This window comes from Ursus americanus, chromosome 3, assembly GCF_024610735.1.
Source record: "Ursus americanus isolate L20-20 chromosome 3, mUrsAme1.1.p, whole genome shotgun sequence".
Taxonomy (NCBI): Eukaryota; Metazoa; Chordata; class Mammalia; order Carnivora; family Ursidae; genus Ursus; species Ursus americanus.
Window position 1 is genome coordinate 31,262,537 of NC_142129.1, and position 144,179 is coordinate 31,406,715.

The window sequence follows — 144,179 nt, forward strand, 5'->3', positions numbered from 1 at the left end:
GGCATACAAAAGCTCGCTTATTAGAAAGGATAATCCAAGGGCTGAAAGGTTATCTCCCCAAAAGATAGAAAGTCAAGGCCCAGTCTTTTTTTGGAGTGTGCAGGATTTGAGCCTTTATTGGACAAATAACTCAGTCTGTTACTCAAGGAATTATTACACATCTTGTTCATTCTTGCCTTTGTGTCTACCAACATGGAAAGCTTTCTCAGCCACTTATGCAAAGCCTTACTATCCATAAGGACCTAGCACAACTCTAGTTCATTGAATTCCCCTCCGTGCTCCCCCATATCTCTGCACATAGAAGCATTAGCAACCTCTGCCATACATCGGGAACATTTATATATTGCTTTCAAATATCACTTCACCGGTCATGTCATCTCTCAATGAAGGTTCTCACATAGTAAATTCTCAGGAAATGAACTACTTGTTTAGATTTATTATTCGTTCTTTAATGTAGAATTTTATTTGCCCTAAACTATCCTTTCAATCTTTATAGGATACTTAGTTTTAATATACAAAATAAAATATGCAAGTTCTTATTCATTCTCAGTTTCGGACTTTTTAGCATATTCCCATTTCCCATTTATCTTTTCACACTAAAGAGATCTAATCTTTATATGACTTCTAACCACTGACTTTGTTTTTCTCTGTACTTTCTCTACCTCTGGCATTTAAAAAAGTGGTGATCAAAACTTCACATCACCTTTTGCACAAGGGAAAGATATTCATTTCCAATAAACTTACAGCTCTGTACAGAATTTTACTAGTATTTTTCCATCAAAGAGCTTTATCAAGGAATGCTCTTAATTACTTTTGAGACTTTTCCTAGGTAACAATAGATAACTTAGAGTCCTTCATTCAATATAGTATATATGTTAGCTATTATTAACATTGACACATTACTTTGTTCCAGGCAGTGTTCTGTTTATTATCTTAATCTTCATAACAGCTCAAGGAGAGTTGTCCCATTTTTATTGGGGCACCCAAGACATGGGAGATTAATTTGCTAAAACTACAAGCTAAGTCTGATTTCCTTCACTTCCATGCTACACTGGCCTCACCTGACTCTAATTTAAAAATTCCTCAAAATTATACCTCCTACTTATCTTTAGTATCTCTGGTCCTTTTCTATATAACTACAGTAAAGTTTACCCAAGTCAGGTTGAAAGATCTAAACCCTTTTTAAAATAAAATAAACTTTAACTTTAAGATAAATAAAATTTTAAAAAAATTTAGCCAAAATTTATCATTTTGACCTCTTTAAAATTATTTTAAAAATATTACATAAGCCATATTGTAGTGCTTTCTGGCAACTTATCAGTTTATGAATTCACTCTTTGTAGAGTACAATTATAATCTATGATTTTTCTGATATAAGACAAATTAAGTGAAACATAAGATACATTGTGCATATTCTTGGACATTAAGCAGAAACATTTTCTTGCCTGCTCAACACACACACACACATTTTTCATACTGACCTAAGTGATGTATCCCCCAGAGATGTGTCCCATCCCTATCCCCTGCTCCTGAAATCTTTTCCTTTTGACATATTTCAAATGTAATAACAATTTGGTATCATTTGCATTATTTGGTATTTGTAAGGCCAGTATATAGGGAAAAGAAAACAAAAACCAAAGGTTTACAGTATAAATGAAAATTACCCTAGTAAGGAGAAAGGCCTTATCATATAGTTGAAAGAACATGGGGGTAGAAATAATAGCATGGGATTTGGACCCTAGTTTTAGCAATACTTGACCTGTGCCACTTCTGGCAAATAATACACCTAGAAGATAAAAGGATGTCTAAAAAAGAAACATGTACAAAAAAGATGGAAGTAAAAGGTTAACAAAAAATCAATACAGAAATAATGCTACACCTAAGATCTGAAAGGTGTCTTGCAGAATAGTTTTCAACTCCTCCATTCACCAAATCATGCCAGTGGGCAGCAGATGGTATTCTGTTAACTAATGAGAGAAAACTGCTGGTAAAGTCCTCTTTTGCCTTTATCCTTAGTGTTACACAACGTATATAGAAAAAAGAAATCTTAAATAAAAAAAGGTTGGGAAAATGATTAATGCAAATTAGATACACTTAAAAGACGGTTTCTAGTCCTTTAAATGAATTCAAGCCCTATAAGTTACATCCTAGAGTACTTAAGGAATTTGACAAACTCACCCATGACCTTGGACAGTAAACCTTTGAGTCAAGATGATTTGGTTGAGGTGCTAAGGACAGATACAAGCTACACAAGGACAAAAACTTGTTAATATCATTCCCTGGTATATCCATAGTTGCAAGCATGGTGCCTAGTATGCCTTATTGGCTTTGCAAATGTCACTGACAGTGTTCCAAAATATACGTTTGTTTGTGGAAATGTAGAAAAGGAAGCAGTCATCACTAGGAGGCAGCATTGATTCACGAAGACCAGCTATGTCCATGACACATAGTTTCCCTGCTAAAAGAGGAGTAAAGATCACAGCAAAGCATTTGACCAGATTTCACATAAATAATCTCTGTAAACAAGATAGAGAAAAAGGACTAAATATCTTATAATTAAACAAATTTGTAGCTGGTTGAATGGGAACACTATGCTGTTTAATGGATCAATGTCAACCTGGGTGGAGAGAGCTCTGCCTTATCAACATTGTTTTTTTTCAATCTTACATGGATAGAAATTTTTTACCAAATTTGCCAATGACTTAAAAACTAATAGCCCAAGTTAAAAAAAAAAAAAAAAAGCTCCAAATTAGTTAAAAAAAAAAAACCAAAATTAAAATGAGTGAAAGTAAATTTATAAAATGAGATATAGAACTATGCAAGTTCAGAATGGAGTGATCCTAATTTACATGTGAAAAACCTGAGTTTTCATTTTTGAACCCCGCAAGTCAAGAATATATGATTGCCATACGATAAATGTACTCATATACTGTATACTTGTTAAATAATGTAAACTTAATACAAGTACCTTCCACTTAACCTTAAATCCTCAAAGTTGAAATATTCCAGTCTCTTATGGAGAAAGATGGTAGCCAGAGGCACTGCGAAAAACCAAGGTGGCAAGACCCACATCTGCAACTTTCCCACTTTGGCCTTTGAATACCTAGAATAAGCTGTTTACTATTAAATCCCATAAATCATCCCAAATTTTTAAAATGGAGCCTAATTTCATTTGTTACAACACCAAAAATACATATTGTTATCCATGTCTTAAAGATAAGGATTCTGAAGCATAACTAGGACTCACCCAGGCATATGATAGGTCTTTTAATAATTCTACTTTCCTTACTTAGCCATTGAGTATTCCTTTTTGCCCCATTCCAGATCTACTGAACCACATCAATGAGAGTAGGGCCCAAGAATATTTAAAGCAGCTCAGGTAATCATGAAAATGACCCACAACAAAGCTTTGAGAACTGCCTTAGATCATCTAAATATTTCTTTCAATCAGGTTTCTAATAGATATTTGACAGCAGGAATTTGATAATATACTTTCTATAGATAAGCAATTTATAAAAATACAAAGACCTGGTCAAATTAGAGCCGTTACTCATGTGATCTCTCATAAGGCTCTTAACCCTGCTGAGCCTCAATTTCCCCACGTGTAAAGTGGTCATTGTAAGCATTGAGCATCATGCCTGGCACAGGCTATGAGCTCAATAAATGCTACCTACTAAATTTTGAGGGTGAAGGCCCAGAATACCTTCTATTGCATTAAGGACTGCTTTATAATTTTGGCTACTACCCAAGTAGGTTCACGTGCCCTTGTGAAGGCACTGTATACTTTCTCATCCACACGGTGAATCCTTTGTTACGTGTCTGAGAAACATGTTGACACAGACAGCCTATATTTATATTGAATACTACTTAAAAGTTTTTATCATATCTCACAATAGGTTAAAAATTCTGAATGATTTTATAAAGGTGTTAAACAGAATGTTTAAAGCAAATACTAATAAAGTTTATCTTTAATTATCTTTCTTCTGGCATCAAGATTTGTAATGTTTAGGGGCGCCTGGGTGGCACAGCGGTTAAGCGTCTGCCTTCGGCTCAGGGCGTGATCCCGGCGTTATGGGATCGAGCCCCACGTCAGGCTCTTCCGCTATGAGCCTGCTTCTTCCTCTCCCACTCCCCCTGCTTGTGTTCCCTCTCTCGCTGGCTGTCTCTATCTCTGTCGAATAAATAAATAAAATCTTAAAAAAAAAAAAAAAAGATTTGTAATGTTTAAACCAAAACTGTCGGCACGTAAGGCCATTTGACTTAGCAAAGTGCTTTAGCCTAAAAGCAATGCTTTAAACTATTACTTTAGATAGTATGTTTTCAGCTAAAAAGAAACAAATTAAGTCCTTTCTGCAGTTAATTGCCCTTTACAAAAAAGTTTAGTGAAAATATCTTTTCAGGAAAGATTTATTTCTTTGTTTCATTATTAAGCTGGGCTTAGATAGTGCCTGAATCACAGAGCACAGAGGTAATTACAGGTTAAAATTGATTTGAGGCTCTTTATAAATAAGAAAAGTGATTACAGAATAAAAATCTCATTAAAGAACATAAAAAACTTGACGTTGCATATTAATCAAGTTACCACTCATAGTTGTGGTTCCTTTACAATGCTCATGCAAAAAGAAATCCAATTTGAATTGGTTACAAGCACAGAAAGCCCACCCAGGAATAAATAATTGCATAGACCGTTTGGTATATTTTCATTCATTTTACCTACCAACCATTACCAACATCCAATTCATATTTGGGGAATGATTTTGTGACATCAGTCAGGTAAATGCATCATTATAAGATTTCAGAAGGCTACATCATATTTGAAACTCATTACTGTGAGGGAGGGGGGACTATGGTTTGTCTACTGGTTTATGTGTAACTTGTGTTATGTCAAGTATGCTGGCAAAATATCTGATTTGGACTTCCTTTGCACTGTTCTAATACATTTCACTTAGCCAATGAATGATCTGTATTCCTTATTTGATTTTTGAAAATAGTTTACCCATTTAAAATACCATTATATAATTATATAGAACATTTGGTTTATAGTCCTTCATTAAATTGCCTATTTGCTTTACTCACTTTGCATTATTTTCATTTTATTATTGATTATAAAACCTTATACTACAAAAGCCAAATATTTATGATTGCCAATACTAACTAAACTTTGTCTAATCCTGAAGCAGCCCTGAACAACAGAACATCAAGCAAGTTATGCTGGGTGATGGTGCCTGGTGACCAGTGAAGAAGACTATCTCAACAGTTCTCTTCTTACAAGTCTTATTTCTATGAAGATAGTTTCCTCTGGAAACTGTTTTGGGAACCAAAACACTATCATATCTAATAAGTAGAGTTTTACATATTTAAAAAAATGAACTACCTCTAAACTCTGAAAGGATGTACTCCAGAAGCCGTTTTCAGATTTTATACAAATTAGCCCTCATCTTTTTTTATTGAGCTTGTATTATTTTAAGCCAAGGGTCAGCAAACTACGGCCTACAGGCCAAAACCCAGCCTGCCACCTGTTAATGTAAATGAATTTTATTGGAACACAGCCATAACTATTCATTTATGTATTATCTATGGTTGTTTTCATACTACAACAGAGTTGAGTAGCTGTGACAGAGACCATATGGCCCTCAAAGCTTAAAATATTTACTATCTGCATTTTTACAAAAAAGCTTGCCAACCCTATTGCCAAACACTTTCATTTAAAAAAAAGAAAACCTATTTAAATTTTGCTTGAATTATAAGAATGTAAATATTTTTCTATTTTCTACTCACCACAAGTTACACACTTTGTTCCTCAGTGAGTTGATGAGAATTTCTGTGGACTAGTCTGGCTATCTCAACACTATTTGTACCATTGTTTCTATGGATTCTTTAAAAAAGCCACACAGTTCTACAAGGGGTTTTAGAAAACAGCATACTTGTAGATGAGGGACATTATCCACTTAATTGATTCCCTCAAATAATTAACCAATTCTATTGATTATTGCTTGAAAGCATGTTTACTTCTTTTGAAAACAGGTCTATGGAATCAAGGAGTCATGGGAAGTTGTTGACAATAACAGCAAGCACTGCCTGAATATAAACATCAGGTTTATTTACTCACATTTATAAAAAACAACAAAAAACTCCTTTAATACTAGAAATTTCCCAATTTTTAAGATTAAAAGCTAAGATGGCTTTTAAGACTATATGGAATCCATTTTTTCAGATAATACACAATTTTGTTAGCATTTTTCCTTTTCTCAACCAAACACATTTTTACCTACACTTCTAAGATGCTAGAGAGGAACCAACCACCAGGGCCGTGTGATAAATGGGGATGGTTCATATTACAAGACTTACCTTTCTGTGACTTTCTTAAAAATGGGGAAACACATGTATCCTGCACTACTGATGGTATTTGTATGTTTGATTTACATAGCACACCCATTTCTCTTTTTAACTAATTTTCTGTAAGTATTAAAATATGAAATATTTGTTCTAAAAGTTCTCAAAGTAAACATTAGATTTTCATACTATTTAAGAGAAAAATAACACCAACCTACCAAACCTATGATTTAGGGGAAAAAAATGTTTTTCAAGGAAATGTAGAAATATTTTAATTTACATATCATATTACAATGAATCAATATGGAGTCAAAAGTCCACAATTACACATTCATAAAAATTCCATACATCATCGTCAGAATAATCAGTTTCTGTACAAAGATTTACAGATGTCCAATGTATGTAATTCTTCCTCAGTGTGCTACAGAGTTTAGAGGTTCTGCTCGAATATTCCCCAAATCAAGCGCAGAATCTGTCTCTTCATCAATTTCTCCAATGACTGCACTGTAGGTATTTAAGGAGGAAAAAAATCAGTTAAAACAATCTTTTTCTAAATAAAACTACAAGGACACAGTAAAAACTACTTAAGGTGAAAAGCAAATATCGTTTTCATGAAGTAGTGAATTGCACATTTAAGTTACAAATTACTTCAAGAAGTACTCTGAAGGCAATATCATTACAGAAGCCAGTGTTAAAGGACAGACTGCATACAGTGTGATTGGATCATGAGTCTTTAAAGGAAAAAGACACAGATAGATATGGTACCAAACCCTACAAACTCCAATCCTATGATTTCAACTCAATAACTCAATCCAGGGACTGTGTTGGGGTTGATCACAAAATCACTACTAAATAAAGGAAATAAAAGTGTCTACTATTTGAGTAACTTCAAAGAACTAAATCCATCAGTATACATACACACATATATATATGTATCATCCGTTAGTTTCCTTTTCAGGATTTCTCAGTTCATTCAATTTAAATCCAAGACCAAAAAGTACAGTTCTTCACATATAAAGATAATGGTAGCAATGGGTACTCAGGTATCACAGCAAATGATTTTTTGATGTGATTGGCTAAGGTTAAAGCCAGCAAACTTTCCTTGATTCAACACTCATAACATATATTAATTTCATTAATACCATGCTAGGTACCAAGCCATGGCTCTCCAGCTAGATACGCACATTGTTAGAGCCACACCATGGGACATGTATAAAACATTATTCCATAAAAAATTGGTTGTTTAAATTAGTTTGGTTTTAATAAGAGTAAATTCTATAGCTGAATACTTATAATACCGAATTTGCCCAAGTGTGCTTTAAACTATATAAAGGCCTCTAGCTCTCTAATAAATAAGTACCAAACTCTGGGAAAATAAATTACATTTTCCCAATATAAAACAAATCAAAGATCTTGATTCCACCTTAAAAATTTTAGTGTCATTTAAAATCCTTATGGAAGACAGCAGAGTGCTGATACATGTTTTAAAACTGGCTCTCCAAAGGAAAAGGGGGAGGCAGCTCTGCAGTGTTTACTCATATCCACAGTGCAAATACTCCCACTATGGTCAATTTCAAGCTACCACCAACAAGACATCGATCAACCAGTTTGCAAAATTCCTGAAAATATAACAATCTGCTTCCGTGAGCCAGTCAAGCTGGCTCCAGCACAGCACTGAATCTATAACAAGGTTTAAAATTTTTTAAATTGAAGTCCCAAAAAAAAAGTTTTTTTAATTTTTTCAAATCAAAGTAGGAGAAAGCTTCTTAAAATCAATTACTAGGCAGAACCCCAATATAAATCATCACTATTATTCTGGTCAGGGGAACTGGTCCCCACAAAATGCTTTGCCTTTCTCTTGTTTTTACAGTTCACTTTGTAGCTTCACACCTAAAATTCACCTCATTAGAGTATCTTATAAACCCCTGATTTTTTGATTAAAGATCAAATAATTTATCCATCTGAAGGTGATTTTCTTAAGATAATTTAAATGAATATTCTTTCATCTTCTATACCCTATTTGTCTTCAAAATAATGTGAGATATGTAATAGACCTTTTGTGCCTTACAGCTATGTTTTAATTCTATACGCCCTAGAAAATTGACTCAACAATCTTCTAGCCTCTCTAACTACACTAGCCACATGGGACTATTAAAAGTAATTAAATTAAATTTAAAATTCAATTCCTTAGTCACACCTTTTTTCAAGCACTCAATAGCCACGTGAGGCTAGTACCTTACCACAGTGGACAATGCAGATACGCATTTCCATCATCACCACAAGTTCTATTGGACAGTATTACTCTATACTGTTGGCAGACTTTTCTTAAATTGCTACCACGAAAATATGTCTTCTCAAACTGCCATATCAGTATGTTACAAGTTCACTAACTTTACAGCATAAACATGGGGCATCTTAAGTGTTCCAACTATACTAAAAACTTAAGTAACAGATAAATACTTATTTGTAAATTCAACACTTATAGAACACGAATTATTTAAAATTGTTCACCCAAGAGATTTTGAAGACCTCTTCAAACCCCAGCCTTAGACCCTAGAAGTATATTTATGTTGCTCCAAAATTAGGGGTATTTTGGAAGAATATTTTAAAAAGCCTCTCTAATGAAGTATTCAGTGTAAGGGAGAAGGCCCTTTCTGAGCCCTATGTAGGCCACTTAACTATCAGAAATATGGACCACTCTCAGTGGATAAAAACCTTTTTTCCATATAGTAAGCAGTACACACTTGTAGTATACTTAACCTGCCTTAAAAAAAAGACATATTTTACTTACACATTGTCACCTCTTACGATGTATAACCCTAGCACCACTTGTTCTACTCCCTGTGAAGAGCTGAACACTCGTTCATGGCTTTCATCCAAAATCAAATTAATGGTCTGGTCAAACCCTTTCAGTGTTCCCTGTAATGAAAACATTCAAGAGAAAAAGACAAATATTCTGGTTTACCTGAATGTGTAAATTCAATGATGCAAAAATTTTACTTGCCACGTATACCAACAGAGTACTTATTTTTTATTTTTAAGTAATTATTTTAGAAGTACTTCTTTTAAATACAAATCCATTATAAAATAGAATACCTCTTTATAACCAACAGTAGGGAAACAAAACATACCTCTTGGTTTTTTACGACAGGGAAAAAACCACCACACAACTGACTAGTGTGTAGAGTTGTTCAGTTACGAAGGACACCTATGTACCAGTGTAAGGAGGCAGCATAAAAGCTCACATAGTCCAGGCGCTAACATGAGACACAGACTAAAACAAATGAAATTTAAAGGCAAACTATATAAACATATAAAAAGGGGGAAGCATATATACCAGCCATGCAATGTAACAGAATCACTTCATGCTACACACTAGTACCAAGCCCTGTGCTAAACACACTGCACACATTATCTCAAATAATTTTTATCCTTTGAGGTACACAGTAGTTACTCCCACTTCAGAGAAGAAAAATTGAGGCACAGAGAGGTTAAGTAATTTCTCAAGGTTTCATGAGTAGAAAGTAGCAGAGCTAGGTTTTGAACCACAAAAGGCTAGCTTCAGGGCCAGACCACTGAACTACTATATTATACTACTATGAACAAACAAATATAATTTACCATTCTTCGGAGATTCAAATCAGTTCCATAAATACATACAAACTTCAACTGGTAGTAACAGCTAACACTTAATGAGTACTTACTATCTTAAGTGTTCTATGGGCCAGTGTTCTATGGGCCTCGCATGTATTTACTTAATCTTCCCAAAATCCAGTAAGGTAGATATGAATATGATTGTAATTATTAGAACCAGAACTTGAAGGAAATATTCAGAGAAAATATTATGGGAGAATCTTGGTTTTGAATAAAGGAAGATATGGGTCTAGCACAACACAGTAGCTCAGATGCTGTTCAAGTTTCTGAAGAAATATCAACTTACATTAGTCTTGGTTGTTAATTCTCTGAAGCTCACTATTGAACTGTTTCATGTTTTAAAAATCAAAATATGTAAAATCAAAATACAATAAAGAGAAAATGATACCCTAGAATTTGGTAGAGAAACAAAATATGGAGTATTTACTAAACTAATTAGTATAGTTGTTAACATACCCTGACACAGCCTCTTGATGTCATTTTACCCAAGTGAGCCATGTGCCAATAAAATACAGAACAACTTAACTTCAGTACTCAAAATGCTCTTTTAAAATAATTTTCTTTCTTCTGTAAAGTTAAATTAATTCTCCAAGTTATTATCTATCCTGTTCAAAATAGGAAAATTTAAATTTGAGGTTTTCACAAAATGAACTATTTGCAAATGTCTGTTAATAGTAATAGGTGCCTTGAAGTGTTAAGATGAGATAAAAATATTTCAAACTGTCCTTATTTGACAAAATACACTAAGGTGCCTAAAAAGAAAAGACTGTTCTCTTGATTAAGAAGGAAGCAAGGTGACTAGCCTTAGCTTTGGAGTCAAGATGAATTTAAATCCCAGTTTAAATCTAAGTGACTCTGAGAAAGTGATTCACTTTTTCTGAGTCTGGTTCCTAACCTCAAATTCAGGGATAATTCTTCACAGAATTGAAGATTAAGTGATAAATATACGTAAAGTGCCTGGTACATGATATACATTTAAATAAATGGCTAAGTCTAATACTTTGATAATAGTCACTTATGGACCCACTAAGAAAAATCACAATAATTAAAAAAAGCAAAGAAAGAAAAACAACTGCAGAATGGTAAAATAAGAGATTAAAATATATGAATTAGATACAGTTAGAAAATAGAGAAAGTTTAACAGCTTTGAAACTTTTCTGAAAGCAAGCAATGTACGAATTGTAAGTGAAGAAATAATTAAGTAGCCAAAAATCATGAAATAAATTCCTCAGGTCAAGCACAGATCAAGGAGAGAATCCAAGAATTTTTCCAGAATTAAAAGGGGGTTACTGTGATAAAAGGACAATGAGATGAAATAAAAGTCGAGTCAATCATCATCATTTGTCCTACAGAAAACGGAGGTCCTACACACTACAGATACTGAAAGTATATTAACACCATACAAGCCCTAAACGTTCATTTTTCTACATATGTAGTATCTAAACCATAAGTTTCTAAGAGGCATACACACATTTTCAAAAAAACTATGATTCGTGTGGTGAATGTCAGAGCACTGAATGGGGAAGGAAATTAAAAAAATGGAAGAGGAAGATAAATATAAAATACAGACAGATGTCTGAACACTAGACTAGAAGCTCTCTGAGGACAGAATCTATTATTCATCCTGGCTCCTAGAAGCTTTCTATGTAAATTACACCTAACGTTAATTAGTGAAGAAAATACAGATCAGCAACTATTTGGTAGAGTTGAATCATAACAAAACCCCAACGCAGGTGTACTGTGATGCTTAGACATTAGAGATCAAAAGTTTTACATAAAAATTTACAACCAATAAGCTTACAAGGAGAGAATGGATATGCTTAATACTTACCACAATCATTCTTCCGTCAGAAGTTATAACTGCAACAGTTCCTGATACTTGAATCAAGGAAAGCATTCTCAGGGAATGAAAATGAAAACTTGGGATCTCCTAAGGAAATGGTTTGAATTACTAGGAAAAAGGTGACAGAATTAAGACGCAACTACTTAACACAGCCACTACATTCACAACATATCCTTAAGTTTCTAACTTCCTCAGATCTTTGTGATAATTATGCAATTAAAACAGGGAACAACAGAAAAAGAAAATCCCTTTCTGTACATGATCAGTTGTAAAGGGGAGATGTTTGGTACTCTTTTTCACTGGGGTATGCTCCCCATAGGGCTTGGAGCAAGGCATTTTCCCCTTTCCTAGACCTGTCCCTTCATCTCTAAAAGGAAAATTGAATTAGTGCTAAATTAATCAATATTGAATGCTTTCAAGCGCTATAAGACACTTTCTTCCAGGACCTGGCCTCTGGAATTCAAAAAAGAAGCTACAGTCAATGTCACAAGGTGCCAATATGCTTGCATCATTAAGCCTTTAATATGTCACTTTTGTCCCAAATTTATACATGAAAGCAATGCAATGTTTCTGTCCTGAGATTTTAAAATGTAATACTTCTATAGGGTACGTTACTTCACACGGGGTTTTAGAAGTTATTTGCCCTTCGTGAGAATCAATTACAACAGCAAGCATTATTTTCATTCTATCAACAAAAGAGTTGAGGTTTCACATGGTAAAGGGGCAGAAATTCAACTTGTGCACCATCTTTCAAGTTTTTGGTATCTTCGAACAATGAGCAAAGCCTATGAATAAGACAAATTCTTGGGTTGCAAGATCCTCCTCGCCACTAGGACGACTGTTGATCTTATTCCCAAACGTGAACGTATATGCCCTAGGGTAGTATGGAAGAACAGAAAGCTGATTTCTGTAGAGACAGGGAAAAGTTCGGAATAATCACATTGTTCTGTTTTGGTTTTTTTAGGTTAAAATTAAAAGGCGCCTTGAGCCCCCGGGAGCGGCATTGGTGGGTCCCAGGTCCTTAAGCCCCTCACCCGCAGCCCAGGCCCCGCAGTGGCCGGGCATCCCAACCGCCCGCCGATCCCGACCCCCGGACTCTCCAGCACCAGCTCTCTCCAGTGCGGACGCGGGCTTCGCCATGGCTCCGGCTGATGCCCGCGGCAGCCGGCCCGAGGATACGGTTGATGTAGTTTTCCAAAGCAGACGTCATGATGCTCGGCCCGGCCGCTCTGGGCAACACAGGAACACCGGCGACAACTGGAGCTAAAAAGGCCCGCCAGGAACCGGCGGAGGCTCCCGCCGACTGGCGGCAGCAAGTATCGCGAGAGTACAGCATCGTAGTCTGGGCCAGTCAGAGATTGAAAGAAACCGGCCAACCACACTTGAGAGGCAAACGGCTGGCGAGTTAGTGCGCGTGCGTAGTGTGTTTCCGCTGTGTTTTTCCGGTAGGCGGTCTCCGCCGCCCAGCGTGACAAAAGCGAGCGGCAGGCGGAAGGAAGGAAGAAACTTCCTGAAGGTGGGAGAGCGGGTGTTCTACTGGAGTGAAAGGCAGTGTGGTAGTAGTCACTGGCGGAAAATGTTGAGAGAAGTCAGGGAAGGCGGGAGAAAATGACACAAGGTGTTTTCATCACAAGTAGAGAGATGAATGTTGTTCTCATATGAAATGTGGGTGTAGGGAAGTGGTATGATCCTTAGTTTTCTGGCCGAAAATTAATTTTTTAGAAATTTTCGGGCCGAAAATTAATCTTTTAGAAACTCAGTGGCCCAGGACAAAATTACGCACGTTGAGACCATATGGTATACATCTCTGGAGAACACTACAGTAAAAAGCATGTTCGCATATTCTGCATTTGCCTCTAAAAGTACTCCAATACGGAGGCGTTGTTACTCGTTTATTTAAGAAACTGAATACAAGCATAAAGATGTATGAGCCTCCGAAAATTGCCTCCCTTTTACCTTGCCAAAGTCTCTCTTTCCTCAGGTTGAAGTTAGTAAATAAATGGCATGTCTGCTGCACCGCCTGGGAAAAAAAGAGGCGTCCAGATAAGCAAGTACCAGGCTGGGTTTTAGACTTGGCTCTGCTAACGAATTATGTGAGTGTCCTTGCACGAGTAACAGCAACTTACCTGGGCATCTGTTTATGTCCTGTCACGGGTATTATTTTGGGTATTACCGCATATTATTAGAAAACATAACTCCTATTTTATTGTGACTTAAAATTGAAGTTAGAGAAGGATCTATATACAAAATACCGGCGAGAGCTATTCTTTTTACATATCTCTTTTTGGTTTTAGTTAGGCTTGTGATTTCTTAACTGAAGAATTGTGGGTTTGAAATAACTTGCGGTGTCAGCAATTTTTTTCTGAAAAGTGCAGCATCTGTTTTCATTGCAGCATACTCATAAAATTACCTACAGATCACTCCCAAACGGTTAATATTTTATATACTGAAAGTTACTCTGACCTGTTTGAAACCACATATAGTCAGAAATTAGGTGGGGAGTGTCCCATTATTTTTAGGGGGAAAAATGAAAGTCTCTTCCATAAATAAAAAAAATGAAGATATTGCGTGATTTGCAAATGTTAGACATTGAAATAAAAGAAAAACAAAGTACTGATTAGTGATAAATGAGGTATTAATAGTAAGGACTTTTAAAAAAATAATGTGCAATGTTTTTGAAATGAATAATAGTCCATGTAGTTTTTCATCTCTTAGAGTGCCTATGTTTCAGAATGTTTATTAGCATTATGTAGGAACTTACAGAACTAATTTTATCATAGATACATCACAAGTTTATTACCTTGTGTAGTTTCCATTAAATTAATATGCCAGATAAAGAGCAGATGGCTAGTATATGGAGCATCACAAAATCTCGTTGGTTTGAAATTTTTTTACATAACTCTGAACACTGCTGTATTTTCTGTAGTCCCTAAGGATCACAGAGGCTGAGAGAAAGCCTATGGATAAAGAAAAGTCTAGTTAGTAAGACCAAAAAAAATGAGTTATATCCAGATGACCTTGGGAGTACATGGACTTAGAGAGTTCAACACCTCATAAAGGAAAATTAAGTTCCAACAGAGGAAAAGGATATATATAAACATCTGACAACTAAAAAACTAAGGGGTACAGTGAGACCTTTAGTTTCAGTCCAGACCTCTCAAAGTACTAATTTAAATGATATTCTATTACTGTCAAAAAGAGTCAACCAAAGAATGCTGGAATACTCATTTTATCCCATTAGTTCTGAATCTAAACCTTAAGCCTAAAAGCAAATTTTTCTTTCATATTTAGTTCATTTAAGACTAGTCTAATATGGTGTATATCTCCCAGCCCAGTTGTGAGCCTTGCCCTCATTAGTAATCCAATTGCCTGTATTTGGAACAACAGTCAAGATTTATCAAGAACAGGACAAAAAGAGATAGAGAGGAGAATCCCTAGACATGACATTCCCAGGAGTTACTTTCTGTTAGTAGAAACCAATGTATATAAAACGGGTCTCTGGACACACTGCTTAGGACGATCCTAATGGTCGTCCTAAGAAGCAGGACATAACTCATCTCCCTTTGTATCCTGTATTCTTTCGTTAACCTGAAGAATCAGACTCATACTAGGATCTGGGGAAACTGAATTTGCACTTTCCTGTGAATGGCTCATGGAAAATATTACTTTTATCCTAATACGGTATGAACTTTTATTTACTTTTACTTTTTATTGATTTACAATATTTACAAATTCCTTTGAGTTCTAAAAGTGTCAACCATTGTGTCAACCAGTTAGCAATATTGAATAGATCTTTCTAGGGTTTTCCAAGACAGAAAAGGACATAAATCATGATCTCTCCTTACAAGGAAATTCCTGAGTAGGTACAGAACTTTAATTATAAACATGAAATAATTAGTACATGGAAAAACAATAAGTATTCCAAATTATAAAGAAAGATAATTGATGTGGATATATTAGCTCATTTAACACTATAAATTACAAAGTGTTTTTCATATTTCTTTTTTTTTTTTTTTTTGTCTTTTAAGGTATTGAGATAGTCATTTTAAACTCCATTTGTTAAGGGATGGAAAAAATCAAATACAACTGACTCGTTCCTTGAGAAGCAGTATAGAATCATGATTAAGAACACGGACTCAGGAACTAGCCTGTCTAGATTTGGATACTGTGATACTGTGTAACTTTGAGTGGATACTTAAGCTTCTTGCCTCAGTTTCCCCAACTGTAAAAGGGAGAAAATTTGGTAGTTACCTCATCAAATTGTTGGCAAACTAAAAGTAATTCTTGTATAGCTTGGCATATGATAAGCACTTAATACATGTTAGTTATGATTAGTGAAGAACATACAAAACAATTAACCTTTCTCTCAGTCCCAAAGCTTGTTCCCTTACAGTATTCTGTTCACTGCTTTTTTTCCTGATTGGACAAATTGAGTGGTTACATATTTTAAGTGCTTAATGAAGAGGTGTATGTGTGAGAATCTTGGAAGGTTTTATGAGCAGTGTAATAATTAATTTGACATATTTAGTGGTGGTAGGAACTGGGATTAACACTAGCAAGAATGCAGGTGTGAGTTTCTGATTTGTAGCAGTAGGAATGGAAAGCAGAAGAAATATGATTCAAAGATAGTGGTTAAGAAAGGCAGTGGGGCAGGGACGCCTGGGTCGCTCAGTCGTTAAGCATCTGCCTTCGGCCCAGGGCGTGATCCCGGGGTCATGGGATCGAGCCCTGCATCAGGCTCCCTGCTCCACTGGGAAGCCTGCTTCTTCCTCTCCCACTCCCCCTGCTTGTGTTCCCCCTCTCGCTGGCTGTCTCTCTCTCTGTCAAATAAATAAATAAAATCTTTAAAAAAAAAAAAAAAAAAAAGAAAGGCAGTGGGGCAGGCAGCAAATCATGGGCTGCATAGTGATAGTGGTTGGTGAATTGGAAGGATGGCAAGAGTAGGGAGACCCAGGAAAAGACAGGACTGCTTGTTACTAAAGTAGATGGAGCCAACATGTGTGCATGTGACACGTGTTGCTCACCAGCTAGCGGTGAGGCCACAGAACATACTGGTTACACTTAAAATGGCTTTCACTTTACTTTGAAGGTCTGGAGAACCAGTTTATCTCAGGAGGTCCACTATTTCACTTTATAAAGGATAATGCATATTAATGAAATGCTATGTACTTTTATGCACTTTTTTTTTTAAAGATTTTTATTTATTTGAGAGACACAGAGCACGAGTGGGGGGGGGGGCAGAAGGAGAGAGAGAAGCAGACTCAGCACTGAGCAGGTAGCCCAATGTGGGGTTCGACCCAGGACCCTGGAATCATGACCTGAGCCAAAGGCATATGCCTAACTGATTGCGCCACCCAGGCGCCCCACTTTTATGTATTCTTTGTATTATTTTTATTTTGGAAACCCACACAGTAATATAAACATTTCAGCTACAGTGTGCTATGTACATTCCTGTAAATACTATGTTTTAAAAAATAGCTCACTTAAAATAACAGAGCTTAAGGAAAAAAATAGATCTGGAAAGGACCACTCAAAACCTGAACTGACTTACAGTAGTGGTTCCCTGACTTTGCTCTTATTGAAATCACCTGGAGATCTTTGACCACTTCTGATGCCCTGGTCCCCAGCCCCAGACATTCTGAAGTAAATGGTATCAGGGGAGAGGCTGGGCACAAAAGCTCCCCAGCTGAGTGTAACAGGAAGCAAAGTTTGGGAACTACGGAACTGCACAATTCCTAACAAATAAAGCAAAGCTATCATTACTTATTTACCTTTTCAAAAGAGTTGAAGGTGGCTTGAAAAATGAGTTTATGGAAGAATTGATACTGCTGAGTGATGGAAACAATAGCAGGAGAACATTATCATCAGAGGTTGCAGGTGGAGAAGCAGTTGCAAACTTTGCACAAAATGTAGAGATGCCAGAGATGGATAGCTCTGATTCATTGTCTCCTGTGGCTTTTGCACAAAGATTTAGGAGAACTGCAGACTAAGCACTGACAAAGACTAAGCACTGACAAAGTGGAGCACAGGGCTGAGCCAAGCCAAAGGAAGAATGGGGTGCCACACAATGAAAGAAGTCATTTATACTATCTCCCCCCAGGCCTGGTGTGATCGTGGAGTCCGCTGTGTGCTTTACATTCAGCTGTTGTTTCTTGGTAGCACAAGACATAAAGTGCTTGGAAAAATTAAGTGTGAAGCAGCCTGCCTTCCATGTTATTCTAACATTACTCCCCTATTTAATAATCATGTGAGCTGATTTGTATTATACAAAACAGTGCTGTAGCACAATGTACTGTTACTATTCCACAGAGAATCTGGGCATTAAATATGGTTAATCTGCCCCTATTTACTTCTCTCCTCCTGTGGTTCATCCTCTCTTTTAGCACCAGGTAGTTTTTTGGGCAGGCAGGTCTTAAGCTTCTGATTCTGCCCTAAGAGGATGCGTGAATTCATACAGAGTGGGGCTGCTTTATTTAAATAGCAAGTAAAGAGGAGGACTAATCCAGATGGAGCATTCAGAGCTGAGACTTTCAGTATCTTTTTTTTTTTTTTTTGGTATAGTCGTCTATGTGTTACCACTATGACAAAGCAAGTTAAAAAACATTAAGCTGTGCATTTACTTGCATTTTGTTATTTTTGCTGGCATTTAAAGCTTAGTGTGTTTAGTGGCTTGGGTTGCAGTACAGGTAAAATTATATTGTCCTTTTCATTGTGATTTTGGCATGACAAATTTGGAAAATAATACTGAAGACAGAAATTACTTTGACTTAGATCTCTAGAATCTTTCACCTGAACTCATTTCTGAATGGTATAGTCCACACTGAAGGCATAGATTGATTTAGACTTGTTGTGACATTATATTGCAAGAGAGATCAAATTTAGGGGTGCCTGGCTAAGTCTGTAGAGCATGTGACTCTTGATCTCACGGTTGTGAGTTCGAGCCCTGGGTTGGGTGTAGAGATTACTGAAAAATAAAATCTTAAAGAGAGATCAGATTTAATTTATTGGTATCCTTGAGGAAAAATACTGAAATTAGGCTATGAAGGATGAATAATGTGAGAAAGTACAGAAAGATGAATGGAGTGGTAGAGTGAAGTATATGAATTATATTGACAAAAACTAAGCATGAATAACCTTCAGCCACTAATGGAAAGCAAATGCTTAAATTAATTTAAAATATGTGTTGGGTAGAACATATTACAATGAGCACTGGGTGTTATACGCAAACAAGGAAGCATGGAACACGACATCAAAAACTAAAAAGTACTGTATGGTGACTAACATAACATAATAAAAAAATAGAAAAATAATGAAAATCGAAGCTTTCTTACTATTTCTGAAAAGTTATTGTATAAGTTTTGCTGTTGTTTTGTTTTTATACCTAAGATATAATTACTCTCCCACCACCAGTGGCCCCCCTCCTTTTTTCTCAGACCACGGATCTAGATTTTTGAGCTGGAAATAAATTTAGGAGTTTCCAAGTCCACGTTTCCCGTCTTGTGGGTACGGAAACTGAGTCCCAAAGAAGTTCAGTGACTCTCTCACTAGATCATGTCACGTAGCAGAGCCTTCTAGATTCTAGATAGTAATTTTGACAATAATTAGTAATAAGTTGTTTTACTCACAAGAAAAAATTTGAGTCTGTTTGTGTAGATGAGCACATGTCCATAAATATGTCATTGTCTGCCTTTGTATGTAGACTTTTTTAAAGATCAGAAGGAACTGATATTCAAGAGTATACTCAAAGGCTGTCTGCATTTTTGAGATATCAGTACCACTGGGAAAATGAGGAAAAGCAAATAGGATATTGTATTAGGCAGTATAATCCCCATCCTACCCCAAAGATGTCCACATCCTAATTTCTGGAACCTGTGATAATGTTACTTTGTATGACAAAAGAGTCTTTTCAGATGTGATTAAGATTAAGGACCTTGAGATGGCGTGAATATCCTGGATTATCCAGATGAGTGAGACGGGAGTGGCTCTGAGAGATGTATGTAAGAAGGACTGGTTCCACTGTTCATGGTTTTGAAGTTGAAGAAGGGGGGACATGATCCAAGGAATGTGGTCCTCTTTAGCTGGGAATAGCTCTTAGTTAACAGCCAACAAGAAAACAGGAAACTTAGTCCACAAAGGCTAGAAACTGAAATCTGCCAACAGGCCTGGTGGGAGGAAAATGGATTCTCCCTCAGAGCCTCCAGAAAGGAACACATTCTGCCAACACCTTGATTTTAGTCCAGTCTGCTCCATACCAAACTTCTGACCCTGTTGAACTGTGAGATAATAGTTTTGTTGTTTCAGCCATTAAGTTTGTGGTAATTGTTTTTTTTTTTTAAAGATTTTATTTATTTATTCAACACAGAGAGAGACAGCCAGCGAGAGAGGGAACACAAGCAGGGAGAGTGGGAGAGGAAGAAGCAGGCTCCCAGCGGAGCAGGGAGCCCGATGTGGGGCTCGATCCCAGGCTTCTGGGATCACACCCTGAGCCAAAGGCAGATGCTTAATGACTGAGCCACCCAGGCGCCCCGCTTGTGATAATTGTTTTATCAGCAATACAAACTAATGGAGATAGTCAATGTCTTAATTTATTATCTTCCTGGATTTTGACTAAAGAAAGTCATTTGGAAAATCACTTGTACTATATCTTAGATTTGGAGCATATTTGATTTTGGAGCACTTAAAATAAACAACTTAAGTACTGTTGTTCATGACCATCTTTCTCTGTGGTACAAAGTCCTTCTAAATTCTGAACTTCTTCCCAGAATTTCCTCCATAGTGGAATTAAGTAAAACATGGGTTTCTTCAACCCAAATTACTGTTTACTTCATGTGTGTGTTTCTGACTTACACTGTCATTACTGTAAGGTGGAGGACAAGGAGTAGTACGTGTTCAACCTTTGCTGAAATCTTAAGTGTTCTTGATCAAGCACTCACAGTCCTCTCAGCCTCCATCTCTCCTGTGAACGTGGCCCATGGTTCTAGTTTCTTTGAGATTTATTTTGGCCAAAGTCATTTTGTTAGTAGATCACAGGGCTGGTTTTTGAACCTAGGCAGTCAAGCGCCACTTAGGAACTTAGGTATTACCATAATGCCCATTTTGACCAGCTTTGAGATGTGATTCCTCCATTTTTCTGAATTTAATAATTTGTACCATGAATAACAAAAAAACAAAAAAGTCAGGTTAGACTTCAGTAGTATGTGTGTTGTTTCTTCCCTTTCTTCCTTCCTTCCTATTGTTGGCATTTCAGTCCAGAATGGCAGAAACATTTTCCAAGTCATTACCCCATGTGATAATAACTCATGTAATGGGATTTTTCACGCATAAAAATAATAGAAAATAAAGAATCATCTGCCTTTTTTTTTTTAAAGATTTTATTTATTTATTTGACAGAGAGCCAGCCAGCGAGAGAGGGAACACAGCAGGTGGAGTGGGAGAGGAAGAAGCAGGCTCCCAGCGGAGGAGCCTGATGTGGGGCTCGATCTCAGGACCCCGGGATCACGCCCTGAGCCGAAGGCAGACGCTTAACGACTGAGCCACCCAGGCGTCCCAAGAATCATCTGCCTTTTAACATACACATCAGAAACTAAAAAACCACAGACATATCATAATGCACTGGATGAAAGGTAATCATCAACAGAGAGTTTCTTAGAAACAAAGCGTGGTAATTCAAATTAAACGCACCTCTTTGTCAGGGATATTAATCATTGTTTTTTGGGTATTCAACATCAGAAGGTCTGAGATAGAGCTCAGTATATCAGGTACTTTTTTTTGCCCTGGTCTTTCTTTCAGCAAGAGAGCACCAGTCTCTCTTATAACTATGTCAGGCTTTGGAGCTATAGAGAATGCACTCTTGTGGTTATACCAGTTGCAGCAAGAGCAAGTTCGTAAAGGAGCCATACTATTGAGGCTACTGGTGGCCTCAGCTTCAGTCTGTGTAGTTTGGCAGTGGAGTCCACAGGATCCTAACTGACCCAGCCTTGCTGTGTGTTCAGCACATGCTGCGTGGCTATGTAACTTCTGAATCTTATTCTCCAGCCTGTCTCGCAATTATGGAGCTACTGAATATCTTTTAATAACCCTTTCCTGGTTAAATCAGCTCAAGTGGATTTCTGGTTTCAAACTGACAACTAAGAATTCTGACTGAAATGTCCTAGCAGTAAGCTCCAGTGATCTGCAAACATTTTTTGCTTATTTCTTCTACATTTTTGAAGAAGTTTATTTTTTTAGTAATCTCTACACCCAATGTGGGGCGTGAAGCAATGACCCTGAGTTCAAGATTCCCATGCTCCATTGACTGAGCTAGTCAGGCACCCATCTTCTACATTTTCTTAAACTAAAAATCTTTTTAACAAACCTCTTTATACAAGCTCACTTTAAAACTCTTAAGTTTTTGTATCATAAGTTTATTAATTACAAAGAATGTTATTTCTGCTACATAGTATTTTGTGTATGGGCTTTAAATATATTTTCATTAAAACCTTGGCACTGCAGATTTGACTTGTAAGTTTATGGCAAAAGCCCATTATCAGACCCATGAGCTGACTTTTGTTTTTCAATTTAAATAAATATGTTACCATGAATTCTGTGAGAACTGAATATCCCTGCATATCCTTTCTGGGTGTGTTATGGATATAAAGTCCCAGTCACTCTACCTGCACCAATTTTATGTCCCTTTTAACTTAATTTCTAGATGCATAGGTGCATTAATAACCGTTTTCCAGTTCTCTCAAAACTATTGCAGTGTGCTCCAGTGACTTTAACTTGTTGATACATTGCATTTCTGTGTTCGAGGGCTTTTTCTGGAACCCTGTCTATGTAGTGGTAGGTTGGAAACGCTAGGGACTTAGCACCCCCAGGGAGCAGTCTTCAGTCAGTGACTGACAAGGTGGATTTATAAATACCTAGGCCCCTTTATCAAGGTGGAATAATCCAGTTGGGATCTCTTCAGTCATTCGGTACAGTAGCTGTGTTAATAGGGCCCCTTTCATTGTGACACTTTTCTACCTCCTTACTGGGTTTCCCTAAATAAACTACTCGCATTTGAATTCTTGCCTGCGGACCTGCATCTGGGAGAACCCCAACTGAGCGATCATAAATACTTCTTCCTTTCAAAGGGGTCTATATCTTACTTGAGTTTGAGAATAACTGTAGCCTAACCACAGCCCTTGTCATCTGATTTCACCTGATCACCTTTTACATGATACAAAGGGCAGGGTGGGGCTTCTAGGCAGGCCTCTTGAAATAACCCTAGGTAAACTCTTACCACTGCCACCAAAGTTGGTCTGAAGTGGGATGTTTACTCAAAAATGAAATTCCTGTGTGTGGTACCTTAACTAGGCTGCTGCACTGAACTTCAGTTATACTCGGCGAGGTAGCAAGAAATGAATGCAGAAATTACTCCGTTATCTGACTATGACATAGGGAAACTTAATGGTGTTAGAATAGACTCTGACTTTGGAATGTTCCTTAATCAAGTCTGAAGTGGTATAAAAGGCAGAGAGTGAGCCCACAGTTCAGTGCTGCTCTGACCTGCTGATTCCTTCCTCTGGGAGGGTGAGATCCCCAGACTGTGGGTGTGCCTCATGGTTGCCACCGTGACTAATCTATGTCCTAATCTCATGTATATCCTTTGCTCCATTTGCTTACTGGTTCAAAAGCAAAGTGAAAGCACCATTGCATGAATCGGAGTGGCCATTCTGACCCATCCCCAAACACTGTCCAGCCTGTGGTCTGGCCATAGGTAGGCGCCACCAGTAAACCTGTGCATCTCCCAAATATTGGGCTCTAAAGGTAAATATTTGGCAAATCTAAGCTCACCTTCCTCTTCAATACCACAGTGAAGTAGTTACGACATTCAGAAGCCTGAGCCACACTCACAGGTTGGGGATTTGGTGGTGGAAATGAAGGTCTGAACCAGCCGTGCCTCTTTCCTGGATTAACTGGGTGTGGATGTTGAGTTTGCAAAGGCTTCTCCAGTTTTCCTCAGATCATACTGGGAGGCTCAGTTAGTTAGGTGTCTGTCTCCCGATTTTGGCTCAGATCATGATCTCAAGGTCATGGGATCAAGCCCCACATTGGGCTCCATGCTCAGTGTGAAGTCTGCTTGTCCCTCTCCCTATGCTCCTTTCCCCGCTGTGCTCGCTCGCTCTCTTGAATAAATAAATAAACAAACAAATAAATAAAATCGTTAAAAACAATACAAATCATATTAAGATGGTGATAGTGCACTATACCTTTCTGTGAGCCTGGCCTTGTTGTATTCCCTCTCTGAGTCCTGGGCTCTCTTTACAGACCTTTCTATTTAGAAGAATGTCTTAGGACAGAGTCTCCAGAAGCACAACTTGAAGCAAAGATTTCTATGTTAATGGTTTATTAAAGAAGTGTTCCCAAGAGGAATCAGTAAGGAAGCAAGGGAGGCAGGAGAGGAGAGGAGAGAAAATGCAGTTTGCAGGCTAGTTCTCACCCAAGGTAGTTTCGGTCACACCCCACAGGAAATGATGGTGTGTGTTTTGACACTGTATAGTTTTGTCTTCATTGGAGGCAAGGGACCTCGGCTTCTACAACTCCCTGCCAGTCCTTAGGAAGGGCTGCCTGGGGTCGGGGCAGCAGACTTCCAACTCAGTGTAAGTGAGGCAAAACCCAACCAACCCAAGGGTAGGCAGTATCCTGGAAAATAGTGCAGGTCCTGACCTCTGGAAGTGAGCACATGAGAAGTCAGGAGAGAGGTGCCCAGAAATGATGAAAGCAGTCCCGGGCATCTGAGTGGAGCACCGAGAGTGTCCACTTTGGCAGGCGATTTAAGTTTTTTGTCCATTTAAGTTTTTGGACTATCTGAAATGGGAAAATATTAGGATCAGAAGATAATTACAATTGGGTAAAAGAAATTTAAGAAATTTGTTTCCACTTCTTGTTAACAAGGTATACAGCCCCCAAATACATTCATTTGTGATTAAGGCCATCTTCTGTTACATGGTCAGGGATTAAAATGAAAAAGGATTTGTAGAGAGAATTATGCACTGTATAGAATAAATCTTTTTGTGACGTCATTAACAAAGCCTTATATCGTCTGAAGCAGTTGTTGGCACACTTTATCATTGGACTGCTCTTTAAAATATATGTAATCCATGTTTGCTCAGGAGTTATCATAGCTGAGGGCACGGAGGAAATCATAACAGTTATAACTCAGATTTCTCTAGTTCATGCTTAATCTGTCTCATGCAGGATTTTCATCTCCCATTCAAAGTCTTTTTGGTCATTCTGGGAGTCCATCTAGGGTGCTTTGCAATAACTCACCAGGAGTCTTTCTTTTATGATCGTGGAGGCTTGAGAATTTTCTTCACGGTGATCCTTTCATGCCTGCAGTGACAAGATGAATGTCTCTGGAAGACTGGAAGAAAAGGGGGTTTTCTCCCAAAACTTCTAGAGCTTCAGATTGTCAAGGTTGCCAAAATGATAGTCTGTTCTCATATTTTTCCTGAGCTAAAGCTGTACTGTATTCAAATTGTAAGGGTCTCTGTAGCATAGCTTGATACTGGTTTCTGAAGGAGGGCTGCATGTGTACCTGAGTCTCAGAGAATCTTTGTAAAAACAACTCTTTCTTGCTTCTGTCTGTACCCACCTCCATGCTCCCAGATTTTAGACATTACCATGGGGAGGGGTGAAGAGAAAATTGTCTTCATCGTCTTTTTCCATCCTATACAAATGAACTTATGCAAATAGATGATTGCAAACACTTGAGAAATTCCCAGTCTACCTGAATTCTGGTAGTTGATACAACTTTATCTTCAGTGTGTCTTTTCCTGACACCCCTCCAAAGAAACATACACACACTCACGCACGCACACACACACACTCCAGAAAACCTCTCTGTAAACATTATTTTACAGTGGGATTTAACTTGTCCTACTCATTTATTTAAAATTCCTTGATGAAAGTTTGATATGCCAAAAAAAAGAACCCCAAAAGTTATTTGATACGTAGTATCAAATGAGTAAAACCGTTTTCATAAGACGTTTACCATTCTTCTGGTGGATATAGATGGATTCGTAGATAATATACATACATACATACATACAAACAAACAAGGATGAAAGGTTTTTGGTTAAAGAGCCCACTTAAGATCACACAAATACTTGATTTTGAACTACACCAGATCTCAGACCTCCTGCGCACAATACTTCCTCCAGTGTTCCAGATTATCTCCCTACATTGGCTGAGAGTCTTTTGGTTGCAAGTAATGGAAAATGTGAACAAAAGTGGATTAAGCAAAAAAAAAAAAGGTAAGATATTTATAGGTTCATATAACTGAATTGTCCACAGACTGTTCTAATTTCAGGCTTTCAGGGAGTCTTGATTCATAGGTTCATGATGCTATCAAGACTCCAACTCCATTTTGATTCCTACAGCTCTGTCTTCCTCCAGGTGCTGGACTCATTTTTATGCTAGCGCCCCTCATGGTAGCATTAATGGGCCTCACATTGTTCAGGTCAAGTCCCTAAAGCTCTCACAGAAGAGAAAGGGAATTTCAGAGGACTCCTTATGAAGTCACATTTCATTGGTCAAAATGTGATACATGCCCATCCCTGCACCGGTCAGCGTGGTCATGTGCAGGATGCCCTGCTGGACTTACCCTGGGGGCGGGACCTATGCTCAAACCACATGGCTGCCTTGTACTGGAATGGGTGAGTTCTGTGATAGAAAATGTTTGGACAAAAGAGAAAGTGAATCCTGAGGAAGCAGCCAGCAAATATCCACTTTTCCCTAAGAGCTATTTGAAACTAATGCAACAAAGCTCCAAAGCTCTAAGTAGCTCATAAATTCAGTTATGTTGAGTTGAATCATGTTTCCTATATGTAATACCTATAGTATCTCAAATGTTATTAAAATGTCTATTTTTTTTCCTTTTGCATTTGCTTGAGGTTTTTAATGTAACCATGAATCTAAGTTTGGAAGTAAAGATTTAAACATATATGGCATTTACAATTGCTGTCCCTCGTGAGAAGTCCTAAAAATCTTACAGCTTAGTATACATTTATCTTTTCTAGGGACACATGGTCACAAAATTTCTGGACAGAGTATAACCTGGGACCACTGCTAATTCAGGACAGAGAAGTTTTTCTGAGGCTTTTCCTCCTATGTTGTCTGCACCTAATCAGCTCCTCTATACCTTTTCTAAAGATTTATTTATTTGAGAAAAAGAGCGAGTGAGAGAGAGATTGAGTGCACAAGCCAGGGGGAGAGGCGGAGGGGGAGGGAGAAGCAGGCTCCCCCTGAGCAGGGAGCCTAATGTGGGGCTCCTGGGATCATGACCTGAGCTGAAGGCAGAAGCTTAACCAACTGAGCCACCCAGGAGCCCCTCCGCTACACATTTTCAAAGAGCCTCCGGAAATATACTCTCTGTACCTTTCCCAATAAACCCCCATAATTCCTTATTCTGTTTTCCTTAATAATTACTTTCAAACGTTTTTCCATGTCTTTGGGTGCAGTACACATTGAATAGAATGAGCTGTGCAAAATAAACATTTTGTTGTAGGTCCAAAAGAACTATACCTTTTTATGTCTGAGAAAATATTTTAAAACTTACCACCTATACAGCAATAAATCATCTAATGATAGCCCTTTAGTGCACCATTAGAACTCTTCTAGAATTTCATGAAAGACCTGCCAGATTATTTCCATGGAAATTGGTCTCATTTTAGAGATATTATCCTAAGGAACGTTCCATATTGTTAAAAAAACAAAATTCAACTGAGTAAGTTTGAAGATCTAATTGGCCTTATTCAGTGATTCATGAATCGGGCAGTATCCCATCTGAGTTGCACAAAATGGAAAGTTTTTATAGGCAGGAGGGTGAGACAAAGTCAAAAGAGTGTATTATTTCAGGTAAAGTTACCTTCCCTTCCGGGAAGGGGGTCTTATCAGGCAGATTACCTCACTAGTGCAGACCGTGAAATTCCAGACTGCTTTAAAATTCCCCTCCTGGAAGAGGCTGAAGCAGCAGTTAGACTAGATATTAAGCTGGTGGGGCTTAGCAAGTGACTCCAGTTGGGGCTTATTGTTTCTTTTTAACAATATAAACAATTCATACTTTCTACACTTTTTAGAAGTTTTTTAAAAACGTTGAACTAGCATTCATGTCAGGGTATGGTGAATCAGCAGTGCTGACATTCTGCGTAGGCTGTGTTAGACCTTACATAAGGGACAAAACAATAGTCATATTTTAGGAGCTGTGATAGTGGTGGCATACATCGATGTATAGTAGTAGTGAAGCAAATTATTAAAACATTTTTATTCTTATTATTTTTACTTATGTCAAATATAGCCTGAGTTGCTAATTAATGGTAGTAATGTAAAATTTCTTTTACAAATAAATTTAGATAACAATGCGAGTTTATTTGAAGAAAAGTAAAATAATGAAATTATATATCATTATATTTATATATATATTGAGGTGTCCTCACATGAAGATGATACAGGTATGACTGAAATTCAGGGAATGTTGACTTTGCCCTTCAGCATGTGCTAATGGACTTGTAAATAAAATGAAATGTTATCTTCTGTATGGAGGTGATCCTAGATTCCTCAAAGAGCTCAGAAAGTTAAACAGTTACAAGTGTAGTGCATTCAGTGCAAAGAAAAGCAGAATCCGCTTAGGGAGATTATTATTTATCCTTACATCTGTATAAGCTGATTTCTCCTTGGCAGAAAGGTATTAACACTGTGAGGAATGGCTATGTACCTTAGAAGTAGGATGTTTAGAAATAAGGGTGCAGAGGAAGGAAATTTGCAAGAGAAGCCCTCACCTAGAGAAAGGATGTTCTGTGAGGCTGGTTTAAGAAGCCACTTGACAAGAATATTGCTACTGTCACATGGAAGCCAGATTTCATTACACATTCCAGTAATCTAAGTCCTTGTTCTGCTTGCTCATTTCCCAAACACCCCTGTGATAATTGGGCTCAGTGGTCAGACTGCTATATCTAGACTGCTTGGCAATTACATTCCTTATAAATAAGTAAAGTGGCTCAAATAGCAAGTCTGTGATGAGCTTTGTTAGTGGGATCAGCTTCTTGAGAAGCTAATTATATTCACATTGATGAGATAAAGTTTCTGAATCTGAAAGGTTGAGGCCTGATCCTGGACTGGGTGATTGCATGAACATACGTGCTTACTTTGCGGGGATCTGCATGAACTGCACATCCAGCAAATCCCGACGTCTCAAGGCTCACCTTTCCTGACTTTTTCAACTATACTGTTCTTGTTATTGTAATTTGAACCAAGTTCTTAATGTTATTTTATGCCATATTAACATGTGAGATAGTTTGCAGATATTCTCTTAAGGAAAAAAGATATTAATTTCTGTCTCTTATTTTTGAAAATGTAAGGACTCAATGTTTTGCAAAAAAATGTTGAATTATTTGAGTACCCACCTGCCTGAAATTGAAGCATCAGAACATTAAATATTTCTCATTCAAACTGCTATATATCTTTCTCTTTTCTTCATTGCCAGCTTTTTTGAATGAGCCATTTGCTTCCACTGCCTCCACTTCTTTGATGCCAAGTCTCCCCTCTCCACCCCCTACCATCTGGCTCCCACCTCCGTTATTCTGCTGAAACTCTGTTAGGTTTCTGACTGATAATAGAGCTTCTTAATCTTCTTTTCACTTGACTTGTCTGCAGAGTTGGATGGTCTGTTTTCTGCCATTCTTTTGAAAACATACCTCCTTCCTTTTCTGATGTCCAAGACCTACTGGCTCCTCTTAATTTTTCTTGTGACAGTGCATACCCCTTTCTCTCTTCTGGTGTATTTTACCACAAGCTTTTTTTAAAAAAGAAATGTAATGTGGCAAATGAAACTAATCTCCTATTCTCTCCCTCCAATCTATTCTCCTATTCTGAACTTGAATTATCATTGATCTACTGTTCTGCATTTGTGTATCCACATACAGTGTATTTTATGTTGTAAAATTTCACATATACAGAATCATACCATCCTTTGTAGCTTGCTTTTACTGAACATTATTTGAGATTTACCTATTTTTGGTATATCTAGATTCAGTTAATTCATTTTAATTTCTCTGTAATCTTTTGTTTATAAATTAATGACAGTTTTAACTGCCCTTTAAATACAGACTTTTTAGATGAAGACTTGATTGTTTAGAGCAGTTTTAGGTTTACAGCAAAACTGAGGGGAACATACAGAGATTTCTCATATACTCTCTACTCCCACACTTGCATAACCTCCCTCATTATCAACATCCGCACCAAAGTTGCATTTGTTACAATTGATGAACCTATATTGACACATCATAATCACCCAAAATCCATAGTTTACATTACAGTTCACTTTTGGTGTTGTAAGTACTATGAGTTTGGACAGATGTATACTGACCTGTATCTACCATACCTCTCATGTAGAATAGTTTCACTGCCCTAAAAATCCTCTGTGTTCTGCCTATTCGTTCCTTCCTCTCCCACCAACCGTGGGCAGCCACTGTCCTTTTTATTGCCTCCATAGTTTTGTCTTTGCCAGAATGTTATAGTTGGAATCATATAGTATATAGCCTTTTCAGACTGGCTTCTTTCCCTCAGTAACATGCATCTAAGGTTCCTCCATGTCTTTGTTGGTTTCATATCTCATTCTGATTTAGTGCTAAATAATACTCCATTTTCTGAGTGTACAACACCTTGCTTATCCATTCACCTACTGAAGGGCATACTGCTTCCAAGTTTTGGCAGTTACGAATAAAGCTGCTATAAACATCTGTGTGCAAATTTTTGTGTGGGCCTAAGTTCTCAACTACTGAATACAAAGTTTTAAGAGACTTTGTTGTTATTTTGTATTTTTTAAAGGGATTTCATCTATTCCCATCGCACCAGCTCCCAATTATAGACCACTGACCTCCATAACTCCATTAGCCTTAGAGATCATGTTGGGGATGATTTCAGTATGCTCCATGTATATATTTTTTGTAGGTATTGAACATGTCTAAATTGCCCGTTGTTATTATTCTTAGGAACTTTCATTTCTCTCACCCCTTTTCAGTACCCTTGAAAATACTACCACTCTCCCAGTCACTGAAAATAGAAAACGTGGGGTTACTTCTTATAACCTATTTCTGTCTTGTTTTTTCTCCTGTCGAATTGTTTATCTAATCCTGATTTTATACACAAAATGTCTCTGTTTCGTTTCTTTTCTATGTCTACTTCCATTGGCGTAGACTAAACCTTCATTATTCTTACTGAACTAAAAATTTCCTTCCAGATATTTGCCATGCACCTGATTTTCCCCCATTACTATTTATCCTTCATCATGCTGCCAGAGTTATCTTTCTAAAAAAGAGCTGATAAATTCTCTAGAAAGGGATAGTAAATATTTTAGGCTTTGTGGATTATGTGGTCTCTGGGGCAACTATTAATCCCTGCCATTGTAATACACTAGTCACGGACAAGAATACATAAATGACTAGGTATGGGTGTGTTCCAGTAAAACTTTGTTTATAAAAATAGTAAGCTAGATTTGGCCCAGGGCTGTAGTTTGCTGACCCCTATCCTACATCATGTATCTCCCACCAAAGTCTTTCCATTTTCTACAGAAAATAACATTCACCAGCCTTCTAAATCCGGCATTACTAACTTACCCACTTAGGGTCAGTTACCTCAAACTGAAGTTTCCACCTATAGTCTCATATGTTCTTTGATATCTCTTGATTTGATGGCGACGGGAAAGATGTTTCGGTGGCAGATGGGCTTGGGGATTTGGTTATGGGAGGATGAGAATGCTTCCATCGGATAATTCATATTCTCAGTAAATGATGGGCAAGGATACCTGCTGAGAGATAAAGGTGGACAAGGCAGAGTAGAAGATCAAAGAAAGAGGATCCAGATCAATATGATCATTCTGGGGAGCAGAAACGTAAAATTATTGGAGAACTGTAGCAAGATTTCTGGGTCATATCAAGATTCAAACTGTGGCCTGAGATTATAACTTTAAAGTGAAACTAGTTACGTGATTACATAATCTGTGGTCACTAACACTCCTGTGTAAACGAGGAGAAAGTGTGAAGCCAGAGGAGTTCATACATGGATTGGGGTTTTGTAGTGTGAGCTAGGTTGAGGGAGAGAAGGAACTGAGAGTTGAAGTATTTGCAAAGGGGCATCATGTTGATGATAATGGTATATGTGCCAAACACTATGGGAAGTGACGACAGGAGGGGACCGATGGATAATAAGAAAGTAGGGGAATGAGAGGATCAGATGTCCCCACATCATTGAAGAACTGTGTGGTCGTATGGAAGTACTTGTGCCCACTGAATATGTAGGAAGCTGCCATAGTTAAATGTTTCAATAGGAAATTTTTTTAAAAGGTTTGCATTTTTTAAGAGATGTAAAGGTCCAGGGTGTGACCATAAAATGAGTGACTGAAGTGGAAAAGAAAAATGTCAGTGGAATATGGAAATCAAGAAACTGAGAAGCTGGGTCTTCTTGATGGATCATCCATTTAGGTATTGAAATCACCCAGGATAAAGAAAGGAAACCGGAATGGAAGACTGCCAGGAACAGAAGGCTAGTGAAGGCGGAGATAGGGCTAAGAGATTGGGAAGAGCATATAAGAAGGTGTAGGAAATAGTGATCTATCCAAATGACATTAGCATGGAAAGAGCAGTGATTTTGCAGGAGGGAAGGGGTGAAATAATTTGGAAGCAGCAAGGGGGAGCAAGGAGTACGCCTACCTCAATCAACTCAATGTAATCAACTCCTGGTCCTAATGTTTGTTCAGGGCCCAGGCAGGGCCTTCCTTTCAAGTAAAGCAAGGAGGTGAAGGGAATAAATATTTGAAGAACAAGGAATCGCTTATTCAGATTGGGGTCACAGGAGACACTGGAAGGGTTTGTTTGGGAAGAGAGGGAAGTGGAGAGGATATATAGCTTGTGGATTAAGTTTGTGAGAAAAAGAATGACTTGGCCTGGGACTCCTGCAAATTAGTGAAGCATGATGGCAGCAGTCCCGAGAGGCTCACCTCGTAATCCTCTTGGTGATTTGTTGGCCTTGGGATTAGTGGTTATTCTTTCAGTAACTGAAAGTTCTAGATTCATCTGCTACAGTGAGCTCAATTAGAGTGGGCGAGGCTCTAAACCTCTCAAAACCTCAGTTTTTCCATCTATGCCATGAGGAATTGGTTTAAATAATCTCTTGGACCTCAGGCATTTTAAATATCTGAGAGTAAAGAAATAGGGTCACGGCACACTTGAGTTTGCAGTATGAGAAATAAGTATTTATCTTGCAAATCAATGATTTATCAAGAGTTAATATTAGAAAGAAAGAGATATCTGAGAGTTTAGACATATGCCTCATTTGGCTTCAAAGTATGTTAATAATTTCAACAAAACAGAGATATGTGACAGAACAGTCTAGCATATTTTAGAGATATTTGGTAATGCCTTCCTGCTAAAGCAAATATACTTTGTTAACTCACAAACATGAAATAGTAAAAAATTTATGATATCTCAAATGCTAAGTAGTAATTAAAGTTGAAAGTGATTTACCAATCCTTATCTCTCACCCTCTTTCCATTCTGTTCCCCTCCCCATTCAGTTTATATCAGTTAACTGTATTATTGTTATTATAACAGTAGAATAATACATGAATGAGATACTTGAAAGTATACAGCCATAATTGGTGAAGGCAGTGAATTAGTGAGGAGGTTCATTCAATCAAGAATGAAAATGCTTCACAAGTTTTTAATAGACTAATTTCCTACTAACCTACTTAGTTGAATTGGTGGATCAGTTCAGTCAACTCTGTAACCACACTAATAGCCTACTGGTTAAAAACTTCATTTCAGTCCAAATTGTGGAACAACGTTGGGTCCAATCAGATGATGGATCTTCTCAGCTGAGGGGTTTGTCCTGATGTCTTGATTTTAGCTGAGTTTGGTGTCCAGGTAGGTGTTTTGTTGAATGGCTAAGACTCTCTTCAGAGAAATAGGTCTCTAAGCGAAAAAAGCAGCAAAGTTTGAGCTTTGTTGGGAAGGGACATTGGATGAAATCAAAGCGGGGGTAATGTCGACATTACATATCCCTTATATGCAAATAAAAATGCTGTATATTGGAACTAAAACCTTATACATGTGAATTAATTTCACTCAGAGACAAAATGTTAAAAATTGGAATGTGTATATGTGTAAAGTGGTATAGAGGTTTCTTTATCTTATGATATTGAATGGAATTTAAATGTTTGTATTTGAGAAATACGGTTTATTTCATACTAGATATTGCAATTACAATTTGGGTAATTGGCCACTAGATGGCAGGACTGATATGTATGTGGGTCAGAAGACACTATAAACGGGCATTCTGTAGGCATAGATAATTTAAAAAGTCAACACGTGCAATTCCTTGTTTAAGTGCACAGGTTAAGCAAATACTTATATGTTAGAATTTTTGTAAATGCTGGAGACACAAAAATGAATGTTACATGACCTATGTCACCAAAGAGATGATAATTAGAGATAGGTGTGAGGTCTTTTTGTTTTTTAAAGCACTAATAGATTGTGATAAACACTATTCTTACAGATTTTTTATTTCAAAGTATAATTGGAACATAGGGACTATTAAAATTCTACCTGTGATGATGATGTTGAGACAAGCAAGGAGTTCTTGGAAAGTTATAGAGAATATAAAAGTCTGAGGAGGAGCTTGTCTTCTAAAAAACAAAACAAAAAACATTATCTAAAACAAAAAGTACAAAAATAACTCATCTTTTACTGTTATGGATAAAGTGACAATGTAAAATTTAAAAGATTAAAAAGGAAACAAATTCCTTTTATTTTTAAGATTTTATTTATTTATTTGTCAGAGAAAGAGCACAAGCAGGGGAAGCAGCAGACAGAGGGAGAAGCAGGCTCCCCGCTGAGCAAGGTGCCCGTTCTGGACTTGATCCCAGGACCCTGGGATCATGACCTGAGCCAAAGGCAGATGCTTAACTGACTGAGCCACCCAGGCGTCCCAAAAAATGAAACTAATTCCTATGTAATCTTTACTTCTAATCCAGTGGTTCACAGCCAAGGACAGTTTGCCTCCCACAGCACATCTGGCAAAGTCTGGAGACATTAAAAAAAAATTTTTTTAAAGTAATCTCTGCTCCCAGTGGGCAGCTTGAACTCACAACCCCAAGGTCAAGAGTCACACACTGTACCAACTGACCCAACTAGGCACCCCCATCTGGAGACATTTTTGGTTGTCACATTTGGGGAGAGGGTGCTGCTGGCATCAAGTATGTGAAGGTCAGGGATGCTGCTGAACAGCCTGGTATGGACAGAACAGGCCTCCACGGGAGAAAAATTACCTGGCCCAACGTCCACAGCACCAAGGTATTGTAAATATAGGTAAATGAATCTAGAGGTTTAAACTTGGACAAGAGAGCACAGGTAAAATTTAGCATTTTGGAACTTGAAAACTAATTTTTGTCTCAAGATCAGGAGCAGATGTGGTTTGGTGTTTGGGAGAGAAAGGCTGGAAACAGCACCTTGGATTAAAGATATTTGGGCAACCTCACGCAACGGCTTTCCAATATGTATGTACAGTTGGAGCTAGGACGACACAGGCTTGATTTTGCCTTGGCTAATGAGGGTTAGAGGGCGGAGTGGCCAGAATCAGCACTGTGGAACACGCAGACCAGGGTTTGGATCTCAGCTTTGGCATTTATTAGCTGGGTGACTCATCTTACTTTCTAAGTTTCCATTCCTTTAAAATGGGGAAACTTGTTGAGAGGATTAGAAATGTATGTTAAATACCTAGAATATAAAAGTGCTGCATAAATGGTATTTAACATTATTGAGATATTGTTAAGAGTCCAATTATATCTCCCCTTCCACAGTTGTCTTTGAAAATTAGTCAGAATACAACTGTATGTCATAACATTGAAAATAGAAAAACATATGAATTGTGGGATGGGGAGAGGAAAAGTAAATGACAAAACACAGAACTTTTGCAAGACATCATTGGGAGAAGTATTGAAAGCTGAGTCAGAATCACCAAGCTCTCTGAACAGTATTGTTATCTGTCAAGGAGAAAATAGCCAATATTTCCATGAGGAGGCGCGGGGGCTCGGGGGTGGGGATAGGGGAAGATGATGCTGTGATTAGCCAAACACAGCCTGGCTAAATCCAACCGTGCTGTTCCTTCACCTACACAGCTGAAGGGAATGAAGCCCACAACGGTGCTGACTGTTCTCACTAGCTGTCACTACCACTGTTCCAAAGTAGGTGACGCTGCCCTGCAGCGATACTGTGTATACCCAGTCCATACTTTCCTTGTCCTTGACTTCATGTGTTCTGAACTTCAAAGCTCCAAAGCCTTCTCCACCATAATCACTCTTAGCTGATGATCTTGGTTCCTATTTCATTGGCAAAATAGAAGCCTTCATAGGAGAACTTTCATGGACTGTCACACTTCATCTACTCACCTTCTGTGTCCATTCATTCTCCCTTTCTCAATTACTAAGAATGCCCTTGAATTGTCTGTACTCTTAGCTAAGGCCAACCTCTCACTGATATACTATATTCCATCACTTTTCACCACTAAAGTCATGATTTCAGTAATTCTCACCCATTCTCTTGGATCATAATTATTCCCTCTCTTTTGGATCATTCCTATCACCATACCAACTGCTGTTATTTCTCTCATTAATTTTTTTTAACTGTGCCAGCTTCATTTTGCTTCTTTTCTATAAAACAAAACTTTTTAGATTCCTCTATATTGACCGGCTGACTTTCTCTGCTTCCATTTTCTCTTGAACTCATTGCATTAGGCTTTCACCATCACTGCTCCACAAAAACTGTGCTTTTCACCAGGGCAATTTGTATTGCTAAATTCAATAACCAGCTCTCATGCCTCATCTTCCCTGAACTATTAGCAGCATTTGATACGGTCAGTTACATTTTCTTCCTTAATACATTTCCTTGGTTTCCTAGCTACCACACCTTGCTGGCTTGCTTTCTGCTTTGCTTTCCTCCTCAATCTCTTGCTTTCCCTCTGTATGCTTCTTCTTCCAATCTCTGTATTTTGGAATGCCCTGTAGTTCTCAGAGTAAGAGCTTTTCCCTTTCTATCTATATTCATTCTCTTCATAATTTTATCCAATGTCATGACTTTAAATATGGTATGCTGATGATTTCCATATTTATATCTCTGGCTTAAACCTTTATCCTGAATTCCAGGCTTGTTGCCTAAATTTCCTCAACCTCTTTAGTTCCATTTCAAAAATAATGTATCTAACACTAAACTCTATATACAAACTCCCAAATTTCCTCATCTCAGTTAATGGAAATGTAATTCTTCATTTGCCGAGGCCTAAACTTTGTAGTAATGCTTAATACCCCCTCTTCTATTAAAAACATCTCACATCTGAAGTGTCAGCAAATTCCATTGTCTGACTCTGTTTTCAGTTATAGCCCAAATCTGTCTAATCAATCCATTTCCCACCCCCTGTGCTATTACCATTCTGAAACAAGCCCTTCTCCTCTCACCTGGTATTGCAGTGATGGGTTGGTTGGTTTTCCTGAGTATTCTTTGGTCCTCTTTCCCATTCTGCTTTTAATACAGAAGCCAGAATAATCCTTTTGAATTTAGATCATATCGCCCCTCTGCTCAGATTCTCCACTGACTTTAGAAAGATCCTGCGTGTTCTAGGCGTCCATTAACTCTTTGACCTTCTTTACTACTATTCCCTTGCTCATCCAGCTCCAGCCACAATGGCCTCATCACTGTTTCGTGAATACTTCAGTAACAGTCTTGCCTCAGGTTCTTTGTACTTGCTGATTTCTCTGCTTTTCCTCTAGATTCCCTTGTGGTTCCCTTTTCCTAAGGGCCTTTACTCAAATGCCATCTTCTCAGTGAGGCTGCCTTTTTGGCCACTCAATCTAAAATTTTAACACCTATTTTTAAACATTTTCTCTATACTCCTTCTCTGCTTTAGTTTTTCTCTTTAAGACTTAACACTCTCTAGATACTATATATTTATATTCTGTGTATTTTTTCTGCTCATTGCCAATCTTCCCTCTCAAGAGGACAGAGATCTTTGTCTGTTTTGTCTATTATTATAATAGCAGTCCCTAGAATAGGGCTTGCCACACACTCAATAAATATTTATTCAGTGAATTTTAAATGACCATTTTGTTGAGTGAACATCAAATGAATCTGGTAACCCTATAACCATCCACACTGGGGAGGAAGGTTAGAGTAGACATGAAAATTTGTCACACAGTAATACTCAGCAGTATAATTTGGCAAAAAATATCAAAAACATTTCCTCTCAGAATCACTAAAATTACTTGAAATCCTTCAGAGCCATAGCTAATGGTCAGGGGTATGATAAGAGTTGCCACATGGCTTGGTGAGGAGTAGGTAAAACTAGGAAAATTCAGTTCTCCTGTGGATATGTCTGGAAAACAAAGTCTTTAGCCCTGTTTGTTTTAAGGTTTCTTGACTGATATCTTAATTGATTGATGTGAATAAAATAAGTAACCCAAAATGTTAGAGCATAAAATAGTTTTTTTATGGCTTATAATTCCATGGCTTCCCTGGGCAGTTCTTCCCAGCATGGTATTGTCCAGGGTCACAGGGACGGCATCAGGCATCTGAAGGCTTGACCAGGAGCTCAGCCAGACCTCTCAGTTCTATTTTCTTCTATTAGAATAGTCAAAAGTCCAGCCCAGAGACTGTGGAAGGGGAACCGCACATGAAGTGTGATTCATTAACTATCTGCCATGTTGGGTACTTCTATTAGACACCTCCAAAACACTGAATCGCATTCCTTGGGCCTACCTCTGGTTTCATCTGAAACTAAAGTGTATACTTCTGTACAAGCTCGGGCTGACTTTGTACTTCTCACTTCAAGTGAGAGCCAGATTTTTCAGCTTTCTGCCCCAAATCCTTCTCTGATACCAGGGTTCCTGAAAATACAGGTGAGTTAACTTCTAGGACAACCTTATATCAGTGGGAGATGAAAGCTCCAGCCTCTTGTCCCTTGAGAAGGTTTTTCTGGGAAGCATGATGTATGCATCAGGACCCTCAATACATCTTGACAAATTAAGCTCCTTTTGCCCATAGTGAGAACTTTGGTTAAGGACACTTACATTGGATTTTTTCTACTTTTTGAACTCACTTTCCTTGGTTCCTCATTCCTGTGTCTCTGGATCTCCACCCAAATAAACCACCTGCATTCAAGATCTTTCTGACTGTTCTTTTTTGGGGAAACAAACTTAGGCATTTTATCTAATAATGAGAAAAATCCTTTCATGTTTCATTCATTTATTTATTTTTTTAAAGAGTCTATTTATTTATTTGACAGAGACAGAGACAGCCAGCGAGAGAGGGAAAACAAGCAGGGGGAGTGGGAGACAAAGAAGCAGGCTCCCAGTGGAGGATCCCAATGTGGGGCTTGATCCCAGGGCCCTGGGATCACGCCCTGAGCTGAAGGCAGACGCTTAACGACCGAACCACCCAGGTCCCCCTCATGTTTCACTTAAAGAACAAAGTTGGGACTTCTGAAAATGGTTGAACCTGTGTCTATGAATTCTAGTCTTTCCATTTCAGTAAAAGAGTTTGTAGTCTAAGGGCTGAAAATGTGTTTCAGTGTATAAAGCTAATTGAAGTGATGGGGAAAGTTTAGTCCTTTGTTAAATGGAAACCAACTGGAGATGATGACTCATTGTGTCTTGGCCTTTCCTGCAAAGAAGTTGGATGGCTCCAGATTTAGAAATAGTGCATTTAAATGTGCATGCAACTCCTTTTTTTCAAGATAGATTAAACCTTACTGGAAAGATAATACTGTCCCATTAGGAGAGGTGACTGTTGTAAAATTTTCCTGTTTAGGAAAATAAAATATTCAGTGCAAAGCCTTTAAATGTGGTGTATAAGTTAAGAGCTGGCACCTTAATTCAGTAAATAATTCAGTTGTTCAACTGAAAGAAGTTTTTATGCAAACTTTGGAAGAGTTTCAATATGTATATGTGTGTATTTACACTACTAGTTGAATTTATATTTGAAGATCTATATTTGAAGTAATGTACTTGAGTTATATTTCTTTTACAATTAATTTGTATATCATCTTCAAAAATGATTTATAGCTACTTACAATATACATAAATGTGATCAGATAGAATGTATTGGAATTAAAATGAAAGAAGAAAGTGTAACAGGGTGGGGCACAGAGCAGATATATATCCAAATATATGTGCTTCTGTGCTGGTCTTTGTCATCTCTATTCCACTTGGGATGAATATAGAAAAATGCCTGCAGAGGGCTGAAGTTCTCCCCAAAATACAATTAAGATCTTTTCTAGCATACAGATGAACATAAAATGGAATCCAAAAGTTCTGCTCTGTGTAGCATGGCAACGATTGATTTAGGTTGAAAACAATTTAAAGCAGTTATAATCAGATACTTGCTTCAGGTGAAAAAACCTCAAAAATAGAATTCTTGAAAAGCCTCCTTTTAACACCTATGGAATACCTGACCTTGCAAGATGCTGTGTTTGTTCAATGTTCACCAAGATAACTGAGATAACTTGTTGTATTGGTTTATTGTTTATAAATCAGTTAAAAGTTCTGGGACATCCTCCAAAAATAACTATTTTCACATTTAAAAAGTTGGTCAGTAACTCTCTTTTCTGGCAATAATGAGCTTGCAGAACCTGTTGTTTGTTCAAGCTACTCACGATTTGAGATAATAATATAACCGCATCATTAGCCTGTAGAACATTGTTCATCTTTCTGTTCTCTATGGGACTGTGTCCAACTCATCTGAAAGCAGCATCTGATCGTTAAGAATCAAGTTATAAAGAATGGTGTGGGTAATAACTTTGCTTTACCCTTGTGGAAAATTTCAACTCTTCTGTCAAAATCTATTTTTGAGAAATTTAAGGATTGTTTTAGGCTGCTGTTCTAGTTGAAGAATAGCTTGAATTCATTTTGGTATTACATGATTTAAAAAAAAATTAGTATGTTTTACAAGCTATCAATTATCTGGGCAGCCAGCCCCAGGATGACATTCACAAACCCTTAGGACTTTCCAAAATTCCAGTTTTTCTAGGTTGAACCCACAATCTCCTTTTGATGCCAACCCAAGAATGTTGATATTAGTTCTTTTTTGTTTTTTCCTTTTATCCACTCAGCCCTGCCCCCAACCCCCAAAACTGTCATTCCAACTCTAGAACTTTGCTTTTGCTCCAGTTTATGCCATTGTAGTAACAGTGTCTTTAGCTAAACCACTTAACCTTTCCATGTCTCATTCCTCCGCTGAAAGCACCTACCTCATGGGGTTGTGGTGATGAAATGAGTTCGTACACATAAACTATAGAGGAAAAAAATTATTTTTTTCTTCTATCCTCCTAGGCCTTCTGGCTGGGGCCCTGTAAATTGGCTGACAAAAAGATTAACTTGAAAACATTTTCTTAGCATGTGCATTGCATACATGGAGCACTCAGAGATGAGGAACTCAAAGGAGTGGTTAGAATTTGGGGTCTATCTACCTAACTTAGCAGGAGAAGCAATGGGGAAGAGCAATTATGGAAAAGCAAATGGCTTTTTGGAAAGATAAATGGGTCCTTAGAGGTATATATGGGAGATGTGATAGTTTGTGACAACGGGTGTCTGGGTGTGGTGCCGACTTCTTGTCTCCCAGAAGCTATTAGAGTGGCTCCTGGGAGGGGATTTGTGACAATTGAGTTCTTTGGGGAGGCCCTGCTTTTAGGCAGATAAGGGATTTCAAGAACTCAAATGCCTTCGGCTCAAAATAATCCTGTCAAAGTGGCATATTTGAGGATGGCATATCCTGATCCCCTTCAGTGTATAAGACTGTGTAATACTCTTAAAGCATTCCTGACAAATAGCAAACACTCTGAATGCATGGTGCTGTTATTTTGATGATTGCTAGGATGGAATTCTGTTTGAGCATCCATAAGTGAAGGTTTGGGTTGAACTTTGTACCAGCGCCTGTGTCCACTGAGTTAAAGGTGAGGAGGATCTAAGGGCGCCTGGGTGGCTCAGTCGGTTAAGCATCTGACTCTTGGACTCTTGGTTTCGGCTCATGTCATGATCTCCGGGGTCATGGGATCGAGCCCCAAGTCAGGCTCCATGCTCAGCAGGGAGTCTGTTGGAGATTCTCTCTCCCTTTCCATCTCCTTCTGCCCCTCCCCCCTGCTCACACACACTCTCTCTATCTCTCTCAAATAAATAAATCTTTTTTAAAAAAATTTTTTTTAAAAAAGGTTAGGAGGATCTTACTCTCTCACTTCTCCTTCTTCCTTCCTTCAAGATTCTGAACCAGTTGAGAGCAAACGTAAGATAGGAGTGCTGGATGGCACAGAGACAAAGTGGGTGGAAGCCGACCTCTGAGCCCCTGGGGCTGTCTGTACAGTAGGCTCTGGAGGCAGCACAAGCTGCCATGAGCCAAGAACTCTGCAAGGTCCGGGTGCCCTTCTGAGAGTGCACGTTTGCTTTACGTTTTAAAAATTAAAGCCAAAAGTGCTCTGGCTGCCATGGTAGAAGCTGGGCTTTCTTTTTCCAGCCGACGATTGTACTTCTACTCTCCCCCTTGGCTAAGGAAAAATTGGGTATGAACTGATTTGACTTTGTTAACCTGACACTACTCCCCTATTTACTAGTTGGGTATGAGCTAAATCACGTTACAGAAACCTATGTGGCAGAACTGTCCTATGAAGTTGTGATTCATGTTTCCTCTTTCATTCTAAGGTTAAATCTGAATGTCAGTTCCTTACTCCTGCTGGTGCTGGGCAAGTAGATGCGGGCCTCGGTCCTTGCGTGTGGGATCTTGCAGACCTGCCAACGATGGGAGGGTGCAGGCTCACACAGAGGATCAGCTCCACCAGGGGTTCACGGAGTTCGTTAAGTTACAACACACACATACAGAGCAAACCACGTGTCTAGAATTTTCACTCTTCTGGGGTTTTTGTTGTTGTTGTTTGTGCATTTTTAATGTCCTCTGTGACATCCTCTGGGTATGCTGAGCTGCTGGCCTGGAGCTAATGCACCTTACGAAACCATGTAAAGTTCCCCAGCATATAGCAACCATTCAATAAACGTCAGTTATTATTATTATCCCTGATCAATAGAGAAATGCGGCCTGCTGGGTACTGGTTTCTCCCTGGTCTACCCCATCAGTTACAGTCACTTGTCTTTGTACAGAAGTTGCTAGTAATTGAGATTTGCTAAGAATGGAAGATTTTTTTCCCTTGGTATTTCTGAGAAGGCAGAAATATTTGTCAAAGTCTCCAACACTTTGCTTAGAGAAAGGAAATGTTGATGGAAGTTCCTACATTTTGAGCCAAGGCAGAAACACACAGTGCGGATAATGAAGTTTCTATTTATAACATGGATTCATACAGATTTCTCCACTGGAAGAACACAGGCAGTTGGACTACAGATCCCACATGTGTCCAAATATATTTTGTGTGACTTAGCTATTCTCAAGGCTTCCTGGGCCTACAAACACAAGCAGATGGTCCTGGCAGGGGTGACACCACAGCCTGTTTGCTGAAAGCTTCCTCTGGAAGCTTCCTTTGGGGGAGGGAATGTGCACACTCAGTGGGGTGACCATGATCGTGCATCTGTTTTGTCTAGACTGGCCAGTGTTCTTCTGTTATACTAGCGTCTAGAGTGGTTTAACATTTGTCACTCTCAAAAATGTTCCAGTTTAGGTGATAAATTACATGCTTACTTCAACATGAAGACACATCATCTATTCAGCTTGCCAAGGAACAAGTTCTAAAATCACAGAAAAAGATTTCTTTCCTAACGCATTAGACAATTTTGCAATAGAAGCCATAAAACTGATAGAGATCAGGATGATAGATCTATCTCTATCTCTCTAAGAAATGGCTAGAGAATTAAAAGACCCAAAAGACCAAACATAAAGAAATTATTTTTTTTAAAGATTTTATTTATTTGACAGAGAGAGAGACAGCCAGCAAGAGAGGGAACACAAGCAGGGGGAGTGGGAGAGGAAGAAGCAGGCTCCCAGCGGAGCATGGAGTCTGATGTGGGGCTTGATCCCAGAATGCCGGGATCACGTCCTGAGCCGAAGGCAGACGCTTAATGACTGAGTCACCCAGACACCCCCATAGAGAAATTATTAATGAAAAGTCCAGAAGCCTAGCAGGTGATTAACATTAATAGCCCCCAACATTTTGTAGACCTTACTCTTGGGGTCCCAACCAACCAAAATACAGAAGAGGACTCTTGGAGAATGCAGATCGTGCTCCAGGACCGCCACCACTCACCGGTGGTGCTGTGTGGCTCGTGGCTCATGGGTTGCTAGTGTGCCATTTCTTGTGGAGCAGTACACTCCACATCCAGCCAGTTGAGCCCAGCTGAGTCAAGATAGGGGGTGAGTCTGAGGGATTTCTGACTGGCCATTAATCCCCACTGGATTAGGTGGTGAGATGGCCAGAATCAGACAGTGGGGTTAGATCTCTCCATATGGAGATAGCTAAGTCCTTTCCCACTTTCTGAAACTTCGCAGTGTGTTTAAGATGGCAGGATGTGAGAGGTAGGGAGAAGACAGGGAGATTAGTATTGGGGAAGAATCCTTTCAATGGGAAAATCTTTCAGTGGAGGACACAAAGCTGTCAGGCAATTTGGGGAAAAAAGGGGAATTGTCACTATCAGAGTTATCAGTGTGGCTTAGATCCAAATTTGATAAACGTATCCTTTGAGGGATTCTAGTTTTCACAGGATAGCATCCTGTACTCTCTGGGGACAAAGAAAAAAGCCTGGAAAATCCCAACTATACACCTTTACTTTCAGAATTTGGGGGAGTGAAGGGGTTAGGGACAGGATAATAGATGTAGAGGGGAGACAAAGATCATAATGGGAAAGTGTGAAAAAAGATATAAAGTATGTAAATAGATAACATGTAATAATGCTATATATATATGGTTAGTAGACACACAGATAATAAAATTATACAAACACACATAGGTTGTATGTACCCACTGCAGGGAAACAGTGATCAGTGATCCTGGGGGAAAAGGAAGGGCACAGAGATGAGCCAACACAGGGCTTTTGGTTGTCTGTGTCATTATTCTCCCCAAATTAAATTGGAAGTGAATACTTTGAAAGCAGTGACAGGACTCAGATTTCCAGGTTCCTGGATTCTTGTGGGGCCTCTAAGAGCCCCGTTACTCTTGGCTTCCCACAGGGGTCAGGCCAGAACTGCATATTCTTGGGTATGAGGTTCACCTTGCTCTTCCCTCCTAGCATGCAATTGCCAAGATTTGCCTAAAACCCAATTATTATTTATTTTGGTTATCATGAATTCTGAGTCACATATTTTCTCTTAAGGAGAATAGTGTGATATATTTTTTTGGTGTGATATTTTAATAAGTAACCTTTTGGGCCAATCAGTGACCCATATGCAGAGGAGAGAGGGTAATGGCCCTGGGAAACGTTTATATTGAGCAGGAAGTAGAATGTGTTGGAGAAAATCCAATAAAGCAGTGGGCGCATGGCAAAAATGGGCTAGAATGCATGGGATGGGTTTTTCCTAGTTATAATAAGGACTCCATCCCTTATTCACACTTTTCCAGACCAGTGGTTCTTAGAATGTGGTCACCAACTCAGCATCAGCATCACCTTGGTCCCACACCAGACCCACTGAATCAGAAACTTTGGGTCTGGTGCCAGCAATCTGTGTTTTACAAGCCCTCTAGGTGATTCTAAGACACAAACCTAAAGTTTGGTTACCATTTCTCCTGACTCACTTCTTGTTGCCCACAGTGAAGACACCACTGTTAAAAATCACCACTGTTGATTCGAATCAAAAAGAAGAAATGGGAGAACAAAGAGGGTCAACAAAACCCAAGTGAAAGATAGGCCTAAGCTAGTAATTGAAGTAAACTATTAGAGAATGCTAGCAGTAGAATAGACAAAATTAAACATAATGATTTAAAATTATAGAGAATTAAAATTAAGAAAAAGATCTAAGATCATGCTAAAATTAAAATGCAATAAAATAAGCTAAAAGTTAAAAATAGAAGGGGAAAATAAGTAAAACTTCTGATAAAAATAACATCTGCCTCGTATATCCTTCATATCAGGTGCTGTTCTAAGAAAGGTGACTCTTCTAACTCATTTAATTCAATAACCCCATGAGACAGGACCATTACTATTTCCATTTTATAGCAAGGAAAGTCAGGCACAGAAAGAATACATACTTTACCCAAAGTCACACAGCTTGTTAGGTAAAGTGAAGAGCAGAAATCCAGCTAGGAGGGCAATAAAAAAACATACCTACTAAGAGAGGCCAGTTAAAAATAAAAATAAAGCTCGTGAGGTTAATGAGTTTAAAATGAAAGGTCAAGGGGCGCCTGGGTGGCACAGCGGTTAAGCGTCTGCCTTCGGCTCAGGGCGTGATCCCGGTGTTATGGGATCGAGTCCCACATCAGGCTCCTCCATTATGAGCCTGCTTCTTCCTCTCCCACTCCCCCTGCTTGTGTTCCCTCTCTCACTGGCTGTCTCTATCTCTGTCAAATAAATAAATAAAATCTTAAAAAAATATAAAATAAAAAAAAAATAAAATGAAAGGTCAAGGGGCGCCTGAGTGGCTCAGTCAGTTAAGTGTCTGACTCTTGATTTCAGCTCAGGTCATGATCTCAAGGTCCTGGGATTGAGTCCCGCATCTGGCCCTGTGCTGAGCATGAAGTCTGCTTGTCCCTCTCCCTCTGCTCCCCCCCCCATTCTCCCTCTCTCTCTCTCTCTCTCTCTCTGGAATAAATAAGTAAATAAAATCCTTAAGAAAAAAAAATAAAATGAAAGGTCGAGAAATAGGAGAGGAAAAAAAATACCGGTGGGGTGGGAAACAGAGAAGAAGCAAAGAGGCACAAGGTCTCTAATGGAGTGTGGAGGTGGGTGTGCTTTCCCAGCATCAAGGCAGAGGGCTGCACTGTGGCTTGTGAAGAAGAGGGTGGAGAGCCTGGCACACCCTCATGGCTTTCCTATCATTTGACCCCCTCTCAGGACCTTTCAGCTCTCTACTGAAGCTGGAAGCAGATCTTTTCAGACCAACAAATACCCTTTCAATACAAATACCATACCTGTTACTGTGCTGGGGCCTCACTTGTTTCTTTTTTAGCAAAACTGGAAAACCTTTGGTTTGTCCTGGCTAACTGGGAGTTAATTTGCTTTGTCTCAGTTGAAAATTTTTGTCTTGTTTTGTCTGAATCTTGGGTATGATGGCTTCAGCACTTCTGAAGACACAAAATTTTCACTCACCATTCAGCAGAGATCAGAACCTGAATGAAGCTTATTGAAATAACTAATAAGATTATCTGGGTTTCACGACAATTAGAATGGCTTTTTCTATTTTAAGTTTCGTTAAGTGTGTTTCCCCCTTCTTATTTCTTATTCTGACTCTTCAGTGAAGAGGAACTATTATGATGGTCCAAGAACAAGGACAGAATATCAGGGCAGCTCACATCCCAGCAAGCCACCTATCTCGGAGGTGAAGAGAGAAGAATGAGGATACATCCAGATGTGTCCTGGATTGCAGACTTAGGATAAATTGCCTAAAGCAATAGATAATAAATAGTTGTCTTGAAAGGTGGTGGGAAGTTATGGGTTTACTCTCCTTTAGGAGAAGACCAAAGAGAGGTAGATTCCTTCCTCAGCACAATGATCAAAGCTGGGTGAAATGCAAAGTCAAAACTGCAATCGGGGGCTGCTATTTCTATGGAGTACAAAACTGGTACTCGTACTACTTTTGAAAGAAAATGTTTAGAATTAATGTTTTCTTATACTAAAATGGAAAAAAGAAATATTAGGAATAACAAAACTGAAAGGGAAAGATTAATTGTGCGATATTAATATGATTCAGAGTGCATACATTTTAGTTAATAATGCTTTGATTTGGTAATATCTATATAAAGTACAAAGAATTTTAAACTACCAACAAATATACTGTTAAGGTGAATTTTCCCTCCCACTTCTGTTCTCTGGGTTTTTCCATCTAGCAGGCAATGAAATATATATTGTTAAATTTTGTTCAAAGATTTTTTAAAAAATGCATTTTTAAGTTTATTTATTTAGTGATCTCTACCCCCAATGTGGGGCTCAAACTCATGAACCTGAAATCAAGAGTCGTATGCTCTTCTGACTGAGCTAGCCAGCTGCGCCTAATTCGAAGATTTTTAAATGTTTTGAATTGATCAATTATTTTATATTTAATTTTATTTTCAGAGAGGGGTACATTATGGATCGCCTTATAACAAAATTCCTGGGCATTTAGCTCTGCTTTACTTGACAGATGCCAACAAACAACCTTTGCTCTGCATTAGCACTGAAGAACCAGTATTTCCTCTGAAATAGAATTTTCTAGATCTTGGAATAAACATATGAGTAGAATCTGGGACGTCTTTTGCTATTAAATACAGCTTGACAAAGGGATTTTTAATAAATATATTGGAGGATGCCATAGGACCAGCCTCAAAAAAAATGAGGGCAAGAATAATAATGATGACTATGTGCTGAGTCCTTCAGTGCATTACTTCCAATTTTGAAGCTGATAGATTCACAGCAACTCTGAAAGGTAAACATTAGCATGCCTGTTTTAAGATTCAGTAACTTACCGAAGCTCTGCAGTTGGTAACAGCCCGAATTTAAACTCAGGCATTTCCAGTCCCAGTTTCTCTTTTACCATATTCTCATACTGGTCCATGCTATTTCTTAAAAGGGGATGGCATATGGAACTGCTAAGATCAAAAGAAAGGAGGAAAAAAAGGGATCAGTGTAGGAAAATATCTAGGGAGAAACCATGGTGTTCAAAGGCGGCTGGGTTGGTTATTCAAAAAGGGTTTTGTTAAAAAGAACTATTCCATGATTTATATAGCATCGCAAACTAATTACTTCCTGTTTGCTGGAGTCATTTTCTCTAGTATTTATAAGAATTCTGTTGTCACAGTAGATCTCCTCTGGGAGGAGGATATATTTTTTTTCCCTTTCTGGATGTTTGTGCTGTTGTATCTGCAATTTCCAGTGTTGGTTCACTGGACCTGGATATTCTGTAACTAATTCCTGGACAATTAGGCTGAAGGGTAAGTATATTGGATGCAAGATCCCCACACTGGCCCTAAGCTTTGTGGTTACTGTTGGGGCATCTGTGAATATTCTAATGGTTTGCCAAGAAAAAGACTATAATAGTTATCTATTGTTGCATTTTAGTTACCGTAAAGCAGCATTCATTATGGTACAGTTACTGTTGGTAGGGAATCCGGGTGCCTCTGGTTCAAGGTCTTTCACAGGTTTGCGGTTAAGGGCTTGGCTGGAGCTGTAGTCATCTCCAGGCTTGACTGTGGGAAGATCTACTTCCACACTCATTCATGTGGCTTTTGGTTGGAGACATCAGTTCTCTGCCACACGAGGCTCTTCACAGGGCAGCTCACAACATGGCAGCTGACTCCCTAAGAAGCAAGCAAGAGAACAAGAAAGGGTGCTTAACATAGAATTTATAATTTTTTGTAATTCAGTCTTGGGGATTACATGTCATCCCATCTTTTTCTGTTCTGTTTGGTTCTATGCCTTATAGACAGGTCAGTAAATCCTGCCCGTACTCAAGGGGAGGGGACAGCACAAGAGCAGAGCAGCAGTGTACAGGGGTCCTTGGGGGCTATAACCGAGGGTGCCCACAACAAAGACACTATACTGTCATTGCCTTCTCCTTTAGAACTTGTTTACTGCTTTGTTCCTCTCTTTAAATTATATTCTATAAAAAACTAGGGCTGTGTCTATGTTGTTTACTATCCTAACAAGTGTGGTACCTAATATGTAGTCAATAAGTGCTTAATAAATGAATAGGTTAAAGGATAAATTTTAAAAGTGGTTATGGTTATGGTTCTCATACAAGTTAATATCTGTCGAATTTTTACTTAGCTCACTAATTATTGAGAGAACAAGTAAGATACTATAAACCACTCAAATGAAAATTCAGAGTACCAACTGTTTATTGTCACATAAGGAATGCTGCAGTGATATTTACAAGTGGGTGCAAACTAGCCAAACTGATCAATATTTGCAGGGCAATAATCAATGGCATTCACGGGACACAATCTGCATTTGTATGGCCAGAAATTGTTCTCATTACTAGCAGTTTTCTACAATTAAATTCTGTCTGTACAGTGTTGTGAAATAATATGGTTGAAGGCAAAAGCAGAGATAACCTGTACTGATGAACTTAGTGGGCTCACTAAGTTTCAAAATCTTCCAGAATTTTTTCTTACAAATGAATGGTACAGACGAAGAAAATGCACCCCGAGGAAAGGCCAAGTAAGAGGATAGTCTTAGCTCTTTTCTCTTCAAATTCATATAAGCAATTGGGACACTTAATAGGACTTAATATTCCTTAATTATTAGAGAACAGTTTAAACATGTTAGACTATCACAGATGGATCTCCTCACCTTCACAGTGCTATTCCCTGTACATGGTGCTTGACCTTGTGAGATAGTATCTCTGGCAATAGAGTAAGAGCAAACCATTTCAGTTCTTCAGGGATTGATGGGGTCTTATAGTAGATTCCAGGGTCTATGAGATCTAGGGTTCTGTCAACAATTGCCAAACATAGGTGGACCAGCTACATAAAAATCTTGGTGGGGAGTGTATGACTGTCGGAAGGTTATGTCTTTGTCAAGAATTTTTACTCATGGGCTCTATCCTAAACCTACTGAATCTAAATGTATTAAAGTGAGGCCTAAATAATCTTCAGGTACTCCTCAGAGCATTCTGTGTGACCAATTTTATTATGCACTAGTCTAGATCATTTCTCATTGAAGTCATTCATGGTTCTGTGGCCATGACCAAAATGCATCTAAAGAGTTTATGGAGCCTTTGAGTCTACCATGGAGAAATTATAGGTGGCTTTCCCTTTGAGTTTTTCCAGGTGAATTTGGGAATAAAGATCCTTGAGAAAACACATTATGCTATCAACTTAGCTGTAAAATCATTACAGAAAAAAAAAAGTAACAAGAGGTCTGACTACAGATCTCTTGCTGTATCCTCAAACCATAGACCATGGTTATTACAGAATTAATTTTCATAGCCTCAGTAAAAAGCCTTTTGATAGTATCAGTCCATGGAAGCTTCAACAGATTTGCAGAATGTCCTCCTAGGTCCTACTGGAATAAGTGAAAGACAATTATTTACATTTTTTTCTACCATACAAATTTTGCTGAATCATTTCACTATACTCGAAAAGCTACAACTATTTGAAATTCAAATGAACATTTACCATCTGTGGTCTTCATTAACATTGTAATGGTATCATGATTTCAGATATTTCGGTTGATGAATATTAGTTTTCTTGAGCTTTATATCCACTAGTTTTAATTTTGTAGTCCATAAAGCATAACAGGTAATTTAGAGCATATATACACATATACATGGTATATATATGATGTAAATCTTAGAGTGAGAAAAGATGTTAGAATGATTAATTCCAGTATCCTTATCAGAAAGGGGAATGGTTATGAACTGAATTGTGTCCCTGCAAATTCATATGTTGAAGTCTAACTCCCAGTACCTCAGAATGTGACTGTGTTTGGAGACACGATCTTTAAATAGGTAATTAAATTAAACTGAGGTCATTAGGGTAATTCCATATGAAATGTGTCCTGATAGGAGAAGTTTGGACACAGGCATTGTCTTAGTCCGTTTGGGCTGCTATAACAACTTGTCATAGACTTAGTGGCTTATAAACAACAGAAATTTATTTCTCATGGTTCTGGAGGGTGGAAAGTCCAAGATCAGTGTACCAACAGATTTGGTGTCTGGTGAGGACCAGCTTCCCTGTTCACAGACTGCTATCTTTTCACCATGTCCTCAATGGTGAAAGGGGCAAAGGCTCTCTGTGGTCTCTTTTATAAGGGCACAAATCCCATTCATGAGGGCAACACCCCCATCACCTAATCACCTCCCTAAGTACCCCCCCCTCCTAAATCATCACATTGAGGACTTGGATTTCAACATAAGAATACTGAACATAAGAATCAACATAAGAACATTCATCTATAACAGGCATGGACAGAGTGAAGATGATGTGAAGACACAGGGAGAAGACGGCCGTCTGCAAGCGAAGTAGAAAGGACTCAGAGGTGATTAACTCTGCTGGCGACCTCGATGTGGGACTTTTATCCTCCAGAATTGTGAGAAAATAAATTGCTGTTGTTTAAGCAACAGCACTTTGTTATTGCAACCATAACAAAATAACATAGGAATCGAATTGCCCAAGGTTAAAGAACCAATTAGCTGTAGGACTGAGACTGAAGTATCTAAGTCTTCTTCCTCTCAGTTTGGTATATTTTCCTTTTTGTTATAATGCTATTCATACATAAAAAACTAATTCTTAAAAAGCTTTAGTTATGCAAAGTCATAGGACTGTAACCGAGTAGTTTGAAGATTGTTCTTGTTCTTCATTCACCTTCAACATTAGATGGTCTTAACAAATGTTGGATATCAGCATGGGATTGAACATTAAGTATTGTACATTTATGCCCTGAACTCCTAAGACTAAGGATTGCACCATTTCAAAGATATAGAGCCTATTAAAAATGAAAAACGCTGACACTTGTTATTATAATAACCTCATCTTTGGCATCACTTCCGCTCACCAGTTTCTCAGCTTACTTTCTTATGTACTGTGTGTAGTGTCTGCAATCCCACAGCTTTCTATGTAATTTGAATCCAGCTTCGTACTACCATTACACATAGCTTTTTAGCCTGTAGTTATAGCTGAAAACTTTAAATTTGGTTTTCAAAGATTTAAACAGAAGTTTCAGGATTCTTTGACAGAGTGAGAATTTTTTTTTGACTACCTTAGAATTTTGTTCTTTCCATACTTCCTCTCTAATTTGCCCGCCAACTTAAAGTAAAGACCCTAAGGTAATTATTGAATTCAGTTTTGTAAAGTCATTAGGGTCTTTCCAGATCATGAATGAAAAGCAAATGGAAAATGTGTGTTGTGAAAGTAGAGCCACAAGTCCTGCAGCACTGGTGTTAGGTCGAGTTGCCAGATAAAACACAGGATGCCCGGTGCGATATTTGGGACAGAGCTACACTAAAAAATTATTCATTGTTTTACTGAAGTTGGAATTTGAGTGTCCTGTATTTTATTTGGTAGATCTGACAACCCTAATTTTATGTGATTTAATAACAGATTGAATACCAAGATTTCTCCATGTAATGAAGGACCCCAGAATGTATGCAGAAAAGGTTGTGTGAAGCACATTTGATGCTTAGTTTCTCAGAACAGAGACCCATTTATTGGAGAAGCAGTGATCTAAATAAAAAATAGATTGTTAATTAACAACATCTTATAAAAACTACCAAACTACCTGTTAATAAAGGAAGACACAAGTTATTTCTTATTGCATTAAGGGAGGTCACTATATTGGCAGTGCTTTGACAGTGTGTCAGGAAGGGGAGGTGAAAGGCAGGGTATTTGTAAGGCTTGGGGAATCTAGTTTAAGGCAGGTTTTTCAATGTGGTAGGAGGGCTGATGAGGATTGGGCAAAGCTTATGAAATAATAGTTTAGGATTGGTGGACCCAACAGTGAAGGGTTTTAAAGTTAGCCTTGAAGAATAAACAGCCTTTGATGAGACTGATGAATGATCTTTTAACTCTGATGAGGGCACGTTTAGTGGTTGATTATTTGGATAAATGGATTTTTAGAAAGTTCTTGTAGCAGATAATAAATAACAAAAGCAACAATAACAGTAACAGTAGCAGAACAATGAATTCAAAGTTATTTGGAATTTCATCTTTTGGAGCAAGAATTTTGTAAACACAGAGTATTCTGTAGGAAGTCATCTTAATGTAGTCAGAAAGCTGCATAGCCATAGATCATTGGTTCTCTAAGTGTGGTCCAAGGACCACTGAATCCTGGCATCCTTTTAGGAGGTCAACAGAGTTGTCTCTTTTCCAACTGCATGTCTGTGTGAGGCCACATTTTCTTGATAAATTTCAACCAAGACAACGTATTCCAAGGACTGAATCAGATGAGGACCTCTCCTCGATTAAGCCAGACATTAGGGATTTGCAAAATGTTAACACTGCTGTTTTCATTGCATTTTTTGTTTGTGATTGTCAAGAACTATAAAGGGTCTGAGGTTTTACTCTACTTGCAAGTTAACAGATTAACTTGCCACAGTTTAATGGAGGCTGGCAGAAGATATGAGACTCCTGTGTCAGAATTGAAGGACTTTATTATTCACAGCAAAACCATAGCCAGAGTGTCGGTATGTTTACATGTTTCCCCCAGTGAGTACCAGTTCCACAGGGGCAGCACAGACAGGCCTGGATGGATGCCTGGACACACAGTGGGTTGCATGACAGGAGAGACAGACTGAGCGTGGGAGACCTGCCATTCATAGCTGGCAGTAAGCAAGCCTGCTTTTTGTCCTGGAGGGAGACCCTGCTTGACCCTGCAAGGCTACTTGCTGCCTGTGCCACCATGAGAAAACCTGAGTAAAGAGCTGTTTGAGCTTTGCCTTCTTGACATATGTAGCAAGTTGTCTTGAAGCATGAGACATTTGTGAAGGCATGTCATTCAACAGTTATTTTTCATAAAAATATTTATGTTAACATATACATATGTTGCTATTTTAAATAAATAATATATAAAATTCTCCATTTTGATTTGTAATTGATAAATATCAATAGTTGCAACCACTCTAAAACTTGCTCTTTGGGGTCCTCAGTAATTTTTTTTAAGAATATGAAGATGTCCTGAGACAGAAAGTTTGAAAACTACTCTTGCAGTGAATTTGACTTCTCGCCATTATAATCCTCTTAGTTCCTTCATCCTAGTCCTAGCGATCACTTATTTATTGCTGCCAAAGAATGCCAGTGGGTTTATGCAGTGCATGTTCTAGAATAAGCTCTTTTAAATGTTTCCTTGATACCTCACCACTGCTGGTCCTCCCTGCGCTGTATGATCCTGGGAAGGCTAGAAGTAGGTGGCTTCTGAGAGAGGTGAGACATTCCACTGAAGGCCCTGCTAACTGAATTTTGCAGAGGGGCTTTTGGCTTTCTATCCCTCACTACGTGGTGTCAGGATGGGCAGAGTCAAGTCTGAACTTTGGCTTACTGACATACGCCGCTAGTTAATTTTTCAGGTCTCTTTTGTTAGAAATCCTCTGAACAGTTTTTGTTTGTTTTTTCCTTTGGATTTCTCTTTGTTCTTCATGTTTATTCAGTAAATCTTCTTTTCTCTCAAGTTTGTCTCACAGGAATCTTTGTACTTTTTTGTTATGCATATTTATCTGATATATATTTATATAGAAATGTGTGAGATATACATATGGATCACAGGACTCCTTGGCCAGATTTGTATTTTGACAGCACAGGGCTTCTCAGCTGTCTTTGTTTCCTTTCTTATTTGCATTTTCTCAGTATAAAACATCCCAAGGTCTTGTTACAAAATAGCCGCTTAATGATCACCTAGCACTGTCTAGAATATGGTAACGTTGAAGTTCCAAACCACAACACAGGAAGTTTACTTTCTAACTTACACATGTCTATAATATTTCTTTAGTAATGAGCAGGTATTACTTTTTTCAAACAAAACAAATTACTTAGAAAAATGGAAAAGAGATTTTTAAAAAAATATAATAATTAATTGGCAGCATAGACTTTGAATGCCTCCATTCAAATTCAGATGGAATACAAACCATTAGATGGCAGGTTCCTTAAGTTCAGGAGTTATGTCTTATTCATCTTGCTATCCTGAACACCTAAGAAAGTGTCTGAGCATACCATTGGTGCTCAATAAGTCTTTATTAAAGAGATAAATAATAACAAAAATTTATTAAGTGCTAATATCACAAAGTCATAAAGCATCCTTATGGAGTTATCTTCTTACTAGGTCATTTGAACTTCACTTTTCAGACTTCCAGATTCCTGAACAAAATTTTGAAGCTGAATGCATACAAAATTCCATAACTGAATATATCTGAACTATTCAGTTGAACTGTCTAAAAATTCTGTTTTTGTGGAATGGTCAGATAATGGCTATGTGATTTATGCTAAATAATTCTAGGTCAGTGTTAATTTTTTTGTTACATATAATTTAATAGAGGTAAAATAGGGCAAAGAAAACAGGTAGTGGATCCCTCAAATGAAACCACCTCATTGTGCTTCTGTATTGCTGTAAAGGAGTTAGATTTGGGGTGGGGAGAAGATACTATGATATGTCAGAGACCTATGAGGTGTTTTGTTTATATTTTGTTTCTGAACCACTCATGTTAATCAGGGACTAGAGGGAGGAGAGTGTGAATTTGGACCAGAGTCTTGAAACAAATACAGAATGCTGTAGAGTTATATAGTCCTCTCTGAAAACTGAAGCAAATGGGTGCATACTATTCCATTTTATGCTTGTGGTCTTAAAATAGATCATTTAACCCTATTTCTAATGGGAAGTGCAACCCAAGAAGAGGAAGCACTAGTTCAATTAGTGATAACCACCCAGGCCAATGACCACTTCAGTGGTGCTACCCAGCCTCTTTGTTTTAATTATTCCATTGAAATCTTCCTTTCTGGAAATAATATATTTTATGGCTGACAACCTTTTGATTCCTAGAAATATCTGATTCTCATCACCTCTCATCCCCAAATAAGCAAACATAGGAATATTTTATAGGTGAAAGCAAACACTGGATACAAGTCCTGCAAGTTTATGGGTGGCTTAAGGTGGAAGACGTGCCTGCAACAATGTATTCCTAACTGTTTTTACTTAAACCTCACTTGGAAATGGATTGAGCATCATGACCCGATGAAACACACACACGCACACACCTGAAAGAGGAGTTTTATAAATTAATATTTATTTACCTTTGATATTCAAAATTCACACTGTTTTTATTTTTTATTCTGTTCTATATTAGCAAAATATTGCCACAAACCATTAAATTGGTTTCCTGATATACCAATAGAGTCCCACCTGTAATTAAATTATTCATACATAAACATGGAAAATCTTTATTTCAATAGGGCTGATTCTAAAATGTAAACAAGTACAATTGTCTGTAGAAATGAAAACTTGTAGGAGAACGTGCCTAGTTGAACAGAAAGCCTCAACAATATTTTGTGATCAATTGAGGGAAACTCAGAAGGAGTGCCTGAGGGTGGGATTGTATTGCTGATTAATCCAGGTTGTTTCAGAAGCCAATGCCTTCTCTAACTTCTGTTTACCATGTTTCAAATCTACACATGGAACATTACTTTGATTGTTTTTAAAATGTGTTGCTTATTTTTCTGCGGCCTTTTTTTTTGCTAACAGGCTTTTAATAATCATAATTTTTTTCAAGAATGTAAATCTCATGGTTGGCAAGAGATATAAAGCAATCTTTTGCCAACCATGTCTATACATATCTGTATCTATCTGTCTATCTGAATGTTAAGTGATTTTAAGTCTAAAAGGAAAGCAGGGGATTGGAAATGCTGAAGGAAGACAATTGCAATTTTAAATAGGATCATCAGGGAAGGTCTCAACGAGAAGGTGACATTTGTGTTAAGATCAGAAGGTTTGGAGAGCAAGACATGTGGGTGGGTATTTAAGGAAGAACTTTCCAGGCCAAGGGAACTGTGACTGCAAAGAACCTGATGCTGGAGCTTGTCTAGTGTGTTGGAGAAGCAGCAGGGAGGGCACTGGGGTGAGGCAGAGTGAATGAAGGAGTGAATGGTAGAAGATGACATAAGAGCAGTCACCTTGGGACAATTGTATAGGACACTGTGAGCCACAGTAATGATTTTGGCTTGTACTTGGAGCAAAACATGAAGCTGATGGGAAGTTGGGAGCAGAAGAATGAAAACATTCATCTTACATTGGATAGGATCTGTCTGGCTTCTCTGTGTGGGGTGGGGGGCAGTGTGGGAGCGGGGAGACCGTTTACAATAAGCTGTGCAAAAGATAACGTTGGCTTGGCCGGTGAGGTAGCAGCAGAGTGGGAAGTAGTAGGACTATGAGTCTATTTTGAAGGTGCAGCTGGCAGTATTTGCCTATGGATTGGACATGGGTGTGGCAAAGAGAAGAGTCAAGAATGACTCTGAGGATTTTGGCCTGAGTTACTGGAAGAACCCTTGTAGACCAATTAAATAATGACGAACAACCTCAATGGAAAAATAGGCCACAATATAATTGAACTTAAACAACAAGTGATTCTTTAAGGCAGTATATTTTTAGCAGACCTTTTATCAAAGATAAGTGCACAAATCCTAAGGGTATAGCTGGATGCATTTTCACAAAGTGAACAAAACACATCCATGTAACCAGAACCTAGATCAAGAAACAGAACATCACTTGTACTCAAGGAAACACCCCCCTCCCCCGGCCTGAGGTGATTATTTTTAAAACTAACTCTGTATTTAACTCAACATGTTAAGCCTTTCCTGCATAGCTAATGATGTCGAGCAACAGACCACAGAGTAGGGGATATCTTCAGAAATTAGGAGAGGAAGAGTTTAAGAAGCCTGCCCACAACCGTGTGATGGGAATTAGTCATCCACTTGATCTCATGAAATTCATACTGAAAAGTTCTTTCCTAATAATACAACGTGAGACAGACACAAAGTAAAAATAGATACATTTTCTGCATAGATGTCAAAATTAGAAAGTTCACTAAAAAGTTGTTAAGGGAAAAAAAGGAGCCCTGAGTTGACAAAAAAGAAACTTTGAAAAACTGAAGTTGAATATTCTAAGGTCCAATGATCTGTACTTTTAAAGTAAAGCATTTGTTATCTGGAAAGCTTGGTGAAGGCAAGGATCAAATTAAGAGGAATTAGATGCTGAGTCTGAAAACTGAACTTGGAACACAGAAACTAAGTTACAGTTTTTTTCAGAAGTTACATATGAAGAAATATCTGAGCCAAAATGGGTGTGTGAGGGACTGGAGGTGGAAGGGGCAGGAGAAATAAGAAATGACATTAAGTTTCTAGGTGACTATTTCAGCCTCCTCCCCTTCCCATCCCCCAGATACCTTGGAATTAAAAATCTTACAGTAGGAAGAGAAGAGTCCGAAGAGTCCTTGATTTTGGAAATAATATAGCAAATAGCTTATTTCTGATTGGCAAAAGACCCTGTAAAGACTTTATGCTGACAACAAAGAAGTATTTATGCAAATATAATTTTTTTCTTCTTCTTAGGCAATGTGGAAGGAAAAAAAAACATTTTAGAACTCTGAGAAATGACTAGAATTTGTCAAAAGCCAATTAAGGACCTTTTAGTGATTAGCGGAAAGCAGCAGGGCAAGCCTGTGAATTGAAGCCAAAGAAAGACTCCATCAATATGTATTGATCCCTTCTGCCCAGAAAGACACTATACTACTTATTAATATGCCTAACTATTCTTCGAGTTATCTTTCTTAATTTTATAGGCTGGGTTTCATTATTTTGAGTCTGAGGTTGTGTCTTTTGAAGTCATTTAACAGGCTTGACAATTGAATGCCTAAAACCTGAAAACAGAGACATCAGATATATCATACCTTGATAAATTATCTAGATAGTTTATCTCTAAAAGGCCAGCTTAAAAAGATACTCATACTTAGAATCCTTCCGAAGAGATTCTTGAAATTAGATTTCCATCTAAACAAATGGTAATCATCATGCTTTTATGAATTACCCAAATGAGACTCATTATGTGAAATGTTTTATATTCAGAAAATCTTTCAACAGTTCTCTTTTGGTTTATTTTACCTATTCTAAGTGATAGTTGTGGCTACGGATTTATGTATCAGAAAATTTAGATATCTTCCAGTGATGTCTGTAACTCTTTCAGTTGTGTTCATGGGGCTGTCCAGTCTTCCTTTTTTATTAATATTCTAATCATCTTCACAAGTACTTACAGATACATCTGTCCAATACTAGACTGAATGACCTGCATGTTCTTGATGGCAAGAGCAATAGGAATTTTGTTTACTGCTATATTCCAGTTAGTAACCATACAAAGTTGGGTATAAAGTTGGTACTTCTTCAGTATTTGTTGAAAGAATGAATGAATGAGTATCAAACTTTTGGTGGCCGTGATAAGACCCTGAAGTTTGTCTTTATTTTTCTTCGCTCTTCTGGCATTGATACCGTCTACCCACAGCATTCTGTCGGGAAGCCTATCTGATGACTGGGAAACATGGAAGTTTAAATCACCCAAGCTGTGTTTGCCATGTGCACTTATGCCAAGCCCAGCGATACACCTGGCTCCGCCTCAAATATCCATGTGTTATTGCAGACACGTAATGATGTGAGTGGGATTGTGTGTGAACGTGCTCTTGAAATTTTTGAAATAAGAAATATTTTAGTGCAGCCACATTCAATCATCCTTCACTTAATTTCAGATCCCTGTCTCTGAAAATGCTATTTTGTAGTCACATGATTTCTACCGAATAATAAAGTAAGTGAAAGGCACCGATGGTACCCTGTCTTCCCTGGAACCATCTCTATCAATTGTCCAATATTCTTTTGAAAAAATAAAAAACCAAAACCCTATGATGAGTATTTCTAAGGTGGTTTTGATTCTTCCTATCTCCCCTACCCCAATTATTCAGCAAAAAAGGAAAGAATGTCAATATTTGTCAAGTGTCCTCATGTGACAGACACCTCATGTGTAGGAGCTAATTTAACTTTGCAGCAGTGCTGGCATGTAGGTGTTACTTACCTAATTTGCATATGAGACTACTGGAAAAGAAGTTACCTGCCCAAGGGCACGTGGCTAATTGAGCATCAGAACTAGGATCTGAATCTGCCTGTTTGATTCTAAAACCTGTGCAGTATCCTCAACATCTCAGTGCAATCAGTGTGCTGGAATTCACACAACTAAGAAAGATCTCGAATTCATTTAAGCATCTTCTTTTTTCTCACCTGTATTTTCATTACTGCACTGTTGATTTTTTTTTTAAGATTTTATTTATTTATTTGACAGAGATAGAGACAGCCAACGAGAGAGGGAACACAAGCAGGGGGAGTGGGAGAGGAAGAAGCAGGCTCATAGCGGAGGAGCCTCATGTGGGGCTCGATCCCATAACGCCTGGATCACGCCCTGAGCCGAAGGCAGACGCTTAACGACTGTGCCACCCAGGCACCCCTGCACTGTTGATTTTTTATCCCCACTAAGGGAACTTTTCAAAAAAGTAATTAATAACATGTAATTAAAAACTATACATGTGTTTAAGTATCTACTTTGCCTTTTCAGTTTCCCAGCTTATTTAGTTCTAAAAGGCAGGATTATTGAAATAAACTTTTCAGTGTATAGAAGCATTCTCACAAGAAAAAGTTTCCTTGCTCTTGAAAATATTTTTGTTGGAGCAACATAGAGGGGTACCACAGAAGCCTATTTGAACGAATTACTTGAGTCAGCAGCTCTGTACAGACACAGTCTGAAAGATTTGTGAATTCAGGTATACATTTTTTTAAAAGGAGACCTAAAATTTCAGAGTTCCAGCCCTGTTTGGAGGCATATCTTAAACATTTATCATATACTACTGTTTTCTGACTATGACTAGTTTCTTAAGATGTTGAAACAGTGAACTTACCTTTGCACAGAACACATACATAATGCTTCCCAAGGGTTATTTGGGCTGGGAATTTCAATGTCTATTACTTCCATAAAATTCAGATTAAAAAAAAACTAACATTATGTAATACGACGTTTGCTTCTAAATGCTTCCTGGAGGGGGCAGTGAAAGAGGAAAATACTAACATTTTGGTAGATAGGACTATTTTATTAAAAATCAGTTCTAAAAGAGATGGGTCATAGCTGGGGAAAAATATATGAACAGATATGTGTTTAATCCATACCCTCCGCTGCAACAATTTGAAGCCTTTGTAAATATATGGATACATACATACACAGATATGTAATTATACATAATGCATTTATTCACAGCTACATATAAAATTGATGAGTTTTTATTTGGTTTATTTTCAGAAAATAATAGTCCACAAAAAGCACTGAATGTAAGCTATAGCCATCTTAGCTATTCAAAGGATGTTTTAACCCCCATCGTCATCAGACATTTACAGTTAAATATATTTTGATTCAATGTTTTCTTCTACACAAGCACAATAAAGAGAGCATATTTTTATTCCAATAATTGAAATATGTTAGAAATAATTCATATTTGTTTTCTCATCCTGCAGTATTTTTGACTCATTGTATTTGTTTATAATGTCTATATTATATGACATTGGCCACAGAAACATTTTTCTAGATATGTCTCCTCAAGTAAGAGAAACAAAAGTAAAGTTAAACTATTGGTACTACATCAAAGTAAAAAGCTTTTGTACAACTATGGAAATGGTCAGCAAAACAAAAAGGTAACCTACTGAATGGGAGAAGATATTTACAAAAAATGTAAGAGCTTATTCAACTCAACACTGAAAAACCCCAAACAATCTGATTAAAAATGGACAGAGGATTTGAATAGACATTTTTCCAAAGAAGACATACAGATGGTCAACAGACACATGAAAAGATGCTCAGCATCACTAATCATCAGGGAAATGAAAATCAAAACCACAATGAGGCATTACCTTACATGTGTCAGAACGGCTAATTTAAAAAAAAAGAGATAACAAGTGTTGGTGGGATGTGAAAAAGGAATCCTTGTGGACTGTTGGTAGGAATATAAATTGGTACAGCCACTGTGGAGAACAGTATGGAGGTTCCTCAAGAAATTAAAAATAGAACTACCATATGATTCAGTAATTCCACTAGTGGGTATTTACCCAAAGAAAATGAAAACACAAATTTGATATATGCACCCCTATGTTTATTGCAGCGTTATTTACAATAGCCAAGATACGGAAGCAACCTAAGTGTCCACTGAAAAATGAATGGATAAAGAAGAAGTGATATATATATATATATATATATATATATATATATATATATATATATATATATATATATATATCAATCACACATATATTGTACAGCCATAAAAAAGAATAAAATCTTGCCATTTGCAGTAACACGGATATATCTACAGGGTATACTGCTAAGTGAAATAAGTCAGAGAAAGACAAATACCATATGATTTCACTCATATTTGGAATTTAAGGAACAGAACAAACAAAGAAAAAAGGATACCAACCAAAAAACAGACTCTTAAAAGTAGAGAGCAAACTGGTGGTTACCAGAATGAGTAGGTGGGGGGATGGGTGAAATAGATAAAGGAGATCCAGTACATTGATCTTGGTGAGCACTGAGTAATGTATAAAGTTGAATCATTTTGTACACCTGAAACTAATATAATACTATATATTAATTATACTTCCATAAATTTTTTTAATTTTAAAAATTCATTTCTCTTTTCCACCTTGCAGTATTTTTAACTTATTGTAAGGACTCAGTGTATGTTTGTATAGTTGAGCTATGATCTTGTATTTTGCCACAGTTGTGCAAAAATTGCAATCCTTTCTACTCTAATCAGATCCACTAAGTCCAAGTGTTTAGAATTAACTTTGTGTATTACATGAATTACCTTTGTCATATGTAGGGATTTATTTTAAATATATTGAACTTGGAAACTTCAAAACATTCATATTTTTTTTTTTTTTTTACTTTCTGGAAAGGGTAGAGGAAAGAACATCATCTTCTATTGAATACCTGCTATGTGCTGTCCCAGGTAACTTGCATAAATATTATCATAGAGTTATAACATTGTTCATATGCCAGTAGCCAGTGCTAATATTACCAGTCCCTATTAAAACCAAGAGAATTTGCTTTATCTTATTCAGTTCAGTGGATCTTGGATTGCAGACTAGACTTCCAAATAGTTACTAGCTATTTTCTTAATTTCATGTTTGAGAATCATGGATTTTAGAGCAGTATTCAAATAACTATCCATGGCTTGAATTTTCTTTGTACAGTCTCATTAAGTATTTATTCAGCAGAGGCTTACGTTCCTTGCCACAGGGGGTAACTCAGTACCTCCTGAGGTAGTCATCCCACCTATGAACCACTATGGCTCTAAGAAAATTCTTTCTAATAAAGAGCAGGAATCTTCTCCTTCTAATATCCATCCACTGGTTCTGAATTAATTCCCTGGAGCCTTGCAGAAGTAATCCAACAATTATTGGCTAACAGATTAGTTTCCTAGGTAGGTTTGCTGTAACAAAGTACCACAAACCACAAACTGGGTTGCTTATAACAGTAGATATTTGTTCTCTTCCATTTCTGCCCTGTTGGCTGAGCCACTCTCTCTCTCTCTCTCTGAAGATACTGGGAGAAAATCCGTTGCATGCCCTTCTCTTAGGATCTGGTGTTCCCAGCAATTTTTGGCATTTCATAGTTTATAGATGCATCACTTCCTTTTTTGCCTCCATCATTATATGGTATTTCTCTGTGAATCTGTGCCTCTGTTTCCTCTTCTTATAAGGACACCATTCATATTGGATTAGGGCTCATCCTACTGATATCACCCTAACAACACCAACAAAGACCCTATTTCTAAGTAATATCTTGTTCAGAGATACCATGGGTTAGGACTTGTACATACCTTTAGGGGACATAATTCAACTCATAACACTGAGAATCTACTCTGTTCCAGGGTTTGAATTAGTAACTGAAGAGCATAAAGGGGGAAGGAAAAGATGAAATAAAAAGATGAAATAACTGCACTCTGAAGGATATCAGTCTAGTCAGAAAAAGGTCCTTAAAGAATTAGTGCATGTTCTGGGGCACCCAGCTGGCTCGGTTGGAGGGGCATGCAACTCTTGATGTTGGGGTCCTGAGTTCGAGCCCCACATTGGGTGTAGAGATTACTTATATAAGTAAATAAACTTAAAAAAGAAGAATTAGTACATGTCTAAAGTGGGTGAGAACAAAAATGCTGAGAACAGGACAAGTGACCCACCCTCATTAGGCAGGTAGAGCAAGGCTTCATAAGGAGGTTACTTCTTTTTTCCATTAATTTTCTGCTTGATTATAAAACAAATTTGTATTCAGTGTAGATCATTGGAAAATATGAAAAGCATAAAACAAACAAAAATCTTAAACTTTCACTCAAGGATATAATAGTTACTATTTTAGTGAACATTTTCAGTATTCTCTCTATGCACGTATAAGAACTTTCATACAAAAATGAAATTGCTATAATGTTTGCTGTAATGTTCTATAAAAAAAATTTTCTGTTTAATAGGACATCAAACATTTTTTCACTTCATAAGATACTCTGGAATATTTTTTGAGTTATATAATAGTCCATTTTGCAAATGGATTACAACTTACTTAAACTGTGTTTACAGAACCATAAATATATTTTAAAATTTCTTATTCTTAAACCAATGATGTGATTTTCATCACATAAAAATTTCCCATACCTTCTAGAAAAGTATCTTTAATTTACATTCTCACCATCAGAGAACCTATTTCTCCATCTTACCATCAAATTGTGCATTTTAAAACTTGGCCACTTGATGGGTGAAAATGTATATCTTGATTTAATTTTCAAGTCTTTGGTTTTTAGCAAGGAAAGTTTTTTTTATGTATTTATTTGACTATTTCTACTTTGCTTTTGTGAATCTTCCTAAAGATAAGCTTCATGAAGTAAATACTATATCTCTCATTTTACTACTGTATTCCAGTTTCCAGTACAGTAGTAGATATATAGTTGTTACTTAGTAAATATTTATTGAATGCATTCAGGCATTACTTAATTTTTCCCATGTTTTTATCACTGTATTTTTATTTTTCTTATTGACTAGTAAGTGCTCTGTGTATTTTAAATAATTTAACTTTCCACTTATATCAGGAATATTTTCCCCACATTGTTTGCCATTTAATTTTTATTAATTAAAATTGTTCCCATTTCTGTGTAGCAAATCAAGTAATGTTTTCCTCATGCATTTTGTCTTTGGTGCTTGCTAAATAAAGCTTTCTGCATGCCACGATTATGTAACTAACTATTCATCAGTAGTTATAAGAAGCAATTCAGGAAGTAATGGTCAAACTCTATTTTCTCTGAAACTCTTAATCAGTGTTGTTGTAGGATTATTTCCAAAGTGTTTTGAAATTCCAAATTTCATTATATAAAAATGATAATGGAAAATTATAGCAATAATAATAATTCTGAAGCTAAGAATTATTGTTAAACAATATGTGTTATCTTTAAAAATCACAACCTTATCAGCAGCAGCAACAGCAGCATCTTCTCTGCTTTACAGCTGAGGAATCTGAGGATAAGAAAAGTAAATAAAACTCATTTATATTTGAGATGGTTTCTGAAACAGTGCTTTCTGATTGTTACATGAAAACATACTGCTTTAATTATTTTAGCTGTACCATGTGCACGTCGGGTGGAAGAATGGACCAGCTTCCTAAATAGAGGTTTCTGCTTCACGTATTCTCCATATGCAATTTAGCCTAGCCCCTCATTTCTCAGGTTTTTGCTCATTGCTGTCTTTCTAGTTGGAATAGTGGCTGAAGAACTCTGAGGGATACAGTCAAAGCTGTTTTTGAGTATTGTTGAAACTTCAACAAAAGAGATCCTTGGAGCTATGTTCCCATGGGAATCATCTTGAATCTCCTATACTTCTTGTGATATCAACTACCTTCAAGGAGGAAAGTGGCAAGTTATTTTTGGTGTCTTTTCTCTACCTGGACCTTCCTGCACTATATCTAGCAGACACCCTTAGCTATTCTAGCTTGTATAAGGTAATTCTGTTTTTGTATTTTTTCATCATTTCAGTAAGGATATGGGTGTAGAATAGGAAGTTAGATATTTATTTAGAAATCCGTAAGCATCTTTAAAGGATGAGTAAATGTCTTTTTAGGCAGAAGAGAGGTGTAAGACATTCTAGGTAGGAAAATTATTCACAGAAAATGTAGAAGTAAGAAAGAAACTGTCTGGAACTGGTGTGGTTGCAATTAGGAAAACATAAAGTAGGAAAGGTAGTTTGGAATTAGATTATGCAGGATTTTGTGTGCCAAATTGAGATACGTGGGTTTTGTTCTTTAAGAAACCAAGAACCGGTGCACCTGGGTGGCTCAGTCGTTAAGCGTCTGCCTTCAGCTCAGGGCGTGATCCCGGAGTCCTGGGATCGAACCCCACATCAGGATCGAGCCCCACATCGGGCTTGAGCCCCACATCGGGCTCCTCCGCTGGGAGCCTGCTTCTTCCTCTCCCACTCCCCCTGCTTGTGTTCCCTCTGTCGCTCGCTGTCTCTCTCTCTGTCAAATAATTAAATAAAATCTTTATATATATAAAAAAAGAAACCAAGAGCCATCAGGATATTCTCTTTACAAATGACAATCCTTCGAACACATGAAGTTGCTAACATATTTCCCTTGAGATTGTTTTCTGCTAACTAATTAACTAATATGCCCAGTTTCTTTTCTGCTCTGGTAGCATAGTTTGATTTTATCATTTTTTTATAGTTCTCCTATGAACATACTTCAGTTTATTACCTATGGCAGTTACTAAGTATACTTTATAATGTTTCCTTTTGCATTTTTAAGATGCTGCTTTCACGTGTATAATACCTTGAAAACACAGGCTTTATCACTTTCCTATTTTTTATTCTTTCCTACCACCACACACAATACTCCCAACACACGCAAAATACTGAAATCATGTTATTAACTGCGTAGAGACTTTATTATTTTTGGGTGAATAAAGTGATTAATTGTGTCAACAATCAATTTGTATTTGGTAGTAATGCTGCAGACCTCATGTTCTCTCTCTCTCTATCCAGCAATGTATCAACATGTCTGTTTTTTATTTCATGTCTGAAATGAAGTCCAAAGATCAAAAGTAGGAGACAGCTAAGCTCTCAATCAGGGCCCTGTTAATTAGATAGTAACTTCTAAAATTTCCCCAATTTTTTTACCTGAATGCAAAAGAATAATTTATTTGGAAACTTTTCATATCTTATTCTATGGTTTTCTAAAAGCTGGTTTGCTGGTTTTACAATAGAGCTGAACCATTGCCATACTTCCATTAAACCAAAAATAGAAAAAACAAAAAAGAGTAATTGTTTCCTACTTGTTATATCCCTTAAGTTTCTCCAGCCACGTAGAGTATCTTTAATGGCATTATTGTTAGCTTGGAATGCTGTGTAACAACCTTGCACATGTACCAACTTAAATAGGAAAAAAACAATGGCTAACCGTGATACAAAAAAGGTGGGGTAATATAGCATACACACCCTGAGTAGTTTAAGCAAATTTCCTGAAAGTTAGCCAATGGAAATTTGGAACACTGTCCTATTGTCTAAGACTACCTACCATTCCTGTTCTGAGGTAAAATGTACCATATTAGATACTGTTAAAGTGATCTTGTACTAAAACACATGAATCAAGAAGAATTTGAATTTTTTTTAAAAGAGTCCCTTTATGACACAGTAATGGGGAAAAACATACTATGGGAATATTTAAGTCTTCCATAGCAAAAGATGGCTCTTTGATATTTAATGTCATCTGTAACTATTTATAAGAAACACTATGAGAGTAAATGGGGGTGGGGATTTATCTTTTGGCAAACACCTCAATATGCTGCCCTACCATGTTCAGTGGACAGCATCATTTCTGATAATGAATTTTTAGGCAAGCAAATGATGTCAGAAATAATAATAAGAAACCCATCAAAACATACCTACACTTGATGAAATCTGATTTTTAACAAGAGCGTAGATGTTTGTGATTATAATTGGATAGTAAAATGAAAAGTATTTAATGAAGGCCTTAGCTTTGGCTGAAGCCTTCCTTACAAGTATATGCAGACTACGCCCATATTTTAAAATGAGGCATGAGAGTACCATATGGGACTTGCAAAAGGAGATGGGAAAAAGCTAGGTTTGTGTAGGTCTTTACCCACGTTGAAGGTATAAAAAGGAAGGCATGGAGATTAGAAGAGGGTTTATGGGGAGAGCTATCGGAAAACTGTGAGTCCTCTGCCCTCTGCCTCTTTATTATGCTCAGGAAAATAGGCATCAAAATAACCACTCAGAAAGTTTGGCATATGTCCCTTGCTACTTGGAAGGCGTGGTGGACACAGTCTCAGGCCAGACAAATTAAAGGGTAGGAAGCTGACTGTGCCTGGCTGGCTGCCCTGATGGTGGAATTGAGAGAAACCAATACATTGGTATAGTCTGTTCTTCCAGAATTTCTGAGGGGCAACGAATGTGTGATAGTTTCTCACAGAACAGGTGAGGGAAAGGAGAGATAGAGCAGAGCAGGTGGGGTAGCTTTACCTTTTCTCCAACAAGATTCTCTCAGAAGAGAGAAGCTGGAGGTGTGCTATGATGTCTAGGGACTGAGGTAGGCAATCAACCATAGGCGATGCTTTCCCCTACACCACAGGAACTTTGGAGAAGTGTTCCCCAGCAATGGCCTTTCTCCAAAGAACCTTAAAAAGCATCCCAAAAAAGAACGAGAGCTTTAAACACCTGCCAAGCCTGCAGAATGTCATCTCCAGTTCTTTATGACAGTATACGATGAATAAAATCTTTCCTACTTCATCTCCCTAAACCCCACCAGCTCCACCTTGGGAGAAGTCAGAAACCATGGATTAGCAAGCTGGAGGAAGAAAGGTAGAAGCATAAAACAGAAACAGAAGTAAAGCTGCTATTCGTTTGAACAGATTTGATCTAGGGAGGAGAAGATTTGGTATAAACATAGTTGGAAGTTTTTACAATTACATGGGACTGGTTATTTTAATATTAGAACTGTGATTTGGGAGACTAACATGACCAGAGATTACTCTGAGGGTGACCAAAACAGTCAACAGTACTTTCCCTAAGGTGCATCTTTTAAAGCGAGGCAAGAACCAAGCCTGCAGAATGGGTTTGAATGGATGGCAGTTTCCTGGTTGTATGCTTGAGTTGTCCTTGTTCAGTGTTTGTGCTTAGCTGTCTACCTCTCCCCAAAACCCTCTAGCTTCCAGATATGAGGGCAGTTGGCTCCCATCATTAACTTCATTTTAGGCCAAGGGGGGAAAAAATAGGACCCTTCATCCCAACATATTTCAGTAATTCAGGATCCATTTACTTCATTGCTGGCCCCTCTAGCCTTATACCTTGAACCTTGTTTTAATAGTCAGCATTTTGCATCCTTTTTTGTCACAAAGCCTCCATCTTGTTTTCCAACTCTGAGTTCCATTTTCGATTTGCATCTGACATCGTCCAGCTATTCTTCCCATGGCCTGACCTCCAGTCCCCCGCGTGGTGTCCCACCACACATTGCCAATCCACCTGCCAGCCCTCCTTGTTTCCAGACTCCCTCAGGCTGTGCAGAGCTTGCCTGCTGGGATCTCCTACTCACTCACTCACTCACTCACTCACTCACTCACTCACTCACTCACAGACCTCCCTGAAGCAGAATTCCTGCCCAGACTTTTCCCTGCCTCTGGCTCTTTGCTTCATATCATCACTGAAACAGACTCCTTTTGCCCATGTCGAGCCTCTCTGAAACTCTTTTCTTGCTACTGAGAAAAGCCCCACTTACTGTCCCATGCCAATAGGCCTACCTCATCTCCTAGCCTAAGAAGCCCTTTTAGATCAGGCCTGGATCCCATCAGTCTTCTTAAACTTTAGTTAAGGCCATGGAGAGCATGTTCCTCAATTTAAAAATATTCATTTATTGAATCCTCTAGTCCGGGTGTTTTGGAGTAACAAAGAAACATATCCTTGAGTACCTTATGTGAGGAAGACCCAATTGTATATAGTTCTTAAACTGATGAAAAGAAAGTTTAATGTACTTTGAAAAATCTACTTCTTTATTAATTGCTCTTACACTTTTGTATGCCTTTCTCACCCAAACCTCCTGAGTGACAGTTCTAGCAAGGAGAGGCCTTTTTTGTAATCCCAAGCCAATTTACCAGGCTACCAGGACAGTAAGCCTCTTCCAAATCCAGGGTTACATCAGGCAGCAATGCCACCTTGTAGAACAGGTTTACCAAGATATCTAGGTTTTATCGTGCACTTTGATTTGTGGAAACCCATATTCATGATTTATTACCTATACCAACTTGATCAGCAGGAAAAGCAGTAGATCTGTAACCCTGAGGATGTTGTCAAGAATGCAGGCTTGGATTTACACATTTGTATAAGGCAGACTGTCTTTCTGCTTCACCCAGATTCCCATTCAGTACCACCCTGTGGCAGTTGTGCAGTGAAGTCTACCCTAGAATCATATCTCACACACCTGGTTATGATGTCATTTTAATAAAAAGTGCTAGAACAATATTCTTTTTTAAAAAAACATAAAACATTTTATCCTTTTTCAAATAACTATGATTTCATTTAATCCTTGCCGTTTACACTCAAATTTAAAGCAGGCACAAGGACCAATAGTGCCATTTTACAAGGATATGAGTGAGACCAAAAAGTTAAGAGATTTGACCAAACTTAAATAATTGAAGTTGGGTAAGCCCCTGGTCTCCCAACTCCCAGCCCAGCATCCTTTCCTTGTATGCCAGCCCTTATTCTTATTAGTTCTAATTTTTTTTTATTGAGGTACAATTTGACATATAAGGTTATATTTGTTTCAAGTGTACAGCTTAGTGATTGCATATTTGTGTATGTTGCAAAATGATCGCTATCATAGGTCTGGTTAGCATTCTTCAACATACATAGTTAAAACACTTTTTTTCTTGTGATGAGATCTTTTAAGATCTAGGAAATTATTAATTCTAAAGATTAGGTTTGACTGCAAATGATAGGAAAACCAAAAAATTGTGATTTAAACAAGATAGAATTGGAAGGGCACCTGGGTGGTATGGTCAGTTAAGTGTCTGACTCTTGGTTTGGGCTCAGGTTGTAAGATTGAGCTCCGCATTGGGCTCCAGGCTCAGCATGCAGTCTGCTTGAGATTCTTTCTCCCTCTCCTTCTGCCCCTCCTGCTCACGCACGCTCTCTCTCTCTCTCAAACAAATAAATCTTAAAAAAAAAAGAAAGAAAGAAAAAAAGAAAAACAAGACAGAATTTGATCATTTCTTTGCTATCTTCAATACCTGGCATTTCAAGACAACTCCTCAAGTTCCAATCATGAGGTCCACAGTGTTACTAACCATAATGATAAGGAAGATTAGGGACAGAACACATTTTTTTCCCTTTAAGGACGTTTTCTAGAACTCATACAGGACATTTTTGCTAAATTTCATGGGCCAGAATTTAATGACATGACCCTAGTTAGCTTCAAGGGAGGCTGGGAAGTATAACCTTTATTCTAGGTGGTCACATGCTTTGAAAAATTTGTAGGTTCTATTACTAAAGAAGAAAAGGAGAGAGGGTATTGAGGCGATAGCTAGCAGTGCCAACCACAACTTTGCATTTTATTGGCAGAGGTCTGTTTTCCTTAGATTACCTTTTTGTTATATCTACTTGTTTCTGAAATACGGTGAGATTTTTAGGTCTTTTATTTTATACCTATGAACAGAGTACCCATAAATGTCAGTAATGGTAGAATTATTTTAAAATTTTATCTTCACCCTAATTAATCTTTAATGTGACATCTTGCTTCAGTTTTAATTAAGAGGATACTGAATAAACATTTTCTTTGATTTGTTTATCATACAAAGCATGATGTTAAATACTCAGATATATTGATTAATAAAGTATATTATGCCACCACTTGGATCAGTCCCTCCTCGTTACTCATTTGGACTCTTACTAATCAACCATCTCAAAGTCTTCCTCTTAAATCTGTTGAAAATATCACTGCTAACATAATTTCCCTGGAGTGCAGCTATGATAATGTCACTTCTCCATGTAAACACCTTAATGAGTTCCCATTTCCTATAGAATAAATCCGAAGTTTTTAGCCTGGAATTTACCACTTCCCACAGTATTATTCAAACCTTAATCTTTAGATTTTTCTTTCATTATAGCCTTTGTAATATTCATCCACAGTGGAAATATTCCCTAAATCCCGTAAGTGTCTGATATTTTTATTCCTCTCTAACTTTGCTCCTGAAGTTTTGGGTATGTCCCCTGCACTTCTCCTCCGCCACATATATTCTTCTATATATTTTATCTTTTTTCAAGGACCTATGAAATGCCAACTCCTTCATGAAGTCCTGGCCTAACACTGATACTTTTCTTAAACTTATTACTATGAGTCGAGTTTTAAGGAATTTATGCATCTCTTACTCTCTTATCACATCATTCATTTATTAAATAAACTTAAAATTTTAGTTCACCCAAGGGCACTTTGTAGATAAAGTATATACACTAAGTAGTTATTGAATGAATGAATAACATAATGTTTTGACTTTGTCTGCAAGCTAGGGCTTCTTGGAAACAGCTTGTAAGAGATGAAGAAACATAATTGGGCTCTAATTTTTTACTTCCAGTTTAAATCTAGTACCAGACAATAGGAAGTGAATGGCATTACTACTTGATACCGGATGAATAATTCACAAGCTAATTCAGAATCAGTCTAAGGTCTTTTGCAAGAAAAACAATAGCAACAAAAACACATTACAAATCCCACATATTTTCTTCTCATAATTAGTGTGTCTCTATTAGTCATGCCATGCCTTTAGCACAATAGTTTAAATTTATAGACAAATATTTGCTCAATAGTTTTTTAAAAAGAAAAAAGCGGGTACTGTAAGTTTGGACCAATTTGATCAACATCAAATTTAGGCATATTCAGAACAGATAATTGAACTGATAACTTGTGAGTAGTTAGAATAATAGAATGTGGTGTCCATCAGAAGCCATCAATTACAGGTTGCAACAAATTAGACTTGCTGCTTCTTTCGATAGGGTTATCATAATGGAAAATCAGGGAGACATTATGTACCAAGGATATCTTGATTTTTTTTAGTTATGTAGTAGTGTTCTTTACTAATATAGAAATAATATTATAGTAACAATAAGAGAAACAAATATTACCCCCATATCACCGTCTAATGATCATTTCTCTTTATTTTTCCAATTTTCCTCCAGTTCTTTAATTCATTTATTCACTGACCATTTGTTGAACATCTTCTTTATATTTCATGTAGAATATTTGAATTTTAACAGTTAATTTGGCTTTCCAGATATCCATGTGGATAAGATGGTGAAATATGAATTTAATGATATTATGATATTCCTGATTAATTCCCAGTTTATCAAATCATGCCTAATGAATGTGGATTACTGATTTGGTATCAACCTGAAAGGATGCTAAAATTTCTGTTTTGGGGTCTATTGCTAGTCAATATGTTCATCATAGTCTTTAGTATTAAAAGAAGTAATGATTATCAAATCCACAGATGTACTATTGAGACAAAATTGTAGATGATAGTAATACCACAGGTGATAAAAACTAGAATTTGATTCTCCCATTTTCATGTCATAAGCTCCAGGAATTGTGTCTACATTATCGATAGTAATGATACTAATGGAAGCTAATGCTTTCAAAAGAGAACCGATTATGTATGAGCCATGGTGCTAAATTTTACCAATTTTATTTAATCCTCACCAAAAATTTTAAGATGAGAGAATCATTTTATAGATGAGGAAACAAAGGTTCAAATTGGTCAGGTAACATGGTCCCCAGGTTAGTGAGGATCAAAATCAGGATTTCAAGCCTGATCTTCTAACTATAAAGCCTATCTTGCTTTTACCTCAAATTCTTCATAATTAAGTATAACTAGAAACTTCTCTTTAATTTTTCAGTATTTTCTCCATCTTTAACTCATTCTGAAGGGTTTCTGCTGTGTCCACACTGTATTTACAGACCTTTAAAATTAAAAACAATGATAGGTTGACCACAGAACTTCTTATGTATATACATTGATCACTTTAATTCTCTCTCCTTCCTTTCTCTCAGGGAATGCTTTTATAATTTTATTTCTGCTTCTTTCTACTCTCATCAATCCATCATGGAAGACAGTAGGGTCAGTCTTGTTTCTTTAAAGTTTTTGATTACTCACTTTTTTAAAAAGACTTAATTTTTTAAAAAGATTTTATTGGGGCGCCTGGGTGGCTCAGTCGTTAAGCCTCTGCCTTCGGCTCAGGGCGTGATCTTGGCATTACAGGATCGAGCCCCACATCAGGCTCTCCCGCTGGGAGCCTGCGTCTTCCTCTCCTACTCCCCTGCTTGTGTTCCCTCTCTCTCTGGCTATCTCTCTCTGTCAAATAAATAAATAAAATCTTTAAAAAAAAAGATTTTATTTATTTATTTGAGAGAGAGAGAGAGATAGAACACGTGCGGGGGGAGAGGTGATGCTGGGCTCTATCCCAGGACCTGGGATCATGACCTGAGTCAAAGGCAGATGCTAACGGACTGACTGAGCCCCCCAGCTGCCCCCAAAAGACTTAATTTTTTAAAGCAGCTTTAGATTCATAGCAAAATTGGGTAGGAGGTACAGATATTTCCTACATACCTTGTGTCCTCACAAATGCGTAGCTTCTCTCATTAGCAACATCCTGCACCAGTGTGGTACATTTGTTACAATTGGCGAACCTACACTGACATGTCATAGTCACCCAAAGTCTGTAGTTTACAATAGGCTTCGGTCTTTGTGTCGTCTAATCTATGGATTTGTACAAATGTATAATGACATGTATCTGTCATTACAGTACCACACAGGATGTATGTTTACTTCCTGAAAAATCCTGTCTGTTCATCCCTGCACCCCAAACCTTTTGCAACCACTGATCTTTTTATTGTTTCCATAGTTTCACCCTTTCCAGAATGTCATATAGTTGGAATCATATAGTACGTAGCCTTTTTCAGATTGGCTTCTTTTACCTAGTAATATGCATTTAAAGATCCTCTATGTCTTTTTGGCTTGATGGCTCATTTTTGTTTGTGTGCCAAATAATATTCGTTGTCTGGATGTACTACAGTTTATCCATTCATCTACTGAAGGACATCTTGGTTGCTTCCAACTGTTGGCAATTATGAATAAAGCTGCTGTAAATTTCATGAGCAGGTTTTTGTGTGGACATGTTTTCTTTCAGTTCATTTGGGTAAATACTAAGGAGTATGATTTGTGGATTGTATGGTAAGGGTATGCTTAGTTTTATAAGAGAGCACCAAATTGTCTTCCAAAGTGGCTGTCCCATTTTGCATTCCCACCAGCTCCCCATGCTCCCAGTGAGCATTCCTGTTGCTTCATATCCTCACCAACATTTGGTGTTGTCAGTGTTCTGGATTTTGGCCATTATAGTATAGGTGTGTAGTGGAACTGCTTACTCTTTCAGATTGCTGACCTGGGGTGCCTGGGTGGCTCAGTCATTAAGCATCTGCCTTCGGCTCAGGTCATGATCCCAGGGTCCTGGGATTGAGCCCCGCATCGGGCTCCCTGCTCAGTGGGAAGCCTGCTTCTCCCTCTCCCACTCCCTCTGTTTGTGTTCCCTCTGTCGCTGTGTCTCTTTCTGTCAAATAAATAAAATCTTTAAAAAAAAAAAAAAAAGATTGCTGACCTTATTGCCTATGCTCAGTACATACTTGGCTATTATAAATTCTAAAATGGCGCAATTCCAAAGTTTTCATCAATTTCTCTTCATCAGCCCCCTGCAGCTTTCATAACCATGTGTAGACTAGCAATTCTCTTTATTACTTTTTCTAAAATCTGAAAAATGATATTGTCTAGAAGATCAGGCAAATGTTTACCGATGCACTGATTTTTAGCAGAATATAGCTTTAGAAGATGTCTGGACAGATTAGATTTTTCCATTATGTGTATCTTTTGTTTCTGGGACAGCTTTGGCAGCACCTTCCACACATTTTATCTGCCTGAACAGTCTACAACTCTAGAACCATAGCATTTTCATTCATTTTATCCTCACCAAAGTGTGATCCCTATACCTTTATTCTTAGAAGACATCCAGAGTTTGTCTCAACACCAAGATTCTATTGTTTTTGTTTTGTACAATTCTATCAATTTTGTTTTGTTTTGTATAATTTTGTACAATTATAGCTAGAGGAGGATGTTTAGATTGATGAAAGCATAGCATTGATATTTATTTATTTGTAATTTTTTCTCAAATAATAGTAGCCATTTTAATTGTATAATTATGGTGGAACAAGGAGAGGTAATTGCAGTCTTAGCTTGTTAAATATTTTAAACAGAGCATGAGTATCTATTAATAGCATCTACTCATGTAAATATTTAATTGAATTTTCCTAAATGAATTCCTCAGAGAATCACAAAGCAATCTCTACTACATTAATTGAGATAAGAGTCAGATGCATAATGCCAGAAAGGGACTCGGGGTTTAATCCCAACCTTCCCTGACTCAACACAAAGACTTAGCTCTATATCTGTTCTCCAGTCCTTAGCATTAGAAAGTGCAAGTTAGTTCTTACTATTGCTCAGATCCTTTTCTATGCAATTCACATAGCTTTAATCCAATCAATAAAGGGAAGGAAAAATCTCTGGAAAACGCAGAATTATTTTTGTTATGTGAAAAATGACAGCTCAATATCATTTGAGTCCATAGACATATACGGAAGAACTAGTTTCCAAAGCAACAGTAACCAAGTTGCCCTTATAAATTCAACTATGTGAATTATTTATTTCTCAGAGATTTTTCAGTAGGGATAATAAAAACAAGTACACAGTAGCTAACCCGTATTTAGAGCAGCTGTCATTTAAAAGGGAAATCTTGTTGCATTTGGGAAAAATTGATATTTTGAACTGCCACAATTGTGCATTATTTGTTCCATTTACCTTCTCTTAATGGTATGGGAAAAATGTGTAAGAGGAGAAATGAATGTTGAGCTTTTTATGTCATTACAGGTTAAGTAGGCACGTTGTTCTCAATAGAGATACAAAGCTAATGGGTAATGCCTAAGTGCCATTCTACCAGCAGGACTCTAGCTATTTGAGTAGAGAGATATCCCTCACTCCATGAAACAAGGTCATTTTTCTATTCTTTCTGCTGATGAGTGACTAGTAATTCAGTAGGTAATTGATAGGAAAGAGAGGTGATTCCACCAGCTAGAGTCAAAAAGACCCAAATTTCATATGCATTTAAGCAATCTTTGGTAGCTATCCACCATCACTGAGAGAGGAGGCTTTTCTATATCATCCTTCCATAAGGCCTCTTAGCATGCTCACTGGGCATGTCTTTTATTTTCTTCACACCTGCCCTTTAAACCTGCTTTCTCCATAAGCAAAGGTGAATGGTATTGTTGAGTATTTAGTATTTCCTCTATTAGCACCCCTTAGGCATAGCTTCAAAAACTGTTAGTCTTGGGGCTCATGAGTAACTGTGTTTAAATATCTGCCATTGGCTTAGGTCAGGATCCCAGGGTCCTGGGATGGAGCCTGGCCTAGGGCTCCCTGCTCAGTGGGGTCTGCTTCTTCTCCCTCTGCCCCTCCCCTTGCTTATGCTCTCTCTCTTGCTCTCTGTCTCTCAAATAAATAAGTAAAATCTTTTTTTTAAAATGTCAGTCTTACAGTTTACCCTCTCCTGCTTCTCCAACTCTAAGTCTAACACAAAATATATAATAGCATGGAGGGCATTTAGCTCAGTTTTCTGACGTGGACGTACAGCATGATGCCATGTTTTCCTAGGTTTCTAGGGCGCTCCCTCACCTTGTATTTATGGCTTCTGATGGATACCACATTCTTCCCTAAGTACTCACAAGTTGTCAGTTCAGTTATCTGTTCTGAATGCTGCCCAAATTTGATGTTAATCAAATTGGCCCAAACTTACAGTACCGCTTTTCTCTTTTTTGACTGGTGAGACATAAAAAGGCATTGATGGATACATAGCATAGCTGCTCAGTAACATCTGTATATTGTTCTTAAGAATGTAGTTGAGTTGAACAAAATTAAAACTATATCTGTTCTGGACCCATTTACTGGAAACATGGGCAAATTATTAGAAGTGATTCCAATATTTTGTAATTATTTTTTTAAACTACATTGAAGATGTAAAACACTTGCTTCTATGTGAAATAGAATATTGATATTCATTTATGGAGGTTTGAACTACTTTTCTTTTCCTCAGATGACACTCAGTTTATAATTAATTTTCTAAAGTGTATCTACTGGCATTTAGCAATTACCTAATCAGTTTGTGACCATTTAGGTATCAGTTACCCCAATCTGATGAGGAATAATTGCTCTTAAAATAGAGTCCACTGATAGCCCCATTCCACTGAAATTATGTGACTTTGACAATTAAAAGTAGTAAATGGGCTGCTATTTTACTACTGAACTATCAGTACAAAAATTAAGAATTTCCTGACTTTTAGAAGCCTATAGGTTCTTGTTTTCCAATAAATTTCAGGGGCTGAGTAGATGTCAAACACTTCACCTCCTAAAAGTTTTTGAGTTGGGGAAAGAATAGGGAGTCGTATAAGGGCAAATATTAGTTACAGTCCTTATGAGTAATTCCTGGAAATATGAGGTACCCAGAAGTAAATGAAGGCCTTATTTATTTGTTTTTATTTTTATTTATTTTCTATTTTAAAATTTTATTGAATAATAATTGATATACAATATTATATTAGTTTCAGATGTACAACATAGTTATTCAATATTTATATATGTTACAAAATGGTCACCACTATAAGTCTAGGAAAGTCCTGTTTATTTGCTTAAGCTCCAAACTTCCTCATTTTTCTGTCCACTCAAATTTTGCCAACTGAGTGAGTTTATAGTTAACTCATTTATTCATTTGAAGAGTCTGGCTGTGTATCACAAATTGTGATAGACACAGGCGATGGGGAGACCCACTTGCCCTAAGATTTGCAATGACGTAAAAATGTTATGTTAAGATCAACAAACCTGTGGGCTAGCCGAAAAATTTAATCTAGGAAGAAACATTTGAGCTGGTGAAGAAGAAAGAGGGAGGAAGAGTATTCCAGCCCAGTGGTGAAACCCAGTGATATGCGCGAAGATGAAGTAGTTGGGACCACACCATATGTATGGTTGCTTGGCAGGTTTGGGGGCATAAGGAGAGAGAGAGAGAAAGAAAATGAAGTTGGAGGGCTAGTCTGTAGAGGAGGACTCAGCAAACTGGGATTAACATTTTAGATTTCTCATGTGGGCCTTATGGAGACCCTGAATTTTTTAACACTGAGAAGTAACATGATCAAATTTATACCTTTGAACAAAAGATAGACTGAAAAAAGCAGAAAATGGATAAAAAGAGACCAGTAGTCAAGCTACTTATTTTTGTTTCTTATTTGGTGTAATGTACAGACCCAGTAAATGTTTGAGGAAAGAATAAATATCCCCTGGGAAATTTAGAATATTGATGTGGAACTCAGAAGCAAGATGGAAGTATATAGGGGTGGCCTGGAGAATCATTTGCGTGAGGTGCATAGGAAGAGGAAGAAAACATTGGATAGAGCTAGAGAAAACACCAGTGTTTAGGGGCAGGTAAAAGATAAGAAACCAGCAAAATGTCTAGTGGAATGGGAAAAAGCATGATCCTGATGGAAGTAAATTTGAAGAAGGAAAGAAAAAATAAGCAAAATAAAATGGTGCAGCAAGGTGAATGTTGGTTTTCCGTTGAATGGCATTACTGGCCATAATGACAGCAGCTTCATCAGAGTGACAGCAAAAGGAACCAACCCGTGGGGAAGAGGATAGGACAAGATGGTGAGAGTAGTTATGGAGGGAGGAGAAAGATGGATTTGCAACTGAAGTGGAAGACAGTGTCAAGCTTTCTTTAGTACAGGTGGAGCTGAACTTGTTTTATCAACTACAGACAATAGAGAATTGAAGAAGAGAGAAGAGACAGAGAGAACACTGATGGATAAAATTCTGGAGAAGTCTCCAAGCGGTGGGATACCACTGCACTGGTTGCATGATGTTTTTATGAGAAGAACTTAGAGCTTAAAAAAATACTTAAAATGGAGGATGGGTAGGGATTGAGCTGGTAATTTATTCATACTTCTGCCATCAAGAAGTTGATCTAATTGAATCCCTAATCCTGGTAAGAAGGGATAAAATGCTCCATTTGAAAGCATAATTTTTCTTATTAATATTCATTGATTCATAGATTTTTTTTTTTAATCTGAAAGGGAATTAGAAGATCTCTTGAAGTTCCTGTCAGATCAGTAAGGTCCTGAAAATGGAGGAAAGTCATGACTTTGGGGCCTCTTTTTCTGGAGCCTGCTTCTAGTAGTTGGAGTGGTTAATGAAGGGAGGGAGGTGCTCCTTTCTGCTTCCTACTGCGTCTTCCATCACTGCGGAGAGGTCCAGATGGTAGGGGGAAGGGACAGGAACTGAGATCAGTCTGGATTCTGCTGGTACTGCACTGAGGATTTATTTTCACTGTTTTGGATTGGTGGTCTATCTGTTGAGAAAGTGATGCAAGAATCCATTACATCTCGTAGCAGATAATCAAAAGCACTTTTTTTAAAAGTTCAATTGTAATAAGAAAATATGAAGTTATAAAACCTATAATACAGAGGTTTTTAGATGCCAGTACAAAGTAATGACACTCTGGCAACTCTGCTTGCACACCGGAAGCTGGATTTAATATCAGGAATGTCATAAGTGCTCAATATTTTTTAAAGCTACGTATTAGAGAGTAATAAAAAATTTATTTCAATGTTACATCATTTAAAAATGGATTTGCATTAAAAATGTGTACTTTTTTCTATAGTTAAAAGTCTGTTGCTTGACTTGTCTCTCTTTTTTTTCTCCTTTGCTCACTTGTTTCTTATATTCCACATATGTGGGGACATGGGTTAAATAGGTGATGGGAATTAAGGATGGCACGAGTCATGACAAGCACTGGATGATGTATGGAATTGCTGAATTGCTATATTGTACACCTGAAACTAATATAACACTGTATGTTAACTATACTAGAATTAAAAACAATAAAAAAGTAGAACCAAAAAATGTAATTTTTACAACTTTCAACTCTGAGAAATAATTGGTGTTTGGAATATTTCGTGAACTGCTTTTCAGTATGAAAAGAAAATTATTTTTCTTGGGGCGCCTGGGTGGCACAGCAGTTAAGCGTCTGCCTTCGGCTCAGGGCGTGATCCCGGTGTTGTGGGATCGAGCCCCACATCAGGCTCCTCCGCTATGAGCCTGCTTCTTCCTCTCCCACTCCCCCTGCTTGTGTTCCCTCTCTCGCTGGCTGTCTCTATCTCTGTAGAATAAATAAATAAAATCTTTTAAAAAAATTATTTTTCTTGATTATAAAGATAATGCAAACTCTAAATATTAAAATAAGTAAACACATAAAGAAGAAAGTTTTTTAAAGTCCATATAAAATACCACCACCTAGAGATAAATACTGTTCATACTTAAGAAAACATCTGAGAAGATGTAGTTCTATAAGGGCTCCTGGCAGGCTCCATCAGGAGAGTATGTGACTTGGGGTGCCTTGGGTGACTCAGTCAGTTAAGTGTCCAGCTCTTGATTTTGGCTCAGGCTCAGGTCATGATCTCACGTTCCTGAGATTGAGCCCCGTTATGGGGCTCTGCACTCACTGGGGAGTCTGCTAGAGATTCTCTCCCTCTCCCTCTGCCCCTCCCCCTGCTCACACACATGCGCTCTCTCTCTCACTCTCTAAAATATTTTTTAAAAAAAGAGAACATGTGACTCTTGATCTTGGAGTCATGAGTTTGAGCCCCACGTTGGGTGTAGAGATTACTTAAATAAATAAAACTTAAAAAAAAAAACAGGTATAGCTCTATAAAAGCACCAGTATACACACACTTGTCATAATTTTACTAAATAATTCTTTAATTTTTGATGAAGCCATAAAACCTTTCAGAATTTAATCTCCAGGGGTTGGAGACTATGGTTTCTAAACATCTTTTGTGTTCCTGCCTTCACTGCAACATAGAAGAACAGATACATTCGGCATGAAAGGCTATTTTATGTTGGTTCACATTAGTAGCTGTTTTCAGTTAGAAAGAGACCAGTTCAGAAGTTCTTTTGCATCTGTAAGTGATATTTTGCTGTTCTTTTCGTATAAATCTTTATGATGGCTTTCTTTTCCTACAAGCCATGATTTTCCTCCATAAAATGAGGCAAAGGAATAGCACTCGATGATGGTATTTTTTTGCACCCAGGGACGTACAAATTACTAAGAAAATATCTTATTCCGTTGGGCTGAGAAGTCTTAGTTACAACTTGAAGACCTGCTATGAGGAGACTCAGAATGGAAAAGGGAATCTTTTCCTTCTTTTTTCCTATTGAAGAGATTGTAGGAGAGAAGGTCATGACCTTGTCACCTAGGATTTATTCTCTGACAAAAGGAGGAACCGAAAGAAGGCAGCTGGCAAAGGGGAAACTCCTCATAAATTCCTAAAGAGAGCTTAGAGCGCACGTGCCAGCATCCTCCTTGCTACAGGGTTTCAAGAAGAGCTAAGCTATTTGGGTGGGAGAGTTTAAAAGGGGAAAGAAAAATAATGAAAAGCAAGAGAGAGCACAGGGAGAAATAAACAAAGAAAGAGAAAAATTGAAGCAGATGGTGGGTGTGGATAAGCCAGGACTTCCAATGCCTACCACCCCTGGTTCCTTTCTATGTCCAGAGTGGCCGGGCCCCTTGGTCCAGGTTCAGCCCTTGCAGACAATCGCTCCTTCACTTGGGACCTCATGATTTATTCCATTTGCTCTTGTGCTTACGCTGTTTCAATTTGCGGACTGGTCCTGGATTCTTATCTTTCTTTCGGCCTTTCTTCTGCTTCCCAAGGAAAGCAAGATTACAGTTCTTAGCAGTGAGTATCTGGATGAAGATACTTGCAGGAGATGAGCCATCCTGCGTGGCCAGGAGAGTGTCATATGTCCATCTCATTTCCTTTCAGAAAAAGTCTCCTGACGTCCACTGCCAGCCAAATGAGCAGCAGGCAGTGACTCGTACCCTCCCCAGAAAACAAGGTAGCCAGGAACACAGAGAACAAAGGTAAGTGCAGAAATTAAACCTTGGTTGCAAACCTAGGATGTAACTTCTATCACTGGGTTTAGTGTTTGGTGTCACATGTTCTGTCAGTATTTACCCATCTGTATTATTTACTGTTTTTTAAAAGAGACTGTTGAAAGGTTTTTTGAATAGCCTGTCTTTATATTATAGTTTCAATTCAATGGCACCTTTGAAGTGGTTTTTCTTTTCTTTTTATTTTTAAAGATTGATTGATTATTATTTGAGAGAAAGAAAGAGTGTGTGGAGGGGGGTGAGGAGGGGTAGAGAGAGGGAGGAGAGAGAGAGAGAATCTCCAGCAGACTCTCTGCTGAGTGCAGAGCCCAATCAGGGCTCGATCTCACAACCCTGGGATCACTACCAGAGCTGAAATCAAGAGTTGGACGCTTAACTGACTGAGCCACCGAGGCGCCCCATGAAGTGGTTTTTCTGTGTGGATTCCAACAAAATTAAGACCCTTGCCCCTGATCATGCTGGCTTGCTCTCTCTCTCTCTCAAATAAATAAAAAATCTTTAAAAAACCCTGCATCTAATATGGCACTCACTTCCCCTACACTAGACCTAATTATCTATATCCTATTTCTGCAAAAAGGGGTCATCATTTCCCAGTTTTTCAATCCAGAAACCTAGGCATTGCCCTCCTCCTTCTCATGCAACTTCCCTGACAGGGATGGCATCTTATAAAGAGACTGTGGTCTTTCTTCCCTCTTCTCCTCCCAGCAGTACCCCTGAGTTCAGGTCCTCCTCCCTTCTCACTTCCAATAGCCTCCAGCTCGTCTCCACTCTGCCCGCCTTCCACATCTCCCCTCCTTACCGTCAGTCCTTCTTCTCCAAAGCTCCCAAAGCAGTTCTTTACATCTAAGACATAAATCGGTGTTTCCCTATTACTAAAGATACTTCAAGGATTATAGAGCTTGTGGGATAAATTGCAAACGCCTTTTTAGTGCACCCAGAGCCTGCCTTGCTGGCTTGAACTCCCAGCCCTCCCTCGGTACCTCCCAAGCCGCAGTCATATTGAACTACTTGGAAATTCCTGAACAACACTTCTTGTTTTTGCCTTGGAGCCTTCCCATCTACCACTCCCTTAGCTTGAAATATGTTCCTCCCTCCCCACCGACACATTCTTTTGTATTCAACTGATGGCTAGTCTTCTATTAAAACTCAGTTCAAGTAGCACCTCTTCTACCTACCCCTTCTACTTCCCTCCGTCATCCCCACCTCCAGCAGTGAGGTTTTGCTCTTTTACCATGAACTCTGAAAAGCAAAAACCTTTACAACAATTCTAACGGCCAGAGAACACTTTCTGGTAAACTAAGCCATTCCTGAACCAAACTAATCGTCCAGAAGCCAGAACTCAACATGTCACCCAGAGGACCAAAAAGCTCTCCTTTATTTTATTCTCCCTTGTTTGGTCCTGCTGTTGTTAGCATCAACTCCACCATTCTAAGATATTTACTTGTGTGAATGGTTATGTGAAGTTTCTTTTGATGTCCTTATTACATTGGTAGCTTTCAAATGGAGGCTTTTCCTCCTAGAAGTGGACTCCTGGCTATCTTTTAAAAATTACATCAGTGCTAATTATATATATATAAATCACAGAAATTGGCTTTGTAAGACTAGTGAGTGGTAGCAAGGTTACCACAGTAAAGGTTAATTAGCCAAGAAGAAATTCCATGTGGTTGTAATTGTCAATGTGTTCTGTAAAGTTCAGTGGTTGGTACAACCAGTTTATGGGCCTCTGGCGAGGCTTTCTCTGCTCCAGGTCATTTTGTGCCCAGCAGACTGCATGGAACTCAATCAATATTTGTGAAATAAATAGTGACTTTGTCAAGTCTAAGATATAATCAGGCCTAGAAATAAATGGAGGAACTATTATTCTAGTTATCCACTCTGAAGAAAAGTCTTAGCATTTAGTACTGTGGGTATGAAAGCTGGTTTGGATCTGCTTTCACCCAGGTTCCTGAGACTGTGGTCAGAGCCTTGCACTGAACGATGTTATTGCTCATATTTTCTATAAACTTGCTCCAGCCTATGGTTAGTGTCTGATTTCCACTCCTGTAAACCAGTGATTTTCAAATCTGCCTTCACATAAAAATCATCTGAAATGCTTTGAAAAAATAATGAGGCCTGGGACCCACCTCCAGAGGTTTGGATTTAATGATCCCAACACTGGTATGTTTGGAAATCGGTCATTTGAGTATAAAGCGCCAGTTCGAAACCATTGCTGGAAAAGAACCTATTTTATTTCTGCCCAGTGTCTGGACAAATTTTCTTTTTAATTGCACTTTTGCATATGTTTACTTTTTTCAGAATTTGCATGGGGCTACCATGCTAGTTATAACTTGCATAATCATCTTTATATGAATATAAATATTACTATATTTAGCATATGGTTTCTTCAGAGAATAGCAACATAAAACACTGGAAGGATTTGACATTTAGTCATTTGAATTCCCACATAGGATTCCCAGGACACATCGATATAACCGATGACACTGAAGTTATCGATGCATAAATAAAGACCTGTCCTAAACTGCGACATTCTTGTGAGTCATGATATGGTAACTACCAGAGGCATTTTCTGTTAGTTCCAGGAAAACTAAAACAGCTAGGAGCTCTAGTAGCTAAGAATCTGAGTGGATAAAAGGCCTTTAACTGATGAATGATTGTTGAGTCCTCTAGTTCTTTAAGTGGCAACATGGCCAATCTTTCAGGAAATAAAGATGGCTTTCAGTGAGATGGTAATAAATGAAAACCATTGGTCGTTATTTTAAGCCATCATCTTGCATAGCAATTGCAAGCAAAGATTATTAAGTAACTAGCTGTTACACTGATATAAAGCTTAGCTGTCATTTCAAAACTCGAAATAAGAAAACACATTCTTTTTATTAAATGTTGTTTTTCCACATTATGGTTGCTATTTTGCTTCTAAAATGATAGTGTAGGGATGCCTGGACCCAGATGGTTGAGCATCCAACTCTTGCTTTCGGCTCAGGTCATCTGATCTCAGGGTCCTGAGATCAAGCCCTGCGTCAAGCAGTACACTGGGTGCGGAGCCTTCTAGGGATTCTCTCTCTCTGACTTACCAACAGCTCTAGGAACTTCATGTCATGTAACTATAACTAAGCCGAACTGAAAACTGTAAGCCATGGAGCAAGTGTCAGTTGACATTCACGATGAAGAAAATTATAATGCCTCCTAGACATATGTGACTTTTTCCTTCTCTCCTCCCTCCCTCCCTCCCTCCCTTCCTTCCTTCCTTCCTTCCTTCCTTCCTTCCTTCCTTCCTTCCTTCCTTCCTTCCTTTTAGAGGGAAAGAGGGGGAAGGGAGGGGCAGAAGAGAGAGAATCTTAAACAGATTTTATGCCCGGTGCAGAGCCCGATGTGGGGCCCAATGTCACTACCCTGAGATCATGACTTGAGCCGAAATCAGGAGTCCAGTGCTTAATGGACTGAGCCACCCAGGCACCCCTGTGACTTTTCTTTTAATAGCAGCATAGTCCCACTTAGGGGTGTCTGCAATGTTTCTGTTGTCTGGCTGTGCAGGGGATTGTCATGACTCCTACTGAGAGTTTCTGCCCTGGAGTACCACAGTTGTCTTCATCCTTAATCAGGGAGCGTCTGATTGTTTGAAACCAGAGGTAGTATAAGTTAATGGGTTTCAAGAGCACCATAGGAGATGTCTTGAGGATTCCTCTGAAGTGTTCTGTCTTCATAGGGATTAAATATTAAGACACGGCTTGAATACTGATTTAGGAGATTCGGGATAGATTGGAAAGAAAAAAAAAAAGTCAGTTTCCATCAGCCAGTATGTTTCTTCATCCATATTCGGTATGATAGAATGGTGAAGGCTGTCAACTCCATTAAATGGTCTCACTTGCTTGAGGGAAGTGAGTATAGTTGTGACAACTCAAATGAAGATGATTTTGTTGAAATTTTTACACAGTTGTAGGCAGAGCAGACTTGCTCCCATTCAAAGCAAAGGAGACTGAGAAGATCATTGCAGTGGAGGTGGGTACAAATGCTCACAAAAGAGAAAGAAATGCTCCATGTTCTGTCCCTAGCATCTATAAAATGGGACAGGTGGCGTTTTGATCAAGAGTTTGAAAAATCTAATTATTTCATAATACAGTATTGTTTGGGGGATCCGAGGACAAAGGTTTAAACCTAAGATTTTGTAGCAGATTTTACACATGTTGGCCAGATAGAAAAGGACTCATGCCAGGTATTTCCTCAGCCCTTCACATTCATCACCATAAAATATAGCCTCACTAGTACAGATGGAAAGAATGGTTCAGCTTTGCACAAAATTTTAAGGAGATCCTGTGTTTTATATTGAGTATTATAGGATCTTAATCTGTTCAATGGGAAACAGTGGGTACTATTGTAATTACAAAAACTTTAAAGAAATAAACAGAAGACCACCACCTAGAGGACTGCCATAGTCTTTTCACCCCTCTGATTAAGAAATAGAACTGCTTCATTAAAAAGGGTGCAGTCTTCATCTTAGCCATTTTAAATATTGATGACAATATGTTTTTCAAGTACTGTAACCACCCCCAGATGAAGTACCCTGCAACACTGAATTTAGATGTGATATAAATTTGGTTACAGTGTGATCAGTGATTGGCCAACCCTAACCAGACCTCTCATTTCATTAACCTGGCAAATTGTTATCCTCACAATTTATGCATCTGGAGTTTTGGGACCTCTCTTATAGTGTATGATGGATTTCTACCGTGTTGTGAAACTGTTTCAAAACCAATCACGAAATCTTAGGACCCTATGTATTCCCCATGTTCCTTCAAGTATACTTGGAAAGGAAGAAATAATCGTAGGCAGTGTCAGATTTATAGACATTATGATTCAGAAGGAAGAATGGTAATGATAGTTCTGTGAAACTGAACTCAACTTTCTCTGATGACCTTGCTTTCCTAGATGGGAGGAAGGGATGACGAGGAGTGGCAGGATTAGAGGTGAGTGTGAGAACCTTAATTTTTCTAATTAAAGATAATTTTCTTCTTGAAAATTTTTCTCTTCCAGATTAACTCATCTTGTTGGGGATGATGGTTAGTCTTTCACAGCTTCCCTTCCCTTCCTCCTTTGCTTTTAACCACAGGGCATGTGGGTAACAGGTACTTTTGAAACCTTGTGACCTCAGAGGGATAGTTATCTGCCCACATGCTGAACTGGGGTGTTCTCTGAGGCCTCTGGGTGTTTCTTTCTCTGTGGTCTTTATGATACTCTAAAGCAATGGGTTCCATCTGTATTTGAGGCAAGTTAGCATCTGTTGCTACTGATGTCTGTGGTCCCTGTCATAGCCTCTTGTAGTGACATCTGTATGCCTCTTCCCCACCTGAAGAACCCACAAGTCTGTGTACTCTCAACAGTTTTACTAGTTCTCCAGGGGTTTGGGGTGGGGAGGCACTTCTGGACCTTTTCTTGGGTTGCACAAATCCTAGGGAACCAGGAGCATGTGCTCACTTGAGACCTCTCTTGACCTAAACACAGACAATTGCTGTTTCACCCTGTGTCAATCAACACAGATCACTTTGGTGCCAGTTGGGAAGAGAAGTGTAAGTCCTGTTTGCACTCAGATCTCTCCACCTCTCCTTCCCTTGATCCCCTCCCATCTCCCACTCAAGGTTTCCACCTTAGAAGAGGGGAGAGGCCAAAATACTATCAGAGGCACCAGATGCATTTGTGTCTCCTCTCCTCATTCAGTTGTCTCTAAAAACATCATAGTGTACATCCTTTCTCTCCCATACTTTGTAGCAAATCTCTGTGTTTTATGATTCTAGGCCTTTAAAGGGAAGCTTTAGGAATTTTGAGCATCCTTTTCTTTCTCAGTTGTAAGGCTGTTGTTATAGGAAGCCCTGTGCTTTCATGATTTTCAGTACCTAACTTTTAAAAGTCTATTTTGAGACCTAAAGGTGAACACTTTCTTCTTTGCTCTTGGCTGGTTCTGCCTGCGCTCTGAAGTAATGGTTGCTTCATCCTTGTTGGGTAAAGGGTTCGGCAATAATAATTATCATAAGTAAAGATTGTATTGGTGATATTTCAAAGCATTATCCTATTATGAAATTATTAACAACTAGCAATTATTCCCATGTATAATTATATTCTTTTTCAGAGATAAGCATGATAGACAAGTTATAAGAAATAAAGTAGTATTCAGTGACAGTAAAATCATGCTATGAAACAAATTTAAAGACTGTAGACTTTCTGCATTTTAATTTATATGGGCCTAGGGGAGGGGCCTAGGAAATAGGTTGGATTAATGCGTTGGCAGGCATCACATAACAAGTTATGACGTTAAATTTATATGTTGGCCAAGTTAGTTTACTGACATTACCTCTACTCCCTCAAGACCTCTCTCTGGGATGCAAACATCTAGATTTGGTGACGGACAGCTGGGAGCAGTAGGATTGAATTACTCACCAGGAAGAACTCTGATTAATGAGCTTCAAGTAAGGACTAATTTCCAGACAACCATCTATGCCATCACTAGAACCTAAAAGTTCCCATTTATGATCAATGTCAAGGTGAGGGTGAAAGAGAAATTTACTTTGAAACAGCAAAAAACATTTTAACCTCTCCTTTCCTTTTAAGAGGTAAGCACTTCTAAGCAGCAACTTGACTTGTTTTAGAAGGATTAAGAATATACTTATATTGTCTATGTTCTCTGATTGCTTCAAAGGGGAAGATTTTGTTTTATAATAAAATTGAGAGTCTTTAAGGGGAGTGGCCGTGCAATAGATATATTGTGTGTCTCGGCAAATGTCTAACCAGTATTAGCTATTTTCTAAATAAATTGGTATATATACCCAGTTAGTAGATTGATATTCCATAACTTCATGGTAGATACGGAGACATCGTTTAAATCATTCTGCATGATATATAGAATTTAGGACTTCCCTTGAGCTTTGCAAATGGATGGGCATTAGATAAGAAGGGAAAAGGAGGTCATATTCAATGGGAAGGCTAGTGAGAGAGAATACAGTGCATTGCGAGAGCGTGAGCACATCCCTTTGACTAAAGTAAAGACAGGGAATAGATGTAGAAGCCAAATGTTGGAATGCTCAAAAGCAAGCAACAAAAAAGTAGTGAAATGACATGATGGAAGCAGGTTAGGTCTAAATTTTCTGTGTTTCCACCTACACGAAAATGAACTGGTGCCTAATGGTACAAAAGAAACAAGATGCTTTCTGGCTTTGGTACCAGCTCTCTTCAGATCATTCAAGAAGACTCCAGGCTGTATCATGAGTAATTCTAATTGTTTTTTTCTGCCTATCCTGCCTTCTCTCCAATTCCCCGTGATGGACCCTAAACAACAGCCGCATGTACTCTGCATTGTTGCCATGATATCACCTGTCTTTTCTGATGAAGGTAATGTGGCTTGGCACCCAGGTCATAGTCATGTCTCCTGATTTTTAGGTGCTTCTGATGTCTGTTGCACTTAACTCCTCCCATTTCCTTTGCTAATGTGGGACTACTCCCATCATATATTACACTCTGTTACTTGGTCCATAAAGCAGCAAGCTATTTCCTTTCAGGGCCTTCCCAAAAGTTATCACAGCCTATTGCCCCCTTGGCTCTGACCATAAGTTGTAGAGGGAGAGGAGAAAGGTAAAAAACAATCTGGATATGGGGCGCCTGGGTGGTTTAGTTGGTTAGGTGTCTGACTCTTGATCTCAGCTCAGGTCTTGATATCAGGGCCATGAGTTCAAGCCCCACGCTGGGCTCCACAGTGGACATGGAGCCTACTTAAAAAAAAAAAATCTGGATATATATACACTAAGCTGTTGTATTAGCTATCTACTGCTGCATAATAAATTATCCTAAAACTTAACAGCTTGAAACAATAAGCATTTATTATTTCATGGTTTCTGTCGGTCAGGAAGCGAGGCATGACATAGCTGGGTCCTTTGGCTCATGGTTCCTCATTAGACTGCAGTAAAGGTGTCAGCAAGGGCTGTGGTCTCATCTTAAGGCTCATCTGGGGGAGGTTCCACTTCCAAGCTCACATAATTATTGGCAGGATTCTGGTCTCTTACTGAGACACCAGTTCTTTATCACATTTGCCTGTCATAGGGCAGCTCACAACATGGCAGCTGGCTTCTCTCAGAGCATGTGAGGGACAGAGTGGGTAAGAACCAGCAAGATGAGTCATAGTTTTTTTGGTCAATGAATCTGAAGCAACATCTCATCATGTTGCTATATTCTTTTTGTTAGGAGCAAGTCAACTGGTCCAGCCCACATTCTAGGGGAGAGAATTACACAAGAGCATGAACACCAGGAAGAAAAGATCATTGGGGCCATTTTAAAAGCTGCCTACCACAACTGTGGAGAATTTCCCTACTTTTCTGGTGACCATACCCTTGTAAAATCTTGAATTCCTTATGCAACTACCAGGCAAACTCAGACAAATCTGAATTTGGATAGGTTCTCACTCTCGGACTCCTGTTTTACAGTTTCTTCAGAAAAGGGATCTGGCAGCAATATACAAATGGATTAAAGAAGACTTGTGGTTAAGAAAACAAACCATGTAACTATCATTAACAGTACTGATGAAAGCAGTAAAAAGTCCAAACCAGGATGGTGGTAGGGAGCTTCAAGAGAGGATATAGATGCAAAAGAGGCAGAAAAGTAAGAATCAAAAATACTTGCTTCCAAACTGAATATAGAAAATGGAAAGAAAGGAACAACAACTTGGATTCCCAGGTGGATCCAGGATACTTCTGGCATTTATGGAAAATGGGAAAATTTGGGAAGAAATCCAGATTTGGGGAAAAATGGTTAAATGTGATATGCTAAATTTGAGGTGGTTTTTGTTTTTGTTTTTATTTTGACTGAACTAAATGTCTTTATCAGGGAAAGTCAGGATTACAACAGACTTAAGAGTTGGCATTGGGGCTCTTCTTGCCAAAGGTGGGCATGACATTGACCAAGCCCCAGTTGTCCTACATCTGCCACTTGGCTCAGCCTGTCTTCTTCTTTTTCTCCTGTTTGGCCACCTCTGCCCTCTGACATGGCCAGCACGGGCCGGAAAACCATGGACTCTAGCTCTAAGCATGTGGCCAACTACCTCCAGGGTGGTCAGAACTTCTACTCCATGCTGATCTATGGTAGCCTCATCTTTGAGGGACGTGCCTGCCAGGAGCACCACTTGATGTTCTAGAGCGATGTCCTCCAGTGAGGCTCCACGAGCCTTGATCTGGGTGACCTGGCTGGTCACCTCAAGGGTATGTAGCTCCTGGGCGCAGACAGAGCTGCATGGCAGTGACTGAACTGGGGCCACCACAGCCACTATCTCGAAGATGGAGTTGAGAAAAAGCTAAATTTGAAGTTTTGCATTAAGTTATGAATGAGCAGATATAACTTGCTTAATTTTGTGCCCGTTGGTCTCAGACATGCAAAGACATAGAAAAGAGTACCATGACTTTCAAGATACACAACATCCAGACAGCAGGGGAGAGTGACAGAAGCCAGGGACAGAGGGCAGGACAGGAGGTAGAGATTTATTTGCTATCAATATAGAAACTTCGAGAGAAGATAGAGTCAGAGGAGGGCTCCAAGTGGGAAGGTAGAAGAAAGAAGAGCCCTCCAATAAACCCCTGCGTTTGAAATCCTCCCTGGGAGCCAGTTCGCCTCTGCACTACGGTGTGGCAGTGCTGCAGGCCAGAGCGCTTCTCTGCTCAGTCAGACGCTTGCTTAACGAGTGGCCTGCGAACATGACAGCCTTGACATCACCACCGCCAGCACTGCGACCGTGGCACCTGCCTGGAAGAGAAGTAGAAATGCCATATCTTCAAGAAAATCCACAGTCTGTTCTTGACAGAAAGCTTGTAGTCATTACAACAAAAGGAAATAAGAGAACAACCCTTGAAATTAAAAAACAAATCCAAACAGCAAACAAAATGAAACCAATAACCAAATAAACAATCAAGAAACCCCAAAAGTTGTTGTTTTGTTTTGTTTTTTTAAAAACTTGTCAAAATTATCAAACAAAAGAGTTGTTCAAAGAAGTCTGTGGAGGATACCTGGATGCCAAGTGCTGCTTAACTCCTCCCCTTTTGTCCTTTCTCCTCCTCTTTACCCTCCTGTCATTATTTTCTCTCCTGTTCCTTCATTTTCCTGCTTGTGTCCTCACTCTTCCCCTCCCCCCGCCGCACCCCACAGACTGCTCCCACCCTCCAGTCTCTAATTCTAGTTTTTTAAGTTAGAAAGTATGGAAGTTTATTATAGGACATCCGGATAGTATGGCTAAATGGAATGGAAAGAGCTGTAGGTCATTTTGAGAATCATCTATGATGTGAATTTTAAAATTGCTACAAGCAAGATTTTATTGACCATGATGCTTTCTTTTATTTTCTCTTCTCATTTTCTTCTTTTTCATTTTCAGTTTCATCAAAGGATTTCTCAGTGTCTTAAGGATTTCAAATATTGAGGGGTTGATCTCGCCTCGTGACAGCAAGTTCAGTGTTTTTGCCACCTGACTTAATCACTTCCGGAAGGATCAATCCAGATTGTCCATTTCTTTTTTTTTTTTAATGATTTATTTATTCATTTAGGAGAGGGGGAGGCAAGCGGAGGGAGGGGCAGAGGGAGAGAGAGAGAGAGAGAATCTTGAGCAGACTCCCTACTGATTGCGGAGCCCGATGCAGGGCTTGACCCCACGACCCCAAGATCACCACCCATGTGGAACCAAGAGTCAGACACTCAACTGACTGCGGCACCCAGGCACCCTCAGATTGTCATTTCAATGGCTTTGTCAGTATAGTGTTTCTCCAGAAATTCACACCGTGACTTGGCACCCTGGCCTATGGCATTGGCCTCCCTGGAGTGGTTTGTTCATGAGGGGCCAGTCTTCCGAGGGTGGGAATGTAAAGATGAAGGCAGGTTGGGTTGTGGAGGGGGTGGGGCGGGTAAGAAGCAGCCCCAGGAGAAGGAGCTAAAGCACAGTCTCCATTAGCCCAGGAGGCCCATGGGGACAAGACTCCCAAACTGGTCCTGGCAGCCAGCATGGAGAAAATTTATAGTTTTCTCTTCTCTCTGTACTCATCTATAGCAGAGTCCAACAAAGGGCAAATAAAATATTTTCTGGACAAATATAAATATTAATGAAAACTGTTGTAAAATTTCCATATTGTAGGATGCTATAAAAGGAGAATACTTCACTTCCAGTTTCTCTTATAAATAAGGATTGTTAGTGTAAGGAATGTTCTTTGGAAAGCTTTTCTTTTTTTTAATTTAAGTTTATGGAATATGGAAATGACCTAAAGTATTAACATAAAACTTGATGATGGATATTTTGTAGGAAATAATTCAAAATGTCAAAAGAATTTTTAGCACAGAGTTTTTAGTATAGCAAAAATGTGTTACAGAAATGTGTAAAAATGAAGACGTGGATCCATAAATCGTGGTGTATACATACAATGAAATCTTGTGCAGCTACTAAAAAAAATTCTTTCCAAGTTTTCAATGATATATGGAGTTGCCTAAGTAGAAAAGAAACACAATATCCTTAAAAGCAAGGTAAAAAAATGTGATCGATCTACATGTATTGATATGGAACCATCTTCAAGATGATGATGTAGCGAGTAGGATTTTTCATTGTCACAAGCTTTGTTTTACAAAAATACGGTTGACCTTGAACAGCACAGGTTTGACCTGCATGCGTCCACTGACATACACATTTTTTTCAATACAGTACAGTAAATACATTTTCTTTCTTATGACTTTCTTAATAACATTTTCTTTTCTCTAGTTTATTTTATTGGAAACGTATAGTATATAATACATATACAAAACTTGTTCCTTGACTGTTATGTTATCTGGTCAACAGCGGGCTACTTGTTAAGTTTTGGAGGAGTCAAAAGTTATGTGTCCCTAACCCCTGCATTGTTCAAGGATCCACTATATAATTTTACTTGTCCTTAATTGCTGTAACATCTGACTCTTCTTTCCCGTTATCTGTAGTGGAAGAAGACATAATTTAGTCATTTCTAAGTAGACTGTCAAATGCAGTGATTTCTCAGGCAAGCAAAGCAAGGTATTGCATGCTAGAATTTTGCTGTGGTTGCCCCTGAAAACCCAGATGCCGTCACCGCTGTGCTTGCTACAAGGCCCGTGTGCATTACTTTATGCACTCAGCTCTTGTGTCTAAACCTCACTGTGCGTGCTGATTGGCAAATAAGTTACATGGCTGCATGGTTTCAAGGCAATTTTAGAAATGTAATCTGTTGTTTTCTTTTACTTTCCAGCTTCTCTGGTATATAATGGAACCCATGCAGGTTTGGAACTATTTGGTAATGGAACCATAAGTGGCTACAGCATCATCCCCGTAGGATGACAAGATCGGTCTTCAGTGTGAGGTTGCTAACCACATACCAGCCCCATGGTACCTAATAATTGATTTTAACAATGCAATTTGATTATTCAACTTGATTATTCTATTTGATTGAGAAAGAATGACTTTAGTGGTTAAGTTTCCCTTTCCAATTATGCCAGATTTACCCTTGTGGAATTGCAGATATCTCTTAGAATGATAACATTTGTCAAATGAGACAGTGCAGTCATTTAGCAATCGCTCAGAGTATCCGCTGAGCACCACATGCAAGATAATCAAGTAGAAATCAATCGTGCCTTGTATTTGCACAGTGCTTAGACTTTGTAGAACACACCCAAGCCTTTTCTTACCTGATCCTAAAAATAGATTTGTGTTGGGGCACGTGGGTGACAGTTGGTTAAGCGTCTGCCTTTGGCTCAGGTCATGATCCCAGGGTCCTGGGATCGAGTCCTGCATTGGGCTCCCTGCTCAGCAGGGGGTCTGCTTCTCCCTCTCCTTTTGCCTCTCCACTCCCGCTTGTGGTCTCTTGTGCTCACTCTCTCAAATAAATAAAAAAAGAAAATCTTTAAAAAATTTAAAATAGGTTTGTGAAGTGAACTGGGAAGAGATCCCCATTTTATAGATGAAGAAACAGAGGGCCAGAGTTAAACCATTTGCCCTAAGTCAAACCAGTAGTAGATGGTGAAATTGGGACCAGGACTTAGCTGATTATATTTGAGTACTGTTTTCCACACTGTCACATTTTCTATTGACTCCATGAAGAGGCTTTGGTAGGGAAGCTGGAGAAAACCTGAGGAATGGGAAGGAGACACCTCTGGGATGGGGAGGACAAAAGAGGGCACTTTTTAAAAGGAGAAGCTAGCAGAGCTGGGGGTCCTTCTTTTACCAACTTCCCAACCTGGGCCAAGGGCCAACCCTGAGTAGGTGCATTTCCAGCTCAGATTCCGTACCTTCTTCTACCCCCCCTACCCGTTTTGTCCTGTGTCCCTGGCCACAAAAGACCTGACCATTAGAAAAAAGGTACAAGTTATAAGTATGAGATCCCACTTGTCAAGGAACATTATAAAAATCTGTGGTATGTTAGACTTGGTAAGGGAGCACTCCTTCATTTTCAGAAGAACTCTGTGAACTCCACCTCTGATCTGCAAGCACAGTGTCTCTAAGGCCAGGGACTTCTTTGGTGTGTGTTGAAAGGACGACAAAGACAAGAAAAACGAGCCCACTGATTCTGAGCAAAATCACAGCCCGAAAGTCACAGCTTACCTGCTAATATTTTGTATTCTTAATGTTTGATATGGTGTTTGGGAATAATTCACTAAGGTTTGATTAGATTTACATAAAAATGATAGGCTTTCTGAAATCGCAGGTGAGGAGTGGGTGCGAGGAAGGAGGTGATGAGATCAAGGCTGTCCACGTAACACGGTGTAAGCCAAAAGAGAAGAGCTGTGCACCTCTTCTGCCTAGTTTTCTAGAGCAGCCCAACTACCCACGGTCGGCAAAGGAAAAGAACAAAGGGATGGAAACGAAAAACACCCATGTCTTTTGCAGGAGAAAAGAGCGAAGGTAAAAATTCTGCCAAATAATTTTAATGCTATTCTGTCAGCCTGAAGAAAGAGAAGTTCTCTGTGTAGCAAATCATGAGGCTTCTCTTCACGAACCGTGCTTGGCAAAGGGGGTTCTTCCCATGTGTCTCTCTTGGGAAAATGTTTTCACATTGGTGGTCGCTAAGCTTCATCAGCACATTGTGATAGGTAAGCCAGTTATGGGTTTAGTTGGTTGCTTGTTTGTGTGTTCATTTACACTTGACTTTGTTCTAAAAATGCTTGGTGGTGGGTAGAGTGCCCAATAGCTCATTGTGCTTTGTGCATTGATCATATGTAGTCAGTTATTAAAAGCACAAGTGATCCTTTCAAAGGACGTCTGTGTGAATAGTGGAGTACAGCTTTATTATTCTAACTAGGAAAATAAGCCAGAATGCTTTTTGATTAAACTAACAGTAGGTCTGCAACCATTTCAGCAATAGATTAAGGTAGGACAATTTTAGTTGAAGATGATCAACAGTGTATATGCCGCAAGGATCCCTGAGGCTGACCTACTCAACTGCCATGCTCCGGGCAAACCCCAGAAGTGCACTCTTGTGACTCTGAGCCTCAGAGAACTTGGGCCCAAACCAGTACCTCTTTTACCAGAAAAACTATAACAGAGAGGCACTGAGATGTGTCACTAGAGACTGAACAAGATGTTTACATAATTACTGATAATTTCATTCAGTCTGATTTTAATCTCAAACCAGTTTGGGTTCTCTCCAAGCTTCAAGAACAAAACATTTATCATGGTAGAGTTGCAAAATGTCTACAAGTGAAGTCTCTGTCTTTAGCGAGATGGGTTTGAGACTACTGCAACCACTTTCTAGCTAGTTCTGTGTCCAGTGCTATGGGTTTGGATGAGTCACTTAAACCCCGTGCTTTAGTTTCCACATTTTGAAAATGGGGTAATGAGAATATCTACCTCAGCACCTTGTTGTATCAAATGAAATACCATTTATAAGATGCTGAAGCACGATGTGCAAGCTTGTTGATGCTCGCTATTATTACCACGTGCCTAGTACTGTCTTAGGCCTGACAGGTGTCGAAATGTCTTAGTCCATTCAGGCTGCTATAACAAAAGCCCATCACTGGGTGGGTTACAAACAACAGACATTTATTTCTCACAGTTCTGGAGGCTGGGAACTCTAAGATCAATCCCAGTGCCAGCAAATTTGGTGTCCGGTGAGACACTACCTCCTGATTCATAGGCCTCACATGTCCTCACATGGCAGAAGGAGGGAGGGAGCTCTCTGAGGTCTCTTTTATAAGGGCACTAATCCCATTTATGAGGGTTCCATGCTCATGACTTAATCATCTCCCAGAGGTCCCACTTCTAAATGCTGTCACATTAGGGATTAGGATTTAACATATGAACATATGTTGGGGGGGATACAAACATTTAGTCTATAGCAGAAGATGATTAAATAGTCTGCCCTCAAGGAGCTTGTATAACTCTGGGTTCTCCAGAGAAGCAGAACAAATAGGATATGGAGATACAGATTTATTATTTTTTAAAAATTTCCATCAGATGTTATTTTTTAAAAACCAATATGCATTTTGCAGTAAGTGGCACTAATTACACAGTAATTATTAGATAAGTAATGTGAAACCACAGAACCATAACTTTGCCACAGCCACACAGATGTGGCCTTTCTGGCTGAGCACATTTAAAAAAAAAAAAAATCTAGATGCCCACACCACACCAAAACTATGCCAAGGAAATCTGTCAAGGCATAAAGCTCTGGTGACTCACTAGAGTATCTAGATATAGATTTAGAGATTTAGATTTAGAGAGATTTTCTGTAAGAAATTGGTATCAATTTAGAGAGATTTACTATAAGAAATCTGAGAAGGAAGCTGAGAAGTACAAGCCCTGGAGTCATCGGCAAGCTGGAAACCCAAGAGATCCCGTGGGATAACTTCCAGTCTGAAGCCAAGGCAAATGGCAAGAGAAGACCAATGGAGCAGCTCGAAGAAGTCAGGTAGAGAGAAGGACTCTTTCTTATTCAGCCCTTTATTCTATTCAGGCCTTCAACGAATTGGATGAGGCCCACCTTCACTGGGGAGGGTGATCCGCTTTACTTTGTCTAGCACTTGAGTGTCCATCTCATCCAGAGACACCCTCACAGACATACCCAGAAATAATGTTTAACCAAATATCTGGACACCCTATGGCCCAGTCATGTCGACACATAAAATTAAGCATTCAAGGTTGTAGAATGGTAAGAAAGATAAATGTGTAGGTAACTATTATAATGGAATAAGGGAAATGCAGAATTGGAAGAACATACAAGAAGCCGTGAGAGTCCTGGAAGAGAGATACGTCAATCTGGGGTGGTTGGGCCAGGTTTCTAGACGTTTGAGTACTTGAACTGAGGTTTGCAGTTTGGGGAGTGGTTTTCTACATGTCCGGGAAAATGGAAGGGGCACAGGATTCTAGGCCATTTCTCACCCACTTGGTTGCTAACACACTAGTCCAAGTGACCGCTGTGTTCAATATGCTCTCCTACTAGCCTTCGACCTGGCCTCCTTGCTTTGATTTTTGTACTGCTACTATCAATTCTCCATACAGCAGCTAATGGAGGGGCCTTAAATCCATAAGTCAGCCCATGGTACCCCTACTGTTAATGCTCTAGTAATTTGCCATCATATTTGGTAGAAAATCAAAGTCCTAACACTGCAGTACCCCATATAATATGACTCCCCATTACCTTTCCCACCTAATTTCCTGTGACTTCCCTTTTCTGTTGCTGGTTTCAGCTACACCAAGACCTTTCATGAGTCTGACGACGTGCTTTGACTTCAAGGTATTTGTTTCTACCCAGAACACTTCTGCAAATCGTCATACGGCTCCGTCTCTTACTGCAGCCAGGTCTCTGCTCAAAGTCAGCAGCCTTCAATGGCACAACATTTCTGTTGTCCATTTATTCTGCCTTTTTTAGTTGGTTGGTTTTATTGTTTTGCACATACCTGGAAACCTTCCTGGATGAGATGGTACTTGAGTTGGGTATTGAAGGATGAGAAAGCAGGTAAGAAAGGGGGGGAAGAGAATCCCAGACCAAAGGACCAGCATGGAATGCCACGGTGGAGAAAGGCGGGTGGTTCCCCTGGTGTGGGTGAATAGGAGAAAGCTAGCGAGGACGCCGGGGCTGTCTGTGGGTACATGAATAATGTACCTGTAGGCCCTGCTGCTCTTGCCCACATCTGCCAGCAGCCCAGCCTTCGTCCTTCATTCAGAGGAGCTGGCCTCACATTTCATGTCTGATAGTGGCATTTCTCAGCCTTTTCCTCCACCCAAGGAGTCTATTTAAACATTTTTTTCTAATACCACTCCCTATGAAACTTTAATACCACACATATGCTGTCTATCTGTTTATCTGCTGTATATGCTTATCTGTGCTTTACACATAAAAATAGGATTTTCTCCTCCTGAGAGCCAGTTTTCACTTCCGTTGAGAATAAATGTTTTATAATTTTCACTGACAGCATGATTTTGTCTCTGTCTTGTCTCCTCTGTCTCTCTCTCTCCCTCAGACATACAGTTTCCAGGGAGCATCTGAATCCCACAGAATACAATATACGTGACAATAATTGAGCCACTGTTGCATAGTGGTAACGAAACTCCCATAAAACTGGAGTGATTCTCCTTCCCTCCCTTACCAATTCTGCCCCATCCCTCGTGTATGGACACTTGATTCTACATCCATGCTTCTAAGTGGCATTTGAGACTCTGAAACCTTCCAAGGAATGTCATATATGCGATTTAGAGTTCCACCTTCAGGGATAACTCATCTATTCAGATGCTACTTATCCTCAAGTCACTCCTCTGTCTCCCCGTCCCGACCAGGGAAGCGAGCTGAGGACACATGCACAGGCCACAGGAGGAAAGCAAAAAGGTCTCCGAGCAGCTTGCTTGACTACTACACTGCGGCAAAGCTTGTGTATTTTTTTAAAAAATCAGTTTTTCCAGGTGTTGAATGTAAGTATTGAATCACTAAATTGTACACTTGAAACTAACATTGCACTGTATGTTAACTAATTGGAATTTCAATAAAAGCTAAAAAGACAAATACGAATAGAACTAAATAAAAGGAAATATATGCCATGTTTATAATAAAGTAAAAATTAGCTTTTTATACAATATTTACATTTAATATACACAGTTCTATTAAGATTTGTAATCTAGTTTCTAAATTCATGATTGGTTTGAGGTAGCAAAATAGAAGGAGAAGAGAAGGGTTGATGATAACAAGGAAAATACAGAAAGGCAGTGCAAATCCCATTTACTAATATGAAAGCACATCAGTCTAGGACCAGTTAGTACAGGGGCAAGTGGTCCCTGTTCTTTACTGGTGTTTATAATGTTGTTCCTAAATGATCACATGACCTTTTATTTAGGAAAAAAGAGAATATGAATCGTGTTTTCCAAAGCTTCCAACTAAGACCATTAGAATAAAGTTCTTTGCTTAAAATAATAAAGCTTCATCTAACTGGAAAATTTAGCTACCCATAAAGACTTACTTCCATGAGGATCCTGGATAGCATCTGGTTTTAATAATTGCAGGAGCTGTCACATGTAAACAGAAGCATGGTGTTCAAAGGTTCCATGATACAAAATATAGCCTGTGCTCATTTTGAGTAATGGTGTATAGTATGAGCGACTCTGAAATGAAAAAATTAAGAGAGTATTGGTTCACATGTCCAAAATTTTAAAAATATAATCCCATATCATAAGTAGCTTCAACACTGGTCAGCACATGCTGTGATAAAAGCTTAACTAATTCCCTTGATGGGGATGATGGAAACTAAATGTGTACAGAGATTGGCTTATATCAGTACAGGTAAGTGAGTTACTGAGTGATGGAGCCATGTTGTGTAGCTAGCAGAATTGTGTTCAGCTGAAGCACTTTATCAAGAAGAGTGTTGCCTGCAGAGATAATAAGCCATTAGGATAAACTCACTTCCACCTAATCTAATACCTGAGCTTCGCTGAGAGCATGATAAAGCGATGCCTTCCTGGCGGCGGCAGCAGCGGTATGATGATCAGCACCAAGGGCTGTGGGATCAAGAACCAAACCAGATCAGGTTGTTGAATAGGGCCGGCTGACGTGGATGGGGTTGGGGTGCAGACACATCCTGAGCCCCCAGATTATCCCGTATATCTACCTGTATTTTCAACCGAAAGATGACCATCAATTTAGTCACAAAGGTGGGTACTTTTCTCTCCCTTCTTTTCCTTTTCTTTTCTAACCAATCACCCAGCTTGTGTCAATGAACTTTTCGCAGGATCGATGGAGTTAGGCAACATGAGAGTGATTGAATTAGCTGCTCTCAAAGAAACAGACTGAGAGTGTAAAAATATAATTGACTGAAAGCAAAGCTTTAAAAAAAAAAAAAAAAAAAACCTTTCTTAACATAAGGTCGTCTGGCGAAAGCCAGGAGGGAGTGTCAGAGTCTCAAGGGAGAGTAATTGTGGGTGAAGAAAAGGAAACTGATCCACAGGGAAAGAGCGTGGCACCAGTGGTTCTCTTTGCCCTCTGTTGCTTCCTTCCATGGCCTGGGCAGCCACCTGAGGCGTCCTCCAGCCTCCTTGTGGACACGAGGCTCGGGAGGCTCTTCAGAGCTCCTCTATTTGGAGGAGCAAGGGGGAAGCTCACATTGATTAAACCATTTGCCCTGTTTCCTTTATTTCTGTTTAACCATGACAACTTTAAAAATAAAAGCATAGACTTAAAATATTTTTAAATCTTGGAGGGTCATTCTTGGGTAGGCAATCCTTGAATTCCAAGCAGTGAATTTTAAGAGGTAATTTCAGGGATTAATATGTTGAAAATGCAGATTTGGAGGCCATTAAGTTCACCTTTCTTAAAACTCTTTTTCCTGATTTACACAATTAATTTCTGGTTCTTTCCTATCTCCCTGACGATTCCTACCAGCTGTGTTCACTTTTTTCCTTGTCAGAACCCACGTCGTGCATTCCTCATGGTTGTAGCCTTGGCAACTCTTCCCCTTCTCACTCTAAATACTCTGTCTTGGGGGTTTGGCCTTATTTCATGGATTGAACTATTATTCATATTCTATAAGAATTCTATATGAAAAAAAAAGAATTCCATATGAAAAGAAAAAGTGTTTTCCAAAGAATAGTCCTTACACTAACAATCCTGGTTATAAGAGAAACTGGAAATGAAATAGCCCTCTTTATGTTATTCTATGATATGGAGATTCTATAGTCGTTTCTATAGCATTCTATAATGCTTTCCCAGAAAGCATTTTACTTAACCTTTGTTCGACCATGCTGTAACTGAGTGCAGAGAGAACAGAGGACTTATAAACTCTCTCCATCATGATGAATGACCTGCCAACATCCAGTAAACAGAAGTTACTCTTAGTGATACACTGTAGCACAGTGACATGGCATTGCCATTTTGGTCTTTATTTAGGTGAAAATGTTATTTTGAAAATTCAGAACTCCTCTAATTTTTTTCATCATTAAAACTAAAGATTTAACACACTTTTAGCTAAAAGTTATGTGACTTTTAAAAAAAATATGTAAAAATATAAATGTATAAAAATAGAAACTCAGCGGATAACCCAGGAGGGCCGAGACTTTTCTACTGTGCTTACACAGATGGCCAAGATGGTGGTTTGGTGCTTGGGTCTTGGTAATTCATGGGATGGGATCCTCCTAGATCTTTCCACCTTCTATTCCCTGGGTGATCTCTGTCAAAACTGAACCTGTTTCTCTTTCAAGTAGCAGGGGCCCTGAATCAGAGCTGAGGAGGACCAGACTCACACCTGGCTGGCTGCCAGACCAGGTTGGAATTCCTGTCCCTATCAGGCTGCCGGGGACTTGGAGCTGGGACTTGAGCTCCTGCCTTTGGATCTGCTTCTCACCCCACCCCACCCTCCAAGCGGGATCTAACTTGCCCTCATGCACACCACCACCCATGTTTGTGACTAGAGAGAATCAGACTGGAGGGAGAAGAAGGAGGGAGGACAGAAGGTGAGGGGACAAGAGGGAAAACCATGTGAGAAGGGTAAGGAGGGACGGGAGAGGGGAAAGGAGAGGAGTTGAAAATAAGCTGCTTCCAGAAATCTTACGCAGACTTCAAATGAGCCTGTCTCTTGTTTGAGAACTTAGAGGATTTTTTTTTTAAACAACCTTTGCGTTTGTCGTCTGATTGACTGGGTAGTTTGGATTTTTGTGTGTTTGTTGGTTTGTTTTATTTGACTTATTTAATTTTAAGAGTTGTTTTGTTTCGCTGCCCGGACTTCAGGAAGCCGTCCCTGACGCGCCATCTGAGGAAAGTCCTCACTAACGCCCCACACTGCTTGGCTTGCCCTGATCCCAGCACGATGGCTTTGTTTGCTGTTTGTCTGGTTTGCCATGTCTCTTGTTAATTTAAACCATCGGGACGGAAGGGACAGGTCTCTTTTGTTTTAACGGCATGCATTCACCAGAAAATAATCTCTTCTACATGTGGAATCCTGCACATGGAAATTCTCAAGACCCAATATGTCAAGAGTGAGAGGAAAGTACAAAATACATGTTCACTGTCTTTTCTGACAATTCTTCTTGTGAACATGTGGGTATAATTGTGGCTCAATAAAAGATGTGCTCAAATTATCTCTCTTTGGTCCTCCCTTTGAAATACTCCCTAATTGATAGCACATTTGCTCAGCCACTCTACTAGGTAGTTACTACTTAAAAACTGGAGAATTTTTAAGAGTTAGCTGAACATCTGGGAACTGTGAAAACTGGTTTTGGCTGAACTCTTTGTTTTGTTCCGGAGGGTTTTGGGGTTTTTGTTTTTTGTTTTTTGTGTATACAATTACACTTGCATCCAACTTTTACTAAACCTGAATATCAAGGAATTTTACCCATAGCACTCTTACTTTTTTATCACAGAACCCTAGAAATCTAAACATTGATCCTTCCTGCTTGTCTCCAGCCCATATCCGAGTCCTGCCATTTATTATATTCTTCTGATATAACACTTTAATCCATTCATAGCTTTGCTTATATCTATGATTTTGGGATTTGAGATCACCTTTTAATTTATTTATGCATTCATTCATTCTTGTGTTCAACAAAATTTTTTTTTAAAGATTTTATTTATTTATGTGACAGAGAGACAGCCAGCGAGAGAGGGAACACAGCAGGGGAGTGGGAGAGGAAGAAGCAGGCTCCCAGCGGAGGAGCCCGATGTGGGACTCGATCCTGGAACGCCGGGATCACACCCTGAGCCGAAGGCAGACGCTTAACAACTGCGCTACCCAGGCGCCCCTCGTGTTCAACAAATATTTACTGAGTTGCCTTGGAACCACTAGAGATAAAAGATGAATAGTGTTTCCTGCCCTCAAGAAATTTACTATGGGGAAATAGTCAAACTATCCATTACAATACAGTGTCATAAGTGCTATTTAATCATTCAAGTCATTTCTGAGCTCCTACTCTGTCCCAGTGCTGTGCAAAGCAATAAATCGACATATAGAAGGAACATCTAATGGGGGAAGGGGAGGTCTTCCAGAAGAGGTGATCCCAAATTTGGTCCTCAATGATGAAGAGGCTCTAACCAGGGAAGTCGGAAGCAGAGGAACAGGGAGGGATTATTATGTTCAAAGCAGAAGGAGAAGCACCTGAAAAGTTTGAGAAGTAAAGTAGATCTGCGAAGGGCATTGCAGGCTCTCAGCTTTGGCCAGGAACTGAGTGTCATAGTAGCACTTATCAAACATATGTTGAATGAAGGAGTAGAGAAGAACAATGTGGTAGAAGCAAGGAGGAAAGAAATCTTAAGTAGCCTTTAAGTCATGCTAAGAAGTTTGGACTTCATCTTAGGAGACCATTGAAAAGAATGTTCGGATGGACAGGGCTGAGAATAGGGGCACAAAATAGATGTGATCAGACTTGTATTTTAAGTTTCTCACTTTGGTCTTATCATCAAGATTGATACAGGCAAGAGGGAAGGCAGGGAGCCCAGGAATGAGGCTATTGCTGTAATCTAGATCTCAGTAACCCAAAATGTGGTCCTGGGCCAACAGCATCATCTACATCACCCAGGAGCTTGTTATAAATGCAGAATCTTGGGGCGCACCGAGATTGAGTCAGAGTTTTCATTTTAAAAAGTTCACTCAGCAATTCCAATACATATTAAAGTTTGAGGTGCACTGATCTAGACTTAATTATGTTAGTGGTAGCAGGGCTAAGAAGAATGGGAAGATTTAAGAGGTACTTCACTGGAACAATCAACCAGACTTGGTGAGCTAATGGATGGGAGAAGAGGGTAGCTGAGCAAGTGTGGTTCTCTCTTAAGTGGGGGAAAAAAAAAAGTTGGAGAGAGAGCTGGTACTGATCTCTTGGGCCTGTACTTTAAAAAATTGATTTGAAATCTATTCATAGAAGTAATAAAATTGTTATATAGCTAATCTCTGCTCTGAAAACTACAGCCAGGGGAATGCTTAGAATTATAACATAGGAAATATTATGGAACCAAAGACATCTGCTCAGTAGGGTAGCACTTTTTAGATTACATCCTACCTCAAAACTTCTCTCTTTATGGCAACATATTAGAGACTAAAATAACACTGTCTTAGTTTAGGTTAGCATGAGTCTAGCAGATCAGAAAGGGAGAAAGGAAAGGAGATTGCCTGAAAGAGACAGAGACAGAGACCAAAGACTTTTTCAAGTCACAGCTCCAGCCACCATTTGGTAGAGTCTGTTGGAGAAAAGTGAACTTCCTTATACATAAAGGTCACATAAATTCTTTTTTTTAAAGATTTTATTAATGTATTTGAGGGGGAGAGAGTGAGCACAAGCAGGGGTAGGAGCAGAGGGAGAGGGAGAAGCAGACTCTCCTGCTGAGCAGGGAGCCTGACGCTCGATCCCAGGGCCCTGGCATCATGACCTGAGCTGAAGGCAGACGTCTGTTTAATCAACTGAGCCACCTGGGCGCCCCTACAAAGATTCTAAACCTAAGTAAATTTTCCTTGAAAGTGTAAGGGAATCAATAAGTTACCTAACAATTTTGAGTGCCAACTATGTGCCAATCACTGCCTATTCACCCTATTTCATCTCATTAAGTCTTAACAATTCTGTAAGGTAAGTATTTCCCTTCCCCCTCTTTTAGTGAAGGGGACTGAGTATCATCAATGTGAAGGTGTTTGCTGAAGGCAGATGAGCTGACTGGAACTTCAACTGAGAATTCCAGCCCAGTCTATCCAGGCTTTTCCTCTCATGCTGTGCTGCCTTTTAAAACAGACAACTTTTTACATTTGACAAAAGTCCTTAAAAGGAACCAACATTCCAGCACAGAAGAAGTGGGACATAAACACCACACACAGAGATACACAACCAGCCCAAGAAAAGAAGGGGATACAGACCAAAGTCAGAAATATTCCCCTTTGCCACAGAGCTAAGAATTCATCAATTCCCTAGAGTGAGGATTAGAAAAGTTAACACCAGACCCATAATGTATTTGTATTTATATTCACACATATTTATATTCATACATATTATTGTATTTTATTAGCTTCATGTCCACATGTTGCTATCATTCGTTCTTGTACATTCAGTTATTCTCAACACTGCCTTTTATTGTCTTTGTGTTGTCAATGTAATGCAAGGCCTTTGATTTAATTAAATGAGGTGAACATAATTGACAACTAGAGCCAGGAGTTTGGAACGAAGTGAAAACTGAAGGATGCCTTTGTAAGGTTAATGCTTGTCTGTGCCAGAGGTTACAAAGTCACTCAAATTTTGAGCACATTTTAAGGCAAGGCATTGTGGAAGATACAAAAATCAATAAACTGAGTTCTGCCATCAAGCTCCTAGCAATCTACGATGAGAGACTCAACATATTTAGTAATAAAAATAGTAAGAGAATATGTTAAGTACCATATGTGAAGCAGAGATAAAATGAGCTAGAAAAGTGAGAGTTTCCATTACAATGGCTGCGTAACAAATTATCCTGAGACGTAGCATTGTTAAATACCCATTTATTACTCTGTGGTTCAGGAAATAAGACAGGGCATAGCAGGGACAGTTTGTCTCTACTTCATGAAGTCTGGGGCTTCAGCTGGATGGCTTGAAGCTTAGGGGCTTGAATCTACTGAAGGTTCATTTGTCTGCATATCTGGCAGTGGACGCTGCCTAGACGCAAAAGGCTGGCGTGCCTGAACAGCCGGGCCTCTCAGGCATCTCACGCTGTCTTTTTCTGGTCCCTCTACCTGGTCTCTCTGTCTTGGCCTTTGTGTTGAGAGAGAGCAGCGGGTGGAAGCTGTATGGTTTTTTCTAATCCAGCCTCACTTAAAAGTCGCTTCTACCACATTGTTGGAATCAATTCACTAGGGTTAGCCCATGTTTAAAGGGAAAGGAATTAGACGCTACCTTTTGTGGGGGAAGAGTCAAAGGATTTGTGTGTTCTACAAACACCACACAGGAGATCAGGGAGCGTTCATGGAAGGACCACCGTTCGGGCTGGCTGCTGAAAGATGAATGTAATTTGAAATAGCAAAGGTAAGATAAGTGGAAGTAAACACTGGGATCTGTATCAGTAGGTAAACCGTGCAACATACAGACTGATAGTGCATTGGGAGTACGGGCAATAAGCCTGAAGACATAAATGGGCTCAAGGTGTGGCAGGAGTTAAGCGCCAAGCTAAGGAGCATGGATTTGATTCAGCTGGGAGTGGAAAGCTATTGTGTTTGTGGTTTTCAACGCTGGCCACCACTAGAATCATCTGGGGAGGCTTAACAATACCCATGCCTGGATCCCACCCCCAAAGATTCTAATTCAGTTGTTTTGGAATATCGCCTAAGCACCGGGACCTTGAAAGCTTCCCAGGTGATTCTTCTGTCAGCCAAGACTGAGAACCAGTGCACTGAAGGCGTCTGAGGACAGAAGCGCTCTGATCAGAAAGCAGTTTGCGTGCTCTCTCTGGGAACCAGTAAGTAGTTTACGGCAAAAACAGTCTGTTTTCGTTTGTTTTCCCGTGTTCCCCAGAGCCAGACTTACGGCTGTTTGAATGGGGTGACACGGGGGTCAGTAGTCCTGACTCCATTAAAATCTGGGCTACTCCTTTTTACCATTTAACATGATAGTTTTAATGTAATCTTTCAGGGAAGAGGGGGGATCCTATTGCTGTGTTAGCTCTCTCCAAGAACCAGGCCTTCTGAGGAGCTGCCACTCAGGTACCTGGGTCCTGGCGGATCTGACTTAGCTCTGAAAATGTAGTTCTTATTCAGTAATCTTTATACCAACCCTTGTATCTGCTCATGCCAGGGAAATGGCCAGCGTTACCAGGTTTTAGAACTTCTAAAATCCTAGGCATTTTTTAAAAGGCCATCAGAATCCGCACCTTTCCCTACCTACCTTCCCACCTAGCCCTGCATTCTAAGAATGAGAGGTAGGTGTTTGTCCTAAGTACTCATGGCAGAGACAACTACTGGCATAAAATGAGTATATTCCCAACAGAATGTCAATTGAAAATTTGATAAATGGAAACATTGGATACTGAATTCTCAAACCATCAGTGTTACCTTGGGTCATCCTAATATTCCATATCTTAGCGGTACAAAGAAATCATTTCATACCTCGTATATGATATATCAATTTGTGTTGAATGTACATTCAGCTACATAATTGTATTTATTACTCAGTTCCACAAGGGAGGTCTTATTATCCCCACTTCACAGGTGAGGAAATGAGATTTAGAGGAATTGTGACTTGTGCAAGGTCATAGAGCTAGTAGGTAGCAGACTGAAATTGAATACAGCCATTCTGATTCCAAATTTAGTGTTTTTCACACTGTACATAATTTATGCTTTGAGAGAGTTGGAGCATAATCTCTTTCCATTGTATCAATCTCAGAAATTTGGGACTTAAACATTCCTATTTCCTTGAATATAGTTTTTATGTTATATTAAACCGTTTTTAGAAAGCTCATATACATTTTCAACATATGTACCTTGTGAAGTAATGAGATATGTAAATTTACTGTGTGCTTTACAAATCCTTTTTATTTGACTTTTATTTATCACTTAAATGTCAAAGGATGCCTCATATTTATTATATACTGAATTTTTGGTCAGGTGGGGAATGTGCATTCATTTTGTTGGTTTTATTCTAATTTCTCTTCAGCCTCTAACTTCGACTGATCTTTTCAAATCTGCAACTATACCTTCGCTTACCCCATCCCATTGTTCTAATTTATCATATCAGGTCTCCTAAGGGTTCGTTTTACAAAGCATTTTTTTGAAAACCTGTTAAGTGCCAAGAACTTTGGGGAAACAATGATTAGTAAGATTGCAAGGCCTTTCCAAATTGTCTCTCTTTTTCTGGAGGTACAATGACAAGAAGTGCATGAAGCAGTTCAGGTGAGGCCATAGCATTTTGTGTGCAAGGGAATGATAACATCTTATGTCCCATGTTTATCCCTATTATACCCACTTCTTGGCCTTCTTGCTCGTCAAGTTGTACAATTACAACAAATAGCCTTCAATTCACTTTAAGTAATTTTCTAATAAGATATTAATAGATCAAACTGACCTTCTTGTAAATCATAATTTCCAAATCTTACAACTTTAATTTTTATTTGTTCCTTAATGAATATTCTTACCTTTTCCCATACTAAAACTACTCTGTCACTTTACCCACTAACATAGCCTTATATATCTTGTTGGATTTAGCTCCATATGCATAGAATTCAATTATCTACAACATGACTTTTATCTTCAGACTTACAAATGGCACTGTGCTCCCACTTCCTCATCATTACCATTTATAAAATATTCAATAAGACAGATCTTGACACCAGTATTATTCATGTGTCAGTTTTGCTGAGTGGACATTGAGATTTTCTGTGAAGTGAAAAATACTCTTTGGAGTGATAGACATTAAGAAAAAAAATTTTTTAAATGTTACAGTTAAACCAGAAAGTAGAATCAAGTTTGCAGAAGTCATCTACCAACTAAAAATCACCATTACAGTAAGCTTTGACTTACTGATTATCAAGATGAATATGAATGAGTGTCATATCTATCATATCTTTATATGCTTTACCGTTGGCTTTTGCATGCTGGAATCTTCCTAAATTCTATTTGTTAGAGTTCCTAATAGCAATAATTGTAGAATCCCTTGATAAGAAAAACAAGAACCTTAAATAAATTATCAAAAATGTATTAGAGTCTTTGGTATTCAAGGAAATGCTCCTTGAGATCCATTTCTGATAACCAAAAGTATAATTAATTTCATAGGTTGAATTGGAATTCAGAGGAGGTGCCATAGTACCTCCCACTTTGGTCACAAATTCCTAAGTCACATCAAGGGACCTCAGACTCTAAGATTCTGATCTTGCTGCTCTTTTTTTTTTCTGGCCCCAACATCATGGCTTGTTCACCCTTGCAGGCTCCCGTACTCTTCACCTTCTCTTCTATCACCACAAGCCATCCAACAGTGACTGCCCATTGACTTCCACCTAGTTTCTATTGCCAGTCTTCACCCATCACGTTCTTCCCACCAACCTGGTATAGAGATAGTCAAGAGACCAAGTTCTGACTTTTGGTCTAGAGTTCTAGTCCTGATTTCGCCAATTATTTCTATGAGCTTTTATTCTCTCGTGAATCTATCACTGTCTCTTCATTGTGAAGTAAAAGGAATGTACGAATAGTTGCTATACTTCCTGTTAGCTCTACATGTTCTGCTTTTCTGATTAGGTGTTAGATAGAATGAAGGAGAGTAGAATTGGCAAAAGAAATGTGTATTTCTTTTGGGAAGGGAAATTTTACTGTAGTCCTGTTGCTGAATCAAGTCTGTCTTCCAACTTTCCCCAATATTCATCTGATTGGATATACTGACAAATGAAAAAATAGTTGCAAGGGTTAAATATAGCATGCTAGGGAATTGCTCTATTATGTTGGGTAGCTATGTAGATGTGAGAGATCGCGCCCTCCATGAGGAAATATGGAATTTTTCGGTGACTCTAAATTCAAATTAAATTTAAAAATACGTATTCCATGAAATTGGGGAATCACCATTGGTAAAGGGTTATGACACCCTGATCCAGCTAAACTAGCCAGCGCAGTCCCCAATTGTGCCATAAACATGTCTAACTCCTTGACCACTGAAATGCCTTCTCCCCTCTTTTTTCTACTTATTTAAAGTTCTGTTTCATCTTCAGGACTTTGTTTGAATTCCAGTGTTTTATGTAGGAAGATATTTTTTAACTGCCCAAACCCAGAATAACCTCTTACTCCTTTAGAATTGCCAGAGCATGATCATCTGCTCTGCTAATTTTGCACTGACCTTATGTTGCCATTTGTTTTTATTTATCTTTTGATGAATGTATTCTGTCTTTCAAACTAGATCTTAAGCTTATAAAGGACTATGTCGTGGCTCTCTGTGTCCACAGCATCTGGCTCAATGCCCAGCACACAATTGACATTAATAATGTCACCCAATAAAAGCTTATTAGTGGTAATGGCATATAATTCCATGAGAATCACTTAAATATTATTGACTGCATATTACTTGACAGATGTATTGTCTGACTTTTATTTGGCAAGAACACCATATCTTCATGCATAAGGAAGCTAGCCTTGCGACCCTGAACACCAGTTACAGATGGCCAGACGTGGAGTCAATTGAACATTTGCTATGGATGTGGCAAGTGTTTAGTAACTGTCAAAATGCTTGCCTTAATCCTTTCAGGCTTCTGTAATACAATACCACACACTGGAAAGCTTATAAACAACAGAAATTTATTTTTCACAGTTCTGGATGCTGGAAATCCAAGATCAGAATGCCAGCATGGTCAGATGAGAGCCCTCTTTCGGGTTGCAGATTGCTGACCTTTTGCTGTATCTTCACATGGTAGAAGGGGCTAGGGGTCTCCGTGGGATCTCTTTTATAACACATTAATTGCATTTATGAGGGCTGTACCCCTTTCACCTGATCACTTTCCAAAGACCCCACCTTCCTAATACCATCACCTTTGGGATTAGGATTTCAATATATGAATTGGGGTTGGGGGACAAATATATGAATTGGGGTTGGGGGACAAAAATATTCAGACTGTACAATAATGAGCTAGTAGATATCATGGAACTTTTATGTGGTTTTAATCCTGGAGGCAGTAAATGTCATTAAGAGCCCTAACTAAATATCTTTACTATGTTAATAAAAGGGATATATAAAATAATCATAGCTTATGCTTTAGAATATTGTATGCATATTTACTTATTTAATATTTACAACAACCCTTTGAAATAATATTACTTTCCATTTTATAGAAGTAATATTTCTCATTTTATAGATGAGGAAACAAGACACCAAAAGGTTAAGTAACTTACTCAAGACTGCACAGCTAATGAGGGAGAGAGGTGGGATTTGAACGTGGGCAGCCTGATTCCAGAATCTGAAACTATTATGCCATGAAATAAGTTGGTTTCTTATAGTCTATAATGCCTGGGTAGATATGAAGCCATAGGATTTATTTTAATTAAAGAAATTTGAGCATCAGGTGGCTTTACCCAATAGGAATAAAGACCACATGAGAACTGAAAAGGCCCAGTGAGGAAATGCATCACACTAGCTCAAGGTCAGCCTGTCTACTCAATTCCTTTTCCGTCTTTAAGTTCTTTTCCACTAGCGTGTAAGCGGAAGTGGGAGCTCCGACTGAGGTGAAGAGGGTCTTTCATCTTCCAAGCGGGGGGACCACTTGGGAAAGCAGGCTGATGAGAACTGCAGGGGAGCTGAGCCATTTTAAAAACACATGAAAGCAAGAGCTTAAGAGAATTTTTATGAGGATGGCAAAGTCGAGGGTGTATGCTCATGTTCGCATGCAGGAAACGTGGGTTAAAACTGATCAGTGATTAAAATTCCTTAGACCTTTAAAATGCAAATGATTTGAAAAATGTCATAGTTTTGAAAAGTAAGCATTCTCATTTATGGGAGTTACAACATGGTACTTTATTCCAAAGAATATTTGAAGTTGCTTGAAAATCGCTAGAGCTCCAAAATTATTGGATAAAAATATTGCCTGCCGGGGGTTGGGAAGGAATTCCATTGGTTTCTCATCCTGATCTTTTTATTCTTAAGAAAGCAGGGGGGCAATGAAACTTTGCTTTTTTACCCTTTGTGCAGAAAATGGTTTCAGTGGAAATTGGGGAGACAGTGTCACAGGCTTCTGTTTTTCAGAGCAGTAAATTCTAACTCCCTGTCCTGATTTCTTGGTGATTGAAGTCAGGCACACATATTTTCAGTGACACCCATTTTTTTCTTTGTCCTGAGCTGGCTGCTGCAGTTTCTCTCACTAATGCGTGCTGCCTGCCAGGTTCTTCAATATGAGTACTGAATTCTCTGGCTCTCTCACTGGGACCTTCTAATTACAAGGCTAAGTTTGAAGATTTCAACTTATTTTGGCACACAGGGTGGTGATTCAAGATTTAATTCTCTCCTCAGGCTATCTAATTAATAAAACTCTCTAATTTTTGTCAGGATACATTCAGCAGGGGTTTAAATAACTAGTTCTCAAAGAGCCCTATTTTGCTATTGTCAAAAACTGTTCTTTAAATGTGCTAAAAATATCCCAGGATACAGTAAAGGGAATGCACAGCTTCCTCCCCTTGTGAAGATATGGTGAGTTCCTTTTGCATTTGGCTGTTTTAAATATATGTCAAGAAGAGTAGGAGGAAGGAGGAGTGGAATTTTTGGCACCAAAAACTACGGGGCTCAAGGGACTAAAGATGTGCCTTCTCCCTCTATAGGGATTGAGAAAATAAGGAGTTTAAATGCCTAAGCTTATCCTTTTTTCCCCTTTTTCTTTCTCTCATGTAAGTCTGCATATTCTACCTGAAAAATGAATTTCATCACAAAATGAATCCAGTTGGATTGCATTCTTCTTCCAAGAAATAAGGTAGGGGATTTTCCCTTTAATGTGTTTTAATTAAATTCTACCATGATTATAGCAGTCAAAGGTAGGCTATCCAATAGATTAGTGACAAGAAACAGAAATTACATATGAGGGTCAAAGAGTATTTTCCTTGTAAGAAATTACAAGGAAGGTCAAGCTATTTTGAAAATATCTACATGATAAGCAGATTCCCAAACCCCAGTTATGATCTACTTACAGAATGATATACTTTGTACAGTTTCAGTGAAACAAACAATTGTATCTCTAATTCACTGCCTTGAAATTTTTCCTCGTGTATTTTGTGTTTTAAATCTTAGGAAAAGAATTCATTGTTCAACGAATATTTGTTGATCATTTTATATGTGCCAGACAGTGAAATTTGGCTCATGTATTTTTATTTCAGAAAAATAATGTATTTGTTCATTCAGTGAGTATTTATGAGCATCTTCTATGTAACAGACAATGTTCTAGGTGCTGAGAAACAGCAGAAAATGAAACAGACAAAAATCTGTTCCTTCCTAGAGTATGCATTACAGTTGTGTAGACAAACAACAAAAAAAGTAAGCAAATATACACTATTTTAGATAGTGACAAATTCTAAGGAGAAAAATAAAATAGGTACAGAGAATACAAAATGTCCTGGGAATTGTAATTTTAGAGAGGGTGGTAAGAAAAGGTCTACAGAGGAGTTGATAGTTGCATAAAAGCTGGAAAGGGATGATATTAAGGGGAAGAATGTTCCAGGCAGGAGGCCAATGCAAAGCCCTCTGAAAGTGGGACAAGCTGGGCAGATTTGAGGCACATTGAGGAAACCAACATGACTCGAGCAGGGTGAGCAGAGAGGTGAGAGGATGAGTCAGAGAAGTATGGGGGCCCAATCATGCACGGTTTTACACATCATTATGAGGATGTTGTCTTTTCTCAGAGTAAGATTTTTGAGTAAATGAAGGTTTGAGGCAGAAGAATGACATGATCTGACAAGTTTTAACAAGATTGTCTGGCAGCTGCACTGAGAATAAGGTGAAGGTAGGATCAGAAGAGAAGCAGGGAACTAGATTACAGATTGTTGCAACAATCCAAGTGAGAAATATGATACATTGGACCAAAATAGTATCATGGGAGGTGGTGAGATGTGGTCAGATCTGTGGGTGACCAGAAGTGATAGTATAGACAGTGTTTTTCCTAGGAGTTTTGTTGTAAAAGTAATGAGAACAGTGAGACAGCAGAAGCAGGAAGAGGATAAAGAAAGGGTTATTTTGAACTGTGAGAAATATTACCATGTGTGTACTCATGATAATGATCCAGTAGGGGAGGGAAAATTGATGATAAAACCTTAAGTAGGCAAAAGAGGGTGGAAATAATGTACAACTGGAGAGGTTGGTGTTGGTGCGAGGACAACTTATGAGCACAAATGCAGGTAGTCAAGTAGACACAGCAGGGAAATGAGGAATTTCTATTTTGATTACATGTATTTTTTCAGTGACATAGGAAGCAAGGTGATCCACTGTCAGTGGGGATGGGGAGAATACTTGAAGTTTTGACAAAAGAGGAGAGGCCTGAAAGTTATCTGGAAGAGTGGGAGAAGGAATTAGTCAGGGGACAGGATGCCGTGCATCCTTAGGAGCCCTCTGAAGTGAACTGAAAGGGTGACCAGTCAGCACAGATCTGTATCTTACTCATGCCTGTGCAGCAGAATGTGCAGGCATGCACCAGAAGGAGAGATGGATTTAAGCGGGCTTATGGTTTAGCCAGGGGAGTAGGATAAAGCTAAAGAGGGGCAAGTGAGTTGTAGGTACATGCAAGGGCTGATTATAATAATTGATCATGGAGTTTAAGATGTTGATTTTGATCACTAGAGTGGTGTCCATCTCAAAATGCTATATTTTTGTGTATTTTTCCAGTGTTTGTTTCATTCCTTTTTTTTCATTCAGTAAGTTAAAACTCCCCAACTTTGAATGGACTTGCCCAGAAAGCAGTGACTTCCCTAATTTTAGAAGTTTCTATGCAGGGGCATCTGGGTGGCTCAGTTGGTTAAATATCTGCCTTCGTCTGAGGTCATGATCTCAGGGTCTTGGGATTGATCCCTGCATTGGGCTCCCTGCTCAGTGGGGAGCCTGTTTCTCCCTCTGCCCATCCCCCATTCTTGCTCACATGTGCTCTCTCTCTCTTTCTTAAATAAATAAAGGAAATCTAAAAAAAAAAAAATAGAAGTGCTCATGCAAAGATTGAGCAGGTGTTTTGTGTCAGATATTTAAAAGAATTCATGCTTCAGAAAAATGTTGGACCAGAACATTTTTAAGGGTTTCCTGGGGTTCAACTCTGGTATTCTATGATTATCTTAGGGATTAACTGTGCACCTGTTATGTGCAGTTCCCTGTAGGACATACTATGGGACTTACAAAGGTACATTTGGTATATTCTCTTACCCCAGGATGGTTATAATTCAGTAGCTTTTTAAAGTAAGTTTAGAATATATACATACTGAAACTTAAGTATTTAGTAGATGATAAAAATTGACACTTATTAATGTATTAGTTCTGCTCATATGCAAGGGCCATGGTGGGCTCACCTCATGTTTGCTCTGACCCTATTACATCATCGCTAAACTCCAGGTCCCAGCAATCTTGCCTCCCAAAAACCTACATCAGAGGAAGAAATAACTGGCTGGTTTTATTTTAGTAACATATCTTTAAAATTGTGGATTCAAATAATTTGTTCATGTAGGGTCATTGGCAAATGTGGAGCACTTTGATGACTCCAAGAAGGAAAGAATATCCTCCTTTGGCTGGCACATAAACAATCATCGTCTTCTTTGTGTGGAAGAAAATGTTAGCAGTATATAGGCCATTTCTATACTCAGCCTCTGCATTAAACTGGGGCACAGCTGATGCACTCATTTCAGACAGTACCAATTGCTGCAGATGGACTTTTCATTTATCAGTGGGCATATTCATTAACTTGACAGAAACGATTGGTTCTATTGTGCCACATTCTGGTTGTTTATGTATAGATCCTGGTATTACTCTAGATAGTTGGAACCTGCAGGCAGAAAAATATCATCAACATAGAATTTTATTAGTCTTGACATTTGTGTCATCCAGAAGACACCCAGTTCAGGATTGAGCACTGTAGGCTGGCACAGCTGGGAGGCTTGTGGACAGGGTTTTCGCCACTCTATCTAGGTCGTATAGTGGCAAGTGCTATAGTGATGCCCAGTAGGATTGAAACTATCCTCCTTCCATAGACAGAAGGATTATGAATGATGAAAGTTATGTTCAGGTTGCTGGAGTACTCCACATTAAGAAGATCCAGTCTAAATATATGAAAATCGTGCATTAGGGGGAGAGGATTCATAACATAAATGAATCCTTTTCAATATGTAAATGTTTGTTCCAGAAATCCTTTAAATATTCAACTACAGCTGAATTTTAAAAATGTCCAATTTACTCAAAATAGTTTCATATTTATTGTATAACATGGGTTTCCAGAGAACATTGATTTCACACTTACTACTTATAACTCAAACTAAAACAAAAGGTGGGAGAGATTTTGTGGGTCAGGTTTGCAGTGCTCAAATTGCAAAAACAAAACTCTGCAAAGTTGTTTCTCTACAAAAATAGAAACATAGTAGAGCAACAACAAAAATCATGTGTCAGAGTCGCAGACAAAGCCAGACCCATAGCTCGGCAAGCAGGTGGGCAGGCAGGTGGTAGGTGGTTGGGCCTAAGTGGAGAGATGGGTAGGTAAGCTGGCAGGCTGTTCCATCCATGAACAGGGGGGAATTTGTAAGAGGGTACAGAGAATGACAGAGGACAGATTGGCAACGGAAGAAGCATCAGAAAAGATGGCTGGAGGACTTCATTGTCCTCCAGAAACTGTTTTGTGCTTTCTGTGTGGGCAAAGCACCTGTTACGTGTGGGTAGTCCTGGCTCACAGGGTTACAAAGAGCCAGAAAAAGTCAGGAGCTCAAGTGAATTCTACCCATGATTAAAGATACTAAAATTACCTCCAGACTAGCCTTGTGAATGCGAAAAAAAGAATCACTAACAAAATATTCTCTTTGTCTCTGGAACTTGATGATAATAGAAATAACTCTGCATTCTCTACTTAAGTCATGCAACAGATGTCACTGGATGTTGGGTCATGTACGTGGCCCAAGAGGCCGAGTGGCCTTTCTTGAGGTCACAAAAGACCCTGACAGGGTTGGAAGTCAATTTTTCTTAAGATTCCTGCTTGGATATCCCTCATTTAAACATCAGCAAATAAACCATGTGAATAATATTTTCAGATTTATGAGAAAAGGATTGGTTGAACTGGAAACAGTGAAAAAAGTAGCAGAAGCCAGAATGAGTGTTGGGCCCTTCAGTAAGGTGGCAGGGAGAAAGCATGCGGTGTTTCTTTCCCTTCCAGGACTAACCACCATCCTTAACATTCTGAGGATGCGGAGGTAGTCGATCACAAAATACAGGCGTAATAGAAGTAGAACCCACAGGGCCAGATGAGACTTCAAGTGATGGTACATTAAAGATGGTCTGCATATTCCTTAGTGATTTGGATGGGTGTTGTATTCCTTCTAAGAGATGTATCCATTCTTCTAACAAACCTAAATTCCTCAGCTCTTACGTCGTCATTTGGCTTTTCAGCTGAGGGAATTAGAAAGCTAAATGTTGAGTTGGTTCTTTTTTTTTTTTTTTCCCAGTGGCAGATGGGGGTATCTGCTTCCAGAATACACCTACTCATTATTTTATTGTATTTTCTTGTAGTAGATATGGCAAATTCTACAGGGCTACAAAGACCTCTAAAAGGTCAGATGAGTAAAAGGTCCCCTACCTTCTTCATACTCTCGGTCTCATCTTATCACTGTCTTTAGGGTACTTTAACTCCTCTGCTGGTATTTTATCTTTGAAGTTTTCTATGGTTCCATTTCTGGCCTCTTAGTAACCTCTTCTGTTCTTATGGCTTCAGATAGCATCCCCACACCAGGTGACTCGCAAATATAAAGCTCTACCTCTGTGATTCTGGAAATGTGATCCTTGAGTCAGGAGTAACATCGTCGTCTGGGTACTTAGAAATTCAAGTTCCCGCCCCTATTCTCCCAGACAGTATAAAATCAGGAACTCTGAGGGTGAGGTCCAGTAATCTGTATTTGAACGAGCTCCACAGGTGATTCTGATGCTAGCTAGCTTGAGGGCTACGGCTTTAGTTTGTACTGGTTTTCTGAGCTGCGTGCTGCTGTAGCTGACCAGCTAGAATCTCGTGGATGTCTAATGGCAGACATGTCCAAAATGGAAACCATGAGCTTCCTTTGCTTCCCAAACTGTTCCACTTTCAGTCCTCCATATTTCAGTAAATATCATCACTCAGTTTCTTAAGCCAGAAATCTGAGAGTCACCCTTGCCACTTGTTTCTACCTCACCTTCCACGTTCAGTTTAACACCGTACTGTGTTTAACTCTACTTTTAGAATGTATTTTGCACCTATTTCCATCATGAATACTACGACCCTGTGCTAAGCCACCATCCTCTTCTACCTAGACAACTGAGATCATCTCCAGCTGGTGTCTCTGTATCCTCTTCTGGTTCCCAACAATGCGCTCTTCACTGCTCTTTCCACGGTCCTGATCGTGTCAGCCCTTGACTTAGATCTGTCAAGGTGGCTATCCTTTGCACTTATAATTAGGATCCACATCCTCAGTAGGTTCCATAAAGCTACTGCTTCTCAAAAGTGTAAGGAGGGTGGGTGAACTACTGTAGGATCCCTTGGGGGTAGGGGTTGGAAATTTGTGTTTATGATTTTATATAAAGTATTCCAATTATAGTCAGGTCTCATAAAATTTCATATCATAAAATGTTTCAGATTATAATGTGTACCTGGTTTTTAGCAGTAAATACAGTTCTCTCTCACTAAAAGCCTAAGAAAAGTTTGATCATTATTCATCTCATTTAAAGATTTTTCAATTAAAAGTTTACTTTTTATGTTTCACTGACATTTATAATATACTTATGTTGTTTTGATCAACAATATATTACTAAAAATTATAATTGTAACTCAACCCAGGAAAAAATCATAACATCTAAAATCTCATGGTTAGAGAAAAGTAAAAATTAAAATTTAAACCTATGTGCATATTTTGTTACAGATTAGCATGATATGATAAACAAAATATTTTCAAGTGCAAAATATGTAATGATAAATATCTAGGCTGGTGTAGTACTATAGAAATATGAGTTAACCAAAGAAAAAGGAAAGATAGAAAATTTCTAGATGTTAGGAAACAGTTTAATATATTTTAAATGGATTGTGGTAGTTATCAAATTACAGCATTTGATTTCTCATGAAACATTTGGAAGAATGTTATAATAGTTTCTTTTTTAAATGTCAGTTCTTACCACGTGCCAGAAATTAAATGCTTTGTAACTATTTAATATGATGATGATTTTTCCCTTGAAAATAAAAACATTTGAAGCAATAAATGATTTTTCAAAATTACAAAAAGGGTGCATGAACAAAAATAAGCTAGGGTAGTGGCATTTGGGGCAAACTCTCCAACTTAATTAGTTCGAACTCTTGACTAAAGTAAAAGTATTTGACAGATTAATTTTATTTGTGAGCAGGAGTTGAGACAGCATACTCCTCTGAATTATTGGGCATGAGGTTATTCCCCAGATTGGAAAAAAATCTGGTAAGAGCCACTCCCATTCATTTACTTCCCCCCCAAAATAAGACTCAGAAAAAGGCTGTGGCCCCCAAAGTCACAGGTATAAGGATGGTTGATTATATGACAGGTCTCGTAAGGGTTCATTTAATCTCTAAGGGTCTGGAGACATAGGTAAAGACAATTGTTCCTATGTTGATTTAAAATGACTCTGATAATTAAGAATGTAGAAGTATGCAGAAAAGTAGAGCCAATCAGACAGGAAATATCCAAAGACCAGAAAGCCTGAAAATTTCCTAGAGTTCTATCACTGTTGAGAACTTGATCAGAATTGGGAGGAGCTGATCTGTTTTCTTTGCTCTCACAGTAGGTGTCTGGAGATAATGCACTCTGGGTAAATGTCTTTCCCATCCTTTTTCTGCATTAAATAATATTTTGGCCTTCTATTATTCTGCACTTCACCTATTATCAGATCTGCCTCGTGAAAACCCATTCTCCCTTAGAATATTTCCCCTTTCCCTCATTGTATAAAGGATTTTTGTTATTTTGACATTTGTTTGGTATGGATTGAAATTAAATGGATTAAAGTTGGACTTGGAGGGGAGAAGGGATTCGGTGTGGTAGCTTTAACTGGGGAGGTATTGATCAAAGGGTACATACAAACTTTCAGTTATAAGATGAATAAGGTCTGGGAATCTAATGTATAGCATGGTTAATAATACTGTACTGTATACTTGAAAGTTCCCAAGAGAGTAGATCTCGAGTGTTGTGGCCACACCAAAAAAAGGTAACTCTGTGAGGTGATGGATGTGTTAGCCGATGCTATGGTGGTAAACGTTTTGCAATATATAAGTGTATCAAATCAACACATTATTTTACAGCTTGAACTTATACAATGTTGTATGTCAGTTATATCTCAATAAGGCTGGGAAAGACAAAAACAAAGTGCTAGCCTTGATGCAAAGATATCAAGTTAAATACCTCACAGAATGCCAAATGCTAATAAGAGAGGAAAATTCACAAGGCAAACATGGGGAAATTAGAGGGAAATGAAGCTTGCATGATAACAGGCAAGACAATGAACAATATAAATAAGTAAAATGTATAGTGATGAATGCTAAGGAGGAAAAAAAAGAGGAAGACAAATTTTGCAGGGTAAGAAGGGAAAAAGCGAGCTTTGGGACTCTCTTAAGGAAGAACAATGCAAAGACCCTGCAGTGGGAATGTGTGTAGTAAAAATCAATGAGGAATGCATGGCGGCATTGCGTGACCATAAGGAAAAAAAAAATAGGACTTGAGGCCAGAGAGTTGGTGGTCAGGCCCTACAGAGCATTATGAATGACTACAAAGCCTTCACTTTTCATCTGAGTGTGTGGGAAGCCAGTGTTGGGCTCTAACAGAGATGTGATATGATATGACAAAATCCCCCTGGCTGCTGGGTTGAGATTAGACTGAAGTGGAACAAAGGTAAATTCCAAAGGCTACTTGGGGGGCAAAGATATTATAGGTGAGATGTGATGGTGATTTAGACTAGGGGAGGGACAAATGGAGGGGGTAATAAGTAGTCTGAGTGTGGATAAGAGTTGAAGCTATAATAGGTTTAACTAAGTAGAAAAAGTTTATAAACAGTTCACAGATTTGCTGAAAATAGCATGGTATCAAGAACATCTAAAGATCTTTCAAGATAGACCTGTCTATTATGTTCCCCCACCAGTACCATAAAGACAAAAGAGAATGAAAGAGGGGTTCTTCTAGCAGAAACCAAATGGCAGGAAACAGGTTGTTGGCTCTTTGTGCAGGGAATGCTGGCCTCTTGCCATTGACTGGGGCCAGAAGACAGTCAGTGGCCTTCCTGAATTTAGCCTTTTTGGAAGCAGGGAGATAGGGCTGTGAGACAACCACAAAGAAAGGACAGGTGGAAAGCACCTGATGCTGCCTAATGTAATTAGCTCAATAATAAAGATGCATAGTCATGTGGCAAGGGTGAGAATTTGAATTTGTAGCCCTATGTGTCCCCTTTAGAGTGATATTTTCTCAGCAGGCTGGAGGCACAGGGTTGCAGAGGTGAGGTAAGGGGACTGGTGCAGAAAGTCAGAACACATGGAGTTGAGCTGAAACAGATTCTCCTTCCAACTGACAACACACCCAGAGCTCTCAACTTTGTTCCAGAGTGTTCTTTGTTCTCCTATTTGAACATACATCTGCTAGCTGACAGCTTGAGAATTTGAACATTTAATTCTCTTTCCTGCCAAAACCCAGCCTGTCCTGCTAGACTCAGGACTAAGTGATTGCCAAAGTAGCCAATTAGTCTTATTTCCTTTCCAAAGAGATACCAGCTACATTTTCACATGAAAGGGAGCATTCCCAATAAAAAAAAAAATTCACAAGAATATAATGACAGTGGTAAGGTTGGGCAAAAGAGAGAGAGGGTAGATAATAGAAATATGGTATAAAAAGTTGGGTGAAATATGCCAAAAACCTAATCCAGGTCCTTTGTACTAACATTTTATTTTGGATGGTAAAAGTTTATCAGAAAAACCATGGAAGAACCTAATAAATACTTATAGAATGATTTTTCTCTAACAGTGAAATATTCATATATCTAGTGACAGAGGTAAAATAACCTTTCTTTGCATATTGCCGTGACTACATTTTTCTTTTTTTTCTTTTTCACTTTCATTGGCTCCCATGATATTCTAAATCAAATTGACCACAAATGTCTAATTACCTCATCAAGATTACTCACACATTTTTCACCCTTCCCACTTCTATCTTCTCTTCTCTTTAGCTTTTCTAATGTACTCATACATAATTGCATACAATTATGATATTCTATTAAGCTAAGTTACCTAGCCTCAAAATTTACTATCACTAGGTCAAATCCAAGGGTCACTAAACTTTCCCAGGATATTAGTCTCTTTGAGACGGATGCAAATATACAAAGATCTCTCAGATGAGTCTCTCAGGAAGGCTCTAAGATAGTAATGTGCTTGGCCAATATACTAATGTTAGGAGGCTCCTACTTTGTTTCTAGGCAAGCTTTCTGAAGGATTAGCTCACATCCCAATGCCCTGTATAATCCTCCTAACTAAGGATAACTAAGATGTTTAAAACTTCAAAGCATTAAGCAAGCCTACATAATTAAGGACCTTTAGATATTTCGTTATACAATTCCAATTTTTGAGATCAGCACAAGAGGTTGATATAGCTGTCCATGGTTCTGAAAGGGTGGTAGTTTTGAACTAATTAATTTAAGAATGTCTACTAATGTCTAATGGATTCCCAATATTCTGTTGTGTAACTTGTATCAATGACTTCCCGCAGCTCTTTGGTTTGCCATTCTACTGTGAATGACTAAAATGTAGATTGGTCTGGATAGTTTCTTGGTCATTAAGCTGATTTAGTGATTAAAAACTTCCCAGTCCTTAAGATGCAACTCTCTGGCTGAATCCCCCAAACTATGTGAAAATGAAGTTAAACAAAAGTATAGAAAATAATGAGAGTATGTTAGAGAGTAAAGAATAAAATAATGCGGGGGAAATTTGCCATACAGTGCATTAATATGTTCAATTTCAAATAATGTTTTAGAAAGAAGCAGACTGTAAAATTTGAGAGAAAGAAATTTAAACTGAGAACAGAATCAAAAGTTGAAGGATGATATATTTATGTCAATTTAATAAAAACTAGTGTCTATAAAATAGAGTGGAAAGTAAGGGTCTTCTTCTTTGTATAATTTAGATTAGAGAAGCATAATATTGTTTGCACACATTTAGAATACAACCAGCTAGCAAAAGAATTATCTCAAAAAAATATGCTGGAGCCAAGTGAGATTACTGAGGACAACAAACCACTTTATTACAATGTCACACGTATAGAAGGAAGTGCATATGAAAAGCCTATTTTCCATGCTGAATTAAGGACTATCTCAGTGCAACCTGGATGGAGTCAAAAGAGAGAATAAAGATAAAAATGGCTACAAGTTTTCTACAAATATGTAAATTTCTAGATGAAGAGAAGACTGTCCTTGCAGGAAAGCTGATTGTACTTACAGAGAAATGATTCTGAATGATTTCTTTCCTCAGTGGGGATTACCTGTTTCCATCGTCTGTGACAGAAGGACCCATGCCATAGGTTTTGCTATAAAATAGATGAATAAATTCTTGGACACACAATTCTGGTCTTGTCCTTGTTACTCCCCAAAGTGCAGGAGCAGGTGAAAGATGAAGGGGAGTTTATACAAATCAATTGATTAAAATCTTTAACAACATAAAATTTAAGTATTTTAAAACCTTGCCTTTTGCCTCATGAAAATGAGAGTCACAACAAACAGGAAAATGAACAAAAACCCCTCCTGGGTATTTGTTTGGTTGGACCATATCAGGTATTCCGGGCAATTCACACACCATTAGCATTTCGTATACAAAACCTAGACACACTGCATGCAAGAAAGTTCTTGTATTAGCTCGTAACCCTTCAAGGCTTAAGTGAACATAATAATCCTGCCAATGAAACACAGTAGGCCTAGTGCCTCTGTTTTTTATCACTAGTGGTTGAGCCTAGAAAGAATATCAACCTGTCAAGACAAGGTCTCTTCTCTGTTCTCTTCTCTGAAGCCAAGATCTGAAAGAGATACTGCATGCCCCAAAAGATGCTGATAAAGGACTGACATATTTTCAGACTAACCTAACTGATTTAAAGCTCTGGCTTTGTTTGAAACTGATCATAAGAAAATGCATTCTTGAAGAACTACACAGAGGTACAGGCCAAATAAATGGTGGATGTGTAATGGACTGGGAATAGGCCATGTTCATCTTGACGTGAGGACTTTTGATGACTTGATTGTACTTATTTGTACCTTAAGAAGGCAAAATACCAAGTTGTGGAGAAATTCCATTTTAGAAAAAAGAAACCACTGTAAAATCATTGGGTTTAATCCACTGTAACAGTCATCTCAATCAGAACAGACTCATGAATAGACTAGTAAGACTAAATTACAATCCTTCCAGATTTATCTTGTTCTTTCTAATCTTCTTAAAGTTCACAGGGGGATAGGAAAATAATCTGGTTTCCCACCTGACTCAGATTAATGCTTCCTTAGGAAAATGATACAGTTGAGTTGTTGGATCTGCATCTGTGGCTTAGTCCAAATTCATCAAGGTGTGACTCTCATCAGTGTTCCAGCCAGATGGCCCATCTGGGACCAGACTCCTCTGTCTTAACCAAGGATGCTGTTTTAGAATAAGCAAGACCCTTCTGAATAGTATAGGTGGTCACCAATATTGGAAAGTTAGTCCTGGAATTGAAAAGCCCATATGGCCCCTTCAGTGACAGGTTTGCATAAAGACAGTTCCACTCCTAACTATTTCTCAGCACATATAGCCAAGGTAGTTTTTAAGTGGGGAAAAAAAATTATTCTTCTAAATGTTACTCTTGCAAATTGGCTTGTGGAAATGAGACTTACCACTTCTCTGAAAATAGCACCCTCAGTGCAGCTGTTACCCTACTGCTAACTGTTCAGCGTCAGTAAAATTCTGCACGTGGAGACTACACCTATCCAAAGTAGCCTCCTTTTTGTAATCTGTATCTTTCCTTTATTCATGTCAAATATATTTTCCACAGGTTGATATTGGAATACATTCTGTAAATGTGAACTTAGCTGAGAAGCTGATAATGTCAGAAAATTACTAACACCTGTCTCTAGAAAGATTGTTCCCGTGTACCTGGAATAAAAGGCAAACTCTCAGTACTTTCCAGTTGTTTTGTATTCTATACCACATACACTTACAGTAGGTATGGAATGTATCTACAGCCAGAATCCAGGCCAATCTGGCTCAGCCTCCTACCCCTGGTCATTTGCCTGTTTGTTTTCAGATCCTTCCACAGGCTCCAGCTCTGCAATGTATTGCAGAGTGAAAAGTCCTGCAAAGGATGCATCCCAAGATCCCTTTCCAACTATTAGCTTCAGCCAATGGGAGGCACACGTGTGAGATTGGAGAGCGAGTGGAAAGGAAGAGCCAGGGTTTTCTCCCTCTCCTCTTAGCTTTAAAAAGCATCTCCAACAGTGGCTACATGTCTGTGGTTCCAGCTCCAGTCAGTCAGCTACTTTCTTCGAGGCCCCAGCTCTCAAAGGCAGCCCAGGCAGTAAAAATGTTTCCTACTTTTGTCCTCCGTTTCCATATGTGTTGTGTAGCTTCTTTTTCTCCCATCCCTGGGGTGTCTGCCCAGCCCATTTTCCCTTTCGGCTCTTGCAACGCTTTTATTTGTTTGTTTTAAAATATTTTATTTATTTTTAGAGAGAGAGAGAGAGAAAGAGCGCCCAAGGTGGGGAGCAAAGGGAAAAGAAGAGGGAGAGGAGCACACTCCCCACTGAGCGCAGAGCCCCACACAGCTCAATCTGACCCTGAGATCATGACCTGAGCCTAAACTAAGAGTCAGACACTTAACCGAATGAGTCACCCAAGTGCCGCCAACACTTTTATTAAGCTAGTGTCCACATTAAATTCCTTTACTATATTACCAGGCATAGGTCTGTTTCTCTGAGTAGACTCTGTTACCATGAACTACAATTCAGAAAGTTCATTTCTGCCTGAAAAGTAAAAAACTATGGCCTCTGGCTCTAATATCTAGAATTTTATATATGAAATTTTGACCACTAAGAGCACATTGCTTTCAAAAGTGTTAACATGTGCAATATTTTTAGTTTATCCTCTAATAAAAGGAAGGCATTTTCTGGCCGTTCTAAATAACCCAGAAAAATCTACTTGCTAATTTGAATGCAGTCTATTTGTTGAGAGGGTCATAAAGGTACTAAAGCTTCTTAACGTAGGCTTCACATTAGCATAACCCAAGAGCATCAAGAAAATCCCTGTCATTGACTTGGCCAAGGTCAATGGTTGTCAACTCTGACTGCGTAATAGAATCATCTGGAGAGCCTTAAAAATGTCATTGCTCATGGCACATCTGGGACCAATTAAAATAGGATCTCTGAGTGTGGGACCCAGGCATTATATATTTTTAAAATCTTCCCATTAGACAGTCAATTATGAGACCCACTGACCTAGGATCTCATTTTTTTTCACTTGGACCCTTGTAATAATTTCTAATTGGTCTTCTAGTCCTGTGTCACTCTCAGTTCATTCTCTATATTGCTGCCAGAGATATTCTTCCAAAATTCAAATTTCATTGTACTGCATATTACATGGTAGTTAGAAATTCTCGAGCAGCTCCTCATTGCTTATGGGGGAATGATCTCCAAACACCTATGTGTGGTAGATGGAAGAGGAATGCATTCTTGGAGACAAATCAAATCTGAGCTCAAATTCTACCCTTATCCAAGCTCCATGATCTAGGCAAATCATTCATCTATCTGACTTGTAATTTCTTCAACTGTGATCTTCCTCATGAAATAATGTATGTAAAGTACTTCAGACAGTGCCGGGCACGTAGTGTTGAGTAAGTAAAGAGTGAGTGTAATAATAGTAGTGTATAAGCCCCTAGCTGCCACCTAGTTCTACAATCTCATTCTTCCCTCTCCTCCTGTTGCCAACTAAACTTCAACCCAACAGACTCCCAACATCAAGCCATTCCATGACTGCATTCTTGCATAAGTGTGGTTCCCACAGCTTAACGTGTCATTCTCCTATCCACCTGCCAATCCTACTCACTACCAGATCCAGTTCAAAGTGTTGATGTGATGGCTTCCCTGACTATCCCCGCCTTTGCAAACACTTTTCTTTTGTGCAACTCCTACATATTATATTGACATTATTGATTTACTTCTCTGTTACTAGATTATGAACTGTCTTATGCTGTCTTATGCCTTTGCATCTTCAGTAACAAATATAGTGCCTGACTCTTGGTAATTGTATAATAATGTTTGTTGCATGACTGCATAGCTGCAAAATATCAATAAATTAAAGATATTCGAGAATCAGTTCAAGGACTGGCAAGATTGTGTATTGCTAACCTTTGAGGGCAATGCAGTACTGTGCATCTTTTTTCACAAAGAGATTCTGGTGTCCTTTGAGAGAGAATAATGGGCTAGGAAGGCTACAGTTCCTGTCTATGTGATATAAGTTATGTTTTTATTTTGGAGGACAAGATTCTCAAGTCAGAATGATTTCATCTTTACTATTTGCTAGCTGTGTGATGGTGGATAAACATATTTAACCCTATGAAATTAAATTTCCTCTTCTGTAAGATATGAAAATAATACTTACTTTGTGGTGCTGCAGTAAAGAAAGAATGACACAATATATAGAAAGTCTTTGGTGTAGTGAGTCCTCAGTAAATGGAAGTCGTCCTTATGATTATCAGTATTATAAAGAAAGAGTATTTCATCAGCTTTCATTCCCTTTTTTTTTGGTTTTACATGCTAAAACTGGTTTGATTTTTCTTGACTAGGTAATTTAATAAAAATATTCAGATCCACTAATATGAATACACAAAACCCACATATGGGTAGTCAATGTGGGAAGCTACTATGACAAGTGTTCAAAATTTCTTAATTTAGAAGTCTTAGCTAAAATGACCTAAGTTTATGCAAATATAGCTAAAAGTATCACTTGTGGGTAGTTAGGACTCCTCTCCCCCAACTGATGCTTGGTTCTATTCTCTGCCTCTAAGAGAAATCTTGTCCCATCTCAGTGGTTACCATGGTAATTGAGTATTTTTTTGTCAAGAGATAAGGAAGCAGTCCTCTTCAATTACTATTACTAATATTCCTGAATTACCTTGATAAGAAAAGAAATGGTAGTTTATTGCTAGCTACAGAGATAGATGACATTTAACATTTAGTGTAATTTAATTTTCTTCTGTTTTTTACTCATTTGTTCTAAACTTCATAGACACTAAGAAATTTATGGTTGATTTTAGATTAAGAAGAAACTAAGGTCCTGAAATTTAGATCACAAACTTAAATGAAGTACATAATCCGCAGTTATAGTCTTTGCTTGTATATTGCTTACGTATTTCCCAAAGCCGACCAATGATTAGACTTAAAACTTAAAACACACATAGAGACTGAAAGACTAGATACATTATATCAGAATCTCTGGGGTTATAGTTTCCAAGTCGGCATTTTTAAAACCTCTTCAGGTAATGCTGATGATCACCAGGTTTGGGAAGGTTTGCCCTAAAGCATTTGGTATCTATTTTGCATATAGTAGATGGACAGCAGAGGAATAAGAGGTATCACTCAGGCATAGCTAATCTGCTATTGGTTATCAAGCCCATTTATGGTATCATGCTATTAATTTTTTGTTCCAATTGAAAAAATCTCTCTATGGTTTATAGATCTGGAAGTTTCCCTTTGGATTTAGCAAGCATTTACTGAATACTTAGTTTGTGCAATGCACCATGCTAGGAATGTGAAATGGGGATGGAAATAAAAAGATGAGAGGTGCTTACTCTGAAAGACTCACTACTGTCTAGCAGGGAAGAAAGACACAGACCCAAATAATACGAGTCAGTACCGTAAAAGTTCGGGAAGTAGTAATTTTAAACCTGTCACTCTAAATTCCAGATTGCATTATTGGGTCTTGGGTCTGGATGGGGTCACTTTTAAATCTCCTCCCAGCCCTGTGGCTCTTAGAATGTCCTCCCACAGGTAAAATAGTAGGCAGAAGAAAGGAGATGCTTTTAACAAAATAGATAATGGCTGCTTGCTTCTCTGTATTGACATAGCATTTTGAACATCTCTGTTTGCATTTACCACATATTTTTTTGGTATTTATTTAAGTGATCTCTCCAAGCATCTATTTTTCCTATATATAAAATGAAAGGGCTGCACCCTAATTTTGTTTTTAGGTTATTTCTCTAATCCCATGAATTTTAATCATAAAGGAAATCAGACTGGATCCCTGAAGTCCCAAAATAAATTTTCCTAAATAATTCGGGGGGGGGGGGTAGCAGAGAGTATTACATTAGGAGGGAGGCTGGGATGCTCTCTAGGTTCATTTTACAGATGAGCCTTTCAGGCCTAGAAATAATACAGAAAATTATCCAAGTCATGCAACTGGTTTACTGACAGAGCCAGGACTGAAAGAAAAACATATCTTTTAGTTCTCATTTTAGTGCCCTTTTAACTATGTTGTGTGTGTGTGTGTGTGTGTGTGTGTGTGTGTGTGTACACACACTTCGTGTGGCTGTTATACCGCTAAGAAATGCAGAAAATAATTCACACTATCTATACAATAACTTACTGAGAAGTTAGTTTTTAGTCTATTTATGGGTCGTTTGTATTAGAAGTCATAAATTCAAATTCTGCCAGGACCCTGTAGGTGACAAAAACGAATGCTTTGGACTAACTGTAATGGCATAGAAAACAGCGAGCACTGTGACATACCAAAAGAATGTATTCTTTCTAAGGTTTCCATGTGGGACTGTAGCATCAAGATTGACCAATATTCAGGAGAAACCACAAATACAGATTTTTGTGTACACTCTCCCAATTATAAAATGCTTCTCTGAAAAAATGTCTAACAGGGTACAGGCTGAACAAAATACATTTTTAGGTTGAATTCAACCTCTTGGCTGTCACCAAGGCTTCCTGTCCACTTCAGGATAAACATATTCATTGTAATTTCCAGGTTTGGGAGTGAATTGATATATCTCATCATATATGCTGGGCTCTGACTACAGAAGTCACCCCTGCTTTGGTCACCACGTACTTGGTCAACTTAGGAGGCGTTTTACAAATCAAACTTGCTGAAATGCCCAGGATCACTCTAGGAAGAACTTTCCTAAGTCTTTTGCTATGACTGAGCCACAGCTAGTTGTCTTGTTTTGTTCCATTTAAATCTAAGCATAGTCTATCATAGGTAAATGCATGAGATCATTAACGGTTATCTACAAATCTCTTGGTACAGTAACTGCATATAACACAATAGATATGCCATGAACCAGGCAGGCCAGAAGACCCGTAGATTCATCCTTGGGGCCTTATTTCTGGTTTTCTCCCCTCCTGCCCACACATTCTATTTCTAAGCTGGCTCTATGGAGATTTCCCCCCCATGAAATAACCCAGGCAAAGATTATGTCCTACCAGAGAGAGCTACATTTTGAAAAAGAAGGAAAAAAGCCAGATAATGTATTTTGCACCTAACATCTAAGATCAAGATGTTTAAAATTACATTTGAGCCCTGCTTATTTGGCTGCCAAATTCCTGATATCTTTCCTGTTTCTATTTTATCTGCCTCCTTCTTTATCCTGTTTCGAATTTATCCTCTAGTTCAAAAGAGTGGTCTAAAGGATAAAAGGTGCTTAGGAAAGAAACTTTGTAATCCTTAACTCTAGAAAGGCTTGAACACATATTTTTGGCAGAAAAAAGAGGCATATTTTCACAGCAGGCGTGAAGAGATTTCCCAAATAGAGTACTACACAATTATGTCCCCAAGACGCTGGAGCTGTGGCTAAGAGATGATGACATTGCTGGCCTTTTGCCTCTGACTCGGTGAGGAAGCGAAGAGTGATCAGGGCTGTGACCCAAGCCTGAATAATCTTCATGCTTTGCTTGGGCAACTGGAAGCCATTGGCCTGGAGCTGATTTCACTGCATGTCACTATTGTCTTAGAAATCCCTGCGGTGGCAAGACAGGGCACCACCAGAGAACTCACCCCAGGCGGGCAGGCTAATGAACACATTTCAGTGTGGCACCTCTCCACGATTCCTGAAGGCTTTGCCCATATGGGCAGAAGATAAAATAGAAGGCAAAGCTAGGTGGTTGTGTGTTTTCTGGCATGTGACACAAGTAATCTGACACCAGAGATACAGGGGCAGTGGGGGGGCGGACGCCGATTTTCTTATGAAGAGTGGGGATGGAGTTGATTTGCTTTGTGGGCCCAACTAATCTCCGTAGCCCTAAATATATTCGAAAGTCATTTGCACAGATATGCTAGGACGTAGTTTGTCAGAATTACTTCATAAAGCTTCATACAGCGAAGTCACTGGCAGTATTATTTGAGAATGCTTTATTTGGATCTGTGCCAAGTGTTTTTCTAGAAGGGACTTGAAAATGCTGTTTTCTGTAACTCAGTTGTACAAGATGGCAGCTTACAGGAAAATATCACTGAAATCTGTGAATTGATAGAAAGGTACCCTGGGCTGACATATTAAAAAGGAGATTTTGTCTCTTTTAAATCAATGCAGTGAAGTTAACCTGGCGTTTAGGTTACATTATCAAATAGACAGGACTAGTGAAATATATTATCAAATAGATAAGACTAGGTCCATTCTTCTCCTGTCCTTAAAAATAGTATCTCCCCCCTACCCCCTTTCCCCCCTCTTAATCATTCTCCCTATAACTTTTTTTTAAAGATTTTATTTACTTATTTATTTGAGAGAGAGAGAGCACGTGCAAGAGTGGGGGGTGGGGAGCAGAGGAAGAAGGAGAAACAAACTTCCCACTGAGGAGGGAGCCCGACAACATGGGGCTCCATCCCAGAACCTGAGATCATGGCCTGAGCTAAGGCTGAGCCACCCAGGCACCCCTCTCCCTGTAACTTCTACATACTATTAGTTTATTTAGCATTTGCTTCCTTAGTAATACAGAAGAACTTAGACCTATCAGATATTTGGTTTTCACAAAATATGAATTAGTTTAAATTAATCTTTAAAAAAAATCGTTCTTTGTCCTTTGTTTGCAGCAGCTCACCATGATTTCTGCCATCTCTCCCACCTCCCCCAACCCCCTCTGCCCCCCACTCCCACACCCTGCTCTCTTCCTCACCACAGTGCCTCTGACGGTGCTAATGCTAAGTGAGCACAATCAGTCAAGCACTGGGCCTCGGTCTTCTCACGAGTTTCCTTACTCATGCTCGTAACATCCCCACAGAGTAGTACCATTGTTATCCCATTTTAAGTGGATCAGAAACCTGCACTGTCTAGGATCATAGAGCTGATATAAAGTGGAACCAGTGGCCCCACCTTTGACACTTCCTCATCTCCTTGGGGCACCACAAGAGGGGACAAAGCTTCCAAGGTGATTTTCCTCCTCAGACCCCTTCTCTGGGGACTGCACACCATCTATGAGGGGCCAGAGAAGGTGAGGGAACACTGTGTCCTGAGCTTAGGTCATTTGTTGGTGACTGAATGTCTACGACAGTTTTAAAGCTTAGGGCCCTGCAAAGAGGAATGGAAACTGCAGAAGAAACAGTAGGAACCATTTGGTGTCCAAGTAGCAAGTTATGTTTTGTTTTTATTCAATTAAAATCAAGGGGCGGTTGGCACTCTTTCAGGCAGGAACATGCCTGGGAGAGAAAAACAAGCACTCCTGAAGCTTACTTTTCCTTCATCTGTTCTCCTGCTCCTATATCTCTATCCCCTCAGGGACTGGTTTGGGAAGGAAAGTCTAGTCCCCCTCTCCCAACCCCCCTCGTCAGCTGCTCATTTTCCTTGGTTTTGTCACCAAGTTCTAAGCCCAGATTTGACAGCTCACAATTTGCCATAAAGGAACAGATAAGCATGTTTAGTTGCTTGCACAATTCAACTTAAATAAAATCAGTGAGTAAGTACATCCTTTTACACTTTGCAAAACTCTTTTTCACATGCAGTATCTCATTTAACTGTCAAAAAATCAATTAAGATAAAATGACAAAAGAATCAAACCATTGTTTAAGGCACAGATGCCCTTGATTAATCAGTAACAGAAATTATTGCAAAAGAAAAATTACGGTATTTATGTGAACCAGGAACAGATTGTAGGTGTTGGTTGTGCCTAACCTGTACCATGAAACCAAAGTTGTCATTGGCCTTTCCCAGCAGTATATAAGCAGGACGGCTGATCTCAACACACCCTCCCCCAATAAAAACACTTTATTTATTGCAGTTGCAGAAATAACTGGCCATCTGTTCATTTTACTTGTTGTGCCATGATAAATAATAATGGGTCCTAGAGCAAGTTTGCCTTTTCTCTCTCACTTCCGGTGAATCCCGTAGATTGCAGGATCTAGCTATTGCTGTCGCAGTGATACCACTGTACTCGTTTCAGAAAATATGACGTGTATTCTCCCTTAATCCTTCTCACCTGACATTATTTTTTTTCCCATCGTTGATTCCTGTTGATTGTGTTTGATGTGGCCGCAGTCATTGTTTGAGGTTTCTTGAGGTGATTTCTATTTCAAATATCCATTCCCCTCCAGATGTACTTGCTTGGCCATTCTGTGTTTCCTCAAGGCTAACCTCAATGACAGTGGACAATTGTTGTGCTCTAAGTATACATCAGACACTGTGCTGAAAACTTGAGGTATATTATCTCATTCCATCTCCATAAGAACCACAAGAAGTTATGTATCTTATTACCCCCATCTGGAGAGGAAGGCTCTGAGTTTAAGAGGGCAAGTGGACTGCTGTGTCAATCCAGGCCCACCTACTCCAGAACTTACTCCAAAACTCTTCACAGCTGATGAATGAGTTTGATGTTCACCATCCTTTAGCTGATTAAAAGTATGGAAGAGTCAGGGAGTTAAGGAGTCTGTCAGTCAGTTGTTGTTACAATAATGCTACAAAATAAACCAGTGGCTTAAAACAATAGTAATTATTTATTCTTGCTCATAGACCTATAAGTTGCTTTAAATTTAGCTGATTGAAGCTTGGCTTTAGTGGGCTTAATCCCAAGCTACAACATGGGCCCAGGTCTGCTCCACAAGACTTTCACCCTATCCCCGTGACCAGTGGGCTACCTGGAGCCTGTTCCCATGGCATTAACAGAAGTGAAGAAGAGGTCAATGGAAACACACAAGGTCAGGTCCAGATCTGGAGCTGGTGCACTATTCCCATTCATGTTCCATGGACAAAATAAGCCATATAGTACATTTCACCATCAATGAGAAGGGATAAATATATTCCGCTTGTAGTGGGAAGGAATGCAACTTCACATGACCAAGAACATGAACACAGAAAGGCAGGGAGGAAAGGGGAATGAGAAGGATTTATACACTCTACCATGAGGAGATGAGCAGTTAGGAAAATTCGTTCTCTGCCATTTTGTAAGTGTTCATATAGAAGAAACAGGAAGAAGACTTGACCTCAGTTGAACAGAGAAATAGAATCTAATCTGCTATTCCTACTTCTTATGTAGAGAGATGAAGGAACTGGTGTGAAAGGTCTCCAGGGCCATCACAAATCTATCTACTGGGCTAAGCGGGTCAGCAAGGAATGCTGTGTTAGAACATCTACGCTTCTGAGACAGAACTGGCTGACAAGTATAATACTTAAGAAAATGAGAATAACTGGAATTGGGAATACATGGAAAACTCAGGTTTTATAAAACCCATAGTTGGAAGAATACTTTTAAATGATTTTAAGCCCCACAAACTTAGCATAGAACTCTTGATGCTAAGTTGCAACGGGTTTTGAAGTTCCTCAAGTCTAAATACCCACTCAATGCTTGAATTTTCTCTGTGATATGCAGCCTCTGTTTGAATATTTCCTGTTACCATACTTTCCAAATCCATTTTGAACAGCTGTCTCTTCCTTGTCCTTGTTATTTGATGCATCCCATGTCTCCACACTACTTCTGGATGAAGTAGCAAGGGAAAACCACCGTAAGATGATAAGCCCAGGAACACCACCCCCCTTTCCTGGTGTTGAAACATTCCTCCTGTGCAGGGCCAGCTTCATAGGGCCTTGTGCTTACAAGGACCTCCAACTTGACTTACTACTCTGTTGGTGCCATCTTGAAATTCTTAAAAATTTTTAACAAGTGACTCTGTATTTTCATTTTGCACCAGTCTTCACAAATTATGTAGCTGATCTTGATCCTAAGTCATCACCATCATTGTCTATCCCTGAGTTAATTCCCCACCTTGATTACTGCTTCTCACCATTCCACTGGAACAACTCCACTCTCCTTCTTACCAGATTTGGTTCTGCTTGACTCTGTTCTTCATGGTCCCTTGATTTCACTGTTACCGATTTTGATGGAGAGATTCCCTTAGTCTGCCCCAACTGGACCAGGCCCTCACAGACACCTTACTTCCTCCCCCAGGGGAGAGAGAGTTTGACTATGCCTCTCATAGCATTCTTCCTTAAGCTAAACTTAGATCTGGCTCCATTGGTCCCAGCTCTCCCCCTTGGAACTATGCAAAATAAACCTTTTTGATTTTTTACCTTTTTGAAGCCAGCCCCCCCGAAGCAGAATTGAGAAGTCACTTCATAGAGAGACACAGTTCAGCTTGTGGGAAGGGCCTGGCCATTGGTGGGGGGTAAATAGAATGTGTTCAGCCTGGGCTGTCATTACCCTTATCTTTCACCTTTTATCATATTACATCAGCTGCACTGATTTGGTGCCCTCACGCTTAAAGTTTGATGTGGCGAACGCCATCTTTGAAAAGACGTGTCATCTTACTATTAACAGCCTCCATTCCAAAACGCAAAACCAGATACCTTGTATTGAAGATCATATCTTACAGGATGTCTGGGTGGCTCAGTTGGTTAAGTATCTGCCTTCTGCTCAGGTCATGTTCCCATGGTCCTGGGATCAAGTCCCGCATTGGGCTCCTTGCTCAGCTGGGAGCCTGCTTCTCCCTTGCCTGCCACTCCCCCTTCTTGTGTGCTCTCTCTCTCTCTGACAAATAAATAAAATCTTAAAAAAAAATGAAGATCATATCTTCCTCATAAGTGTGCAAGTTATTTAAGCACATCTGTTAGGTCTATGATAGAAGGAAGAATCCATACAGGATACTTCAATTGTCATTTGAACATTTTTAATTTGAGCTTTTATATTTGATGCCAAAGTTTTGAAATAATATTTAGTGGTTGGCTTTTTTTTTCCTCTTGTTTGCAAAAGTAGCACTTGTAGGAAACTTAGGAAATAATTTTAAAACCACAAAGAAAAAAATAAACACTTCCTACAATCCCACCTGCTAAGAATAACTACACTTAACATACAGTTTTATGTTTCTGCATTTTTTCCTATGAACATATACATGTAATTTTTAAAATACAATCTTATGAGCATATAAGAGAAACTTAAATTTTTATAAGTAGGTTTCATAACTTACTGTTTTTCTTTTAAATTTTTTATCAAGAGAATTTTCCAGCTTGACAGGCTAATCTGGAAGCAAACAATGAAGCCTAAAGCTATGCAGTGACACAACTGTACAATTGTATCAAAAGTGGTTGATTTGGGAGGAAAGAAACTGGAGTGGTTGGTCTACTTGGAGTAATGTAGGCCAGAGAATGGGCTGATTTGTTCACTGTCTACTAATACTAAATTAATCCAACAATCGATTGGCATGCTAGTGATGTGTGATCTGAGACTTTAAAGTTCTGTACTATTTTAATAAATATGGGGCTATTTTGGATCCTTTTTTTTCTTTCAATGTCTAAAGGTTTTGATTTTAAAATAAAGGGTTCAGTGCAGAAGAAAAGATTTTTATCTTCCTTAACGAGTTGCCAAAACATGCAAAGTAACATCCTGAGACTGTTGAAATTAAAGTTTCTGGGCCTGAAAGGGTCAGAAAAACCCAGGAGTATTGTGATTCCCCCAGATTTTGTTGTTTGATGTGCCTGGAATTACACATTTAATACCTAAATGCCCTTTCTTTCCTTTTCAAGCTTTTCATCTTCAAAGATTCAACAATCTATGATTATTCCAGCACGAATTTTTCTGTCTGCCAGTAAAAATCTGTTCATTTAAAAATATGTTTTAAAAAGTACCTGAATGCATTATGAATTTAGTGACCACACTTTAACTGTATAACTGCAGATGATAATCAAATCTACATTCAAAGAAGCATTTCTGTAACGGACAGAACAGTAACGTGTAATACGGGTCCCATGAGTATTGATACTCTCTCTCACTCTTTCTCTCTCACACCCACATACACACTACATTTCAAAAATATTCATCCCTGGTATATTTTCCAAGCTTACCTTCACAAATACCTTTCAAAGAGTTAGATGTGTTTATTTCATTCAGTGAAAATGAAAAGCAACTTAACATTTCCCCAATCCCATATATATCCCAAGATTTCTTGAGCTTGGTTGTTTTTTTACTAGCCTTACATTGGTCTTCAAATTTGATTCTTTTAAAGATAGGCATGATACGGGTGGTCTACAACAGACCATTGACAGTACGGAGACTGTGAATTCTGGCAATCCTCTAGGTAATCATAAAGCAAACAAAAACAAAAATTAAAAGTCAAAACTTTAGAACATTGACTTTTGTATTCTTGCTTTACCTTACTAAGTTCTATGAAAGATAAGAGAAAACTGAAAAATGTGATAATTAATTAATTCTCTAGTCTTGATACTGAGTATATTTTCTGTTCTTCTTTCTTCTCTATCCTGTCTTGCATTAATATAGATTTCTTTGATAAAATGCGAGGTAACATTAAGCTGCTTTCCTCACTGTCTCTGAGATTATGCATTAAAACTTCCATGCTTATATACTAAGTGCATACTCAAAATTTATAGTTATAGGTAGTCACCTTGACCTCATGCAGCCATGTATTTACTGATTCTTCATATATATTTTGGACTAATTTTTAGCCAACGTACCACAGCCAGTGTATCTGGATTTGAAGAGTCTGAGTCATTCCTAAATTTCTTAGCTTCTCTACTCATTTTTTAAATGGAAATAAAGTAAAAAGAAATAAATGGAAATAAAAATGGTATGCAAATTATTTGGTGGTAATGAGAATTAAGTGAAATAATGCATGCAAAATGGGGGCGCTAAGTAAGCATTCAAAATGCTAGTTTCTATTATTATTACATCATTCCAGATCAGTTCATCAGTGACCTCATTACTTCAAAGGCATATTTCATTTCAATCTTACAATACTATTCCCCAGACTTATCAGCCACTTTATTTATGAAACTTGCACTTCAATGACTTTTGACTATGTTTGAAAAGCAAATTTACTCTTGATGGCAATTATTTCCTTACATTAAACAAAACGTGAAGAAACAAAACAAAACAAAATGTGAAGCCAAATGGAAAACTCAACAGAGGCGTTTTGAGGAATGACTCAAGTTCACTCTTCTAGTCTAAGTATCTTTAAGAAAGAAATAATTGTGATATTCGGGAGGCAGGAAGTAGATGTCTCCTTCAGCTCATTCAGCCCTGCAGGCATTCACTGAGCATCTGTGCTTTGGTCAGGGCCCCAACCTCCTACGGCATGTGCAAAAGTCCTGGAAGGAGGTGTCTGGGTCTTTTTCAGCATTTCATCCCCAGCATTTAGGGATAATGAGGAAAACACTTAAGAACTCGACTTTAAGTATTTTTCTATTCAGACGGAAAGAAAAAGGCCTAGTAGTTAATTGGAAATTTTGATGGGCTAGCAAAGGAAACTGGAACAAGGGAGCCATATTGCTGACCTACCGTCTGCAGAACCTACCTTCTAGGGATGCATCCAGGCACGGTGGTGGGCCCCAGAGTTTCCTGTGACAATGGGACAGACCCAGGGTGGGCCGGCCATGTAAGACGTTTGTGATATATGATACAGACTGGCTTAAAAGAGGAATGAACTCCCTGAGTTGGCTTCACTTGAACCATGCACCAAGCTAATCTCTTTCTATCAATCTGCAAAGATTGATTGCGCACCTCCTAATTGCCCAGCACTGTACAAGACCCTAGGAGTGAGAAAAGAAGGATAACTCAGGGCCATCGTCTTTGGCAACAAAACAGTTTTTTGCCATTATCATCCCCTCTATCAGGTACTTACACTTTCTCCCCACAAGTAGGTTTTTCATCATGTGTATCTCTAGCCCACTCACCTGTGTTGCAATAACTTTTCTTTGAACATTTCTATCCTCTAACTCAGTTGTCCTTAAATTCCTAGCTCCACACCTGCAAAACACCCCTGAGACTTCAGAGCAAAGTTCAGTGACTTCCATAAGGACAACAGAACTACTGGGAAAGATAAAAAGTGTGAATGGGAGAACAGAGACCACACAAGACAGGCATTTATCTGCCAGTGTTTTATCAGCCATCTCTCTCTGACTTTTAATATTCCATCTGTGCTTTACAATATTGGTAGTATTTCTTCACATAGTATCTATAAACAAAATTATAGAGTTAATGAACACTAACATCCAAGAGAACACTAAGCATGTGAAACGATTGGAGTTAGAGTTGGCCGTGCCCCCATGACAGAACATTAACACCACTTGGGCTGTGTTATGTGCAGAGGCTGTAAATGAAATATTGTCTTCAATCTGCAGTGCTTCTCAATCCCCAAGTAAAAATAAACATGCCACAGGAAAAATAATATCAATATGATAGCAAGAGAAATTAGAGTGGTTATTAGTATATTAATTGAACACCAGATGGAAAAGCAAAACAAACAATAGCCTGCCAGTCTCCACAAGAAATGTCTTCTAAGCATTTTAAAAGGAATTTTAAACAACATGTGGTGAGGTATATGGCTAATATATCTTCTGCTACATTGAGCTTGCTAATGACCAAAATAGCTCACATATTATATCACTAGAGGATGGAAGTCAGAAATTGTAGAGTCCACCAGCAATTTAATTGGGAGTGACCTTTACCGATAACAAAATAGATACTAAGCTTTTGGTATAATTGTTGTTAGTTTAATTATCTGGAAAGTACGTGGGTGTGTGGGTGTGTGTGTGCACGCACACACGTGTGTGTCTGTGCGTGCATGCGTGCACGTGCTTATCAAATCCTGTTGTCTTTCTTGCCATGTGCAAAGTGGCCCCAGTGGCCTGGGTGAAGATCAGTGCAGTTGCAGTGGTCCTGAAGCCTGCGGGTGGCTTTGCTGTGGGCTGGCATGGAGAGTGACTTCAGGATGCTTCCTTGAGCTGGCCATACTGACCCCACTCACAGTTGAAGCCTGTGGAAGGCAGTGTCTAACAACCCACAATTTAGGAGCTATTATAAATATTGCTTGAATTAGCCCAGTTCTAGTAAATGTGTCCAAATATATGAAAGTGTTCTCTTGTTCATTTCCATAGGGAATAATTTTTTCCTGAATGTATATCCTTACAGATATCTTAGCTATTTTAAAATGGACTTTAAAATGCCAAAGTTGGGGCGCCTGGGTGGCTCAGTTGGTTAAGGGTCTGACTCTTGATTTTGGCTCAGATCATGATTTCAGGGTTATGAGATCAAGTACCACGTCGGGCTCCACACTCAATGGGGAGTCTGCTTTAAGATTCTCTCCCTCTCCCTCTCTCCCTCCCTGCACTCACACGCTCTCTCGCTGTCTCAAATAAAGGAATAAATCTTTAAAATGTCAAAGTGAACTCATTCATTCTTTGTAAAACTCGGTTATTCATCAAACTGTCTTGAACACATACTATGTGTCAGATGTCATTGGGCACAAAGATGGACAAAGATATTTTCTCTGCCTTGATGGAGTTCCTGGGTGAGAGTGAGGCCAAGCACCTTCATCAGTCACTGTGATGCAACAGGGCAAGAGCAATGATATGGGTATGGAAGATGTGTTACAGGGTCATAGATGGGAAAACAGTCTGCCCGGAGAGGTCAGGGAAAGCCTCAGAATGTGACCTTGAAGGCCAAGTAAGAATTCTTTTGGGAAAGAGAAAAGCTGTTTCAAAAGAGAGAAACTAGTTGATAAATCCTTTGCATAGTATATATTCATCCTTCAGATCTTGCCTTTCCCATGTGTCTTCTGGAAATCCACTGTTACCAGAGGCTTCCAAGGTGGATTTGGTATACTCCTAGGCTGTCTCTTAACCATCACCCATAGCTCTCATCACTGTTTTAATTATTTGTTTTTCCATACCCCCTCTAGCTATTACTTCCCTACGAGTGTCAGAATTACTCATTGTGGAATCCCTAGCCCATAGCAGCACTGGCACATAGCAGTCACTCAGAATATCAAATCAAATAATAAATGTTTGGGATAATCTAATGTGACACGAATGTAGGGGACATGGTAGTCTGACCCAGGTTGCTGAGACTTAAATGTGCTTCTAAATGTGGTTTCAGATGCTTTGTGCGAGGGAGCAGGGATTTAGTGACTACTTTGAGTGGAGAATGATGTCGTGTCTCTGGTGGCTGGTGGGGTGTG

At 38.7% G+C, this 144,179-nt stretch overlaps 1 protein-coding gene, 1 long non-coding RNA gene and 1 pseudogene across 7 annotated transcripts; 1 reads left to right on the top strand and 2 right to left on the bottom strand.

The window, feature by feature from the left end:
* Positions 1-6,078: 6,078 nt before the first annotated feature.
* Positions 6,079-13,163, bottom strand: LSM8 (LSM8 homolog, U6 small nuclear RNA associated). The gene is made up of 4 exons (XM_045792775.2): positions 13,010-13,163; positions 11,819-11,859; positions 9,125-9,252; positions 6,079-6,837 (listed from the first exon to the last, which is right to left on the bottom strand). The coding sequence occupies exons 1-4, from the start codon at positions 13,038-13,040 to the stop codon at positions 6,747-6,749; spliced, it is 291 nt and encodes a 96-aa protein (XP_045648731.2). The 5' UTR covers positions 13,041-13,163; the 3' UTR covers positions 6,079-6,746.
* A 57-nt stretch (positions 13,164-13,220) lies between these two features.
* On the top strand, positions 13,221-121,449 carry LOC123789027 (uncharacterized). 6 transcript variants are annotated; one of them, XR_015723885.1, is made up of 10 exons: positions 13,221-13,346; positions 21,221-21,453; positions 83,561-83,658; positions 86,136-87,684; positions 88,612-88,649; positions 90,044-91,062; positions 95,940-96,076; positions 97,392-104,614; positions 104,889-109,556; positions 115,446-121,449. It is a non-coding gene; the product is annotated as an uncharacterized LOC123789027 (long non-coding RNA). The 6 variants fall into 6 exon arrangements; XR_015723886.1 differs by lacking the exon at positions 86,136-87,684 and having other exon boundaries at positions 13,223-13,346; positions 97,392-100,418; positions 101,459-104,614; XR_015723887.1 differs by lacking the exon at positions 86,136-87,684 and having other exon boundaries at positions 13,223-13,346; positions 97,392-99,593; positions 100,372-104,614.
* Positions 92,571-95,352, bottom strand: LOC148110358 (ubiquitin-like FUBI-ribosomal protein eS30 fusion protein pseudogene; annotated as a pseudogene).
* Positions 121,450-144,179: the final 22,730 nt, after the last annotated feature.

Coding starts and splice junctions, on each gene's coding strand:
- LSM8 (XM_045792775.2), bottom strand. CDS start 13,040: ATGACGTCTGCTTTGGAAAACTACATCAACC. Junction 11,860..13,009: donor TTTGGAAAACTACATCAACC/GTATCCTCGGGC, acceptor TTCAAGTATCAG/GAACTGTTGCAGTTATAACT. Junction 6,838..9,124: donor ATCGTAAGAGGTGACAATGT/GTAAGTAAAATA, acceptor AAATACCTACAG/TGCAGTCATTGGAGAAATTG.